The sequence below is a fragment of the Sus scrofa genome, chromosome 10 (genome assembly GCF_000003025.6).
Source record: "Sus scrofa isolate TJ Tabasco breed Duroc chromosome 10, Sscrofa11.1, whole genome shotgun sequence".
Lineage (NCBI taxonomy): Eukaryota > Metazoa > Chordata > Mammalia > Artiodactyla > Suidae > Sus > Sus scrofa.
In genome coordinates, this window is record NC_010452.4 from 65,271,817 (window position 1) to 65,410,227 (window position 138,411).

The window sequence follows — 138,411 nt, forward strand, 5'->3', positions numbered from 1 at the left end:
CCCAACTAGTATCCTTGAGGATGTGGGTTCGATCCCTGGCCTTGCTCAATGGGATAAGGATCTAGTGTTGCTGTGAGCTTTGGTGAAGGTTGTAGACATGGCTCGGATCCTGCGTTGCTATGACCGTGGCCGTGGGGTAGGCCAGCTGCTATAGCTCTGATGAGACACCTAGCCTGGGAACTTCTATATGTGGCAGGTGCCACACTACAAAACAAAACAAAAAATGTACATGTGTGCTTGTGTGTAAACTGACATTTGTGTCATTCATACTTCAAGACTGTTGAAAACAGCAACACTAAAAAATCGCAACAGGGCAACAACAGTGAACACGAGGTTTTGCTTGCAGGAAAAAAAAAAAGAGCAACTATTCTTTCTTTGATCACTTTCGTTTGGAAATGTATGACTTTGAAGAAAGTTGCTTAAAATTACTCATGATTCCGTTTTCCTAATTAGAGTCCAAATTCTTCTGCATGGTTTCTCAGGCTTTCTGGGAGCTGACACTGCTCACTTTTCCATTTCATAATAACAGCCGTCTTTGCAACCCCAATCCCAATCCCACCTTCCGTGGCACTCTGTGCTCTAACCACACTGCTTTTTTATGTGGCCAAAAGTCCACATACCTCATCCCTGCCAGACCTGTGCTCTGCCTGATGTCTCGTCTTCTAACGAATGTGTATTCAGGTCTCAGTCTAGGAAGCCTGTCCTGACTCCCCAAGCTGGGTCCATGTTCCTATGTAAATTACCTCCCTTTTTTCCCCGCTCCTCAGAGACAAAAACTTCCGTTTTTTGTGCTATTTTGCTACATGCTTCTAAAAACACGTGGGGTTTTTTGGGTTTGGTTTTTGCCACTCTTGATCTCTCAGTTCGGGGTAGGATCGTCCTAATATGGGTGGTGAGGACTGAGCTCTTTTAGACAATAGCCTGCAGATAGACGTTGGCCTCCTTCCACGTTCCCAATAGAGCAGTATCATCATTTTTATCATGTCCACGGCTAAGCCATAAACACAATATTGTACAGCTTTTTATATTCCTTGGAGTTAATATTTGCCTTCTTTTTCTCTCTCAAAAATATATCCCCCAATTCTCCAACAACACATATGCACACACAGAGCTGTATTCAGAGAGTGAGGAATAGAGGTATGTGCATATAAAAATGGGGGAGAAAAAAAGTTAAATTATCTTTAATAAGAAGAAAACTAAGAATATCTCTGTGTTTGAAGAGTACTCGGTTGCCCAGCTTGTGAAACTTAGCTACGTTACAACCCTCCACCCCCAAATGCTGTAAGAAGAGTGTAAACACAGTGCTATGTGTTTAAAAAAATATAAAGAAAAAAGTTTCTGGGCAAATACAAAGGCATGAGGGATTAAATTTGGCTATAGGAACCAGGCAGCCTTCGTGGGAGAGGTGATCTAAGTTGGTCCCTCAAGGCTGAGTAGGATTCTGCAGGCAGAGGAAGCAGAAGGGCACAGACGCGTGAATGCTCAGCATTGCTGAGGATGGCAAGTCGTTTGTGAGACAGGCCTTTGGCGTATTGAGGACATGATGAGATCTGATCAGATCTGTATTTTAAAAAGATAATTCTGATGACCGATGAATGGTGGCCAAGGTTGGGGGAAGCAGGAGGGAGGCAGGGGCAGAAACCTCTTTAGGTCTTAGGATCACATTTTCCATTCTCGCCTATCCCCCATAGTGCCCAGTGTCAAATATTTCACACAGTGGAGGCTCAATGGGGAATTCCCGTTGTGGCTCAGCGGGTTACAAACTCCACTAGGATCCACGAAGATGCAGGTCCAGACTCTGGCCTTGCTCAGTGGATTAAGGATCTGGCTGTGCAGTGAGCTGTGGCATGGGTCGAAGATGTGGCTCAGATCTTGCATTGCTGTGGCTGGGTGTGGACCAGAAGATACAGCTCTGATTCAACTCCTAGCCTGGGAACTTCCATATGCCGCAGGTGCAGCCCTAAAAAGAAAAAGAAAAAAAAAAAAAAAGAGTGGGGGAAACTCAATAGATAAACATTACTGACTGACAGAAGTTTTTTTGTTATGTTGGAGTGGAGAAAGGAAAGAACAGGAGGAAAAAAGCAAACAGAGGAAAATCTCTCAGAGGAAACTGGACAAGAGGAGAGGAAGGAAACGGGGTTAGAGCTTGTTTTCTAGCTTCCGTTCCACCCACTCTGTGGAAAAACGCCCATTACTGGTCCAAAATTGATGTTTGTTTGTTTCCTCGAAATTTCCCCAATCATGTCCTATCATCAATCATCTCTTGAATTAACTGCTAGTTTTACTTCCTCGCTTGAATGTTAGACATCTTTGGTTTAGGTAGGAGGGCCATCCGGCATACCACCTGGTCCAATCCAGAGAAACATCTACGACAAAATAACTAGGTAATACAAAAAAGCAAATTATAACAACCGCAAAAATTATCTCAGTAGCAGAATACAACCTAGGTGTAATTATCTCTTAGTATTGAAATGAACGAGGACAAGCAAACAGGTAACCTTAAAGCAGTGGCTCTGAAACTCCAGGGAGGGTAAGGATTACTGGCGTCCAGCTGAGGGATAAGGCTGCTCTGGTCCCTCTTAAAGAAAGAACCTGCCATTTAAAAGCAAAGAGTATGGTTAGAGGACATCCCCAACGTCAGCTGATTCAGAGTTTGCTTTGGTTTTTAAGCCAAAGTCCTGCCTTTCTTGGGGTGGCAGCTGACCAATGACTGAACACCATAGGGTTACATGGGGCTTAACCATTTCCTGCCCAATGTGGGATTCCAAGCTTCCTGCTGGGTTGGGTCTGCACTGCAGTCTGGTTGCCCCTTCTGCCTGGTTCTGCTTCCTCTCTTTTTCTTTCACACGTATTACTCCCTGACATGGCTGCAACGAACTTGGGCAAGGTTGTACCTGAACTTCATAAGCTGCTTTGCAGAAGAAAAAAAAAAAAAGCTCCATTATTCAGTCACCCACTGGGACTCAAACACATTTTCCAGTTCTACTGCAAGACTTCAAAAGGTGTTTGTTTTAATGAACATGAACAATTTGGAATGATTTCTCTGGAAAGATGAAAGAAACAGGGAGTATGCCAGCTCCTGTAGAAAGTCTGTCCTTAAAATGAAAGCATGGGGGCACTCTGGAGCTTAGCGCACGCAGCCCAGTCCATGTAAAGGAAGGTAGGGAGTTGCAGCAGCTGGACACTTTTTTGCACATGGACACATGGGCCTATTCTGCAACGGACACTTGGACACGGATATGTTTTGCACACTGGACACACTGCACGTGGACATACAGGCACAATTTGCATGTGCAACACATTTTGCACACAGATGCATGTTTTGCACAAGGGCACTTGCGCACATGGTCACATGTTCTGCACACTGGCACACGGACACCCTGTGTACATGGTCACACGCGCATGTTTTGCATGAGGAAATATTTTGCTCCTGGATGCATGGACGTTTTGCACACAGACACCATCTGCACATGGACACACCTCAGGTTTGCAAAAAGAACATATACTTTGCGCGCGAACGCTTTTGCCCAGCACATTCAGCGATCGCGGAATGGGACGCAGGTGGACGCGGCGCGGCGCTGGCCTGGAGCCCAGGGAGCCGCGCGGGCGGGAAGGAAACTACAAGTCCCAGCGCGCGGCCACCTTGAGCCGACGCGCGGTGGCGCCGATTGGCCCCGCCCAGCGGGCGGCGCGGTCCCGGCCCAAGTCCAGGCTCAGGTCCCGTCGGTGCCGGTGGCCGGGCGGCGGAACCGGGGCGCGCGGGAGCCGGCGGCATGGAGCCCCGCACCGCGGACGGCTGCTTCCTGGGCGACGTGGGTATGTGCGGGGCTCGGGGAGCGTGGGGCCGGCTGTGGGGACCGAAGGGCGCCCCTGGCTGCATTCGCCCGGAGCGGTGACGCGCCCGGCTCTGAGGTGTCGCCAGGGGCGTCCGATTGGGCCTGGGTCGGAGGGCCATGTCCTTAAAAGAGCAGGTCCGGGGACTCGATGCGGCTCAGAAGCGGTTTCCAGCTCTGGTCCCCGGCCGGCGGGCCGGCGCATTGCAGGGCGGGTTATCCTTGTCTGGACTTCAGACCCGCCGGGGCGCCGCGCACCTTGGAGGGGATGCGGGGCTGTGCGTGGTCATTGCCAGGTTCGGATGGGGGCTGTGGGTAGTCATTGTCCAGAACCTAGGATATACCCACGGGGGACCACTCCGCGGGTAGCCCCGGTACGAGCCCAGCGTGGGAGCTGCACCTTCTTCCCAGCCGAAGCGGAGGAGGTCGTACGCGAGGCCATTAGCATCTAACAGAGACACAGGGAGGGCATCTGCCCTCCTCGCGCTTGCGACACATGCGACCTCAGTTCTTCAGAGAGCCTTCTTTACCATTTGGCGACCCAAGAATACAGTGGATTCAAGGGCAAAGGGCCGTTCTTGGAGGAAGCAAACTTTCCTGCCTGCAGCGTAATTCTAGGGCAAACGAAATGCGCAGTGAAAGTACTGTGAAAAACCGGAAAGAAAAAAATCTAAAGTATTTTTACACTGATTAAAAAAAAAAGGTAGTGGGAATAAAAGGGAGAAGCTTAAGGGTACATTTAGCTTAAGAGGGAATTACAGCCCTAGCAAAGCAAGAGTGTTTTAATTGATTTTGCAAAACCCCCACCTTCCACATGATCAAAGGCATTTAATGAACATCTCTCTTTTACGTGGCATTCCACGCCAGGCAGGAGTAGGACTTTGACCCTGTCAGTGTGATCTGGGTTTGGTTAGTTCAATTAAGTACGCAATGAACAGCTCACCATGAAAAACTACTTAAACACACTTTTTTTGTTCATGTACAGCATTCAGTAGCACAGCATCACTTCTGATCTTTTTTTTTTTTTTTTTTTGCATCATTTAAGGGATGTATCTTGAGAAGAAAATGCATTCTGAACTAATGGATGCACAGCTGCTGGGGCCCATGGTTACTTTTGACACTGTCATTGTTTTATTTCAGATATGTCTCCCAAAATTCATCCTGCTGACATTTTTATTCTCAACACGAATGAATAAGCTCAGTGTGTTGAATTCAGGACAGCGCTGCTATCCCAGCAGAAGCGGAGACCCATGGTAGGCACTTTAAGCCATTTTAACAGTCTGGTCTCCAATTCTATATGTGTGGCCTGCTCTAACCAAACCGTGTAGGTTTATTTTTAATGTAACACCTCACCAAAGTAAAGGTTGCAGTCTAATAACATGGGCTTATCCTTACGAGCAAAGAATTTAGGGCAAGCCACATCCTAAAGGGAATCCAGTGTTTGTTACTTAGCAAGAGTAATACACATCAGGATTGACCCAAGGTTAAGTGTGTGTTTGGAAAGCTGAAAAAGTGAGTCCTGTATTCAGCTTCTGCACTCAGGAGCTTCTGCCATGGAAGTAAGAGGCAGGCAGGAGATGAAAGTGTGGTCAGGGATCTGGGCTCCAAGCAAGACCTTGCTGTCTTTAGTCTAAACAGTTCCTTGGCCTCTGTGGTGTTGAGAGAGAGAAGGACAGGCGGTCCCTGTCCTTTGGGGAGGGCCCGGGGGCATATGTCCACGCGGCCTATGGAGGGACCTCGGGGAGAGCCACTGAGCTGCCAGGCTGTGTGCTGGGCACTGGCCACAAGCCCCGTGACAGCTGCAGGACAGTCGTCGTTATTGATAACTTGGAGGTGAAACTGTGCTCGCACACCTGGGAAGTCAGTCGCACAGCTGGGGTCTTAACCCAGGTGGTGTGTTTTTTTGTTTTTGTTTTTTGTTTTTGTCTTTTTGCTATTTCTTGGGCCGCTCCCGCGGCATATGGAGGTTCCCAGGCTAGGGGTCGAATGGGAGCTGTAGCCACAGGCCTACGCCAGAGCCACAGCGACGCGGGATCTGAGCCGCCTCTGCAACCTACACCACAGCTCATGGCAACGCCGAATCGTTAACCCACTAAGCAAGGGCAGGGACCGAACCCACAACCTCATGGTTCCTAGTCGGATTTGCTAACCACTGCGCCACGACGGGAACTCCCAGGTGGTGTGTTTTTATTTTGCATTTTGCTTGTTTCACGTTGAAAGGCCCAGGTCCTTCCTTTCAGATAGGTCCATCTGTAATCAACTTGCAGGGTCACTTGGAACCCTAGGCTGGTCTCGTGTCGTAGGGGGTCCCTCAGGGGACTTAGGAGCACTGTCACCACCCTACATCACCTTTTGTCCTTGCCTCGAGATCCGCAGTCAGGACGGCAGGTTGATCTGCACCCCTGTGCCTGGCAAGTGTGTACAGGTTCATCCTTCTTCTGGGCCTGTGGAATTTGTCTTTAAAAAAATAGAATTGTTTGGGAGCTCCTTGCCGGCTCAGTGGGTTAATGACCTGGCTTGGTCACTGCTGCGCCTCTGGTTATACCTGCAATTCAATCCCTGGCCCAGGAACTTCCACATGCCTCAGGCCCCACCAAAAATAAAAAGAAAAAAGAAAGGACAGAGACAGAGACAGAACTGTATGGAAACTACTTTGAGAGAGCTAGATCATCAGTGCCCTGGCCGGGAGGTAAATGTCCTTAAAATCTTCTCAAATCGTGCTTTTCTTTCTGTCTTAGAGAAAGCTGCGTTCTAGAACTCTCTAGAAGTGTCCTTTACTGGAAGAAACTTCTAGAACTCTCTAGAAGTGTCCTTTACTGGAAAAAACTTTACTGTATTCCTGCTAATAAAAGGATCTGAAGGAAATCTATTTAGCTGATTTTAATACCAATTCAGATGCCCGGGTAGTCGCTGTGGCCAGTAGTGGCTGCCAGCTATGGCTGTACAAATGAATTTTGGTTTCTTGGTAAAAACGGGCTGCCTTGGAGGATGGGGAGGGGGTGGGAGTTTCTTTAGTGTTGGGGATTGAGGAGGAGGAGATGAAATAGGGGCTCTTGGGCTGGACCTTCGGAGGAAAGGAGGAAGAGTGTCCTGAGGGGCTGGGACTCTTGAAGGTGAAGGTGCTGCCTTCCTCCGGTAGCAAAACGGCAGAACAGGTGAAGAGCCCAGCTGCTGCACGCCCGCGCCCCCCGAGGGTCTTAGAAAACACTGGCACCCGGGGCCCATCCCCAGAGATTCCGATCGAATCCTTCTGGGGTGCAGCCTGGGTGCCACGCACTTGGAAAGGGGTCCAGGTACTCTCACAGGCAACCAAAGCTGAGAACCACTGAGCCAGAGGAAGGCTTGGCCTGTGGCGTCTTGGGGAATGTGAGCCAGTCTGGACCCATCCACGGGAGCGGGAGGACGATGAGTGACTGTGGATCGAACACTGAGGCACAGAGGTACCTTCTGGGGGAGAATTGAGTCAGTTGGATGGAGCTGGGCTGACTAGTGGCTCACGGGAGGTGGAGCTTCCTTCTTTATTTTTCTTTTTGTCTCTTTAGGGCCACACCCGCGGCCTATGGAGGTTCCCAGGCTTGGGGTCGAATCGGAGTTGTAGCCGCCAGCCTATACCACAGCCACAGCAATGTGGGATCTGAGCCATGTCTGTGACCTACACACCACAGCTCAGGGCAACGCCGGGTCCTAAACCCACTGAGCGAGGCTGGGATCGAACCTGTGTCCTCATGGATACTAGAGAAATTCGTTTCCGCTGCGCCACGACGGGAACTCCAGTCACAGTCATCTTTGATGGAGACCCTCCGTGTATAAGCAGGGCTCTCTCTAGAATTCACTGTCAGCATCTGTGGTCCTTCCTTCCCGGAATTTATCCCCAGCATCGTGGGGCCTTTGGGGAGAGCCCGGGGGCATATGTCTGCGCTTCGTTTTCTGGGTCGAACTTGAAACGCCCGAGCCCTGCCATTCTTTACTCTGGGGGGAAAGGAGCCTCCAGTGGGATAATCAGCCAGGATGTTTTCTCGAGGAAGAGAGGTAATTAGAGTGGGACGCTTCTCCGAAAGCCGGACTTCAAAGAGAACGCGTTATGAAACAAACCAAAAAAAGCCTGTTCTGGGCAAATGAAGGTATCCAAGGAAGTCAAACATGGTGATTACAAAACAGCACTTTTTCCAGGCAAAACGCTATGCATCATTCTGTTATTTTCCCCCAAAACAGCCCTGTGAAATGTTCTCTCCCATGATGAGAAAACCGAGACTTAGATGTCCCTCGGCTTAGGCAGAGCTGGAGGGTCACAGGCCAGGTGGTTGGGATGCGAGGCTGAGCTCTGTGGTTGGGGAACCAGGAACCCGCCCCGAGGGTGACCCCCCTCCCCCGCCCCTCCGAAGCCCCGCTGGGGCCGGTGGGAGGCAGGGGGCCGGGTCGGAACTGGGCCTGTGCCCCGGTGGTTGCAGCTCATCTCTGGGATTCCGGCGCAGCTCATTAAGGGCGTGTAGGGAGATCTTTATTTTCCCTGGCGATTCTGCTTCTTAGATCACCTCTTTCACGTTTCTCGTTTGCTTTCATTTCTTTTCTTTCACTTTCTATTTCCTCTCTTAACTGAGTTGGTTTTCTTTTTTTTTTTTCCTTTTTACAGCTGTACCTGCAGCATATGCAAGTTCCCAAGGTAGGGGTCGAATCAGAGCTGCAGCTGCTGGCCTACACCACAGCCACAGCAACAGTCTGAGACCCACAGCACCGCTCAGGGCAACGCCAGATCCTTAACCCACTGGGTGAGGCCAGGGATCGAACCCACATCCTCATGGATATGAGTCAGGGTCTTAACCCACTGAGCCACAATGGGAACTCCTTAACTCAGTTTTGTCTTGTCCCTGTAGGAAGGTAAACCTTTTCTCTTTCATTTTTATCTCATTAAACACATCTCAAAACCACACTGTGTGCCACTTGACCTCAAGTTTACTGACAAACAAGATTTGCAGTATTCACAACTAAAACATTGAGAAAAGACCTTGCTGAAGAATTTCTTAAAAAGCAATACGCAGTCTCAATTTCTAAGTAAGGGTTTCTACACATAGAAATGGAGTTTTCTATTTTCCCAGGCCTGGTGACTCAGGTATCTGGGGAGAAGGGCTTGTTTCAGAGCTGCAGCTGTGGTGCAGAAGGACACATCTCTGCAGCGAGGGGCCCGGGCTCCCCTAATGACACCCCTGGAGCAAGTGTCCCAGGCCAAGCAACGTGAAGGGTGCCTGGTGGACACTGAGCGTGTAGGAGAGCGTATGGAGCCGGCCATCCCTGTGGTGCCAGAGTGGGGTTCCTGCGTGGAGAGGCCACCCGGTGGGGGGAGGGGCGGTCAGGGTCAAGGCCAGCACAGGGTTCTGGGCTCTGGACAGTTGTGTGGGGCTGACGAGTGCTCTGCCCTGCACGTGGGCAGGGGGCTGGTGGGTCTGGCCGAGCAGAGACAGGCTCCCTGGCAGGGCTGGCGGGCCCTGGGCTGAGAGCTGCTGTTTGGGCTCAAGGAGCAGGATTCTGGGCTCTGGATGACTATGCAGGATGCTGGTAATTGGCTCTCTGGAGAAAAAAGACAGAGCGATGGAAAGTCAGATTCTGATTTGCTGCTGTCGCTGGTGTAAACACTCAGGCCGGGCTGCTTTCAGTCCCCTGGGTTTCTGGCTGGCGGAACTGCTGGCTCTTCACCAGTGAGCAGGGCGAGCCGGTCCTGCACACCCACGGCTGAACGGCGGGTAGAGAACGCAAGCTCCAGGGCCTGGGACTCAGTCAGGGGACTCACAGGGGACCCAGGCGGGGCTTTGGAACACGGACAGATAGAACTGGGGGCTGGGACCCGAACAGGACCAGCAGAAATGGTCCGAGTGACGCTCATGACCCCGTCGTAGTCGTAGTGAGCTGTTCATGGAGTGCTTATAACTGCCAGGCTTGGTGCAGACGATGCCCAGCAGAATTCCACTGTGGGCACGGCCCTCCTGTGGCGTGGGCATATTAGACATGGGGAAGCTGAGGTTTTACAAAAAATGGACGTATGATTGAAAACAGGCTTGAGAGGGTAAGAGCCGCAGCCCAGGTGGCCGCGCTGAGTGACAGGCAGCGTGGACCTCAGGGGCTGGGCGATTCTCTAGGCTCCTCAGCATGTACCCGCCTCCTGCGGGGAGGCTGATGCTGAACTACAGGAGGTGCTCACCTGAGGCTTCTGGAGCCTGAAGGACGGGCCTGGGCAGGCCTGGCCTTCAGACGTGAGGGGCTCAGGGCTGGCGGCCAGCAGGTGCACGTCTGGAGCCTGGGCCAGATCCAGAACGTCAGGTGGGGGTGCAGGAAAGTGGCGACATGTTCTCAAGCACCTGCCGTTCCTTCCTGGGGTGACCTTGCAGTTGTTCAGCACATGCAGGTGGCATTGCTGTGACCCCTACTTTGCAGAGACAAAGGCTTCCACCTAGTCCTTCGTGAGCTTGGCCTGTCAGCATCCCGTCGGAGGAGGGGTGACACAGGTATCACCGTGATCTTGAACTGAAGCACTGGCAGGAGGGAGCCTGGATGCTGCTCTCAGCCCTGCAGCACCAGTGCCTGGGTCTCTGTCTTCTGGGACTGTGGCCTTGACTCTGTTATAACAAACCTCTGCTTTGTTCGTTTACAGTCGCGCTCGCAGGCCAGGGATTGAATCCAAGCTGCAGTTGCAAACTCCGCAGCAGCTGAGGCAACACTAGATCCTTTAACCATTGTACGGGGCCAGGGATCGAACCCGTGCCTCTGCAGGGACCCAAGCTGCTGCAGCTGGATTCTTAACCCGCTGCGCCACAACAGGAACTCCACAAACTCCTGTTTAATTAACTGATGCTCTAGCACCTGGTTCGGCCAGAGTGGGTGAGGCCACAGCCATGGCCCAGGTCACAGTGTCAGGGCAGGACAGGCCTAGGAGGGGCCGTGAGGAAGGTGCACTCTGGCGCAGGGGGGTGGAGGGCTGGGCAGACCCACCTGCGGGGGAGGAAGCTCCGAACAGCAGGTGGAACAGGCTTCTGGGGAGTGTGTGTTTACTGATACTTGTGTGTCAGGGGCTGGGGTGGAACAGCGGGTGGGGGGCTGTGGTCCTGTCCCAAAGATGCTCGTGGGAGGGCAGGAGAGGAGGGAAAGCAGGTGCAGGTGTGTGTGCAGAGGGGGCCTAGCCTAGAGGAGGGCGGGGGTGGGCTGGATGCCCACAGCTCCCTGAAGGAGCAGCCGAAGACTCGGTCTCTGTGGGGAGGGTGGGGGGGCAGGGGGGCTGAAGGGGCAGCACACAGAGGCTCGGGGTCTGGACCACGTGACCCGGGGTCAGCTGGGAGCAGCTCAGTGTGATTGGAGACAAGGGCGTGTGTGTGAGGGCGGTGATGGGGGCGTGTGGAGGAGCCTGGAGGAAGAGGCTGGGGCTCCATCCTGGAGGGTCTGTGCTCCTGCCCGCAAAGGCGTGTGGATGTTACTCGGGAGAAAGGGGCAGGGGAGGCCCTGAGCAGGGCCCAGGTGGCCCAGGTGGCGACTGAGCTGCTTCGGGGAGGGGTGGGGGAGGAGGGAGACCAGAGGTGTGTGGCCGGAGGGAGGAGGGGTGATGGGAAGGGGCTGCTTGGAGACCAATTATGTCGCAGGGCTGGGATTTGGGGGACCGCTCATTCCAGAGAGAACTTGCCAGAGGGAGGGTCTCAGGTTTCCAGCCTCCACCCCCCGCTCCCAGGGGGAAGGTATGGGGGTGGGGCGGCTGGTCACCACTGGGGTTCAGACACAGGGCTGGAAACAAAGCCTGAGGTCAGTGGGTTGACTAATATTCAGTGTTTTCCTGCTTCTCTTCCCTGCAAACAGATGTCTTTCTGCTTTAAGGCTGATCAGCATGTGCGGTGCCCCGCCCCCACCTTCTCACTTTGCGGGGAGATGCTGAGCTTCCCACTGGGGGCCAGCACTCCTTTGCACAGTTGCAGCTCCAAGGCCACCAGGTGCCTGTGTTCTTTGCTTCTGGGGGTCTCCACTTCCTCTCCCTCCCCCTCCCTTCCCGCTGTGCAGCCAGCCCCCCCTTGATGACAGCCTGTGGTCGGTACCAGCTGTGGGTGACTACCTCCCCCATCCCCAGGGCTGGCTCCATCTTTGTTACTTCTTTACAAAATAACTTGAGGGAGTTCCCATCGTAGCTCAGCGGTTAATGAACCTGACTAGTATCCATGAAGATGTGAGTTCGATCCTTGGCCTCGCTCAGCGGGTTAAGGAGCCCGCGTGGCCGTGAGCTGTGGTGTAGGTTGCAGACACAGATTGGATTCTGTGTTGCTGTGGCTGCGACAAAGGCCGGCAGCTACAGCTTTGATTCAACCCCTAGCCTGGGAACCTCCATGTGCCAGTGGGGGTGGCCCTAAAAGACCAAAACCAAAAGATTGAAAGTTTTAAATGTGGCTAAAAGAACCACGTAGAAATGGATAAGATGGTACATTTTAAGTGTGCAGTTCAATGGTATTAATTCTATGCACGTTTTTGTATAACAGCTTCAGATATATTTTTTTTTTATGGCCACACCTGCGGCATAGGGAGGTTCCCAGGTCAGGGGTCGAATCAGAGCTGCAGCTGCCGGCCTACACCACAGCCACAGCAACGCCAGATCCAAGCCACGTCTGCGACCTACACCACAGCTCACGGTAACGCTGGACCCTTAACTGAGCAGGGCCAGGGATCAAACCCGGATCCTCATGGATACTATTGGGGTTTGTTACCCGCTGAGCCACAGCAGGAACTCCTGTAATGTTTTCATCTCACAACACGGAAGCTCTGCGCCTGGTAACCTCCCTATTTCTCCCCTCCCCGACTCCCCACAGCCACTCTTCCATTTTCTGCCTTGGACAACTCCAGGATCCTCACATAAGTGGAATGATGTTGTATTTGCCTTTTTGTGACTTGCTTGTTTCACTGAGCATCATGTCCTCCAGGTCCATTTATGTTGTAGCCTGTGACAGAATCTCTCTCCTTTTTAGGGCTGAATAATATTCCATTGCATGTACATATCACAGTTTCTTTATCCATTCATCCATCCACGGACACTTAGGATGTGTCTGTATCATGCATATTGTAAATGACGTCGCAGTCAACGAGAGGTACATATAGCTTATTGAGTTAGTGTTTGCATTTTCTTCAGATAAAAATTGCTGGGTCATATGGTAATTCTGTTTCAATTTTAGGAACCAGAATGCTCTTGTCCCTAAGTCCTGTGCCACTTTACATTCCTACCCACAATGCTAAGGGTTCCAGTTTCTCCACATCTTTGCCCACATTTATTTTCTGGGCTTTTTTGACAGTAGCCACCCTAGTGGGTGCGAGGTGCTTTCTCACTGTGGTTTTGATTTGTGTTTCTCTAAAGATTAGTGATGTTGAGCATCTTTTCACGTAGCTGTTGGCCATTTATATCCCTTCTTTAAGGAAATATCTATTGAGGTCCTTCGTTCATTTTTTAATTGGGTTATTTATGTTGTTGAGTTGTAGGTGCTCTTTATATATTCTGGTACATGTGATTTTCAAATATTTCCTCCCACTCTCTAGGTGCCTTTTCACTGTCAACTGTGTTCCTTGATGCACAGAAATTCTCTCCTTTATTCTCACATCTGCTGCTGCTGACCTCTGTCCTCAGCTGCTGCTAAAACAACTGCAGCTGATGTTTATTCATTAGAAAATATAATTCCCAGTAAGTTACGCTTCCTCTATGGACTGGTCATAATGGAATGAAATAAGATTTTCTTTAAAACATTTTACATCCAGGCTTTATAATTCATATTAATAATCCCTTCCATCCACTCGTCCCTTATTCATTCAACAAACAAATGATCTGAGCACATTTGCCAGGCCGCACGCTGTGGCAGGTGCTGGGAACAGAGGCGAGCAAACCACGCCCAGCAAGTCACTGCAGCCCTGCCTGTCCTGTCACGCTTTCCTGATGGGCCCGGCCAAGGACGGGTCTTGCTTCTAAGATCCTGTAACTTGGCGTGTTCCTCCAGTGTTACAGTTGCGTTGTTTTGAATTATTTGCCCACCCCCACCCATGGCCGTGAACTGCTCCTTGTCCCATCCAGTTGTCCTTGTGCACAACGGCGGCGGCGGCGGCAGCAGTGGCTGCTGAATGGATGCTGAGGGGAAACGCCCAGCCCGGGCCCCCTCCTTCCTGCGGATGCTGGGTTTGCCCTGTTCTCCTCTTTGTAGGGCTGGAGGCGCTCCATCTGCCCTTGGGGCTTTGCTCCCCTCGGACTGACCTTAAAGCCACTTTCCACTCCCTCCCCCCACCCCACCCCCAGGCCGGAGGGCAGCTGTTCATCACTACAGGGGAGACACCCTAGGTCCTCTCCTTGGGGCAGCAAACAGGAGGTGCCCCAAGCTTGGCTTCTACATTCTGTGGGAGTCAGACCTTCCTCCACCTCGAGTCCTCCCTTCAGCTCCCTGGCCCGTGACCCCCCCCCCATGGGGTCACACAGATGGTACAACAAGGGGCAAAAAAGACCCCAGATAGACCCCACTTCCTGAGTTTGTGCTGGCCTGATGCTTAGTGCCTTTAATTTGATTTTTTTTTTTTTAGGGCCACACCTGCAGCACATGGAGGTTCCTAGGCTAGGAGTTGAATCGGAGCTACAGCTGCTAGCCTACACAATCGCCACAGCAACACGGGATCCGAGCCGCATCTGTGACCCCCATCACAGCTCACAGTAACACTGGATCCTTAAGCCACTGAGCGAGGCCAGGGATTGAACCCACGTCCTCATAGATAACTAGTTGGGTTCTTGACCTGCTGAGCCATGACAGGAACTCCCACTGAATTTCCATAACCCGGTGGTGAATGAACGGTATCACTATCCCACTTCACACGCTAGTTCTCGCCCAAGCTGAGACATGGCTGCGCTGGTTCTCGGACCCGAGCCGGCTGGCCCTGGAGGACCCTGAGCCCCACACCACTCCGCTCCCCTGCAGGCTGGGCGGCTGCGGGATGGCTGGGGGGACGGGGTCTCAGGAGGGACCGACATCCACACGGAACCCAGGAGGCTATCAACCGCCCAGGAAATAAATTCACCCGGGACAAGGTTCACACAGCGCTGTGGCTAAGACCTGGGACCTCTGGCCGAGGGGAAGGAGTTTGAGCGACAGGGACATAGAATGCAGCACTAATACAAGGAAAGGCGTATCCTGAGAGGGGTGTGTTGTGATGCCGTCTGGGGGGCCTTGCCGGGAAGGATGTGTCAGCATAGCCCGGCTCTGCTGCCACTTACGGCGTTTGAAGGGTGCCAGGAAGGCTGCCCTGCAGCCCAGCTGCTCTGACAGGGGCTGAGACGTTCGCTGTGCAAATGTAGTTTGGGTTCGGGGAGTCTGCACGCGGGGTTCGTGCGCACCTGGCCGAGCCGGTGAAGGAACCTCAAGCTCGCAGCACAGGGAGCCAGGGCTCGGGGCTCCGGGCCCCAGGGGCAGTGACTCACCTGGTGCTTCTCGTCTGTCTTCAGGTCCCAGCTCAACTCCCGGCCCCATCCGGGGAGGCGGGAAGGCTGTGTCCAGCCGGGAGCCCCTCAGCACTCGCCCCACGTATTCGCTGGCCTTGGGTCCGACGTTCTACGGGAAATGGGAATCTGTGATCAGCTTAGGCTGCTGGTCTGGGTGGGTGGGTGGCTCTGGGAACCCCGACAGTGACCACTCTCTAGTCCACTTCCGCCGTGCGGTGGGCAGCAGGTGTGGACTGTGGCACAGTAGGGCCTGGTGGGGACAAACGGCGGCCCCTCGGGGCACAGACGATGGTCGAACTCAGCGTGGGCAGGGCTGAGATGGGGCAAGGCTGTCTGCAAAACTGACTAGATTTCAGCCAGGAAAGGAACAAGTAGGTGTTATTTAGGACGAGAGGGAGGGGGACAAGGGGGATGGGGAGAGAGGCCAGAGGTGGGGAGGAGGGATGTCTGAAGCCATGGTTCTCAAAGTGTGGTTCCCAGACCGGCTGCATCAGCATCGTCTGGGCGCTTGTTAGAAATTCACATGCCTCACACCTGTCAGAATGGCCATCGTTAGAAAGTCTACAAATGACACGTGCTGGAGGGGGTGTGCAGCAAGGGGAACCCGCTGCACTGCTGGTGGGAATGTAAATTGGTACAATCACTGTGGAAAACAGCATGGAGGTTCCTGAGAAAACTATATATAGAACGACCGTACGACCCCGCAGTCCCACTCATGGGCATATATCCGGACAAAACTTTCTTTGAAAACGACACATGCCCCCTGCATGTTCGTTGCAGCACTATTCACAACAGCCAAGACATGGAAACAACCCAAATGTCCATCGACACACGACTGGATTAGGAAGATGTGGTGTATACACACATGTCCTCCGGGGCTTTTCCCTGCGCAAACACATCCCTGGTATGTGCCCCGATCTCTTCTCATAAGGACACTGGTCAGACTGGATTAGCGCCCAACCTGATGGGCCTGGCTCTAACTTAATTACTTTTGTGAAGGTCCCATCTCCAAATACAGCCACATTTTGAGATGTTTGGGGTTAGGGCTTCAACATGGGAATTTTGGCCGGGGGAGGGGCGGGAGGAGACGCAGTTCGGTTCATAACCAACTGTATGCCGACAAATTAGATAAAGTAGATGAAGTGGACAAATTCCTAAAAAGACACCACGAGCTACCCAAACTGACTCAAAAAACAAAGAAAAAATTAGAACGTCTGGGAGGACGTGTAACAAATGAAGAGCTTGGATTAGTAATTTAAAAACCTAAAAGAAAGCCCAGGCCCACTCAGATGAATTTGACCCAAGAGTTAAAGATTTAATACCAGTTCTTCATAAACTCTTCCAAAAATTCGAGACTACTTCCCAACTCATTCTCTGAGGCCAGTATTACACGGATACCCAAACTGGACACATACAAAAACCACAGGAAAAATGACCCTTAGGAATATAGACTCAGAAATCCTCAAAATATGCACAAACCGAATCTAGCATCACATGAAAAGATTATACACCATAACCAGGTGGAATTTCTCCCAGGACTGCACAGTAGGTTTAACATCTGAAAATCAACCCGTGCAGTACACCCCTGAGATAGAATTAGTGAAAGAAAGCGGGCACAATCATTGCAATAGATGCAGAGAAAAGTACTTAACGAAATCCAACACCCTCTCATGATGAAAACACTCAACACACGAGACACTGGAGAACTTCTTTGGCCTGATAAAGGGCTCTGTGAAAACCCACAGCTCACAAGACGCTTCGTGGTGAAGGAATGAAAGCTTTTGTTCCAGGACCAGGAACAAGGCCAGGAGGTGCCTCCCAGCCCTGCCACTCCATGTAGGGCTGGACATTCAAGCCAAGCAATTAGGCAAGAAAAAAAAAAAAAAGGCACACAGATTAGAAAGGCGGATGCCTCTGTATTGATTTACATACAGACAACACGATTTTGTAGGTAGAAAATCCCGCGAGTCTGCTAAAATTGGATAACTAACCCAAGCCCCTACTTGCAAGGTTCTCCCAGGCCAGGAGGCGGGGCCGTGTAAATGCCAAGGGCTGTTCCCAGAGGCGATGTTTCAAATGGGCCCATGCGGACTCTGTACCATCTAAACAGGAGACTGCAGGATGGCTGGCTGGGTGGGGGCAAAGGTGGGCTCCTCAGGCAGAGAGAACATATGCAGAGAGGCAGGTGTGTGTGTGTGCGGGAAACCACACTGAGCTAGCGGTGTGGCTGGAGAGGGGGCTGCGGGAGGCAGTGGCGGGTGGGAGACCAGTCAAGGAGGCGAGCGAAGTCCAGACCACGAAGCACCATCTAGACCTTGCTGGAAGGTTGGACGCCACCCCAGGCACTGGGGGTCCCTCAAGAATGTGAGTAGGGGTATTGGGGCCAATCCCACGATCACGTGTACAGTGGCTTGGGTTTCGTGCAGGGTCCCTGGGGTACGCACGTCCTTCTGCCCTGGGCAGACGGGGCAGGGCCTGAGTGCTAGGTTTTCTCCTTTCCAGGCTTCTGGGTGGAGCGCACCCCCGTGCACGAGGCGGCCCAGCGGGGGGAGACGCGTCAGCTGCAGCAGCTGATCGAGAGCGGCGCCTGCGTCAACCAGGTCACCGTGGACTCCATCACGCCCCTGCACGCGGCCAGCCTGCAGGGCCAGGCGCAGTGCGTGCAGCTGCTGCTGGCTGCCGGGGCCCAGGTGAGCCACCCTGAGACCCCAAGCCCCAGGATGGGCTGGACAGACCAGCTCCAGAGGCCTTCGAAGAGCATTCTGTTATGCAAACACACAGAAAGAAAGGAGACCACTAGAGGAGGCTGGGAAGGGGCAGGGGGAAAGGAAATCAGAGTAGGCTGCAGTGGGTGCCCAGGCAGGAGGGAGGGCCGGCCCATCTTTATGGCAGCCTTGCGCGGAGGATGCTCATGGACCTGGCTGTTGGGAGGTCACTGGTGGCGAGAGAGGGATGGTTTAGCAACATGGTGGCGTGCTCTGCATGCCCGTGGGCCGGGCAGGCCGTGGACACAGGCAGGCTGCCTGCAGGCCTGGCAGGGCCTTGGCTGCAGGAGCTGTCTGGCCTCCGAGATGAGGCTAAGTGGGATGCTGGCACGCCAGCTCTGGGACGGAAGGTAAGAGGCCCAAGAGCAAGATCTCTATTTGCTGCTTGCCCTGGCGTAGCTGCCAAACCCCAGCCCATCTGGCGCTCTGGCCGTATCCGGCTGATGGAATTGCTGGGAATTTAACAGTGGGCTGGGTGAACTGGTCGGAGCTGGCCTGGCTTGCCCACCCCTGGACAGAGATGGGGGCAGAAGAAGGATGGTTGTCCACTATTACTTTTCCAGAACTTGGCTATCAAGGCCGTTCCAGACGGGGCAAACAACCTTCAACACAAACCCAAATGACAGCTGAATCTGGACCAATTCTAAGCAGAACCTGCCAGTTTAGGGAGTTGCCTTTTTCCTGCCCTGTGGTTTTCCTACTAGAGGAGGCCTGTTAAACAGTTTTGGGGCCTCCTCCTGGCGAAGGCTGGAGTGAAAACCCCTTTTCACATCCCGCCAGGGCTCACTGGGAGTTGGGGTGGTGTCTGGAGCGAGGCTGAGTCAGTCTAACCCGGGACAGAAAAAAAAGCCCAAACAGCAGGCCCGCTGCACCTGCGTGGCCTGTAGGCACCGCCTGCTTCCTGTCTCTGAACGGCCTTGCCTGGCTCGGTGCCCCAGCAAATGACGGAGAACCCAAGAACTTCTTGGAAAAATGACCCAGCGTGTTTGCAGAGTTGATGGTACATTGGGTGGAGGACGCTAGCAGCCTGCGCCCTCCCCCACCCTGACGCTGGATTCTGCCTCGACGCAGGTGGATGCCCGCAACATTGACGGCAGCACCCCGCTCTGTGACGCCTGCGCCTCAGGCAGCGTGGAGTGCGTGAAACTGCTGCTCTCCTACGGGGCCAAGGTCAACCCCCCCCTCTACACGGCGTCCCCGCTCCACGAGGCCTGCATGAGCGGTGAGTCGGGGGGCAGTGCGGGCTGGAGGGGCCACCATCGCTGGTGATGGGCTCCCAGGCCGTATGTGGCTCTTGGATCCTAGGCGTTTTGTCCTGGAGACGCTGTCCTCGGGCAGGGCTGGGGGCTGGGAGCTGGAGGCAGGGCTCCAGTTCCAGCCGAGTCACTGCCTTTCGAGATGCCACCCCTGGAGGCAGGTCCCCTCTGTGCCCCTCACCCGGCGCTGCTGACCTCCTGCCCTGCGGCCCCATCTCTTGGGAGAGGCAGTCCAGGCGCATCCCCGAGGGAGGCGGGTGCTCTCAGAGCAGCGGGGAGCTGGTCCCTGAAGCTCAGGGAGCAGGTGGGTTTCCAGCGCCCTCCGAGAGTGGAGGTTGAGGCCACCCCAGTCTTGCTGGGTCACAAGGGCCCCAGAGAGGGGCTACAGCAGGTAGAACCCAGCATTTGGGGTGAAACCAGCTGGTGCCATGTTTCAGATGACAGACTAGGGAGTTTGGGTTCCACTGTTTGGAGCAAGGGCTGCATGCTTGTGTCCTGGGCTTTGGCTGGCACGGTGTTCGCTCTGGCTGCATTTGTTGGGGTGTGGGCCCCACGCAGGCCCACTGTCCCTGCTGCCTGCACCCCCGTTCCCACAGTTAGGTCACCTTTGTCACCCGCAGGCACTGGGGATCACTACGGGCAGCTTTGAAGGTTTTTGCGCAGATGCTGAATGATGACAGCAAAACCACCTTTTGGAAAGGTCTGTCTAGTGGCCATCCACATACAGGCAGGGGAGGGAAGTTTGTTTTTTCTTCCTTCACCTGCCTTAGGTTCATTGGCCAGGGCCCTGCCTGTTAGACTGACAAGGATCAATTAATAAAAGACAAACAAACAAAAAAAAATTCGAGTTCCCATGTCACGGCGCAGCAGAAACGAATCCGACTAGGAACCATGAGGTTGCAGGTTCAATCCCTGGCCTTGCTCAGTGGGTTAAGGATCCGACATTGCCGGGAGCTGTGGTGTAGGTCACAGACGTGGCTGGGATCTGCTGTTGCTATGACTGTGGTGTAGGATGGCAGCTGTAGCTCCAATTAGACCCCCAGCCTGGGAACCTCCATATGCCTCGGGTACGGCCCTGAAAAGACAAAAGGCAAAAAAAAAAAAAAAAAAAAAAAAAGATGAACAAGCAAAAGTGGGTTTGTGTGTGCCCTGCACACCCACACAGGAGAGCCAAGGCAAAGGGTGGTTAGAACTTGGGTTCATATGGCACCCCCCTTTTTTTGGCTGCACCCAAAGCACACAAAAATTCCCAGGGCACAGCTGTAATCAGAGCTGCAGCACAGACAACGCCAGATCCTTATGCTGCTGAGCCACGGGGGAGTTCCTCCTGCGAAGATGAATGTAGTATCTTAACAAAGAGCAGTGACAGGACCAAGAAAAGGACTGAGCTTCTGGAGCTGGCAAGCTGTGGGAAGGCAAATACACAGGGGAACCACTGGGACGGAAAGCCTGTCAGTAAGGTTTGCTGTGTAGACGCCTCAGTGGTGGCTCCGGCTGATCAGGGTTCAGAGCCGTCCTCGTGATTAGCTTCTGTCCTTCCTGGCAGAGAGGGGAGGGGACCCTTCCCACATTTACCTTTGTCCTACTTTTGGGCGAAGCGGGGAGGGCAGAGAGTTAGTCTTCCACTGGCTTCTTCATCTGTCTTCGGCTCACAAGGATCCCCATGCCAAAGGGGCATATCGGGGGGGGGGACCTCTGCACCTTTCCATGAAATGGTGGGGGGACGCACCTCGGAAGTGAGATGTGTTGGGGGCTGTCACTGCACAAAGCTTGTGGAGCCCAAGAGGGATGGGTTCGCCTGGAGCGCTTTGGGGGAAGAACATGAGGATTTGACGTAAAGGAGAGGAGAGCACGGGGTCAAGGCCGACTCACTTGTGGTGGTGGAGACGTCCACACATGGGAATGAATGGCAGGCGCCAGGCCAGAGAGGTGGGGCTGGGTTTTTGGGCTGGAGACTCAGGAACCAACCACCGAGCATGACCAGGGGACGAGATGACAGAGCTTGGGAGGGAGTAGAGCCGGAGACAGACCCCAGCCCCACCCGTAGACCCAGCCCCAGCCCCTGTTAGAGATGCTGCAGCAGATCCAGGAAACAACCTGGAAAGCTGTCCACTGGGGGGGAAGGGGGACACGAGGTGGGGAGTTTAGGGAAGTTCATCCTGACTGCAGCTTGGGGGGCAGCCAGAGGTGGGGAGCCCCTTCTCTCCCCCCGAGGGCTGAGGGGCAGTGAGAAGTCTTCCCTGTGTCCACACTGGTACCCCAACTTTCAGCTGGGGCCTGGCCGTGCCCATCCTTCCTCTGTTTCTCATGCCGGGTGGGCTTCAGGGCCCCCTCTGAGCTCCCCAGGGGAGGCACCCACCCCCTGCTCACCAGGGCCACCTGGGGCCTGGGCAGCTCCTGGCTGGGGAGTCGTCCCACTCCCCCCTCTCCCACTGCCGCCTAGCTGGGGGCTTACCTGTCCCAGCGCCTGTCTGCCACGCTTATTTCAAATGTGTGTGACTCTGACACCTTTCTCCTGGCTCCATCTCTTTTAAGGAAGTTCTGAGTGTGTGAGGCTTCTTATCGACGTTGGGGCCAATCTGGAAGCGCACGACTGCCACTTCGGGACCCCGCTGCACGTCGCCTGCGCCCGCGAGCATCTGGACTGCGTCAAAGTGCTTCTCAACGCAGGTGCGTTCTGTTCATACCTGCTTTGCCCAGCGCAGGTGCGCAGTGTTTATACCCGCTCTGCTCACGGCAGGTGTGTTGGGTTTAGCTCGTCCATTCCGGGGCAACTCAGGAAAAAACCCAAACGGTTCAGAAAGAGAAAAAAAGATGAATTCTCTCCAGGTGACAGCCTTTTGAGCATAAGTTATACGTAGTTTTCTCCTAGTGAGTCTCACTCACTTTAATGCACCACTTCTAAGGCTTTTTGGAGAACACAATTTGCTCTGCATAGGGTTGGTCCCTGGAGTGGTTTTTGTTTCTTATGCAAAGATAAGATATCTGGATTAGAAGCGGCTGCAGGCCTTCCAGCCGGGCTGGTCGTGGGGTGGCTGGATCCAGTTTCTGTCGGGCATCTGCGGTTAGGGTTCCGCGCTCTGCAGGGCGTTTTCCTCTGGCTCCTTTCTTGTGGGTGGAGGAGGGCATCGAGTCGGGGTTTGACCTTTGTGCTTCCTGAGGACCCCTCGGTAAGCAGACTCCTTTGGAAGCAGAAGGAAACCAGCTGAGACCGAAAGCGTCAGAACTAGAGCAGGTTTCAGGGTCATTCCGACCCCGGATTCAGCCGTGTCCTCAAGAACTCGCCCCCTTTGAAGTTCATGGGTCTGCCTTGCTCCCCCTTCCCTCCATCCTAGGCCGGCATCCCTACTGGGGAGAAATGGGCTGAGCAGAGGGGGCTTCCCTGCAGGCATTGGCCTTGGGAGCCTTCTGACTGCGTCCTCATCCCGGGAGAGTGACCTGCTCTCACAGCTTCCTGTGTCCACTGGCCCCAACTGGGTTTGTGTCCAGTCCTCTCCCAGTCCTTTCGGCCAGACTTGGCCACAGGCTGATCTGCTGGGATCCGCACAGGAAGTTCTGAACCCAACTCAAATATTGTGCCGAGGGAACGTTTTAGCTCGGCCACCTCGTTCATTCTGAGCAGCCTGGGAGAAAACCCACATGGTTCAGAAACAGAAAGAGGACCCCTTCCCAGGACCCCTGCCCCAGGCCGCAGAATGGGAGCTCAGGGGATGGGCTGGAAGGAGTGGGGGGCACGGCGATGGCCACGACGGCCTCAACCCTTCAGTTATGGAGTGAGTCTCCCTCCCTGGGGTGGGCGTGAGGGACGAGGGGGCTGCTCCTGGGGGTCCCTGTGGGGTCAGCCCCTCTGCCAGCTCTCTGCGGCGGACGTCACCCCTGATTGTCTTCTGACCTCAGGTGGTCTCCTGTGACACCCCTTCCTGGATCACATGCGTTCTTTTTCTTAAAGAAAACTATTTGTTAACCGTGGCAAATCTCAAACATGAAGAAGAAGAAGACAGCAGGTGTTTCTTTTTTTTGTCTTTTTAGGGCCACACCCGTGGCATATGGAGGTTCCCAGGCTCGGGTCTACACCACAGCCACAGCCATGCCGGATCCGAGTCACGTCTGCAACCTACACCACAGCTCATGGCGACACCAGATCCTTCACGCACTGAGCGAGGCCAGGGATCGAACCTGCAACCTCATAGTTCCTAGTCGGATTCGTTTCCACTGCGCCACGACGGGAACTCCGTGTTTCTTTTTTAAAGTGGGATTCTTAGCTTTTTGTGGGGTGGGTCACGGACCTCTTGGAACATCTTTTTTTTTTTTTTTTTTTTTGCCTTTTCTAGGGCCATTCCTGTGTCATATGGAGGTTCCCAGGCTAGGGGTCTAATCGGAGCTGTAGCCACCGACCTATGCCAGAGCCACAGCAATGTGGGATCTGAGTCGTGTCTTTGACCCACACCACAGCTCACGGCAACGCCGGCTCCTTAACCCACTGAGGAAGGCCAGGGATCAAACCCGCAACCTCATGGTTCCTAGTCAGATTCGTTAACCGCTGCGCCATGACGGGAACTCCGGAACATCTGTTTTTTAATTTTTATGGCCACACATGCAGCACATGGAAACTCCCGGGCCAGGGACTGAATCTTAGCCGCAGCTTTCGGCATCACAGGACTGGGGATCAAGCGACTGGAGCCGCTGCAGTCAGGTTCTTAACTCACTGTGCCACTGTGGGAACTCCCCCTTGGAACATCTAACGAGAGCTGCGGACCATGTCTCTAGAAATGTACAGAGCAGGTGTTCTGCGTGAGATTTCAGAGAGGGTCCCAGCTGGGCTGGGGGGCCCCGTGGTGCCTCCCCCAGTGGGTGCAGAGGCCGTGGGTCTTTTGTGTGCAGACCACACGTGGCAGTCGCCTGGACTTCCAGACCAAGCTGCTGAGCTGAGGATTATTTGTGCTGAGGGTGAAAGTCCAGTTGCTTTGGGCGGGGTAATTTTTAATCTGATCCCTGGCAGTAAGTGCTTCGCTGTGCTGAGAGCATCCAGAAGGAGCTGGTCACCCGTGTCTCTGCTGTCGCCTCAGCAAGTACATCCCCAGCCCCTGTGCTCGCCACCCCGTCCGGGCATCACGCTGGGTGCTTGGCGGGCATGGGACAGCCCTCGTCTTCGTTTCCTAAGGCGGTGCTGGGTCCACTCTAATCCGCTTTTGCTCAGAAATCAGGCTTCTGACGGTGAGCAAACCCTGACCCCTTTTTCTGATGGTGAGCTGCGGGGGTTTAGGGCCCAGCCAGCACCTGGTGCTTTGCTGGCTCGGGCTCTTGTCCTCAGTCCAGGCAATGCCATCGGTGGTCCCCACAAAGCCACTTTCTCCCTGGCTTCTCCGTCCCTTCTTTCTCCTGCCCCACCCTCACCCCACTTCTTTTTTCTTTTTAGGGCCGCGCCCGAAACATATGGAGGTTCCCAGGCTAGGGGTTGAATTGGAGCTGCAGCTGCCGGCCTACACCACAGCCACAGCCACAGCCACGCCAGATCCTTAACCCATTGATTGAGGCCACGGATCAAACCCACATCCTCATGGATATAAGTCAGGTTCTTAACCCACTGAGCCTCCACGGGAACTCCCTGGGAACACCTTTTAAACAGACCCCATCTTATACCTCGGAACAGTCACCCTGCCGAGCCTTGTGTGCCAAGAAACCACAGTGGGTGGTAGGGACAGTTCTCTCCTCGACTGTGACAGTGACTCTGCTTCCCCACGCCCCCTTCTCTAAAACAGAGGCCATCTCTCTCCTCCCTGATTGGCAAGAATACTTTGAGAATTAATGATCTTAGAGAAAGTCACCCGGTCTTTAGATTCTGCAGACTTCGCAGCTTATTTCTCATTACAAGTTTGCATTTAACCTTCAAATTCATATTTGCATTGTGACTGCAACACCGTGGCATTATCTGCTCTCACCGGCAACACTGGAAGAAACCCCTGATGGGGTAGATTGGATGGATTGTGGGGGAAATGCTTCTTTTATAGGGGTTGATTTGTAATCCATATCTGCCAAGTTACACAACTAGGTTATTCATCCTGCGTCCTAACTGGGGAATGTTTTCGCCTGATCTGCCGTCTGAGTTTGGGCTGCGGGAAGTGGAGGGGGCTTTTCTTCACGAGTGCTACGTGTTGGCGTGCTTGCTCTTAGCATCACAGGACCGCAGGAGGAACACAGGTCTTACATTCCACCAGGGGATTAAAATGATCTTAAGCCAGAATACAGAAAGCAGGGTTTTTCGAGTATTTTTGAGCAGAGGGACTAGACATTCTAAGAGCCTTATTCGCCCTCATTCTTCCTGTTTGACCCTCCAAATTTCCCATTATGGTGACACGCTGGTGATCCAATTTATTTTAAGGCCCACCTTGATAATATTTTATGATGGATTGCAATCTGTTACATTGGGGCAACACCTTCCCTGATGCTGGGCTCTTTGCTGCTTCTTGAAAAGATTCTCCACCTTCTTTCTCTTGTAACCTCCTAATCTACTCGGGAGCAGGCTGCGAAGAAGTTGGAATTTTCTTTCAAAAACAATGCTGAGGCTCCAGGAGACCCACTGGATAGAATCATGATGGCTGTGCCCTAAGAACGGGGTTTTACACAAATCATGTTCTCATCAAAGTCTTTTTATTTTTGGCCACACCCACAGAATACAAAAGTTCCTGGGCCAGGTGTCAAACTCGAGCCACAGCAGTGACCCAAACCACCGTGGTGACAACGTGGCATTGCACCACAAGAGGACTCCCTATTTTTTTTGTCTTTTTAGGACCGCACCTGCAGCATATGGAAGTTCCAAGGCTAAGGGTCCAATCGGAGCTACAGCTGCCGGGCTACACCGCAGTCACAGCAACGCCATATCTGAACCGCATCTGTGACCTACACCACAGCTCATGGTAACGCTGGATCCTTAACCCACTGATCGAGGCCAGGGATCGAACCCGCATCTTCACGGATACCAGTCAGGTTCGTTACTGCTGAGCCACGACGGGAACTCCTGTTTTTGTTTAATGCATCTAAAAATGCTGCTTTAGCTACGACCTGGCGTCTTTCTGATCATCTCCTGCATCCCGAGGACGCGGTGGCTGGCCGAGCTGAACTCACGGTTAAGGTATCTCCTCTCCATCCGAACTCCAGGGAATCTGGGGCAACCTTCCGGCTTTTCCCTGGAGCTTCCGTTTTGTAGACGGTTTCTTGTATTTAGTGCTTATTCATTCACCCATTTTTAGAGCCTCCGTCCTGTGTGTGTGTGGCGTGTGCCTGCCTATGCCATGTGTGCCCGAGCACACGTGTATCTGAGGTGCGTGCAGCTGTGTACCGGTGTGCACACGCGTGTGCATGTGTGTGTGTCTGTGGAGGACGACAGCAGCGCTTGAGCAGCTCAGCCGGAGCGTCCAGAACCTCAGACCCGAGGACAGACTGCCTCCGGCTTTAGAGCAGCCTCTCAACTCACAGGGAAGGTTCCTTCTTGTTCTTTCCGGCTCTGTTTCTAGTCGTATTTCCTTTTTAAATTTTTTTATATTTATTTATTTATTGCTCAATGAATTTATGACATTTATAGTTGCACTTTTTTTCTTTTTAAATTTTTTTTAATTAAAAAAATTATTTGTAGTCATATTTCTTGATCGCTGCTCCCCCGTCCTTAGCGCTCTCATCCTGGCGGAAACCCCAGGAGTCGCTGCTCCGGGACGCGGAAGGCGGCTTTGAAGGGGCAGCGGCAGGTCTGGATCTTGTGTCGCGGGCGGGGCTGCCTTGGTGTCCCGCGCTCCTGGTGAACCCTCTTCCCGCTCGGCACCCGCAGGGGCCAACGTGAACGCGGCCAAGCTCCACGAGACGGCGCTGCACCACGCGGCCAAGGTGAAGAACGTGGACCTGATCGAGATGCTCGTCCAGTTCGGGGGCGACATCTACGCGCGGGACAACCGGGGGCGGAAGCCGTCCGACTACGCGCGGAGCAGCAGCGCCCCCGCCAGGTGCCTGGAGCACTACGAGAGTGAGTGCCGCCCGCGCCGGGCACGGCTGCGGGACCGCCGGGCACAGCCCGCGGGGCCACCATCCACCTGCAGCCCTCGCGCGTCAGGGGACAAAGGGCAGACCCTCGGGCCAAGACCAGACCTCTCCTCTGGGGACACACTTAAATGAGTTTAAGAATGACGCAGGCTTGCAAACACCTATCTATGGGGGGGAAAAAGCCTATTTAGCTCAAAATTTTGCCAACCAAAACCCATGAAGGATTTAGAGGCAAGTACCCCATTTCCTAGAAGATGTTTCTTTTCCTGCATCCAGATAGTCTGGGGGAGGGAGTAACACAGGAAAATGTCCTCGGTAAGTCTTAGCGTTTCTTTCAAAGAGCTGCTTCTTTCGTCATGTCGCCTGGGCTGAGAACACAGTCCCTGGTTAATGGACACTTTTACCAAAAAACACATGGTTCTAAAAGACAGCCGGGCTCTGTTCTGTACATGGGCCACTGCCCTGGCTGCCAGGGCCTCCAGCACCTGCCTTCTTTGACCCGCTGTGCTGCGCTACGAGCTCCAGGCCTCTTCCTCAGTCCCGCAGTCCTGACCCTCTGCCACCAGGACACGCATGTGTGGACTGTCTGGCCCTGTGGGCTCAGGTCTCTGGCCTGCGGCCATCAGGAGCAGAGCTGAGCCTCTGGCCTGGGATGGCAGGAGTGGGCAGCTGGCACCCGCCTGCCCAAACCGCTGCCCGTTCCCTCGATTGTCTGGAAGTTTGACAAACAAGGCTTCTAGCTGTACATTAGTGCTCTGCTGACACATCTGTGTGAATTGTAATATCATGGCAAAGAAAATCACAAAAAAACCAAAAGAACCCCTAAACAGCCAGAACCCCACAGAATGAAACCCCAGGGCCCATCACCTGAATTGCATTTCTTTCCTCATCTTCTGACCTCAGTCCCTGGCTGTCCATCCTGGTCACCTTCCAGAGAAGGCTGCAGGACTCAGCCTCTCTCCAGGAAAAGGGAAGTGTTTTTATTTTATTTTTTTTTAACAGCTGCACCCGCGGCATATGGAGGTTCCCAGGCTAGAGGTCGAATTAGAGCCACAGGTGCTGGCCTACACCACAGCCACAGCCACGCCAGATCTGAGTCGCATCTGCGACCCACACCATGGCTCATGGATGGACCTGAGCTGCATCTGTGACCTATGCCGCAGCTTGCAGCAACGCCAGATTCCTTAACTCACTGAGTGAGGCTCAGCATTGAACCCGCATCTTCACAGACACTATGTCAGGTTCTTAGCCTGTGGAGCCACCGCGGGAACTCCAAGGGAGGTGTTTTTCCTTTCGCTTTGGTGCTTCTTAAGTTGAAGGATGCTGTGCTTCCTTGGGCTCATCTCGTGTGCCTCTGTCGTCCTCCTCCAGAGACACCTCTGACCCTGTCCCAGCTCTGCAGGGTGAGCCTGCGGAGGGCCACCGGCGTCCGAGGCCTGGAGAAAATCGCCAAGCTGAACATCCCTGCCCGGCTCATTGAGTACCTCTCCTACAACTGAGCTGCCGACACGGCGTCGGGGCCGGCGGGGGACTCCTGGCTGCTGGCCTTGCTGGGCCCAGCGACAGGGGGCTCTGCCCTGGCTGCCCGAGCCGTGCCACTGGTGGAGAGAACAGCGTGCCCGACCGCCCTGTCCGGTCTTCTCTCAGACGCGGAGGAAGCTCCCGAAGCCTTGGGAAGCCCTGGACCTCAGTCTAACTCTGCCATTGTCCCCTGTCGTGCACACACCTTCCTCAGAGACTCAGGAGCACAGGGCAATGCCGGGCAGGGCTGGGCCGGGCTGGGGTTCCACGGCCCTGACACTAATTCCACACGCCCAGGAGCCACCCCCCCAATCCTTCAGCACCAGGCGCCCCTGGAGTTCAAAGGGAGGAGGCTGGGTTGCAGGGGCGGGTCCTGGGGTGGCGGAGGGGGGAGGTCCTGACCGTGTGGCCAGGACACTGCTTGGGGACAGCCTGCCACGTGGAGGCCGTTTTCCGGAGCCATGGTCAGCCCTTCCCGAGGCCTGCTGCGCCCAGGTATAGCTGTCACTCAGGGCTTTATAGGGTCTTAGGAAGCCTCAGGCTTTTTATTCCCCACGACAAGCACCATGTTTCTTAGGAAGTTTTCCTCCAGTTGGAGGTCTCGACTCTTCAAAGTTTATGTTGGGGACAGAAACTCTTAGAGGACACACAGCTGTAACACTTAGATTCTGTTAACGCATCTTTAAAGCAACGGTAACAGGAAGGTGTCCGACGGGTAGCGCTGTGGGACACTCTTCAGAGACCATTTCTTGTCCTTTTCTACAGTTGCCAAATGAATCCTTTTCCCACCCTCGATTTTGCTAATTCCTCGAAGCTCTGAAATTGGCAGCCAGGCCGCCGGCACCTGGTGGCGTCTGTCAACTGCGGCTTCGTGCATTTGGCAGATGCGTGAGGAGCCCCGATGACGCTTCGAGCTGGTCTCAGCGCTTTGAACCGGCGAGGAGCCAGACACGCCGTCCAGACAGAGGAAGCGGATGCTGCCGTCTGTCCCTGTAGTGACAGAAACGCGTCGCTCCACCTTACAAGCCATGAAACTATGTGCCATGTTCAGACGGCACCTGTCTGCCCAAGATTCTGCACTGTCATTTAAAGAACAAAACCCCAAACCCGGGCGTTAAACTAGAGGGCATTTATACAAGTAACTGAGGTGTGTTTGGTGTCGGGGCAGATGGAGGCGGTGCCTTTGTGAACGTTAGAGTGGGTTGTGCCTAAAGCCAGCGTCCCCAGAAATGTCCCTCCCCAGCTTCCCCCAGGGAGCGTGGGGAAGAGAATGGGCCAGGGTAATGCCAGCTGTGCTCCCCGCCAGAGGTGGCTCCTGGCAGGGCCCCTTGGGTGGAAAGTCCCACGCTGGTGGCCGTGGGTGTTTTCCAGCTTTGCTGGTCCTGAGCGTTGTCACAGGGCAGCTAAGCTGTGCCTGGAGATAAGAGCCACTCCCATTCGGCTGCAGCTGTAGATGCACGTTCTAGATCAATCAGCGTATCTGCATGTGCCAGTAACAATGGAAACACAAGCATCGGGTTCTGCCCAGTGTGTCTGTAACAGGAACTTGCTTCTTCGCCATGAAAGCTGCTGACTTTTCTGCATGTGGAGCGTCCGGGGAGAATCTGGCCCCCACACCCACGGCTCAATAAAAGGTGTTGATGAGAAGTCCGTCTCTGTCCACGAGGCCCTTGTCTTTGGGGGGGCAGGCAGAAGCACAGGCTGGGGCTCACTCTGGGGGGGGGGTCAGAGGGCTGTTGTCCCCCCCCCCCGCGTTTTGGAAAGCCATGTGACCTCTGTTTCACAGTCTGTCTTTGCTGTGTCCTGGCGCTGGTCTCAGGAGAGACCCTGCCCGAGGGATCAGGACCTCCTGTCTGCCCCCCACCCCCACCCCTTTACTGAGCAGTAATCCATAGAAGCCTTGAGTATAGACGCCTTGCCGGGTGTGGTGGAGGACAGACCTTGCCAGCTCTGTGCTGGGGTCTTTCCAGCTGCAGAAGAGGGGTCAGCAGTCAGACGGTGGTCACTGAAAATATATTGGTGATCAACCACTGAATCCTACAGATGAGAAAACGGGGCCCCGCCAGCCTCGGGCGTTTTTGCGAGGCCAAGATGAGGTGATTAGAAGATGCCTGGAAAACTACCCAGTGCTCCTCCAATGAAAAAGCTACATGGCCGTGACTGTTCCCTGGTGTTGCTGCTGTCTGTGGATCTTACAGGCGTGTAAACGGTTTTCTTCTGACTTTGGGGTAGGTCCACCCATCTCAGGAGTCGTGCGTTCAGATGACCTTCCAGTTCACAGTTTAAAACCCATCGTGCAGTTGTGGCTCAGCAGCAACAGGCCTGACTAGTATCCATGAGGATGCAGGTTTGATCCCTGGCCCCGCTCAGTGGGTTAAGGATCCAGCATTGCCATGAACTGGTGTAGGTCGCAGACGTGGCTTGGATCCGGTATTGCTGTGGCTGTGGTGTAGGCTGGCAGCCTTAGCTCCAATTGGACCCCTAGCCTGGGAACTTCCATATGTCGTGGGTGTGGCCCTAAAAAGCAATAAATAAATAAATAAATAAATAAATAAAGTCAATTTGCCGCTGACAGATTTGGAGAAGACGTTTGCAACATAGGTAACAAATGATTGGTGATCAAACTATGTAAGGATCTTTTGTAAATCATTCAGAAAAAGCTTCATGACCCAATTTAAAAAAACAGGCAAAGACTATGAGCAAGAAAAGTACAAAAGAGGAAACCTCAAATATCCCCTGACAGGCAAGGACGGTCCGTGACGATGGCAGAAAGGCAAACGAGAGAATACGTGATTCAACAGAATGGTACCGTAATATTCTGTCATCTTGATGAAAACTGAAAGGTCTGGCCATTTCTTACTGAATCACATGGGTAAATGGGAACTCAGACTCAGTGGGGGCAAAAATTGGTGTGTGTATTCTGGAAAGCTTACTACCACATGTGCTCAGCATTTCTCTTTTTTGGGATTTTCTTTTTCTTTTTCTTTTTTTTGCCTTTTCTAGGGCCGCTCCTGCGGCATATGGAGGTTCCCAGGCCAGGGGTCAAATCGGAGCTGTAGCCGCCGGCCTACACCACAGCCACAGCAACGTGGGATCCGAGCCGTGTCTGCAACCTACACCACAGCTCAGGGCAACGCCAGATCCTTAACCCACTGAGCAAGGCCAGGGACCGAACCTGCAACCTCATGGTTCCTAGTCGGATTTGTTAACCACTGAGCCACGACGGGAACTCCTGGGGGGTATTTTTTTCCTTCTAGTTTTGTTGACACATAGCTGACACAGAGCAGTGTATAAAGTGTGCAACACACATCGCAGCATCTACCACGGGAGGTTGAGTGAACATCCATCATCTCACACAGACACAACACTAAAGAGAATTTTTTTTTCCTTGTGATGAGAATTCTTAGGACTTACTCAACAACTCTCTGCAGTGTCATCTCTATCACGCTGCACGTTACATGCCTAGAACTTCTTTATCCTGTACCTGGAAGTTTGTGCCTTTGGACCACCTTCACCTGATCCCCCCGCCCAGTGATTCTACTTTTGCAAGTGCACCTTCAAGAAACCCTGAGAGTGTCATAAGGAGACGGGTATTTGGTGTTTTGCAAGGTGTGTAACAAAGACCCCATCAGCAGGGGAGGAGATGCGGGATATACTCGTGTAGTCATATAAGGCTCAGACTCCGTGATAAGATCAATTAGTCACACGTTTTAACACTCAGAGATCTAAAAACTACAATGGCAGATGAAAGAATGTTGCCAACCTAACTGACACGTAGTATGAATCCCTTTGTATAAACTGAAATACAAAGCGGCCTAGACGTCTAAAGATACCCGTGTGTGTAGTGAACACATAACATTGCAGGACCCACATGCCAGGGCCCCCCGATGGTTACCTCTGGGTGAGGAAGGGACATGGGACTTGGGGCTAAGAACAAAGGGAACTTCAGCTCTCTGATGTTTAAAAAAGATTGCGGCAAATATGATGGAATGCTACTGTTCATGTTGGGTGGTGAACAGAACATGATATCAACATGCATGTAATTAACATGTGGTAACACATAGGTCGACATAAAAGTAGTAACACAGGGGTCTTATTCTCCATGTGTTTCAGTATTTTTATTCATAACCAGTTTTTTTGTTTTTGTCTTTTTTTAGGGCCGCGCCCATGGCATATGGAAGTTCCCAGGCTAGGGGTCTAATCGGAGCTACCGCTGCCAGCCTACGCCACAGCCACAGCAACGCTGGAGCTGAGCCGTATCTGTGACCTACATCACAGCTCGTGGCAACACCAGATCCTTAAGCCACTCAGTGAGGCCAGAGATCCACCCACGTTTTCATGGATACTAGTCAGGTTCACCACCGCTGAGCCAGGACAGGAACTCCCCTTAACCGAAGTTTAATGCAGAAGAGCGACAAAGGGCAGAACTGTCTTTTAAAAAAAGAGAGATCTGCATGACCATTGTAAAGTGGGTTCTGTTTAAGACTCCCTCTCAGAACCTTTCTAGGCTGTTGGCAGAAAGTAAGTTAGTGCAACCACTGTGGAAAACAGTTTCCCTCAGAAAACTAAACATAGAACTTCCATTGACCCAGCATTCCCACTCCTGGGCATCCATCCAGAGAAAACTGTAATTCAAAAAGATACTGCACCCCAATGTTCATTGCAGCACGATTCACAATAGGTAAGACGTGGAAGCAACCTAAATGTCCACTGACAGACGAAGGGCTAAGGACGCGGTACATACACACGATGGAACACTACTCAGCCATAAAAAACCCAAAATGATGCCATTTGCAGCAACATGGATGCAGCTAGAGACTCTCATACTAAGTGGAGTAACTCAGAAAGAGAAAGACAAATACCATATGGTATCACTTACATGTGGGATCTAAAAAATGGCACAAATGATCCCATACACAAAACAGAAACAGACTCACAGACGTGGAGAACAGAGTTGTGGTTGCTGAGGGGGAAGAGAGGGATGGACTGGGAGTTTGGGGTTAGTAGGTGCAAACTGTTACACTTAGAGTGGATAAGCAGTGAGGTCCTGCTGTACAGCACAGGGAACTGTGTCCAATCACCTGCGATAGAACGCAATGGAAGATAATATGAAAACAAGAACACACACACACACACACACACTGGGTCACTTTGCTGTACAGCAGAAATTGACGGAACACTGTAAATCAACTATAGCTTAATTTTTTTTTTTTTTAAACGGTACCCTTTCAGCTTCCAAGCCTTCCTGGAGATCAAAGCTTGTTCCTCTAAACCGAGGCAGCACCTCACAGCAGGAAGACGCAGCCGCAGAGCCTGGGTGCCGCGTGCCCTCTGCAGGTGGGGATACTGGGAGGCTCGGGGAGGGAACAGGTCTCCCAGCAGTGTCTCCCTCTCCTGCTCACCCTCCCTCCGTGTCCCTGTCTCCAGCGAAGGAGGCAGAGTCTCCCCCTGCCCCAGCAGCCCTGCACAGAGATGCTACACGGGGTGACCTGCGGATGCGTCTAGATGAGTCTGTACAAGGCTGGAATTTGTTCAAAGCAAGACCACAGGCCCCCATTATAGTCACTTAAGCTAAGCCCCGTGTCACCAAACAGACTTCATTACTGCGGAAGCACTCCCCACGTGGAAGCAGCCGATGAGCACCAGTTATGCAACCTGCCTGACAGACCCCACACTCCCTAAAGGAAAGTGACCTTGCAATTACCAACCTACATTTTGTCTAGAATAACTTTCTGGACCCGGCTTCCTGTCGCCCATAAACGTCTCTCATTTGGGACATCGTTTTGGACTTTTCCTTGCTTCCTTCCTTCCATTTTTCTGCTGGACTCACTGCATATGGAAGTTCTTGGGGCCAATGATTGAATTTGAGTGGCAGCTGCAGCCACACCCAATCCTTTAACCCACTACCCCAGGCCAGGGATCAAACCTGAACCTCCGCAGCGACCCGAGCTGCTGCAGTTGAATTCTCAAGCCACCTTGCCATAGTGGGAACTCCTCAGACCACCTTTCTACCTGCCAGACTGAATGCTGCCTGGTTTGAATGGATTTCCTGAAATAAACTCTTATAGCTTTTAATACGCCCAAGTTTAATTTTTAACAAGTCCTCTGGGACTTGAAGGATGACTCTGCTACCCGCTTCCTCCCTGGGTTGCTTTGTCGGAACCACTGCTCACACTTTCTTTCCAGGGGCAGCACCCTTCACGTTAAGTGTTGGAGTTTCCTTATTCAGGAAAACGAGCCTAAGCCTGGCTCCCATCACAAAGCCCACCAGCTCACACTGTGAGCAGCTGTGCCATCCCACGTTCCTTGGGCAGCCTGGTGCGTAAAGACTTCCAGAGCCTGGCGGCTTTGCTTTTTCTCTTTTCTCAGTGTGGGTACCACATGGAGCTGACAGCTAAACCCGTTAGGTAGGCGTCAAAGTCCTGCGATCTCTGGCAGTTTGAATGCAAACATGTCTTAAGTTGGTCCCGACTAAACAGAGCGCCTCCTAAAAGCCTGATGTCTCCAAACCACGAATAAAGGGAGGAGAGTCCTGATGAGTTTCTGCTACAGGCATTTCCTTCTTCAGATGGAATTTTACCCCCCAGCAGCTGGTCTCCAGGAAGGCAGTTCTCGTGAACCACAGACCTCAGAGACGAGAACGGGCCACGGAAGTCGGAGCTGGTGTAAAGCAGTTTAGCTCCTGCTTCCTGCCCGATCAGTGGAGAAAACTCCATTGCTTCTTGGTGTTGACTGAATCCTGCCACTCCTTCTGCTTTGGATCAGACACTGGATAAGACAAGAAACAGGAACCTTCTCTCAGCCCTTAGTCCACTCCCCCCCCCCCTCCTTCCATCCATCCTTTTTTCACCAGTTATTCTATTGCAGGTTCTCTGCTGGGCACCGAGGAAGCCAAAAACACCCTAAGCGCAAAAGCTAACACCCCAGACAAACATCCACACAAATTCTGGCCCTGAAGGACCAGAGCCCAGTTCGCAGGGAGCAGAGGGAGGAAGTGCATCTGGAAACGGGTTGGGAGAGACGCCCGAGCCCCAAACAGGAAGGAAGCCGCAACTCTGCTCTGGGAGGGAAGGGGAGGTGACGGTGACCGTTTCGCGAGTCCTGGGTTAATAAGTACGACCGCATTCGTTTTTACATCTGTGGTGCCGGCTAGTTTCCAAAGCTGTGTAAGGGCTTGGATTGTGCGGCCACGCTTTTCCAGGGCGAGCGGGAACTTGCTAAAGACGCCCCGAGGCGGCTTCTCTTCTGTTCTGTTCTTTTCTCCCAAACACGGAAACAAACGGGAAGTTTGATGCCGTGGTTTTCCCTGTGTAAAGCGTTCACTGCAGGCCTTTCCGGCACTTATCGTTGCACAGACCTGGAGGGGACTTGTGCAAAGGGCCAGACTGGGCCACGCAGGGAGCACGGGATTTTGCTTATGAGCCTCTGGGAACCTACGCCGTGCAGAACACGCATGGGTGATTTGAAAAACTGGAATTAATTGAGCCGTAGGGGTGACAAAAATCTCTCAGAGGCTACCTTCAAAGCGTCTAATCGTTTGGTTTTTGTCCTTCTTCTTTCGGGGAGTCCGAGGGATCCCCTGCTTCTTTAAAAAAAGCTGCAGAGCGGATTCAGCAAAAATAGGATTTAGTTCTATTTAAAGGCCAACTGAAAATGGGGTAAGCGCAGCACAGGGAGAAGCTGGAGGCTCAGAGGAGGGGAGAGGAAGAGAGAGCTCGGGTGGGAAATGGGGGTGGGGGGCACCAGGTCCTGCTTGTCGGGATTTCCAAGCCCGCCCACCATTTTCGGGGGCCTCCCCCAAGAGAAGACCGGCCAAAGCGCTCAGAACAGACGGAAGGGCCCAGTGTCCAACCACTACGGCACCGATCAAGCCCTCTTACCTGCAGGGCTGGAAGACATCAAAGCCCACACCTGGAGCCCAGAAGTCACACCTGGAAGGCAGCCCCGCATCCGCTCCGCGCGGCTCCAAGCAGGTGGCCCAATGGCGGAGACTCGCTAAACCAAATGACACCTCTAATAACAAGGAAACAGTGACCCGAGACGGGGGACTGTCTTATGTGGACACCCTGTTTCACGGAAACAAATACGACAAGCGCCCAGGCCAGCCTACAACATGTCCCTTGACGTTCTAGCAACACTTCATCGATTTACCTGACTGCCTGTGATGGCGAGGCCATTCTGCGAGGGGGGCTCTGCCTGGCCACAGAGGAAGAAGACCCAAAGCAAGGCAGCCGCCCACCCGAGGCAAACCCGGGGGCTCTGCTCAGGGTGGTGGGGATGCCGCGGGGCGGGGTCGCTGCCCCGTATGGGAGCAAAACGGAGTCCAAGGCTGGCAGAACCCCGACCGCATCCACCGGAGACTCAACAGAACCAACCACGATTTCAAAGATGGGCTTTTGGTTTGCACTGAACTTAAGTCTCCAGCCAATCACTCAACACAGACCCCGCCGTTCTCTTGTTTCTGGTCCAACGTCTCTAACTCCCCTCCCTTGTGAGATCACTGCAGGAGAGGACAACCTTCGCCATCTAACTTTGCAAAAAATCACTCAAACCTTCCAACCCTTGTTAACACCCCCCACCCCCCAGTCTTAACAACCCCGTCCTGAGAAGACACCTGCAGGCGGGGACCGAAGGAGGGAGGAGGAGGAGAGGGGCGGCGGGAGTGCTGGCACAGAGCAGCCTGGGTGGGCGACGGGGCTCCCCGGCCTTCCCTCCGCCCCTCGCTCCCAGTGAAAAGGATGCAGACTGTGCAGACGGCGCTGGAGCTAAGACCAAAAATCCTTTCAGGGCTCCGCTCATGCAGGGCCTTTGTGAAAGCTGTATCCATTTTTCCTGGACCCAAGACTCATTCCCTTTCTGGGTTTGTTTCCATGGGGGAGGCTGACAATCCGACCCAAAGCACCTCTGCTTTTACTTCTGAGATCCACTCGCCCCCCGAGTCAAGTGACGTCTTAATGTGCTCTTGGAGACCCTCGCACTGCAGCCGCCCCGAGGCTGGAGCCAGGCCCTGGGTGTCGCCGCCTGTAATCCCAGCACCCGCCTGGCGCAGGGTGCTTGCTGAACGAGGGGCAGGAGAACCGGGGTTTTTCGGAATCGTGTCTGGCCCTGGGTACCCACCGCCGGGGGAGGGAGGTCTGCTGGCTCCCACAGGTCTTTCCAATTACATCTGGCCCCTGCGTCCACTCTGCACAGAGGAAGGAGCCAGAACATCCCAGCAGGTTTTTACAGACATTGCCAGGTGGACACTGAGCCTCAAGCAGCAGGACTGTAGGCGAAGCTGGGTGGGGACACCAAGGGGTCTGAGATCGCACACCCAGCCGGGAGGGGCTGGCTTTGCGCGTGTTTGACATCTGGGGTTTGAACTTGAGCTGCACCTCGAGATGGAGGTGGGGGCGGCAGTGGGGGCGGTAAGTGACCATGCCCCCCGCCTCCAGCCTGTGCACAACACAAGGGAAGGAGCCCTCCATACAGACTTCTAGAACCTCCTGGCCCAGATGCTGGTCCACCCCAGTTCTGCTCCCACAGCTGCCCCAAGACCCACTGCGTTGGCGTTTCTGACCTTTGACCCAGCAGCGATCGGGGTGACATGGCACCCGGGCCACCTCAGACCTGTCGGCAGTGTCTGGAGGGCGAGAGAGGCTGCAGCGCCCAGTCCTCCAGCCAGAAAGTCAGCAAAACCGGGAGATAAAAGTGTGGCGGCTTCCACATTGGGAACCAGCCCAGGGCAGCACGGAGCAGACCCTCTGTGACGCTCTGTGACGCCCCCTAAGGCTGGTCCTGCCCTCCCCCATACCTCCCAGGGTGGTGGACCGGCCCAGCCTGCCCACCAGACTCACCTCTGACTGCCTACCCGAGGCAGGGACCGGCCACCTCTGGAGGGCGTCTGTCCCCTCTTGGTACAACTCTGAGATGCGAGTGATGCTCTTACCCACAGGCCCTCACACTGTCCTTGGGATGCAAGCCTGTCTTCCTCCCACTCGGCGGTCAGTCCTGCAAAGAATGAGGGTGGAGGCTGCTGAGCTTGGTCGCCTCCGGCTGTCACAACAGAGCAGCAGGCTGGGGGCTCACACGGTCACCTCTCACTGTTCTGGGGGCCGCACCTCCCAGACCCAGGTGTGTGGCTCTGGCCTGGGGAGAGCCCACGGCCCCGCCTGCTGAGGGCCACCTTCTCCACGGGGCCTCGCGGGGCCCAGGGAGGCAGCTCTGGTCTCGTCCTTCCAAAGAGAAAACAAATCCATGACCCGTGTGTCCTCTCTAACCCCAGAGGCCCCACCTCCACTGCCCTGTAACCGAGCAGGGCCCTGCAAATCCTCGGGGGGGGGGGGGCTCATGACCTCCGCCTGCCTTTTTAACTACAGAAAAACTTTAGTCAAAGAATCAATTTAATCAGAGAAGTAACAAAATGCAGAGAAAAAGGAAGGCAAGCAAGACAGGATATGATCGCTCAGCCATTCAACAAATCAAGGACCTTTAGTGCGTGCTTCTTCAAGGATTATGGAGACTATGCTGAGCCGTGTCCTTGGGGCTGTGTTTCAGGTGCTGAAGCCCCACCAGGTGGAAGAAGTCAACTGTGTGCCACCCGCAAGCATGGAGACCCCGGAGTGGTGGGAACCCGAAGGCGGATGATGCTGATGCCCAATGACCTCACCACCAGCCAATCAGGAAGCGCCCACGAGCTGACCACGCCCCGCTCCCTGAACCATCATCACCAAGACGCCTCACCATCCCAAGGGCAGCACAGTCCTTGAGATACTAGCCTGCGGTGTCCCCTCTTTGCCTGGAAATTAAAGCTACTTTTTCTGTCTCCTCCAACTCTGTCTCTGTGTTTCTATTCGGCACCGGTGCTCAGAGGCAGCCGAGATTTTGGCAACACCCTCACGGTGGGGGTTAATGTGGCAACATAAGGATTGGGGGCCATGGACGCCCAGCCTGTAACATTATTATTATTAAGCTCCCATTCCTCTTTTTTTGTCTTTTGTCATTTTAAGGCTGCACCTGTGGCATATGGAGGTTCCCAGGCTAGGGGTCGAATCAGAGCTGTAGCCGCCAGCCTACACCACAGCCACAGCAACACGGGATCCAAGCCACGTCTGCGACCTACACCATAGCTCACAGCAATGCTGGATCCCCAACCCACTGAGCGAGGCCAGGGATCGAACCCGAGTCCTCACGGGTACTAGTCGGATTTGTTAACCACTGGGCCACAACGGGAACTCCTAAGCTCCTGTTTCTTGAGCTGCCACTTTGTGACATGGGAACGGTCCTGGGGATTGAGTTCTTTCTTTGTTTTTCAGACAAAAGGTTCTGAGTGATCAGACCATTTATTCAAGGTGTCTGCACGTCTCAGAACAGCCGAGCCAGTCCATTCCGCATTCCTTGTCTGGAAAGGCGCCTTTTCCCTTAGTCAGTGCTCTCTGGAGGCACGGGGCCTCCTGGCTGCCCTGGGACCGTCACTGGCTTGAGGGACTCCTCTGTTCACAGTCTCATCAAAACAAAACAAAAAAAAAACCAACACAAAAATTGTATTTCATGACTGTGTTGGTACAAAGATGAATATAATCCAGGCTGGATTATTATATATTCGTCGTCATCATTATTAGTTTTAATGGCCACACCCCAGGCATATGGAAGTTCCCAGGCCAGGGACTGAATTGGAGTCACAGTTGCGACTTAGGCTGCAGCAATACCAGACCCTTTAACCCACTGCACTGCACAGCAACCTGAGCCACCCTGGTCTGATTCTTTACCGCAGCAGGGACTCCTATATTCATCATTATTATATTCATTTTTTTCCTTCAGATTTTACAGGAACTCCAAGTTGAAACGTTTTCGCTGGCCCTTAGAAGCATTACGGGCCGAGCACTGCACCTTCTGTGCCTAGAGAAAAGCCAGCCTGTGTGTCTCAGCCTGATGAGGCGACAGCTGGGGGTTTGTCACCAGAGGGTGGGGGTGGGGAGGCAGGACGCTGAAGGCAAGTGGGGTCTGAGCTCAGTAATGGCTGAAGCCAGAACCAGGGAGGTCCCTGAGGTGGCGTTGTAACCACAGCAGTCACCTCCTTGAAGCCTGGGTTCCTCCGTGCAACAGGCCGGGACCTGGAGCCTGGGGCCCAGGCTGCAGTGCTTACACCCGGACAAACCGACTCCTCCAGCAACAAAACAAACTATAAGGCACTAAAAATAACTGTGTGCTTGCACAGTTGGGGCAAATTATGGACAAGAAGATACAAAAAAACTAAAAACCCAACTGCCACTCCTGAAGAGGCCAGAGCAAAAGAAGGGAACTGCACATGCTCCCTGCACAAAAATACCACCAAAGGGGTGGGGAAGACCACCTAAGCCTACCCTCAAGCCCGACTCCCAGACCCTCCCCTCCCCTTACCCCAAATAAGGAATTCGCTTGTCCCCCCACCCAGCAGGCCAGCAAGGGAAACTTTTCACTCCCGCTGATGCAGTGGAGGCCAAGAACCCAGGAGGGTAACATCTGCATGTCTGCAACTCTCACGGACGAGGCTAAAACTTCATCCCAAAATGGTGCTTGGCCACTGCAAGAGTCTCCCTACACACAGGCCCTTTCGCTTCCCTGGGGGTGAAAAGGGCCCCGCAGGGCAAAGCTTCCGGGAAGGGTGGCCAGCCTGCCATTTTGGTGTTTGGCCACAAGGGGGCACCAATGGTCCAGCCTCCAGCCCAGTATTATCAGCTGTCCGCCCAGGCCTGGCCTGGTCTGCTGAGCTGTGCGAAGCCTGGGCCAGAGCTGGGTGTTTCTCTAGAAGGCCCCTCTCTCCTGCTACCCTCAGTGAGCCCTGTAACACAGGACACCGAAGGCAACACAGTTACAGGAAAACCCTGATCAGGGAGGTGGACCTGGGCTGCCACCGCCCCTGTCGCCACTGAGCTGTGTGGCTCTGGGGCAGGAGTGTCACCTCCCCGGCCTCGGCCTCCTCACTGAAATACTCAGAGCAGACTGTAAAGATCTGAGGTCACTTCTGCTCTGAATTTTAATTCTGCAGGAAATATGGCTGGGCCAAAAAATAGCTGCACACATGGCCAGTTTCCTGTTTCTGCTCTGCCGTGACCTTGGCTGGGTGACCTGGTGCCAGTCACTTTCCCTCTCTGGTTCTTGCTTGCTCACTGTGAGAAAGAGGCCTTTCAATGGGCCACCAGCCTGTCTGCAGTGTCCCTGGTGAACTTCGACTTCTGCTGAGAAAGGGGAGGCATCTCAGACCAAGGGGACTGGATGCAGGCAGCTCCACACCTGGAAACCAGACCCTTCTGCCCCCAAGTCTCTGAGGCCTGGAGGAACTGCTGGTTCTGGGGGAGCAGAAACACCCCCTGATCCTCCAACAAGGGTTCCCACTGACTTTTCTTGGAACCCCCTGTGATGAGGGGCGCTGACCTGTTGCTTTTGTGGGAAGTGTCTCCAGGACACTGGGAATTCCAACATCCCGTGTCTCCAGCATGTGGCCCTAGGCTGGCAGCAGTTCCCCCAGGAGCAGAAGTGGGGCAGAAGAGTCAGCTGAGCACTGATTAAAACTACAGAGCTCTAGACCTGTTCCTGGAATTGATTTTGTACATCTGCCCCCCCCCAAATCAGCATTCTTTTATTTATTTGCTTTTTAGGGCCACACCCATCGCATATGGAAGTTTCCAGGCTAGGGGTCAAATCAGAGCTACAGCTGCCCGCCTAGGCCGCAGCCACAGCTATGCGGGATCTGAGTCGTGTCTGCGACCTACACCACAGCTCACGGCAACACGGGATCCTTAACCCACTGAGCAAGACCAGGGATCGAACCCGCATCCTCATTGATCCCAGTTGGGTTCGTTAGCACTGAGCCACGACGGGAACTCCCGAAATCAGCATTCTTTCAACCAGCCGCCAGGTGAAAGAGTGCCATAGAAATGTTGAAAGAACAAGTAATTTTCATTAGTGGGTGGGTTTTTTTTTTTTTTTTTTTTTGGTTTCTTCTTGTTTTAAATTGTATCTCAGCACCTTGGAATTTGGGGAAGGGGGATGTAAAAATAGCCATTTTTCAGAGCCAGGCTTTCTCGTCTCTTGTTTAGTCTGGGGCTGTGTCCTTGGCTTCTCCAGGGCTGCGGTCACTGTGGAACCGTGGAATGCTGGTGGCAGGGCCCAAGTGGCACCCCTCAGCCCCCCAAGCCTGCCTGGGGGAGCTGGCCGAGGGTGCCTCTCCTCCCGGGGAGGCGGGGGGGGAACCTTAGAGGCCAGAACCCAGGTTCTCTCCTTCCACTGCACCAGCATGTGACAACCACCTAAACCACAGAAGCCAAGTGCGGGCACCTGAGGGCTGCCTCCTTTGCCTTCCCACCTAGTCCACCCCCTCCTAAGCCCAACCCCGCTCCAGGCAGGGTGACCTCGCCGCCCTCCTCCTACCCTGTCCCCCTGAGGGTGGGCTGCTCCAGGTACTGCCGGGAGCCCAGCCTAACCTCTGACCTCGGCGGGGCAGGGGTCCCCAGACCCCCTTGGGGTTGCCTCCCCTTATCAGCCCCCGACCCCCCCCCCCCCCAGCGGCACTCTCTCCCCTGCTCCATAAGCCAGGCTCCCAAACCAGTCATAACAAGCTCACAAAAGAGGAAAGGAGGGGAAATGTTTTAAAAAATGTATCTTGGCCTCAAAACCCCAGGACCGGATTCCCTTCCAAGCCACATAAAACAGCGAAGTGACAGGGCGCCTCGTGTGGGCTGAGGGCGGCTGGTGGAGAAAGGGCTCTGCTGCGGGGGAGGGGCACTCCGGGGAGGATGTGGGCGTCTGGAGGGACCGGGTGGCATCAGACCTGCTCCCCCTCAATCCCGGCCCCCCCACCCCCACCCCACCCCACCCCACCCCACCCCCGGCCCAGCCTCAGCGTCTGGCGGGCGGCTTTCCTGCTAACTCCGGCCACATGCTCTCTCGGCCTCGCCCGCCTGTGCGCTGCCACCCTTCCCTCCGCCTCCAGCCCGGTTGCCACCTGGCTTCTTCGTGCCCCTCTTCCCGGAGGCCGGGCGCTGCGCGGGGGCTCGCAGGCTCTGCGTCCAGACGCTGCAGCCCGAGGGTCAACTGGGGGTAGGGGTGGGGGGGGGCGGGAGGGGGGGTGATCCACCTGCGGCGGCCGCTGTGTCCCTGAGACCTACCCCCCTGCCCAGCAGACCCCCTGCTCTCAGCCCCGCGCTGGAGCGTGCAGACCGGCCCCTCGGCAGGAAGCCCCGCGCCCCTCGCCCCCGCAACCCCCCTCCCGCCGCACTGGGCACGCGCCGGCTCCCGTTTAGTGTTTAGTGAGCACCTGCTCTGCTCCACGCGCCTCCTGCAGAGGGACAGGCGGCCTGGTCCAGACGTCGGGCTGGAGAGAGGCCCGGTCTGAGCGCGGGCTTGGGCAGGCGTTCTGAGCGACGACAGCTCGGCCAGGCGTCTAAACCGCACGCAGCTGGAGCCTGAGCCCCGCCTGGCTGGGGGCGCGCAGCTGCGACCCATGAATCCGCAGGGCGTGCTCTCCCCACCCCCCAGGTGTCTTGCTTGCTTGGATCGGGAGGGGCCTGTGCCTCCCACCACCGAGGAGCCGTGCTGGCCGGCGTGGTCTGATGGGGCCGGTGGGGTCCTGCCTCCGCGGCGCCGCCTTTAATCCTGACCCCAGAGGCCTCGTCCTCGTCCCGCACGTTTTTTGTGGCCCTGAACTAGACGCTCTGTGCGGCTCAGGCTGGCGAGTCCTTCCTCCCTGCCAGGCTGGGAGATGTGGGGCCGACCTCCCAACTGAGCTTTGTCCCTGGGCAGCCAGTGTGATGCTCTCTAACCTGCTAAGGTTCCACGTCCTCACCAGGAACACGGGGAGAATTGTCGCTGCTACCTCCAAGACGCTCAAAAGACTCATTATCAGTCCATCTGCCCAGGTGGTTTCAGAGCAAAATACTAGAGAAGCAGTCCCCATAGCAGCTCACTTGATGGAAGCCTTCTAATAAATAGGTCAGGTGCAGCCCCCGTGTACACAGGCGTTTCGCCGTTACATCCGCAGGCCACGGCTCCGGGGTAGACAACACCAGCATCCCTAGTTTGCTCACAGGGAGAGGTTGCCCAGAGGCATGAAGGCCCACGCACGAGCTCACACACCTGTTAGCGGTGGAGCTGGGATTCCAGCCTGGGCGCTGGCCTCGGGAGCCCACAGTCTGCTTACCGGCTTCCGTGAGATAGCGTGGACGTGACGTGGTGGAAATTGAGGTGTACGGCCTGGGAACCGTACTTATCATCACTACCCTGTCCTGCCTCCCGGCGTGGAAGGACGGCCTGCCAGAGCCTCCCCTGCCTTCAGAGCCTGGCGTCTCCCTCCATGGCCTCACGTCCCGCCTCTGGGTGAGGAGGGGAGGTCACTGTGCAGAGTGACCGCCCAGTGGGGGGCCCTGATGGTGTGACGCACGCCTGCTCGCCACGCTCAGAAAACCTCTGCTGTCCCGAGATTGCAAGGCTCCTACGGGGCTCCGAGTCACCAGGTTCCACTGGGCCTTCTACCCACTACGTCTGTCTGAGCGGCCCCGGCCTTGGCACCCCATGGATGAGTTGGAAGAACCTTTTACCTCTGGTCCTGCCAGGCTCCACCCACACCCGCTGAGAACCCTGAGTCCTCAGGGCAAAGCCCAGTCTCCTTGGCATGGTGTTCAGGGCCTTGCCCACCTGCCCCAACTCACCTGCCAGCCCCACCTTTCCTGGCCGCCTGCTCCATCCTGCACCATAGAGCAGTCAGCTCTAGGGTCTCCCTGGACGCCCTCCCCAAGGCCCCTGAACCCCGCCTCACATGCATGGCGCACACGGCATCTCCCTGTAAACTGCTGCAGGCACTGTCTCTGCTGAAGCATCTCACGTTCCCACGGGAAACTGTGGATGCTGGACGGCGACGGCCACCCCGCAGACGAGGATCAGAACGCGAGAAGGAGAGGGGTTTTCCGTCCCTCTGCAAGAGAACCAACAGGGGAAGTGGAACCAGAACCCAGATCCGGGGTCCCGGCTGTGGCTGTTGATGGGGAGACCCACGTGCACCCTGGGCACAGAGAAGGAGCCCACGCCACGGGCTGGGGGGATGCATCACACACAAACTGAGGGCTGGCACAGTGTCCCCCAAGCGTGAGTGACTGCCCTTGCCACAGACGGGCATGTCCTGCCCAGAAAACCTGCTCCCCAGACTCCTGTACCCAGAGGGAGGGGGTGCCTAGAAATGACACAAACCGAAACACGCCTCCCCACCCCCAAACACCCTTTGGACAAGTTATCGGGAGGATTCAGTAGCTGGTGTAGACCACACGATTTTAAACTCAGGCTCCTCAGATCAGTTGGCACCTGCCTGGAGGGGAGAACCTGGGGAGGAGAGGGCGGCGGTTGGAAATCTGGCAAGAGCAGGCAGGCTGCCGGCCAGACGAGGAAAACTGAGCTGGTGTTAGCAGAAACCGCGGGAAGGGGAAGGCTTTTCCAAGAAATTACAGCGGGATCGCCTTGCAAGGGGCTGGGGGCCTCTGCAGACATGAGCTCATCGCCCTCCCCCAGGACCTCGGGACCGGGCCAGGCTCTCCGCCCTGTGCTAAGTTCAGGGAAGACGCCACCTGCCCATCCCCCCAAAGAGGCCTGGCGTTCTCGCACGGACCGCGGAGGACCAGAAATTTCCCCCCACTGCTGACTTGGCAGAAGTCTCTTCAAACTTCAAGGGTCCTTAAAAGCCCTTGAAATCTCTCAGGACAAAAATGACTGGGGGAAAAAAAAAAGGCAGTTATTCCAAGGGAATTGTTTCACTCTGTACCTGGGGGTGGACGGTTTCTATTTGCTTTGGGAAGAGGGCCAGGACTGGGGCCCGGCGGCACCGCGCAGGGGTTTTAGAGAAACAGAACCAAGAGTTACATCCAGACTTGCAGAGTTAGGTGGGCATTGGCTCAGCTGGTCGGGGAGCCTAAGCCCCGCTGTGCGCCATCCGCAGGCCCGGGGCCCGGGAGAGCTGGTGGTGAGACTCGGTCCAGGTCCGAAGGCCTGGGAACCGGGAGTGGGGGTTGATGTCTGGGCAGGAGGTGATGGACGCCTCAGATGAGCGGGCAGTCTCCCCTTCCTCCGACTTTCTGTTCATACGGGCCCTTGATGGACTGGAAGGTGTCCACCCGCCTGAGTGATGGTCACCTTTCCTTAACCCACCGACTCAAACGCTCCCCTGTCCCAGAAGCGCCCTCACAGCCACGCTCAGAAACCACGCCCACCGGGCATCCCTTAGCCCAGCCAGGCCGACACCTGAGATTAACCACCCTACCCTTGGTTGGGGATGCAGAGCTTGAGTGCCAGGTGCCAGGTGCAGCAGGAGGAGAGCATTTGGGGCATCGACCAAGCCACGTTTCGGAGCCTCTCCTGTGCCCTCAGCGCTTGCTTGACCCTGGAGGATACGGACGTGGGCAGGAGCCAGGCCTTGTGGGCCGGCGGTGCGGCGGGGCACGGTGGGGCAGAGTCCCCGCAGAGGAGAAGCTTGGTGGCCTAGGCGCTGCCAGGAGGCCGCATGGGGCCATCGCTGCGAGCCAGCCCTTGTCTGTTGGGTTCAAACTGTGTGCCAGCTGTGCAGTAAGCGATCACTAGCCACCACGCCATACATGAATCTCCTTAACAGCCCCGGGGCCACGTAGCTGCCCTTCCCATTCTCTGCCCTTAGCGCAGCGCCAGGGACCGTCCACTGAGGCCCTTCGTGAATGGTTGACGGTGATGCCATTGCAAAGTTAGGAGACTGAAGCCACAGGAGAAGAGCAATTTGTCACTAGTGGGTGAGTCTAGGAACAAGGGAAGCAGGTCCAGAGGCCCAGGGCCCCCGCGGTTAGAGCCCAGGCCTCAGAGTCCGCAGCCCCGCCGGGACCAGGACGGGCTGGGAGTGGCTGCGAGACCCTGCGAAGGTCACTGACCCTGCAGGCGTTGATTGGAGCATGGAGGTAACAATATTTATTTCAGAGGGCTGTTGGGAGGAGCACATACTATGTATCAACTTGCTCAGCACAGGCCCGGCCTAGGGGGATCGTGCAATAAATCACCATTATTTCATGAGCCCAACAACACTGCGTGTGTGGGAGCCTCTTAGATCCAGGCTTCGCCTCCTGCGTTCGAGTGTCGTCATCACCTTTCCTGAAACTTCGGGCTTGTCTCCAAAGCACCCACGTCAATGCACAATGACACACACAGAAACCCAACTGGGGATGTTTGAGCACAGACGTTCACGTTTTTGAAAGAAAACAGGCCTACGTATTTTAGTTGCTGACACGATTTAAGTTAGAATTTGGATGGAACTCTTCCCCGCCCTGTTACACCGAGTCCCTCTGGCCCCGCAGGGACCCGCGACCTGGAGCCAGAATAAATCCCAGGAGTTGGAAAAGTGGAAGGTTGAAAGGCAGCGGCTCCGGAGAGGCTCTGTCTACACCCTGCCCCACCTGTGTCTCAGCTACATGCCACAGCTGGCTCGGGCACCACCCTGGCCCCGTGGTCACTGAAGGACACTAGAATAAGTGACCAAAGACTTTCCAGAACTCTCTTTACCTAAGTGGTTTGAGGAACAGGGATATTAGGGCTAGAGAGAGAGAAGGAAAGAAAGAAGGAAAGGAAGAAAAAGAATAGAGAAAAAGGGAGAAGGAAATAAGGAAGAAGGAAAGAAAGACAAAAGAGTGAGAGAGAGAAAGAGGGAAAGAAAAAGAAAGAAAGAAGGGAAGAGGGAGGAAGAAGGAAGGAAAGAAACAAAGACAGACAGACAGAAAGAAAGAAGGAAATAGCTAAAATACCACTGCAGAGAAGAATGAAGACCAGTTGCCAACCAGGCGCCTGTTGGAGTCTCAGCTGTGATAACCATTTGTTGACTTAATGGTGATGCCATATCGTGCGCTGGGTGGTTAGAGCAGCGCATCGACGGCACCAGAGCCGAGGCTATGAAATCGGGGAGCTGGGACCTCTCAGCCCTTTATCCTCCCTGGATGCGAGGAAAGCTGAACTCGTATCCTAGGCAACCACAGACCACGCCCTGGGGCGAGGGTCCTGCTTCCCAGGCGGTGCAGCCCAGATACCCATGCCCGGGCGGCCGGGGGAAAGGGGGACGTCAACTGCCCCGTCTCTGTGGTCACAGGGCTGCCGTCCGAGGCCGGCGAAGAACAGGACGTCCTCCGGGGTGGCGGCGGCCAGCTCCTCTGCTGCCAACCTAAAGAAACTCGAGGAGTCTGGGCAGCTGGGGCCAGGGTGGGGTCCGAGCCGGCTGTGGCGTGCAGCTGAGATGCAGGTGGGGTGGGTGGGGTGTAGACAGAGCCTCTCTGGAGCCACTGCCTTTCAACTTTCCTCTTTTCCAACTCCCGGGATTTATTCTGGCTCTGGGCAGCAGGCCCCCGCAGGGCCAGAGGGACCTGGTGGAACGAGGGCAGGGAGGAGGCGCTGGAAAACCACAGGGTTGGGATGAGACAGGACACAACAAACCCAAGCAAAACACGAGTGCAGGGCGGGTCGGGCAGGGTGGCTGTCAGGACGATTCCATGACTGCCGAGGGCAGGGTGTGGAGATAAACACGCCAGGATTCCTGGGTCCGCTGACCTTGATTTCCTGAGACACCTCAGCATCATCCCAAAGCCGCGACGTGCCGCCTCCTGCCCCATAACCACAGCAGCAGCTTGGAGGTTGACGAATTGGCCTGCGAGCCTCCTAAAGGCCCCCCAGGGCTTTCACCTTCCCAGGCCCGCGTGGCTCCCTGGGCTGGGAGCCTAGCACAGAGGGGGTGGGGGGCTGTCTCCAGCGGCCCAGGGGATGGATGGTCCAGCCCCTCCCGGTACAAAGCCTCCCAGAGCCGGGCTCCTGGAGCGCTAGGGCCGGAACAAACCCTGTGGTCCTGACCTTGTGGACTAGACTTCAAGCCTCTTGTCTGTTCTTCGTGCAGGCGGTGAGGCAGGTGGAGTCCGGAACCCCACAGATCTTGGGTTCAGTTCAGGGTGGGGTGGGGCTGGGCTGAAGAGGCACCTTCCGGCGGGAGGTGGGTGGGGGGTGCTGGGAGCGATGGTTAGAGCCTCTCCCGGCCTCCCGCGGCCTTTTTGCTGGGACCGGAAACATTGGCCCGCAGCACACTTTGCAAGGATGTCATGGATTGCTTGTTAGTCTTCATTGAACAAAAGCCCCAGTCAGGTGGGCTGAAGGAGTGGTGGTGGCGTCTGTCTGTGCCTGGCTTACTGGCCCCTCAAGCATCTGCTCCTGTGTTGGGTGTTGGGCCCTTAGGACCTTAACTGGTTCGAGGTCAGCAGCCACCTTGACAGTTTCCAGGCTGCCCCACCTCCCCCTTCCGTCAAACAAAATGCACAAGCAAACAGAACCTTCCTGAATGCCCGGACCTGGCCTTCTGGAGAGGAACATTCTAACCTGGCCGAGGGATTCACGGCCTTCGCTCTGCTTCCTGACCTGCAGGTTTTAGGAAGGAGCCAGGACAAAGGGGCCCCGGGCTCAGGACACCCTCAGAGCTCCCCTCGTTCTTTCCCCATCTTTCCAGCCCAATCCTTGTTGGGTTTCACCATCTTTGCTGGTTCTGGTTGTGCAGGACCAACCACACCCAGGCCATCGCTTCGATTCTATGCTGGTTCTGTGCTGGATGTGAGGTCGAGAAAGGCGGCCTTAGGGTAGTGGACCGTGCGGGAAGGCGGGTACCACTCCCAGCACTGCATCCTGGCTCCCAAGGAAGACCCTCCTCTCTGAGCCACTCACCTGCAGAGAGAAGTGGTCCAAGACCCAGCTTCTCTTTCCCACCCCCCAAACCCGCGGGACTTGGAGCAGGCCTTTCCTCCCGGTGTGTCTCAGCTTTGACCTTCCGGGCAGGGCTGCAGCCTGACCCATCTTTGTGTCCTTTGTATCCTCGGGCTGAGCACAAAATCTATCACAGGGGACGTTCCTAAAGTGGTGATTAATGACGACTAAGAGTCAGGCAGCCCCAGAAGGAGAGGAAGGAGGAAGGGGCGGTTGCCTGGGGAGCCGGAGGTGGGGGAGCTGGAGGGAGGTGCGGGCTGGCAGCCTGGAAGGAACGGCATGGGGACTTTGCTGTGGCCGGGAAACCTCATGGGTCCCCTTCTGGAATATTTACCTAAGAAGCAAAAGAGGGACCGAATGACCTCGAGAGCAGGTTTCTCAGTGGCCAAAAGCCAAACAGATGGTCGAAGACGGGAGCCGGGGAGCTGGCCCACAGTGAGCTGAGCATCCTTCAGCCCGAGATCCGGGCTCCGGGCAGCTCTGGACAGGCCTGTGTGCGGGCGAGGGCTGCGCGGGGCAGCAAGTCCTTCACCCTTCACGGCCTGGCGGTGGCCTTCCGGGAAGTGACACTGGACACACCCACAGAGACACACACATGCGATGCGTCCTTGGCAGGTTTGGACAGACCACACCCCACGGTTCTGCCAGCTGCTGGTCCTGCAGAGCCTGGGGCGTCTGGAGGGGCAGGACCAGGAGGAGATGAGGTTCGCTGAGAGGCTTCCCCCTTTGGTGATGCTAGGGTGGCCGGGATAGACTCCGGTCACCTGGGGCTCGTGCATGGTGAGCGGACCCGGGCCCCACCCTGCTGTCTGGAGGCGGCCCAGGGCGGCCCACAGCATGGAGGCCAAGATTGGGGTCGTTCAGACCGTGGGGAGGGGCAGACCTGCCTCACTGCCTCCTAAGACAGGCAGTGGAGGACGGTCTGGCACGGAAAGTTGGACGTCCCCTCAGCTCTGTGACTGATGGACCATTTGGGGAGGGGTTTTCTCCTCTTTGGAATGGATGCCCCAGCCTTGCTACCCTCTCCCGCTTACCTGTCCCTGGGGAAGTGAGGGCAGGCAAGCACCCCTGTGGACATGGACCGAACCAGCCTCCTCAAGCCTCTCCCTTCCCCCCTCAGCTGTGTGTCCCGAGCTGCAGGTGGCAGGGAGCATGATCGAGCGCCCCTGGCCCAGGCCAGCTCCCGGAATCTCTGAGGGCCTGGGGAGGTCCCCCGCTGGCTGCAGCCACTGCCCTTGTGCTGTGAGACCTCAGTCCGCGGAACGAGCTGTGTGTGGATGGCGGGGAAGGATGCAGCGCTCCCCGGGCTGCACGTGGCCCGCACGGGTGCTCAGATGGCTCAGAAGTGAGCCAGGAAGTTTCTGGGAGGAGAGAGCTGAGGGAACAGGCATTGGGGTGACTCATCATCAACCACAGACGGAGAGAGAAGTTGGTCCCACACCCCCGGAAGAGGGGGGACCCCTTTCCCGGCCCCCACTCAGAGCCCCCAGCAGCCGGCAGAAAACTCAGGTTCTCAAACCAGCGTGACCGCCACTCAATCCCAGGCTCCCTCAAGGCTCACACGACGACGAAGCAAAGGGCTCGGTGACTCTGCCTTCTCCGTTTCGTCTTTTCTTCTTAGGGCCGCACCCGCGGCACATGGAGGTTCCCAGACTAGGGGTCCAATCAGAGCTACAGCTGCGGGCCACAACCACAGCCACAGCAACGCCAGATCCTTAACCCACTGAGCGAGGCCAGGGATCGAACCTGCATCCTCATGGATACTAGTCTTAGGGTATTTACCTTTCTGACTTCATTTAGTATGAGCCACAACGGGAGCTCCTGACTCCACATTCTTAATGTGTTCAGATGCTTCCATCCTGGAGGTAGCAGACCACACAATCTATCGTCCAGACCGGGCCCTTTTCGGGGGGGCGGGGGGCGAGCTAACACCACAGGGCGTGACTGGTCCTGACTCGGGGGCGGGACCAGGAGATCTGACTCTCGTCCAGTCCTGCCCTCATCTCTCTGGGCCTGTTTCCGAAACCCGAAAGGTGGTTATTGTAACAGGATACTCTCTGCCTCTAGCTACCCAGGAAACCAGCAGCTGATACAGGAGTTTATCTCATTGTGTGGCGTGTGTGTGTGAGAGAGAGAGAGAGAAAGAGACAAAGAGAGAGATCTACCGCACTTATTCTAAAATATCTCCTAGAAGGAAGGACCTTCTTAGCCGAACTTACCTTTTAAGGAGCCAAGTGGAGACTCTCCAACATGCCCGCCCTGGGGACGCTGGCCCCGCAGCCAATGGGGTTTTGACGGCGAAACACAAAGCTTTGTTTCCCTGCACCCCGGTCTTTGCTTCTCTAAGCAGAGCAGTGATTTCTCATGCCCTCATCCCCATAAATCTCCCACTGACCGCTCGGACTCCCACCCACCCTGCCAAACAAAACAAAAACAAAACTGTGAGCGATCTAAGACCAGAATAGGTCCTTCCTGATTCCACCGCCTCGGGCATTGCGGTTCATTTAACCAACCGCGTCTTCTCAGCGCCCTGCCCCATCCCACCCCACCCCCGCCGCGTCCTCTCTGCGGGGCTCTGCGCAGCCTGGGGGCCCTGCTGGCCCCTTGTCCCTCTAATCCCATCGGGCTCTGTCCTTGGAAATGTCTCAAACTACCCCCTTTCTCTTCCTCTGGCCTCCTCGGGCCTGCGACAGCTGGCTTTTCTGGTTCTCTGTGTCACCAGACAGCCCCCCCCCATCTCGTTCCTCATGCTGCCCACTCTGCCCAAGGGTCTGCAGCCTCAGCGTGTGTGGGGACACGCTGTTCAGAGGCTCCTGCCCAGGGGCTCTGGCACATCTACATGGGGGACCTGGGGACAGCTGGCTGGGAGGGGTCAGGACCTGCTGGCAAGCACGATATGCTCACTGTCCGCATGACAGCAGCTGCGCACACAGAGCAAAGGGTTCCAGAGACGATTTTACCAGAGTGCTTCATGGGAACATCCCCGTCCGGTACCTACACACAGTGGAACCTACTTGGCCATAAAAAGAATGAAATGGTGCCATTTGCAGCAACATGGATGCAACTAGAGCCTCTCATCCTAAATGAAGTCAGAAAGGTAAATACCGTATCGGTTATACGTGGAGTCTAAAGTGTGGCACAAGTGAACCTATCCGCAAAACAGAAACAGACTCGTGAACACAGAGAACAGACTTGCGGTTGCCAAGGGGGAGGGGGAGGGAGGGAGAGGGAGAGGAGGAGTTTGGGGTTCGTAGATGCAAACCATTCCATTTAGAATGGATGAGCAATGAGGTCAGGGAACAATGCAGCACAGGGAACTATATCCAGCCACTTGAGATAGACCATGATGGAAGGTAATGTGAGAAAAAGAATGTGTATGTATGGCTGGGTCACTCTGCTGTACAGCAGAAATCCACACAACACTGTAAGTCAACCACACTTTAAAAAAAGAATAAAAAAGATCATCCACATCCAACCAACGCGAACCAACCACATCTCAACTCCCACAATGGAAACACCCAGAGGTAGGCTGAGCCTCCGGGCGAACGGCTCTGGAAATTCTCAGACTCCTCAGGACTTCGGGGTGATCTGTCTGTGCTTCTCTGAGCCCCATCTCCTCCTTGGGGCAGGTTTGTCTTTGGGGCAGTTGTGTTTTCAGGCCGGCTTCCCTCATGGTGATGGCGTGGCTGCCACACCTCCTGGGCCTGTGCTTCCCTGTTCACCTCCAAGAGGAGGGAGAGGGTGCCTCTTCTCCCACAGAGAGAACAAACCCAGCACTTCGCCTTGAATGTGTGGCTCGAGTCTGTGTCTCTCCTTGAACCACACCTGTGATGAGAGAAATCCCCAGAGCTGGGCCGTCTGTCCCCTGCAAACGGTGGATGTGGGGGGCGGCCCTGCTGTCCCCTCGTCCTCTACATCCAGCAAAGGCTGGGACAATGCAGCGAGAATAATGTCAAGGGGTGGCTTGGGTGCGGCGGCTGATGGGATCATGTGTGAGTTGGCGCTCTTAGAGCCGAATCTCCTTCTGGGCATAGAAAGCGCTGGTCTGGGCAGGAAGGATGCGGCTGAGAAAGAGTTGGGGTGGGGAGGGGGCTTCTCTGAAAGAACCGCTTCTTCTTTGAAAAAGGAGCAACAGTGGCTCTAGAAGGATCTCCTCTTGGACTCAGGCTCGAGTCCACACCATGTTGCTCGAGACACGCTTAGTCCACGGGAAGGAAGGAGCGGGATTTGGGGCCCGGACACCTCCATGCACCTGTCTGGGGCGGGCCCGGCCGGCACCGTCCGTATCTGCCCTTCCGGCTTGGTGGGACCCACATGGGCCCACCTCCTGCTTGCTTTCCTAGTGTGAAACGTGCCTTTTGCATCAAGCCTTTTGATGTGCAGCTTGACGCTCAGTTTCCCCAGGAAGAAGCAGAGGCGAGTCAATGGGAAACTGAGCGAGGCCTCTCTGGCGCCAGCCTTGATCTCGAGGGCCAAACTGACACGTGGTTTCTCAGAACTGGGTATCGGTGTTTCCTGTTGCTTGCATGGCAGGATGCCCCGAAAGGCCCATCTGCCAGTTTGGGGTGACCTGTAACTTTCCCATTCTCTTCCTTTGCTTAGGAAACGGCGGGCGTATCTCACTTGGCCGTGGCCAGGCGACGCTGTTTCTAGGCTGGAGGGAACATAGGATGTGCCTGGTGCAGGAGCTGCCTTGGCTCCAAGACACCTGTGTTCTGTGTCCAGGCTGAGTCTGCACTTGCCCGCACTCTGTGCCTATTTGTTTAGGTGGATGGCAGCAACACACGCTCAGCCGCTGAGTTGGGCCACGCAATGAGCATTCAGAGGCATTCAGTCTGGTGGATGGACCCCTGGTTTCATGGCAGTGAGACCCACCGGTCGGGGCCGCTGGGCCCTGTGCACCTGGCTGTTGGACACAGGGAGACGCCATAGCTGCAGAAGCCCAGTGCCGACTAGGAAAACTCAGGGGACTCGGATCAGATCTTGGGGACCCAGAAGGCACCCAGTGACCATCTGATGCCCTCCTCTGAGCTTGTAGAGGAGATCGAGGCCCAGGGAGGGGACAAGACCTGCCCCCAAATTAGACCCTAGAAAGTGATGGGATTAGAACTGGAACACTAGACCTGCTGCCTCCTGATCCCCCTCCTGGGATAAACTTACCATTTTAAGGAATGCATGGTTTCAACAATGTGCACTCCTAACTCAATCTAGAGGTAAAAGCAAAAATAAAGGCCACCTGGGCCGTCCTGTCCCTTCCAGTTCCTGGCCTTCTAGTCATGTCGAGATGGAGTCTCACCTGTCCGGGCTCACCTGTCGTGTGGCCTGAAGTCAGGGGCACCGGGGAGGGGACACTGTCTATATTTCAGGGTTCTGAGGCCGGGTTTCTCGGACTCCTCTGTTAAAGCGCTCAGAACACAGGTGCTGGCAGGTGGGAAGTAACTGTCACAGCGGCGGCGGGGGGGGGGGGGTTGGCGCGGGGACATTGTGGTCCTTTTCCTCTGTGGCCCTCAAAGAACCCTGCCTGAAGGTGCTTTAAGAAGGTGACAGAATGTGAGAGAAACAGCTAAATGAAGGTTTTACCTCGAGCTGGTGGGATGTGTTGGGGTTGAAGCTGTGGGGCTTATGTTGGGGAAATTGGGGAAACTGGAGGGATTTGAGGTCCCTCCAGAGCGCGAGAGGCACTTTACAGGGTCTGCCCACAAGGCCCGTGCCTGCTGGTCAGCAGAATTTTTGTGTTTGTTTTTGAGAAGGGAGTTCAGCCTCGAGGGTTCCTGACCCCTGCGGCATGTGGAACTCGCTGGGCGTGTTTTCAAGCCAGATCATGCTTTTAGGTGGAGACGGGGATTGCTTCTTAGGTCTTAGGAGGAGTGGACCTCAGCTGGGCTGATGCCTGTTCTGGGAATTAATGTGGAGTCTTTACCTGGTTGCTGGGAACCAAGCTCCTCCCACGACAGCTCAGGTTGCACATGACCTTCAGGTCCTGGGGGGAGTCCTGTCATGAAGCAGGTGGAGACCCCTGAGGCCGGAAGTTCAAGATCAGGGGGCCGGCAGGGCCTGTTCCTTCTGCGGCTTTGGGGGACCCGCTGTCCAGGCCTCTTTCCCGGCGCTGGTGGTGGCAATCTTTGCTGCCCATCCCTTGGCCTGTCGCTGCCTTCATCTTTACACCGAGCACTCCTAGTGCTCAGGTCGTGTTCAAATAGCCCCTTTTGATGAGGACGCCCTCATGCAGGGCTGCACCTGTGGCATACGGAGGTTCCTACGCATATGGAGGTTCCCAGGCTAGGGGTAGAATTGGAGCTACAGCTGCCAGCCTACACCACAGCCACGGCAACACCAGATCTGAGCCGGGTCTGTGACCTACACCGCAGCTCACAGAAACGCCGGATCCTTAACCCACTGAGCGAGGCCTTGGATTGAACCCGCATCTTCATGGATACTACTTGCGTTCTTAATCCGCTAAGCCTTGATGAGAACTGCCCCCTGCCTTCCCCTGGGTATTGAGTCTTGACAGCCAAGCCAGGGGAGGGGGCGCAGCTTCTTGTGGACAGAAAACTAGGGCGAGGTGAGTGACCAATTGTTGCAGGAACTCCTTCTGCTGTGTGTTGCTTGTTCTCCACAGGAACTGGGCAAAGAGAAGCATGGGCCACGGCCCCAGGGCTCCCGTGAGAAGGGTCCCCATGCCAGACCCTTTTGCTCACCGCAGGCTCCTTTTCCGATGCCTCGAGTCACCCCAGCCTCTATGGTGGCCTTTCTCTTCCTTCTGACTCCTGGGGGATCTGGAAGCTGACAGCGTTCTTCTCCGGCTCACTTGCCATCTTAGGGGTCAAGGAAACACGTCTATGCGGTCAAGGAAACATGTCTATGCAGTCAAGGAAACACGTCTATGTGGTCAAGGAAACACGTCTATATAGTCAAAGAAACACGTCTATATAGTCAAGGAAACATGTCTATGTGGTCAAGGAAACACATCTATGTGGTCAAAGAAACACGTCTATATAGTCAAAGAAACACGTCTATATAGTCAAGGAAACACGTCTATGCGGTCAAGGAAACACGTCTATGCGGTCAAGGAAACATCCAAACCTAGACCATGTTGTTTTCCTGAATGTTATTGCAAGAGCCGGAGCACAAGAGCAGAATCCGCTGTTTTCCTCCTTCTCATGGTCTTTCTCCCTCTTCTCTCTTGCCCCGAGCCGCGAGATGATAGGATGAAGAAGCCATGGAAACAGAAAACTAAAATTGGGCACATGTGATCCACGTTTCTGCTTTGGGCGATGGAAAAATAAACCATGCCCACATTTCTGTTTTTCCCAGGATCTGAAGACCAAGCTTGGCTGTTTGGGCAGTTGGCTATTCCTGGGTACATTTCAGAAATAACTCGTGTTTATTTATTAGCAGGTATTTATAACAGGGTTTCAGAGCAGGTCCCGAGAACCCAGCAAAGGAGCGTGGGCAGCAGCCCTGGGGAGGGACGGGCTAGAAGGGGAGGGATGACAGGGCTGCCAGGATCACAAGCCCCCCTCTCCTGGGCACGGCCACCGCGGAGGCCCCGACTTGGGGGCCTGCGGGGCTTGCTGAAAAACAAGGCCGGAGTTTTGTTCCTCCACCAAGCTTCCCTGAAAGGACGTCAGCGCCTGAATCAGGTTACACACACACACACACACACACACACACACACACACACACACACACGGCTCAGGCAGAGATTCTGCAGGCACAGAAGGATGGCAGATTCCTGAGCGGCAGCCGCAGACCTGAGCCGCCAGGAATGCTCCCAGGAACTGACATCGACCCCCCCGTCTGGCTCTGGGGGGAGCCCTCTGACCCCCAGGGCTTAGGGCAGATATTTTTAGCCAGCGAACCCGTCGGGTGGCATTCCCACAGCCCCACAGGGAGCCAGAATCTCAGGCAGGGCCCCTTCGCCCGTGTAGAGTGTCCATCTCCGCCTCCGCCTGTGAAACTAGAGACTCCGGAGGATGGAGCGGTCGGTCCAGCATCAGCATCTCCATCTGGTCGACGAGCCTGGAGAGGCCGGCAGTCAGCTTCGAATCGGTCCCTTGGTCCCCTGATGTCACCTCCCGCTCTGAGTCTGTTACAGTGGTTCCCAGAAATCTGATCTTGGCACCGGTCTCACTCCCAACATTTCTTGAGGATCCCCAAGAACTTTTGTTTATTTGCGTCATAGTTATCAATGCACACACACCATGTTGAAAGTTAACACCGGGAAAGTTTAACAACATATGATTTGTTCATCATTAAAATGATACGAATAAACTCAGTGCATGTTAACACAACATATTTTATGACCGGTAGCAATGTTTTCTAAAAGAAACAAAAAAAATGAGTGAAAAGAGTAATATTTGTTATTACGAGTTATTTCTGAAATGTACCCAGGAATAGCCAACTGCCCAAACAGCCAAGCTTGGTCTTCAGATCCTGGGAAAACCACCATTTTGCAAGTGGTTTTCATGCCTGGCTTAAGAGAAGGCAGGAGGACTCTTGGCGGGAATGTAAACTGGTACAACCACTGTGGAAAACAGTGTGGAGGGTCCTCGGAAAACTAAATACAGAACTTCCGTATGACCAGAAATCCCCCTCCTGGTCATATATCCGGAAAAAACTTTCATTCAAAAAGATATATGCATCCCTGTGTTCGCTGCAGCACTATTCACAATAGTCAAGACATGGAAACAACTTAAATGTCCACTGATAGATGGATGGATTAAGATGTGGTACATATACATGATGGAATACTACTCAGCCATAAAAAAGACAAAATACTGCCATTTGCAGCAAGACAGATGGAACTAGATATTCTCATACCAAGTGCAGTAAGTTAGAAAGAGAAAGACAAATTCCACGTGATATCACTTATACGTGGACTCTAAAATATGGCACAAACAGAATCCATTTCTTTTCTATCTACAGAACAGAAATGGACCCATGGACGTGGAGAACAGACCTGTGTTTGCCAAGGGGGAGGGAGTGGGATGGACAGGGAGTTTGGGGTAAGTAGATGCCAACTACTGCATTTGGAGTGGATAAGCAGTGAGGTCCTGCTGTACAGCACGGGGAACTCTATCCAGTCACTGTTAATGGAACATGATGGAAGGTAATATGAGAAAAAGAATTCATACACATGTATAGCTGGGTGGCTTTGCTGTATAGCAGAAATTGACAGAACATGTAAATCAATTATAATAAAATATTTTTTTAGGAGTTCCTGTCATGGCATAGCAGAAGCGAATCTAACTAGGAACCATGAGGTTTCAGGTTCGATCCCTGGCCTTGCTCAGTGGGTTAAGGATCTGGCGTTGCCATGAGCTGTGGTGTAGGTCGAAGATGTGGCTCGGATCCCGCATTGCCGTGGCTGTGGTGTAGGCCGGTGGCTGTAGCTCCGATATGACCCCTAGCCTGGGAACCTCCACATGCCTCTGATGCGGCCCTAAAAACCAAAACAATAAAAATTAAACATTTTTTTAATAAACAAGAAGACAGTAGGTAATATCTACTTCCACCTTCAATTGGTTGCAATATCACACGTCATGCATGCAGCCTCTGGAAAACGCCACAGTGAGAGACCAGAGAGAAGAAAGCCACTTAACGCCCTCAGATTGTTACAAAAAATCTTGGACACCCACGGGGTTCCCTGTACCCCACTTTGAGAACCACTGACCTGTGCTCTCGCTGTATCTGCCTCGTCTACAACACCTTTTTAAACTCAGTTCCTGCAGTCATTTATTGGACACTCATTGAAGGATGACCAGGTGTTAAGCTGGGAATTTAAGGACAAAGATGTGACTCAGTCCAAAAACCCCCTCACGAAAGAAGCAGAACCGACTTTATCTTCCTAAAACAACGTAATCATCTGACTTCACTCCCATCTTCCTCTAGGCTGCTGGGAAATGTAACCTCCGTCCTTCTGGGGCTCCCCCCACCCAAAGATTGCGGTGTGTCCTGGGCTCCTGAGTAAGCGCAAAAGCTTTGGGGGTGGCTCTGTGGCCTGACACTGATTCTGGGCGGGAGATGTTGAAAGGTCCACTGTCCAGTCTGATGACCACTGGGCCCTGACGAGGCCTGGGGTGGGGGCGGGGGTCCTTCTCACGTTCCCACCTGCCTCTGTCCCCAGGGGAGCGCGGGTGTGGGCACAGAGCCCCCAGGCTCCTGCCTAGGAACCCCAATCCTCCCTCTCGCCCTTTTTGTCTCCCTCGGTTCCTTCCTTCCTCCGGGCACATCTTCTGCGGAGGGACATCCTTCTCCCTGCAAGTCCCTGCCGGTCACCGGCCTCTCCAGGATCCCAGCAAAGCCAGGAAACCGGCAGCTCCTTCTGCTGCCCCCGCCCCTGTGCCTCCCTCGGGACTCAGTGAGTCGGTAATAGCCGTGCCCGGCCCGCGTGGGGAGCCTGATAAAGGTGGCTCTTCTCATCCTTGCTGCTTGCACTCCAGGGATTTGGGGGCACAAAGTTTGACTGGGGAAGGGGAAATTCAGGGGGAGAGACCCCATCTCAAGAGGATGACACCGCACCCCCCTCCCCAGCTGCGCCTGCAGTCCCTCGATGCCCAAGCGGGGGTTGGGGGGCATCCCCAGCCCCTCCTCCATCAACCCCCCCACCTCAAGCTCGGATCACAGCACCTATTTCGTTTCCGGAGAAGCCGGCTCCTGGTCACCTCACAGAAAGTGAGACTCAACAGGGTCTTTGCAAGCGTCTGCCCTGCCCCCGCCCCCATCCCGCCCGTGCTCAGGCCCCTCCGGGGACGGGAGACTCTGCAGACAGCCCACTCCTCCCCAGCACCTCTGGGCTCCCTCAGGTGACCACCTGCACCCCTCCTCCCCGTCTGCCAAGGCCTCGGCTGTGAGCGCAGAGCCTCCCTGGAAGCGGCCCTGCGCTGGGAGGGTCCCTCTTGCAGCGTCAGCAATTACTCAGGGAACTGCCGGCCTGAGCAGGCGGGGGACGGTCACCTCTGTGCGGGGCCGACAGCGTCCTCCACAGGGAGCAGGTGGAGTGGCCACTTCCTCTCCCATCAGCTGGAGCCCGGGGTGGGGGTGGGGGTCTCTCTTGGCCACGAGAGACCATGGGGCTCTGCCCATCCGTCCTGACGGGGCTGCTGGCACGTGTCCCTGACAGCGTGCGTGTGTGTATGTGGCCCTGCGTGTACCTTGTGCACGTGTGTATGTGTGTGCGTGTGCATGTGTACGTGTGTGTGTACGTGTGTGTGTGTGTGTGTGTGTCCCCAGGCACACAACAGGCAGAGAAAGGGCAGAGTGTGAAGTCTGCTTTCTTCCTCCGGGTTGTCAGCTGCAGTTCCCTCCACCCCGCCTTGGGGGTGAGTCTGAAAGAAATGAGGTGGGTGCAGCAATAAGCCTTTTTTGTGGCTTCGCCCACGGCAGGCACAAGTTCCCAGACCAGGGACGGAACCCGCGCCACCGCAGAAACCAGAGCCAGCGCAGTGACAGTGTCTCCTCCACCCGCCGAGCCGCCAGGGAACTCCCACTGAGACTTAAAAGCTTAAAAGCGGAAAGCACCCGCTGCGTTCTTCTTAGGGTGTGACATCCGGGCAGATGTCAGGCCTGGTGAGAGCTGCTGTCAAACTCCTTTGCAAGGCTGGGGGCAGGCGGTGTCCTGTGTGCTCAGGACACGTGGGGTCTGGCCCCACTGTGGCCGGACCCCGAGCTCCTGCGAGTCTGGCGGCTGCATCCTCCTATGCCCCCAGCCCAGAAGCTGAGGTTCCAGAAGCTCCCCAGGCCTCGTCGAGGTCCAGGCAGAGGAACAGGATTAGGATTGAGCCCCGAGGCCCCAGACCTCAGCTTCCTGCACAAACCACATGACCTGGGGGGTTGAGGGGCTCGAGTCAAGACCCGCAGCAGATCAGGAAAAGGCCTCGTGCTGTCTGGTTCTGAGCAGACTCGCTGGAGGTGAATCAGAGGTGAGTCAATTGCCCCGGAGGGGAAATGACCCACTGGCAGCCCTTGCTCGGCTCCAGGGCACCATCAGTCATTCCAGGAAACGCCGGAGAGCAGGAGAGGGCCGGCCTGCAACCTCCTGCTTGCAAACCGCCTTTTCTCCCAGAAATGTGCGAATTGTGGTGGCTGATGAGCCCTGGGGGGCTGGTGCCTCTTTTGACCAAGTCAGGCCCGCCCTGGGAGGTGTGGGAGTTCCCTGAGGACAAAAGGCTACTTTCTGTACACTTTCCAGGGTCCCTTGTCCCACGGGGCATAACCTCGTCTCTTCTCCTGGAAATGGGGGGGTGTGTCCCTGGAAGGCAGGACGTGCCTGTCCCCCAGGTCCCTGGAGAGCCTGCGCCTTGTACGCAGGTCTTTGGCAGCCTCCATGCGGCAGGGCTTCGTGGTGTGGACCCAGTCCCTGCGGCTGCGGTTACAGCCGTCTTAGACCCTGGACCCCAGGAACGCACCCACTCTCTGTCCAAAATGTTTTGGTGCCCCTCAGCCCAGCAGCGCTCACGGCTGTGGGACAAGGACGTTTCAGGTCAGGCGCGGCTTTTTCTGCTGATGACTTTATTCCCAAAGGCGCTTAGAATCCTAGTCCCAGTTAGAGATGGAGGGAAAACTGGATCATCTAAACCCTTCCTTTGGCCCAAGAGGAAGCTGAGACTCAAGGCCTGTGACGTGCCCAAGGTTGGGGAGAAAATTCATGGAAGAACCAGGACAAACCCCGGGATTCCTCTCTGGCCGGTGCACTGTGTTTTATTGAGGGCTTTCATGAGGCTAGTTAATAACAATGAAAATTTTCATATGCCGTTGTTATTATTGTTGTTGTCTTTTTAGGGCCACACCCACGGCATATGGAAGTTCCCAGGCTGTGGGTTGAATTGCAGCGGCAGCTGCTGGCCTACAGCACAGCCCCAGCAGCTCGGGATCCGAGCTGCGTCTGTGACCTACACCACAGCTGGGGGCAACGCCGGATCCTTAACCCACGGAGCAAGGCCAGGGATCGAACCTGCATCCTCGTGGATACTGGTCGGGTTCGTTCATTATCACGGAGCCAGGATGGAAACTCCTGCTATTCTTATTTTTAATGATAAATAATGACATTTTGTTTCTGCAGCTCTGGAAATTACTCCTTAAGTTGCGGTCTTCGGTCTCCGTTGCCTGACACTCGTAAAGTTAGTTTTACAAGCAGCCTAAACTCCCCTTTGCAATGATCGGCCGATGGTGACCAGGCATTTGCCTAGATTTTTCTCTCCTCTAAAGGCAGGATTCCATCTCTGTACAATCTGTGAATTGTTCCCAGCGAGATGGACCTCATTTTGTTTCGCACCCCCACTGGCAACGCCAGGGGCTGTTGTGGATGTGGTTTGGAGACCTGCGTCCAAGCAATAAAAATGAATCTCCCCTGTGACCGTCTGGACGACGTGAGCAGATCCCTCGTCTGGTTTTAATGGGAGCGGGAAATCACTAACAGATGGCAGTGGCGCTCACAGGCTCCCCGCCTAGAACCCTTCTGACGGCAGCTCGCCCCCCGCACGTGCGTCCCAGACGTGGGCTATTTGCAGGACGCCTGGCCCCCCGCGATGCTAAATGTGTAGCAGCAGGGGGGCTGCGTGTGTGCCGGCTGAGGTCATGGTTATTCGTTTGGAGGAGAGGCGTTTGGTTTATAAAACCCCAGCAACTCCACGGGGAGGGCCTTTCGGGGAAGAAAACCAGCCCGGGGTTCGCTTCCTGTTCCGACGCCGGTGGGATCAGCGCTGACATCACTGGCCCTGGACGGGCTCTGGGCGAAGTTGCCTTTTGGAGGAGGCGGCTGTGAGTCATGGTGATTTATGGCAAACCCACCAAAAATGTGGCGGATGCGTACAGGCCCCAACCAGAAGGCACAGAAACTGCTAGGAAATTACATGAGGGGTCGGAAATGGACATGTGGGGGCTTTGCAAGAGGCTTTGGGACAAGTCGCTTTCTGGAAACTTTTGTAATATCAAAGTGCGGGGGAGGGGCCAGGCGCTTTCTCACTCCCTCTCCGCGCTTAGGGTATGCACGCCCGTGAACTTGTTAAACCGTGTCGGGGGTGGCGGGCAGCGGGGGGGTTAATCCACCCACCACAACAGCACATCTGAGACCCATCTTCTACCTTGGTCACAGCTGGCCGCAATGCCAGATCCTCAACCCACTGAGCACGGCCAGGGATCGAACCTGCCTCCTCACCAACACTGTGTCAGGTCCTTAACCTACTGAGCCACAACGGAAACTCTTGTATTTCTGATACTTTTAAACCACACATATAGAGGAGAAGTTTCAAGAAAAAAAATCTGTCTCCTTTAATTGGTCATTTAGAAATGACGGGGGTGGGGGTCAGTTTCCTGAAATGGGCTTCCTGCTGTGCCCAGGGACGGTCCTCCCCTCGGGTGGGGTCTGGGCAATTCTACGCCCTCCTCCGTCATCGGCACCTCACAGAGGACACAGGACTCCATCCTTCAGAACACGCACTCTCACGGGACACCCTGCATGGCCTGGATGGAGTCTCCCTCCTTTCTTTCTTCCTTCTTTTTTTTTGGCTTTTCTAGGGCCGCACATGTGGTATATGGAGGCTCCCAGACTAGGAGTCTAATTGCAGCTGTAGCTGTCAGTCTACGCCAGAGCCACAGCAATGCAGGATCCGAGCTGTGTCTGCGACCTACACCACAGCTCACGGCAGCACTGGATCCTTCACCCACTGAGCGAGGCCAGGGATCGAACCCGCAACCCCATGGTTCCTAGTCCGATTCGCTAGCCATGACGGGAACTTCAGGCTTCGCCCTCCTTTCATAGCATCTCAGCTCCCTATCATATCTGGGGCCCTGAACTCCATTCTTTTTTGTGCTGTCCTTAAAATATTTTAGGTCCATTTGTCAGCTTGCCTCTCCAAATTTCAAGCAGGTCCCTTGTGTCATTTTCATCTAAACTCTTTCTCTTTTTTCTTTTCTTTTCCTCCCTCCCCTCCTTCCTCCCTTCTCTCCCTCTATTTTCTTTCTTTCCTTTTCCAGCTTTGTTGAGCTATACTACAGACCACACTGTGCAGGTCGAAGTTGCACAAAGTATCGATTTGATGTGTGTACAGCAAAATCATTGTAACCAGCAACGAGGTTGGTGACTTGAAAAACAAGGGATGCCTCCCGAATTTGGGGGTCACTCTTGCTCAAGGGTCATGCTAATTGTCTCTGCATTGTTCCAATTTTAGCCCTTTAGTTATTTCTAATTGATTAGCTCCATGCCTCATAGGCATCGGGAAGTAAATGCAGGAGGCAGTTGTGTGTGAATTTCACTGCTAGTTTCCTGTCTGAATTCTAAGAACCTGGAAATCAAGGACTTCCAGGCATCAGCACCAAGTCTGCAGAATAGGACAGAGGAGGAGTTCTGAACATCAGGGTGTGAACACTCAAGAGCAGGAAAAATGCCCCAGAGAAGGTCGTGAAACCTCGCAGGTCATGAAACCTCGCAGGTCATGGGTCATTGCATTTGCCTCCTGGGTGGCCCAGGAGCAGTTGCTGCAGGTGTGGCCCAGAGGGGCTCCCAGGACAGGGCTGATGGAAAGCACAGCTGCAGTGGGCTCCTCCATGTCCTCCCAGAGGTGTGCCCAGGGGGAGCTCAGCCCAAGACCCTGTGACAAGCACAGCTTCGGGCTGTGGCGTCACGGGGCTTGGAGGCTGTGAGTCCTGCTCAGTCCGAGGGGGCACATTCCAGGGGATCGGTTTGCAGTGCTGGGCGCACATGGGCCACCCCGGGGCCAGGCCAGCTGCCCCTTCACCGCTGGCCCAGCTCCGGCCATTCATCTCCCGCAGCTGTTGGGCGAGAACAACAGGTGAAAGCAGCCCTGGCCCATTGTCCCAGGAAGCCTTTAGCCACGCTGGCCACCCCCGCGCTGTGGCGCAGAGCTCCAGCTTCGAGCCCTTCATGCTGGCAGGCCAGCTCTGTGCACTGCGACCTGGAAAGACCTCATTCCAGACCTCGACTCAAAAGGTCCCCACGTCTGGGCCTGGGAGGCCTCCCGGGGGCCTCTCAAGGGGCTGGTGAGAGGCAGCGACAGGTGCGTGCGGCCCTGGAGCTCAGCCCGGCCCTGACGCTGCAGGGCAGGGGACGCTCCGGTCACATGTGCACAGGCCGCAAGTGGGGGCTCCTGCAGGCTGGGCCCCGTCACCAGTGCACAGCTGGGGGCACCTAATGTTTCCCGTGCCTTCGTCAGCCCACCTCCCCAAATCTCCAAGCTGACCCCTGGGAGAGGTCATTTTATCTTCTAAGTCCTTTCTAATGGCTTAGCTGGGAGATCTGTACACACAGTTATCCTTGTGGGGGCGGCGGGGGGGGGAGGTAAAAAGCAAAATGCAACTGTGTTTGCACTGCATCCTGTCCAAATTCTGAGGAACTAAAGTGAAGCTATCAAGGCGTCCTGGATACGTCTGCTACATATGACAGAACGACCCAGGAAGACGGAAGGTCAGGGCCTTGGGGGGAGTGGCGAGGAGGGCTGTGAAGGTTGGGGGTGCCCTCAAGCCCGGTTGGGGGTGCTCTGGTGGAACCCCGGCTCAGCCACTGTTCTGTCCTGCAGCCTCGGCGCCCGTTACCTCCTTGAGAGGCAAGGCCAGCCCCAACTCCCTCCTTGCTCTGCTCCGCCCGCTCAGACACCGTCTCACCTCTTTGTCACTTCATCACCATTTTTCTCTTCTTGGGGCAGGGGAGCAGTGAGTATGGGGACCGACAGAGTCACCCTGAGGCTGGGAACAAAGTTTGGAGCAGGGAGGCACTTTGGCCCCCAGCTCATGAAAAGAATGATGGAAAAAAAGCACAGAAGGCTGGTGAGTCTCTGGACAGCATCAAGTTAAATTTTAAGGGAAACGTGTGATTTCCCCGCAAGCAGCCTGATGCGGGGGAGGGGGTGGGTGTGTCGGGGGGGGGAGCAGGCCCCTTCCATGCCCGCTGTGGGGGCACCACAGAACAGAGCTGCTCCCGAAGCCGGGCATGGGAGGGTGGACTCGGGGCTTGGGTCTGCCCGACGGGGCGGGGGCGTCTTTGTCCACCCAGGGCTCCTCTCCCTTCCTCCTTGTCTGCGCAGCCCAGCAGGCAGCCTGGCCCATCACAGCTGGGCCCAGCTGTCACCAGCACAGTCACTGGCACAGAATGAGGGGAGCGGGTAGGAGCTGGGACAATTCGCCTGCCAACCCCGCGCCTCCAGGGTTTGAAATTCTGGGCACCAGCCTCACTCCTCAAGGAACGACTTTAAAAGATGCCATTTAATTAGGCTGCTGCAGTCATCAAGGGGGCAATTAGCGAGCGTCCCTTTATTGGATTTTCTGGAAACTGTGTCTGAAACTGTGGAGTCACCATTCTCTCCTCCCTCCGCCTCCGCCTCCCCCAGGCCCTGCCTGCCTGTCTCCCGTTCTGATCAGGGCCCTGGGGGCTGTTTCTCTGATCCCATCCAGACGGCTTTCCTGACGGCCCCACCTGGCCTCCCTCCCTGCACCATTTTAAGCCTTTGACAGTTGCCCACTGGCCACAGGTTGAGGACTAAGCCCCTCACTCAGCTTGAAGACAGATGCCTTCATTGTCTGTCCCCATTCCACCAAAGACCCCCCCTGGAGGAGAACTCCCCCCCCCACCGCCGCCCGCCACGGCCACCCCCGCCCCTCATGGTGTTCCCCCTGCCCCCGCATCCCTACCGGGAGATGGGGGTCTGAGTTCAGTTCAACCCTGAGCCCCCCTTGGGGTGTCCTTCTCTGGGACTCTTGTCACCTGTTATGGGAGCAAGGCTGGGTCGGTTCTCACCCCTGGCTGGGATGTAATAGCATCGTTTTTTTCATGCACGTATTCTCTCCAGCCAGGGGACCATCCCGGGTGGTCCAGGACTGTGTCTCAGACCACGGAGGTTCTGGGATGCTCAGGTCATGGTGTCTCAATAGCATCGGTAGACTCTGAATTATTATTGCCAGCGTCTCGGGCAGGGTGGGGGTGGGCAGCAGGACGTGTCACAGGCCAGTGGCAGCTGCACAGGATACTCTGCACCTGGCTGCTCTCTATGGAAACTGGGCCACACGGCCCCTGCAAGCCCAGAGCAGGGCTGGCTATGTGGCCACCACAGGCTTCAGCCAGGGGACGGGAACGGCCCGCAGTGCCTCCACTGGGGGTGACGGCCCCCCAGGACCGAGGAGAACCTGCCACCTTCCCCAGCCAAGCCCTCATGGCGGCAGGAGGTGACCAGCCTGCCCCCCGGCCTGCAGCCGGGTGAAAGGCCCTTGGAAGTCCTTGGAGCCACCTTCCTAGTCCTCTGTGCCACCCCCTCAAAAGTGCCCCCTTCCCGCCTTCTGTGCCCGTGCCAGCTGAGCCAGCTTCCCCGAGCCACACTCCCCATCATCTCCCCGAACCCAGGGTCACCAGGTCACCACACCATCGTGGGAAGCCTGTTAAACTGGCTTCAAAATAGCTTCGCTAAGCCCACTGGGGACACCCAGTCTCCCCGGCTCCCGCCGCCCCACTCGTCTGTCACCGGGCCACAGCTGCGCCATGGAGGGGCTGTCACTCAGCGCCCCAGAGCGGACGATCTTTAGGCGGCTCCCCGTGCGTGCCCGGCCCCTGCCCCCCAGGCCACCTTCCAGGGTCCCTCAGGTCCACCCTGCTGGCCGACGGTCACCGCGTGGCCCTGGGTTTTCTTAAGGAAAGGCGACTCTGCCCTCCAGCCTGCTGGGATCCAGTGGAGGAGGTGCCTGGGGAAACCAGGGGATGGCCTCTGGATTAGAAACGTGTGCTCAGTCTGGGCGGGCTGTCCTCGGAGTAGGTAAGGGGACAGCTGGGCTTGGTGGCCGCCGGGCCCTGGACGGGGTGCCTGCCTTTACTTCCAGGACAGAGGGGAGCAGGCAGGGCGCCTGGCCCCAGTGTAAGGTGGCGCTCAGCCTCAGGTTTGTGCAATTCTTCTCCTCACCCCCCCACTCCACTGTCTACACAGCAGGTTAAAGCCTCAGAGCACGGGGCAGGGTGCCCTTCCACAGCTGGCCTCTCCGGCTGTGGGTTTTCCATCTGTGGAATGGGGGTGATACAGCCCCAGCCCTTTTCCTTGGCAGGGTTTCTGTGATGACTTATGCTGGCCTGTGACCATAGCCCGCCAGCCGATCAGACAGAGACACAGAGGCAGCAGACGGCAAATGTGCCTTCCTCCCTCGCCCTGGGGTCACACATCGGTCCTTGCCGCCCCCTCGGCTGGAGGGTACGGGGAGATGCTGTGCCCGCGGTAGGAGTGGGCTCAGATCTGTGGATTCTTCAGAGCAGACTTTGTGCAGTAAACCGAGGACCCTTCTGGAGCAAACCCCCCTGTGTGCTGAGACCCCCTGCAGTGGGGAGGTCCTCCTGCCCGTGTGACACGTGTGAGAAACGACAACCTTCCACAGACCGGGGGCAAGTACGCAGGTGGCTTCTGCTCACACCAGCAGCTTGCCCCATCCCAGGCTCCAGCTGCACGCGTAACGGGGAGCCAGCTTTGTCCTCCCGGCTCAGTGCCTCCCTCGAGGGAGAGGCTCTGGCCAGGGCTCCGGGGGCATCTGGGGACTCCTGGTCGGTGAGGCTCCGGCCAGCCGCCTGGGGTCTGGGAGGACACTGCCCCTCAGAGAACAATGCAGGAGATGCCGACTTCCCGTTGGGGAAGCCGGAGTGGGTGTGGTGGTGACAGTCGCCGAGAGGTCAGCCAAGGGCTGTTGGGAAGCCGTCCCCAGACCAGGCACCACGGGACTGCCCTCCCCAGGGCCCTGGAGCCCCTCGCTAGGCATTAGGGCAGCATCTCCCATCCTGCTCCCGGGGCAGAGGTTGCTTTTCGGGTGGGGCATGCATGGCACTTCTGGGTCGACCGCTTTCAGCATCATCACAAGTCAAATTAAAGCTGCAGGTGCCAGCCTGCACTACAGATCACAGCAACGCCAGATCCAAGCCTACACCGCAGCTCACGGATCGAACCCACGTCCTCACGGATACTAGTTGGGTTCACAACCTGCTCAGCCACAATGGGAATTTCCTGCAAAATCCCTTTGTGATGACACCATCTCTGCCTTCTAGAAGATCCCAGGCTACTTACAGACAGCAAAGACCAGCAGACCAGGGACCCTGGAGCTCGCTGCCCTGGCTTGAACCCTGACCAGGCTCTCAGTGTCCGTACACCTGTGGTTCGCGCGGAACCGCTTGGGGCCTCAGCTCCGCCAGCACGTGGGGGTGAGGACAACGATGGCACCCACTCTGGCAGGGGTTGCAAACAGCACCCGACATCACACACCCAGTTTTGGCCAAAGAAATAACCCAACACTAAACGAGTGGCCGGAGAAGCCACGACAAAGAGGGAGATGGGCTCTGGTTTTAGGATCCAGCCTAGTTTCGAGTCGGAAGCAGATGGGCCCCTGGGCTGAGAGCAGCTGGGACTTGTCAGGCCGCGTAAACTGGGCCCCGCTTCTCTGACACATCAGGGAGAAAGTGCCTGGCAGGAGCCAGGCTCTGTGGAGTAGAGAGATAAGATGACCCTTCAGTCACTCCTGGGGTCCAGGGGACCTCCCCGAGTACACATGCGCGGGGAGACTCCTGGGGCCAGAAAGGGAGGGGGCGCCAGGCCATAATAAGTCCTGTTGGCAGTGCTGGGACCCTTCGCTCTGGAATCTGTCTTGACCCCAAAATGCACACGCATCAGGGAAGGTCCTGTGTCCAATCAGACGGGAGAAATAAAACAAAATAACTGGCCAAAAGGAAAACAAAGACCCAGAAGAACCGTCCCATATGAGCGGTTTATTTATTTATTTTGTCTTTTCAGGGCTGCACCCGTGGCATATGGAGGTTCCCAGGTGAAGGGTCTAATCGGAGCTGCAGCCACCAGCCTAGGCCATAGTCCACGGCAACATGGGATCTGAGCTTCGTCTGCAACCTACACCACAGCTCACAGCAACGCTGGATCCTTCACCCACTGAGCGAGGCCAGGGATCCAACCCGCAACCGCATGGTTCCTAGTCGGATTCGTTTCCGCTGCGCCACGATGGGAACTCCCCGTATGAGTGGTTTAAATCACCTCTTGGGCACTCCTCGTTGAGGGGGACACCCACACCTGCACCCCCCTTTTGGGTGTTACTGTCTTGCTTCTGCCTTAAGTAAACCATTTCTCTGCGTGCACCCCCGCACGCGCCGTCTCTCTAACCATAAACATTACACCTGCTTTCACAGTCTCTGCCTCCTTGAGACATTCTTGCTTTCAGCAGGGGGCAAGAATCAGGGCAATTCTGCTTTTAGCCTCTAGCTGGTCTAGTGGTTAGGATTCCCGGTTTTCACCCAGGCTACCCAGGTTCGATGCCTGAGCAGAGAATTAAGATCTTGCTCCAGCCATCACTCGCTGCCGTCTCTCTGAGATCAGTTTCGGTAGCTTGATTTGGGTTTGGGGAGAGGCATGTGGGCAGGAAGGTGGCTCCTATTGGGGCCGTGACAAGCAGGTAAAGACACCCCCGCCTGCGAGCCGGTATCCTGGGACAGAGGCCTGCCTCTCGCCGGGCACCGTGTGAATTGCTCATTGCTGTCCCGTGTGGGGGACGGCCCCCGAAATCCACGCCATTGGGAGAAAAGACGTTGAGAGGCCTCGGCTGAGGTTGCAGAGCGGGACAGTGTTGGCGGTGGGGAGGGGCTGGTTACAGAAAACTCTTCTAGGGACCGAGTGAGGCTGGACAAGCAGACGTTTTAGGCACACTGGGTAGTGTCTTCTTATGCCCCCCGAGACCCAGCAGGAAGAGGGGAGACCCCTGGCTGGAGACGGGAGACAAAACCGGTGGCCTCGTCCATTCAGCACGGGCTGGATGTGGCGTCGGGGTGGGAGATGTGATTTCCGGGCACCCAGGGGCTCTCAGAGTAGGGGTCACCGTGGACCAGCCCGAGGAGGGGCGGCCCTCCCGTAGGTGGGTCCCCCCAAGGGCAGCAGTGTGGGTGGGGTCTTGTGGGCTCAGGCTGGGTCCCGGGAGGGTCACCGGTTCCTCTGGCTGACAGGGCTCCCTGAGTGTCCACCTCGCCCCTATCAGGAGAGCGGGGCACGGCCTCAGGAGATGGGGGTGACCCGGAGCTTGGAGGTGGAGCTGTCTGAGCGGTCAAAGTCAGGCCCTCCAGGCACGAGCAACCCCAGCCTTTTCAAACCCGAGGCTGAGTCACTGACACCTGCAGAAACCACGGCAAACATTTACTAGGGCTTTACCCCGACTCAATCCGCCCAGAAACCCGGGGAGTGTCACGGCCACGGCGCGGATGAAACTGACACACAGAGAGCTTAACGCCGTTTCCAGGGCCACCCAGCCTGTAAATACTGCAGTCAAGCTCCAGCCCGGCTAGTTTAACTGGAGGGACACAATTACTTCCTCAAGGCAACCCCGGAGACACCCTTGACCTCACATCAGCCAGCGCACGTGTCAGGTCCACACACTCTCCCTGGGACTCCCGGCCTCTGGGCTGCGGAGCGGAGCAGGTGACGGGCGAAGGCCACAGGTGTGCTCCGCTCACGTCTGCTTTCTGAGACGCCCTGTTCCTACCAGCGCACATGGGGTTGGTGGGCGACTGGAACCCTCCAGACAATTTCTCTGCAACCAATTGCTTCCCCCCCTTCACGCATTGCTTAAAATGATGGCTTTTGGCCCATGATTCTAATGCCATCACGCCTCTTCTGCCAGGTCCGTCACTGGAAGCCCGTTAGCTCTGATACGGATGGAGGAGGCATGGGTGGCTGTAGCAGTTCCAGCAAAGGATCCTGGAAAGAGAGGGAAACCCAGGGGACTTTGGGACATCACTGTAAGTTAATAAATGGCTCAAAAAAGCCCTCCGCACAGGGCGGGCTTGCTCACGAGTGGAGATGCGAGAACGGCCTCAGGTCGTGGGTGGGGGATGGGCTGAGGCCTGGATTCAGACTCAGACCAAGGGCGGGAGTTTGAGGGCCACCCTGTGCGGATCTGAATACACACCTTACAGAGACCAAGGAGGAGCTGCCGCTGCCAGGAAGGAAGAGGCGGGCCTTTCCGACCCCCAGGCCCCTTGGATGATAAAACCCTAGCCCAGAGCTTCCGTGCCTGCCCGCTGGCATCTCTCACAAGCGTCCTACCCTAATAATCTATTTCTTGCCTATGACTTCGTCTCTCCCTGAATCCTTCTGCGAGGAGTCAGGAAGAACCTGAACTCAGTGAGTCCAGACACGGGGTGAGCGATTCTAATTTAAAACTGTGGGTTTAGGTCTCAGTCTGGGGTTAGGCCGGGTTCGAGTCCCAGTCTGTGCTCTGACCAGGTTCAGCCCGTTTGTGCTGTCAGTTCAGCTCGGTCTTGCACGTCCGTGTCACCTGTGGGTCTGAGTGGCACGACTTCATTCTAGTCTCAGGTTGAAACAGAGCAGCACCTTGGGCGCAGGCCCTCTCTCTTCAGCTGCTCTTCCTCCGTCAAGTGCACACCCGCCCCGTGACCCTCACGCTGCTCCTCCACTTGGGGAACTTCCCCGTGTTGTCTTCAAAGCCAGCGGAGCGGAACAAGCCTGAATCTGAGATTCAGACTACAGCGCGGGCTTTGGAAGGCCAGGGGCCAGCAGCAGCCATTGCCAAGGCAACCAGGGTGCACAAAAGAGGGACAGAAAAGAGCTGAGGCTCTGGACTGGCCTCCAGGGGTCAAGGAGTTGAGGGGAGGCCCAAGGGTCGGGCCCAGTCCACTGTTCAGGAGAAACTTGCTCCAAATGTCCACAGCGGGTCCCGCCTGCTCCGGGCAGCCAGCACCCACCACGGCGCCCGCTGCGCCCTTCTGACAGCTGTCCCCAAGCGTCTGCTGGGGCAGAGGCCCGCCCGCCTGCACCCGAGGGTCCCTTTCTTTCTACACATGTCCCCCCACTTCTCTCTTCCTCTTTTGGGACTCTTTCCCCCTCCTTTCCCAGGTATGGGAACATGAGACTCAAAAGACAGACGGTGAAGCAGAAAATAAAAATCGGATGAAATCAAGGCCTGGGAGGGAGGGGGTCCCCTTGGGGGGTTCCCCAGCATCCTCAGCACCTGGACCTCCGACTGGCCCGTGCCAGCAACGTGAGACCCAGGTCAGGGTTGGTAAGACACCCCCACGAGGACCCCCTGGGGAGTCCGAGGGGCTTCGCCCTTGGAAGACCTGGAGAGACGCGGCCCTGCCCTGCCTTTGCTCTGTGCCCAGCCCCCGCCCCAGCTGCTCCCCTGCAGCCGCATCAGGGGGCAGCCTTCCTGCAGCCCCAGGGGCTTTGTCCCGTGGGGGGCTGGTCCCTGCGAGTGTCCCCAGGAGCTGTCCCCTCTGAGGATTTCTGCACGTCCTGGGAGGGCGCAGGGTAGGGGCTGGCGGGCTGTCTCCTGTGTGTTCATTCGTAAATCCTACCCGAGCTGTGGAGCCTTTGAAACCTTTGAAGTTGGGGGGTCTGCTGCTGAGGAAGGGGCCCCGGGCTGAGGGAGTGACAGCAATGCAGAGGGCACCCACCGCCCCCTGGTCACGAGGTCCTGAGGCCTTCATAAGGCCTGGCTTCCTGTCATTTTTGTTAAGTCGGGGTTTCCGTATACGCAGTGTGTGTCACGCAGGTCGGCTTTCTTGGTTCGTATGTACACGCTGAGCCTGCGTGGAGATACTCTAGAGCAAGCAGTAGGCGTGTGTGTGTGCGTGTGCAGGCATGTGCACGTGTGTGTGTGCATGAGTGAATGTGCCTGTGTGTTGACAGAGAGACCAGGAGGAGAGCAGACGTCAGAGACCAAGGCAGAGGTGGTGGGGCGTGTGCAGGTGCGTGTGTACGCTTGTGCAGGGGGCTCAGGTTTCTGCGGGAAGAGGGGCCGGGGGTCTTTGGTGGGCCCTTATCTGGGAGAGGGGTCCACGCCCCTGGGGACAGAGGCCTCTCCGGGTACGTGCGTGTGCACAGGTGGAGGACGGCTCAGGAGGGACGAGCCGGGGCCTGTGTGTGGGCACAGGTGTGTCCTGGGAGTGTGCGGGCACCGAGGAGGCGGGCAGCAGACCTGCTCCGGCTCAGGTCATTAGGAAGGAATATCTTCTCATAGGGTCACTGCCACCTCGCTCACCTGGAGAGCCTTCCAGCCCAGGAGTCACCATGCACTGAGAATCGCCTCTGTGGCTGGGCGCTGGGGGATGAGAGACAATCCCTGCCCTCGGGGGGGTCCCTGTGAGGGGACAGAGGCCACGGCCATGTGGCCAGGAGCGGGGAGTGAGCCTCACACTGACCCAGGGCGCCGCTGCTTCACACGCGCTCGCTGGGCTAATCCCGCGGCGCGGAGTTTAGAAACGAGGAAACAAAGCCTCTGCTCCCAAAGCCGCCGGATCGGAGGCGAGCCCAGCTCCCCGCCACGGCCACCCTGGCCTCTCGGAAGCACAGGCTGGGAGGAGGCTTTTCAAGAGGCAGGGGAGGCCTGTGCCAGGGCAGGTGTGGAGAAGGGACACCATCCCGCCAGTCTGGCACGGGGGTGCGGGCCAGGCCTGGCACCAGGAGGAAGTGTGCGGCAGTGGGCGGTGGGTCTGGTCTCACCTGAGGGTCTCTTCACCCTTGTCATGGTCACAGGACGGTGACGACATCTGAGGAAGAGCGGGCACTGGCGAGCTCATGGTGGGGTGGGCACGCTGATCCGTGTCAGTCATTGACACGCTGGCCTCTGGTGAGAGGCACAGGGGCATGACAGGCAAGAGCCTAACCGGCCACTGCGGCCTTGGGCGAGCCTGTCCCCTGCCTCCACCTCCTCCTGTGACGCGCATGGCAGCAGGTCTGGCCTCGCAGGGCCGTGAGGGGCCTGAGGGGTGCGCTGTGCCGGTGCCTGGAACATTCTAAGTGCTGGGCACTGCTGTCCCGGCAGCGTCAGAGCCCCGGACTCTCTCCCAGGCAGGTGACGTCCTCACAACCTCTGAGCACCCCTGTCTTCTCCAAAGTCCTCGTCGGTCCCTTACGCCGAGCTGGAGGCTGGTTCAGAGTAGCCTTCCCTGGCGGCCTCAGCCAGGCCGTCCGCTCAGGGGGACAATGAATGTGACGCGCCCAGCAAGAGCGGTGGCCAGAGGTCCCTGGGGCTCCAGTCCTACCCCCTCCCAGACTCTTCTGCACAGGAAACCCTTAGCCCGGCAGGTCCAGGCAGGTGAATGAGCACATGAACTCCCCATCCCCCCACCCGGGAGAACCAAGCACGCAGACTTAAACACCTGCGCCCACTGGCCCCAAGCCCTCCCCTCCTGGTCTCTGCCAAGTACAGACCCACGTGGCAGCGTCTCAGACGGAGCTTGAGATCCTGACCAGGAGGGGCCAGGTCCTGTCGGCGCAGTTGACCCCCTGCCTTTTAAACGAGCCACTTGCCCGGCACCGGTTCCCTCTTCCCACGTCTCACTTGTGTCGGAGGCCTGGCCTCCCGCTCCGTCCTTGTTGAAACAAGGTTTGTTAGGCGCCGCGTGACTCAGAGGTCCCGTCATCCGTCATCCCCTTGAACTTGGCAACGCCTTTATCTCTCTGAACTTTGGGCTCTTCACACAGCTAAGCAGGCGGGCGCAGCCGAAGTGACCAGTTTGTATTTTGTGGGCGGAAAAGCCTGTGAACCCACCCGGCAGGGAGGCCAGCGCCACCCTCCCTGGCATCAGGGCTGCGAAGGGGCCAAGCCTTCGCCTTCCTGTTCCTCCCCAGGCCCGGCTCACCCAGCCTAAGTTGTGCTGACTCTGGTTCAGAGGCCGGCAAAGTGCAAAGGTGGCCGTGACAGGGAGGGGGAGAGGGCTAACAGGGCCCCTCTAGCCTGGGGCCCTCGAGGCACTGTGCACGCTCTGAGCATGCGGCCAGGTGAGCCCCGCCCTGGGGAGGCCCCCAGGCAGCCTTGCCCTTACCAAGTCCACGGCCCAGGGCGGGAGAAAAAGGACACAGATGCAGCCACATTCAGCTTGGTGGTCACTCCCCATTCCTGCCCCCGCCCCCACCCAGAATCTCATGTTCAGGCCGCTTTGCTCCAGCGGAAGGGTTTCCTGACCCCGGTGGGAGCAGGTGTGCCCACCTCCTCGGGGGTGCGGGCAGGAGGGCACTTATCCTCCACTCCCCCATCCCACAGGCCTGGCGGGACCTTGGCCCTGACCACGCCTCAGCTGGATTTCCTTGTCCTCTGCTTCCCAAACCCCAGACACAGCAAGCAGGCAACACATTGCGGGAATAAAGATCGCACGTAGCGAAATAAATTCATCAGTAACTTTGGCTCCTTCACCCACCTGAAGGAGACCCGAACCCTGTGCACAGAGCACATGAGATGACTGCAAGAATTCTCCCCTCCAGCCCGGCCACCCGAGCTGCACCGCCCATGAGAACCAGGGGCTGTGGCTCGGGAGTGCAGGGTCCCCACCAACAAGGACCTGGGCCTTCGTCCCGGAGGCACCTGGCCCGGGGCCCAGGCAGTGATTGGTCAGAGTGTCCACGCTGGACCGTGCACGTTCCTGACCACACGTAGGCCACCCACAGACACGAACACACGTTTGTGTAAATGCGTGACGTGGGAGCCACGTCCTTCTTGGTAAATAGAACTTTATCTGGAGTGATGGGCTCGGGGCACAGCCCTCCACCTGCAGAGCCCCCACCCTGTGGTCCAGAGAGGTTGAGCGGCTTGTCCAGATCACACAGCTGGCAACCCGAGATGCCCCACGGCCCCTCCCAGGCCAGATGGAGGCAAGAGCCCCAAGGCCCCTTGTTCTGACTGAGAGCAGAGGTGTTGGGGGGGGGCTGTCCCTTAGTGACAACGGGGCACACAGAAGCAATACCAGCCCAGGCCAAAGGGGAGCGGGTGGCAGATGCCCGTTTCCTCTCTAGATGTTCACTCACCCCACCACTTTCTGTCTTTGGAGAAGATTTGCCTTTTAGAAAAATTTTAAATTATGGTTAACTTACAATGCTGTGCCAATTTCTGCTGTACAGCAGTGACCCATTCATGTGTGTGTGTGTCTGTATGTGTGTGTGTGTATACGTGTGTATGTGTCTGTGTGTATGTGTGCATGTGTGTACGTGAGTCTGTGTGTATATGTGTCTGTGCATATGTGTGTTGTCTGTGTGTATGTGTGTGTGTTTATATGTGTCTGTATGTAAATGTGTGTGTATGTGTTTATGTGTCTGTGTATATGTGTGTGTGTGTGTGTGTGGTGTCTGTGCGTGTCTGTGTGTATATGTGTGGTGTGTGTGTGTGTGTGTGTGTATGTGTGTCTGTGTGTGTCTGTGTGTATTCCCTTTCTTGTGTTCTCTTCCGTCATGTTCGATCCCGAGAGACTGGATGGAGCTCCCTGTGCTGTACAGCAGGACCTCGCAGCCCATCCACCCTAAAAGGGATAGTTTGCATCTAACTGACCCCGACTCCCCATCCACCCCCCCCCCTTTTGGACAAGCTTTGTGATCACGGTAACACATTAAAGGATCGGGTCGCCATCGTTTAAAGATGAATAAAGAAGCTTGGAGTTCCCGCCGTGGCGCAGTGGAAAGGAATCCAACTAGGAGCCATGAGGATGTGGGTTCCATCCCTGGCCTCGCTCAGTGGGTTAAGGATCTGGAATTGCCGTGAGCTGTGGTGTAGGTCGCAGATGTGGCTTGGATCTGGCGTTGCCGTGGCTGTGGTGTAGGCTGGCAGCTGTAGCTCCAATTGGACCCCTAGCCTGGGAACCTCCATATGCCGTAGCTGCAGCCCTAAAACAATAAAATAAAATAAAAAAAGAAGCTCATTTGAGTTGCAGAGAGACCTACAACAGCTTCTCTAGAACGAGCGTGGAAGCTCGGCTCCACCTTGCCCTCCTTCTGGGCCTTTCCCGTCACAACCTGCCCACTTGTCCTTGGATGGAAGGGAAGCAGGACTAGAGAGATGAGTGTCGGGTACCCACGAGCTCGTGAGCAGTTCTACCGTCCCTGGCAACATAATTCTGTGATCCAGTTAAAATACTTGCTTCCATCAAGCTTTTGACCTGGTGGCCCCACTTTGGAAATGTCAGGCCTTGAGGTTGGCGGAGAAAGGACTTGGGGAAGGCGGGCTTCCAAGGGCATGATGCTCGTTATTTCATTCAAGTAACCAACCGGCGGACTGGCAGCAACCCAGTGTCGACTGGGTGCCTCCTGTCTGCACAGACATCTGTTAAGCAAAGTGCACAATCACACCTGGGCAGGTGACCAAGGCCAGTTGTGGAAGATGCTGCCGTTCCACCTTGATCTCTGGGAATGGGGGGAGGACACACACGGCACTAAAGAGAGGTCCCCCTGGAGGAAGCCCTCAGAGCCAGTGCTGCCCCAGCATCACCTGCCCCAGCATCACCTGCCCCAGCATCACCTGCCTCAGCATCACCTTCTTGGAGGTGGATCCCTTCCCCGACCCCCAGGTCAGATCTTCAGACGGATGGGCTCTGGCGGACGTCTTGACAGCAACCGCATGAGAAATACAAATGCTAAGCTAGTCCTGAAGCTGTGACTGCAGAAACTCTGGGAGAAGATAAAAGTTTATTTTTGTTTCAAGTTGTTAAATGTCAGGGCCGTTTGTTACGTGGCAATAGAGGCAGTACACGGCCTGCAGGGCTCTGCAGGTCTGCCCTTGCACCTCCATCATTTCTAGAAGCTTCTTTCCTTTGCTTAGCGCCTCCCCCACAAACCCTCCTCCAGCCACACTGGACTCTTTGCTGAATATGTCTTAAGTTCTTCCCTGTGTATTCCTTTTGCTTGGAAATGAGCGAAATTAGAATTCATATAATTTATAATGAATTATAACCTATAGACCATAAATTATAATACGAATCATAGTTATAATTATAACTCATTTATAGTCAATATAATAACTTCTATTTATGCCTGAGATTTATGGTTTCTTGGTGGAAAAACATATCTTTCCAGTTGTGTGGAATTGTGATTATCCTCCCCGAAGAGGCAAACAAGAAAGGGAGGAAGTCCCAGGGCGTGTGGATTTATCCACATATGATCCAGGAAGTGGATAATTCATAAACATGTTTTATTTGAACACATAGGCATAAGGAAATAATACGTTCATTGTTTAAGACCAAACGAGGAATTCCAAATCTCAGCTCCAGAAAGAACATCTCTCGGTGGGAACGGCTGATGTGGTCATCGGCTTCTAGGATCCCCCCCAGGACTCCTCGTCCTGACATTCATGCCTCATGTAATGCGTTCCCCTTGGGTGTGGGCTGGACCCAGTGACTTGATAATACAGAATACAGAGAAGGATGGGAAGGCGTCTCTGAGATTGGGTTACGAAGAGATGGGACATTCTTGTGCCTTGACTTGTTCATGCTGCTGCTAACCATCCGCTGTGTTGTGTGCTAACCTTTGGAGGGGGCCCTAAGCTGAGGAATGCAGGGTGCCCCCCGGCCACCAGTCAACAAGAAACAGTGGGTCTTGCCCACAGGCTCACGAGGGGCCCCGCCCTGCCTAAGCTCATTGAGGGGAGCTTGGAGTTAGAGCCCCACCGGTTGAGTCTGCAGATGCACCATAGCCCATGATGCCCTTCCAGGACCCAGCTCAGCCACACCTGGACTCCTAGCCCACAGACACTAGGAGATGATAAATGTCCTTTCAGGCTGCGGCTTGCCGGAATCTCTTACTGAGCAACATGTAACTAACTGATGCATGGGGTGACCTAATGGCCATTTGGGATTTTCTCCTCTAAGTGCTGATGCCAATGGCACTAGCTAGCCCTCAACCCAGGTCACGCCCAGTAAACTCTTGGTTAAAGCAGTGACCACTGTCTCTAACCACAGCTGGTCTTTGTCATCAGCCGGGGGAATGGAAAACAACAGCAAAACGACAAAACAACAACTGGTGCCTGGCTTCCACCCCCAGAGAGTCTTAATTAATTGTCTGGGCGTGTGGTCTGGGCCTTGAGGGTTTTCGAAGCCCCCAGGAGAGTCTAACTCGGACTAAAGTTTGTTAATGGGGTGATGCAGACAATAGAGGTCCCCTTACTTCCTCTTTTCGCAGTTAAAGGAGTACATCCTCATTAGCTGCGGATTCCGTATTTGCGAGTTCACCTATTTGCTAAAATGTATTGGCAACCATATCAATATACACAGCACTTTCAGACTTACTTGTGATCATGCACCGAGCGGCAAAAATTTGGATCACTCAACACACATACTCCCAGCTGAGGCCATGCCCTGTCTTCTCTGTCTAGCTCTGAAAAACGTCCTTTTTGCTGCCGGTTTAGTGCCATCTTTTCCTCATTGCTGTGCTTTCCGTTGGTGGCTTCGCCCCATGTGCAGGGCCAAAGTGCTGGCCGGTGGTCCAGATGCACTAAGGCAGCGATGCGAGTTACAGAGAAAACACATGCGTGGGATGAGTTTTGCTCAGGTGTGAGTCACGGTACTGGGGCGCTCAAGTTCAGTGCGAATGAGTCAACAATATACACTAAGTGAGGCGTCTGGCACAGAAACCCACAAAACAAGGTTACTTATGGACAGGATAATGGAAACGTGTCCTGAGCGGCTCACAGAAGCCTAGTTCTGTATTTCCCCCCGGAGCGATGGCTTAGTGTCTGCTAATTCCGTGTTAGTGGCGACTTTAACGAAGGGAGCTACCCTGATGACGATAAGCAACCGTACTTTGTCTAATACCAAGTGAGACAGAAAGGAAAGACATGGAGAGCGTCCAACACGCATAAAACAAATTTGATTACAAAGTCCGGGACAAACTGTCTTTTATTACTATTCACCTAGATACGCATCTCCCAGCCCTTAGAGGTTACATCATTTCGCAGGTGTGGTACTTGGGCCTCATTCTGCCAGCCTCTCTCTGCAGTTCAGGGGGTATTTGTGACACCTCTATGCTCAAAGCCAAGAGAGTTGAGACGGTCTCTGAGGTGCATGTCCTCTGATCACTTATTCTATTTTTCTAGGAGGATGTGACATGACGCAGGGAAGTGTACAAAGCCGCACAGGTTGGTGGACTTTTTTACATGCGGATACACCTGTGAAATCACCCCTGGATCAAGGTTTAAAGTCACTTTACATCTCTGATCCTCTGATTACTTTTGATCTGAGCCACGCACCTCCTTTACCTGGTGAGCCATTAGGAATGACCTCACCTGTTGGCAAGACCACACCTCCTCTACACCCAGGTGTGGCTTTGCTATTCAGGCTCATTAACGTGGCCATAAATTAATAAAATACACGTGATAGCATTCCTATCCCAAAACAAAATGCACACATGTGTCAGAAAGGGAGGGTTATTCCCTTCAACCATGATGAAAAATACAGCATTACTTAGTGAGCTGATTCTCTTAAAAGGATTCCTTAAAGAAGACAAGTTTTAAGTAAGGGAGTATTCCCCGCATCGCCGGGCAAAAATTTACGGATGCTTACTTCAACATATGTATTGAAATCTACACCTTCCGAATATTTTTTTGCCTGACAAATACTTGGGTAGCCTCTTGAGAAATCAAAAGTGTGCAGTACATTTGCTTCCCACAAGACAAAGGAAGGTTTGCGAGAGGCTTTTCATTCATTCTGTGAATTTACGACTAATTTTGAGCAAAATCACCCATCAAAGCAGTTGCTGATTGTGAGTGAGAGAAATCTTCAAAGCAGTTTTTATTTTTTGTAACACGGAGGGGGTGTGTGTATTTAAAAATATATAGGAAGGTCCTAGAGATGACCATACTCAGGTAAGTCAGAGAGAGACAAACATCGTATGATGTCACTTCTATGTGGAATCTAAAATATGGTGCAGATGAACTTATTTACAAGACAGAAACAGACTCACAGACCCAGAAAGCAAAGTTGTGGTTACCAAAGGGGGAGGGGGGTGGATAAGCTAGAACTTCGGGATTAGCAGACACAGACTACTGCATATAAAGGAGATAAACAACAAGGACCTACTGCCGGGCACAGGGGACTGCAGTCAGTATCTCGTAATAAACTATCACGGAAAAGAATGTGAAGAAGAGTGTGTATTTGCATATGTGTAACTGAGTCACTTTGTTGTACAGCAGAAATGAACGCAGCTTGTAAATTAACTATACTTAAATATCTATGTGTGTGTATGTGTGTATACTCACCTATGTTTTAAGATCTTGCACTGGAGGTCTTTTGCTGTGCAGGAAACCAGAACACTCCGTTTTATCACAGGAGAAGCCAACACCAAAGGCAAATAACCTATTTCCTGCCCCCAGGGAAGACTTTTTCCTGCCCCACCTCCCAGGCGTCCCAGCCAGGAAGAAACAAATGCAAGGAGAAGTCATGGCTGATCCTAGGGGGAGGCTGAGTTTTGACTCACTCTGACTAACACGGGACAAGAACAAGCCCCCGCCTGTGGGCCCACTCCTGGGAGGAGGGGGGAGGGCTGTCATGGTGACGAGCAGTGAGAAAATGAAGGAGAAGGAGAATTTTGGTTTAGAAGGAAATATGAGTAGTCCCCACTGTGGCTCAGCGGTAACGAACCCCACTAGCATCCATGAGGACTCGGGTTGGATCCCTGGCCTCTCTCAGTGGGTAAAGGATCTGGCATTGTGGTGTAGGTCGCAGATGTGGCTTGGACCCTGTGTTGCTGTGGCGGAGACCCACAGATGCAGCTGTGGACCTAAAAAGACCAAACCTCCCCCCGCCCCAAAGTCTTTTTTGGTTGCCCTGTGGCATGTGGAGTTCCCAGGCCAGGGATCAGATCCGAGCTGCTCTTGGGACCTACACACCAGCTGTGGCAACGCCAGATCCTTTAACCCGCCGGGCGGCTGGGGAATCCCTGCAGAGACACCGCCAATCCCATTGCACCACAGCGGGAACTCCATGAAAGGAGTCTTAGGAGGAGGGAGAACACGGACAAGGATACGGGAGGAGGTGGGAGAGAAAGGCGGAGGGAGCATCTGAAGGTCCAGAGCTGAGGCCCTATCACGTGGTTATGGAAACCCGGCCTCTAAAGCAGCCGGCGGAGGAGCAGAAACCGTAGCCTGGCTCGGGGACCCCCAGGGTGCATGGGGGAGACCATGGGTGCCCTGCGGCTAGGTGAGAAGTCTGTTGGCAGGTCCCCAGCTCCCGTGTTAGAGTCCTCCGCGGTTTTGTCCACATTGGATTTGAATGTGTATGTTTCCATGTTGTGACTTTTCTGGAGAAGGGGAAGGAAATGCCTTCTCCTCGCCCTGGGTCTCCGGCGAGAGGCTCCACGTTCTGCCTCTTCTCTTTAAAGATCGTGGGGCCTCCTCGCCATCCAGATCCTCAGAAATGAAGGGAAAACAATCCGCCCCAAGGAGCACGACTTTCGCGGCACCGTTTCCCGGCTCTCCTCCTCCCCCGGGGCGGGGCGGGGGTGGGGGTCTGGGAGTGAGAAGCAGGTGTGCGGGGAGGGCGTCCCAGGGGTCCGCAGGCACTTGGGCGCTGGGATCTGGGGATGAGCCGGTGGAGTGTCCCCAGGGGGCGCTGGTGAGCACCGGGCTGCATGAGGGATCAGCTGCCACTAAAAGGCTGGGAGCGGGTGCTGCCCTAACCAGTAGCAATGGGATTCTCCCAATCAAGACGAGAACGTACCAGGGCTCCTCCTGGAAACCAGAAGCCCGTGGATCTCAAGGAAAGGTCCCTCAGGCTCGAGGGAAGGCTCCGGGGGACCACGATGCGCCAGCCACAGTGGGGGTGGGACAGGTCTACCCTCAAGCACCTGGCATCGCTTCTCTTCTGCCCTGCTGGTTGTCTGCAGAAGCTGAGCTCCGTTGCATGCCTGTAGCCCAGCCACCCTCACCAGCGCCTTGTCTCTGCTCCAAGCCCCAGGGTCACAGTCCCACAGCCCCCACCACCCCCTCCACCAGCACATCTGCAAGCCTCAGGGGAGGGCAGGGGGGATAATGGGGACGTGATAGAAGAGGCTGAGCCTCACCTCCGGTGTCTCATCCTACCTGCCTCCCCGCGCCTGTCGGAGCGGCTGACTCCTCCCTGAGTCACGATTTTTCAGCCAGAGACACCTCATTCCCCCCGCTCTGCCCCACAGCGGCTCCTTAAGCCTCTTCATCTGCACTGAGGACATTCTGAAGCCAGGCACCCAAACCTCGAACCTCGTCTCCTTCTGCAGCAGGACAGATGTGTGTGTGTGTGTGTGTGTGACTGATGGGCGCGGATGGAAGCGTGGGGTGGGCGGCTTTGTCATGGGACTCAGTGCTCAACTTTCCAGAAGGCTCTGGGAAATCAGGGTAGCCCCCAACACCCCTGGGCCAGTGAAGACTGGCTAGGGCTTCAAAGAGTCTTATTGGCAAGTGTTTTAACAAAAAGACCCAGGGCTCATTTATATAGGTGTTCTAGAAACTTTTCCCCCAACCATCACCGAAGGCAAAGACAGAAGGACGTTTGCTATGCTGGCCTCTGTGCCGGCCGCCACCGCCACCTCCAGGAGGTCACTCTGTGGCGGATGCAGCATTTCCCTGACTCAACAGAAGCTAGAACCATGACCCTCCCACCGCGAGTGTAGACCCAGAGCAGCCCAGGCAAGGCCTTCCCGGAGGCACCAACCTCCTAGACGTCAATTCCAGCTCTGTCTGGTTCAGCTGACCCAGCCAGCCAGGTTCCCTGAATCCCTGACAGCAGGACACCGGAGATTTACAGAGGAGACGTGAAATAAAGAGAAACTCCAAAATGGTGTTACTCGCATGAGTTTGAACCTCTTGCCCCGCCAACATTTTCTTAAATTTGATATGTCTCTTAACGTTTTGTTGGAAGACTTTACACGGAAAGCAGAAACCAGCCCCCATGCAGCACCCTGTGTTCCATCTTTGGCCACACTGATCAACTCGTAACCAGACTTATTTTATCCATAGTCCCTTTATCCTCCCAAACTATCTATCTATCTAATTTATTTTGCTTTTTAGGGCTACGCCTGCGGCAAATGGAGGTACCCAGGCTAGGGGTCGAATCGGAGCTACAGCTGCTGGCCTAGGCCACAGCCACAGCAACGCGGGATCCGAGCTGTGTCTGCGACCTACACCACAGCTCACGGCAACGCCGGATCCTTAACCCACTGAGCAAGGCCAGGGATCGAACCCGACACCTCATGGTTCCTAGTCAGATTCATTTCCGCTGCGCCACAACAGGAACTCCCCAAACTATGTTTAAGTGAATCTCGACAACAATCATTCCATCCTTAAAAAACTCAGTGTGGAATTCTGAGCAAAGCCTTTTTTTAAAATTAGAATTTCCGGGTAGGGAGGAAAGTGAGCTATTGGCGTTTCTCTAACTATGTCTAATAAAGTTTGAAAAGAAGGAAAAAGAGGTGAAATAGACATCTACAATTCCTGTAAAACTTGCACATAAATAAGGGGTCTTGGGGGGTCTCGTGGGGTTAGGTTGGAGGTGGGACCCCAAACGCCTTGCCCGCTCCTTTCTGGCTGCTGGTGTGGGAGGCTGCACAGGGTGGGGCCGTGGGGGGTCTCCAATGGCTGATCTGGAGGAGAGGGAGAGGGGCGGTGGTCAGCTCTCCAGCTGGGCCCATCTAGTCCCCCCCCGCCCTGCAGCTGTTCCCAGGAGGATGTAGGCCTGGGCTCCAGGCTTGAGGAGTGCTGGTCTCGGTGGCAGCCACGGCTTCAGGAACAAGAGGACAGGAGGCGGTGGGTACCCAGGCTTGATAGGAGCCGCTGGACGAGCTACAGAGCCTACTAGACACCCCAGGAGACGGTCCACCTTTTGTGACAGGGGTGTAGCAGTCAGACGCTTCCCTGCCCTGAGGGCTGCCAGGGTGAATGTGGACTGGGTATGGAGATAAACTCTTGGTGGAGGGTTGGGGTGGGGGTTGGGGCACAGGCTGGTGGGGGCAAGGGGGGCAGGGCTCAGAGGCAGCGTGAACTTGGGAGGGTCAGGAGAGGCGCATGCCTGGGGGGGGCGGGGAGACTTCATCACTCGGAGCTTTTGACTCTGGGAAGCGTCCTTCCTGCACCTGTTTCCTCATCTGTAAAATGGACCTCTCTCCCCACAGTGTGCTGTGAAGCTCGAGGAACTAATTCATGCAAAATGCTTCAAACATCACCTCAGGCTTAGCGCCTGGGGATGCTAGGTATTGCTGTGATTATTTTTATCATTATTGTCACTGTGGGATGGGGATGAGAAGTCAGAGGAGACCTGACCACCAGTAAAGTCCACACCTGGGGCACCTGTTCGAGCCCCCGCCTGCGCGTGTTCTGCCTCCCCTTTCCCATCACTGCCCAGCAGAACAGGATGACCTGTCAGCAGGTGTTCAGCGAGCAGGTGGCATGAAGGAGGGAATGAACCCGACGCAGGCTTTCCCGCCCCCTGCCCCCAACCCCCGTACCCTCTGGGTTCACAGGCATGCATGGCATCTGCTCACTGCTTTCCTGGGCGGCCACAGGGTGGGAGTGGACGCGCAGAATGAGTCTGACCGCAGGTGTACGCGGACCCCCCACTCTGCCCGGACCCACCTCACGGCGGGGGGCGGGGGGCGGAAGCTGGTGGTCGTCTCACTGAAGATACCCAGCGGCCCCGCCGGGGAGCACACTGAGGGCCCCCTCCCCTCCCCACCCACCTCGAGGCCCTCGCTGCGGTCCAGCACGGGAGGGTGGCGCGAATCCCACCGTTGACAAGCGCCCCCGTCCGGCCAAGACGAGAATAAACCAAGCCTAAGGAGGCCGGAGGGTCCCGGCTGGGGGTTTAGAGACCAGACCTTTGAAACCACAGTCATTTTCCATGTGGGCCTCTTCCTCCCTGTCTGGGTCGCCCCTCAGCTGGCCAGCCCGAGCTTCTGTGGGTTTGATGACTGTGCCCCTTGCTGTGTCACCTGGGGTGTCGGGGACTTAACTGACAGGTGACGGTGACAATTCACCCTTGGAGAACTGGCGTGTGCCAGGCCTCTTGTACCTCCTCTTCGTTTAACCTTGGCAATAAGGCTCCGAGAGGGAACTGTGCCCACCCCCACTTGACAGCCAGGAAACCCCAGACCCTCAGGAGCCCAGAGACTTCCCAGGAGGTACGAACTCTAGCGTGTGGCAGAGCTGGTCGAGACAGACCTCAACCCATCAACCAGCCTCGGCCGAGGAACTCAGCTGCTGGCCTCCAGAAACTCTACCGCCCCCCCTTTCAGAGCCCACGTGGGTGGTCCTTTTCCTGTCGTTTTGGTCTTGACAAACAGCCACTGATGGATTGCTGGTCCTGCAAGACTGTTTTAAGTAAAATAGACTCTGTTTCTCGAAAGGCGTCCAAATCCTTTAGACAAGCCTTTCCAACTTGTTTGCAGAGAACCTCTGCATGGATCGTCCTTTACCCCCAGGCTTGTGGTCAGACCCCCTCCCCTGGTGCCCACGGTGGCCGACCTGTTCCCACCGGGACACGCTGTCTGGAGACAAAGCTCAGAGAAAGAGGCCGAGACTCAGATCTATTTCAGGCAAGAATCTGCAGGCACGGAGTCAAAGCGCTGCGAACACCACTGCCTTTAATTGTAGGTGAGAGCCTGCCTGGCCCTGGCCAGTTAGTTGTGGTGACGTGTCCTTAAGTTTAGGTATTCTTTGCATTTTCCTCCCGAGGCTGCAGTTACATTCGAGGCCGGCTCCTGGGACCCGTTATTTATGGATGATGGGGCCGGGCTGCCTGTGAGTGTTCAGAACCACCGGGGAAGGCGCGCTTGGACGGAGCCAGAGAGTTGTGTGTGTGGTGTTCTTTGAATAACGACGGCGAGGTGCTCAGAGAAGACTTGACTTTATTTAGACATTCTGTTTCTTCGCAGTTTCCCCCTCAGACGACTCTTGGCTTTCTCTCCAGACAGTGTGGGTATGTGTGTGTGTGTGTGTGTGTTCGGAAAAAGGCAGTGAGCAGGGGGTCTGGAGGGGGAGATGTGACTGCAAGTCAGGGAAGCATAGACTTTTCTTACAAAGGAGACTGCATCACTGCTGCTTGGAAATCCCGTGTGGAACAACTTGATTAAATATTTATAGGAGCGGAGTTACCCAGAGGTATTGTGGGTCCTGGGAAAGAGGTTTTAAAAAGCCCACTTGATGCAAGGTGGAAAGTTCACGGAGGGCCGTGGTCCGTGCATAACAGCACGGAGTGTCTACTCTCTGAAATACTCGCTGACACGTTATTTTCAATTTATTAAGCACTTGTGCTGAAACTCGGCCTCTGCTCACCGGTGCCCAATAGAAACTTGGAAAAATAGCTTTACTGCTTTGCCAGGCAAAGGAGGGTCACAGCAGGCTCATGTCTTAAAGACTGTGCCCCCCCTCGGGAGAGATCAGGAGGTGGTTTTACAGTTTGGGGAGTGAAAAATAGGGCCACAGACAAAGATTAGGGCAGAGGCAAGCTTGCATTGTTTTCAAAACTGGTGGTCAGTGGTCTGGTGGGCTTCTTTCCAGAATAAAGAAGCTTCATTAACATCTTCCATTTGTTGGGGGTTTTAGTTCTGCCAAGGACATCAAAGATATTGTTATTCAGATGCCTCGAGGAGGGACCAGGACCCTGTCCCAAAGCCACACTCTGGTCTCCTGATTGTTCCGCCCTGGTCTCGGCATCCCCTCCCTTCCCTGACTGGCAACTGTTGGAACCTGCCCTTTGGACCTCAGGGCAGGTCATGGAGGCTGAAGTTTATCCCCTCAAAGCAAGAAATGGGGCCCCAGAAAGGCTTGTGTGCCCAGGAGCCCACAGGCCCTGCTCGGCGTCACTGCGCCGAGGCATTCTCTGTGCAGGGGAGGCCCATAAAAAAGTCTGCACACTTAAAAAGGTGTACATACATCTACACAGAGCTGAGTTATGGCTGTTGGTGGACTCTCCCATATAAGGATGCTTGGAAGAGAATTTCGGGTTGTACCATCTGTGATTTATCCCCGACACAACAGAATGTGTGCTGTGATCTTGCGGTCGAAGCACCCCACAGCCTGCAAAGTCCCGAAGGCAGCGGGCGGGACACCCTCCTCGTGTGTAATGGATGAAGGAAGCAGCTGGCTGACGTGGGGCAGAGACCACCAGCACTGCCCCCGGGGCTTCTCGATTAAATTCAATCCAGAACGTACTTTGGAAGCACTTTCTTGGTGGGGGACCCTCCGTTATCCAGGGCATTTGTGGATCTCAGGTGGGGTCCACACCACGCACACACTGAGTTTCAATCTTCTGGGAGGCGCCGGGGAAACAGTTGCTGCCTAGTGTGTTGGAGATGGACGTGCTGGATGGTGCCTCCCTCCTGTGTTCAGGTGGGGACGGTCACCTTGCCCCTTGTTTCTGCCGGGAGCCCCCTTCTGAAGTGGGTGCCCAGAGGTGCCCTTCCCCGCACCAGGAAGTGCCTAGGGCTCCACTCAGGGCAAGACCTGTGTGCAGAGCAAATGAAGGAGTGAAGTGAAGAGGCAGGGCCCAGCCCTGCCTGGCCTCTGTTGCTGCTGACCGCCAGCTTCGAGTTGGAGCCTCCTGCCTGGATTCGGGCTCCTCAGGGTCCAGATGTGAGGCGGGATGCAGGCACCAGTGCTGGCTTCTCCGGGCTTCTCCAGGGATAGGAGCCTGGGCTTCCCTGCAGTCTTTGATGTGGCCATTGATTGGCATTTGCGGCTCAAGGGCTCCAGGGAGTAACATCCCCACGGGCCTTGTTTACTGTAGGGCGTGTACCCACGCCCAGATGGACGTTAATCTCTAATCCCCTGTGACTCAGTTTACAGGAGGGAAAGGGCAAAGAAGCCATGAGATTTACGGGACATTTCCAGCCCTGGGACCCTATTGGACAAGGACTGACATGGGTAACTGAGTAAGGCCAATGGGAGAAAGCCACATCTCTCGGGACCCCACGTTGGTACCAACTTTAAGGAATAAAAACCCCTATAGGACAATAGAGAAGGGGGCTCATCTCCCCGCTCCCAGTAACCCTGGGAGCTATCTGCTTTCCTGTAATAAAAATTTTGCTCGCTTGCTGCCTGTGTGTTCGCGGAGTTCATTCTTCGGCCGCCGCGAGCAAGAACCCGGATTCCGGAACCATCTTTTCCGCATCCCTCTCTAGCAAGGATGCCATCTCCCCCAGCTCTGCTCCTGCTGACACCCCTGCACCCAGGAACTGCTCCCTTCTGCTGCATCCTCTCCCTCACGGGCAGGTCTGTGCCACCCTCCCACCCACGATAGAGAAGTGCCACCTGAACATGCTAGCCAGGTCCCCTGGTCCTGCCCGGAGACACCCCTCTGCAGGCAGGGGCTGAGTTCAGTCTTCGTCTGGGAAGAGCCCAGCCTTCCACCCCCACCTCCCTCCCGGGTTTCCTGCAGCAGTGGCACTTTGGTCTCCAGATGTGACCCCTGAGCCAGACAACCAGTGGGGGGGCTCTGCCACCCTGCATGTAGCTGGTGATCAGAACGGGGGCTGGGGAAGGAGCCCCGCTCCCCTGAGAGCGGGAGAAACGTGCTGTCTACCCGGAGTCTCCCAGACTCTCCAGGATACAATATGCCCGGAAAGAGCATGCGTCCGGGTGCCTGGTGGACGGCGCGGCCGTGAGTTAAGTGCTGGAAGGTCCAGGGAGGGAGTGGTCAGCTGGACGTCCTCCTGCCACGCCCAGTGGACTCTGTCCCGGGATTGTAAGAGGACTGTCTGTACTGTCAATACCTCAGTTGGCTTTGATGTGCTGTCTGCCCCCGGCTCCGCGAGGCGGAGATCCGACGTGCCCACGACTTCCCCTGGTGCTCACACAGGACGCGGGGAGATGAAACACTTGGCCCGGCCGCGCTCGGGCAGCTCTGGTGATTAGGGAGAGAACGTCCAGCCGGAAGGACGCCGGGCCACTCAGAATGCCGCTGCGAGGTCTCTTTGATGTGAGGTGGGAATTTTTTATTTGGTGAGGTGTCAGCGTACAGTGTCCTCACGTGGGGGGCCCAGGAGATGCCTGGAGGCGGGGCGGGCAGCCGGCGGAGGGTCTGGGCTCCCTGGGGGCGGGGGGAGGACTTTCTGAGTAGCAGGATCTTCACCCAGCGCGTGGTGGAGAGCTCCCCATCACCAGAAGTGTTCAAGCTGATTGCATGATACGACCGCGTGGTGCTGGACTCGCGCTTCTTGCCAGCCCTGCCAAACGAAAGCTCTTGGAAGCCCAGATCAGCAGAGGCCTTAGACTCCCTCGTGGTTTGGAAGCTCTGGCGGTTATTCAGCCCCGACCATCCGGCCTTCACCAGCCGGACCACCTTCTTCATCGGGGTGACTGATGCTTTGGTGGTTTCGCTCCCACCCTGTGAGGGCAGCTGGGAGTTAACCCTTTATCTGCGGGAGGCAGCCGTGGCGGGTGACGGCTCAGAGCTGCACTGGCTGGGGGAGCAGGGGGTGGAATTCACACCCTCCTGTTGTTTCTTGAGCCCCAGGTGGAGGTGCCCAGCTCTGCTGGCGCAAACCGCTGGGCCCCCTGAGGCTGCCACGATGCTCATTCAAGTACTGCTTTATCCAAGTCCTGGGGGTAGAGGGGAGGTGGGGGGCTCTTCACCTCTTATGTGTTTCTACGGTATGGCAGTTGCTTCTAACATTTAAAAAATATATTTATTTTTTAGGGCCACACAGACGGCACATGGAAGTTCCCAGGCTAGGGGTTGAATCAGAGCTGCAGCTGCCGGCCTACGCCACGGCCACAGCAATGCAGGATCTGAGCTGCATCTGTGACCTACACCACAGCCCACAGCAACACTGGATCCTTCACCCACTGAGCCAGGCCAGGGATCGAACCCGTGTGCTCACGGACACTAGTTCTTAACGAGCTAAGCCACAACAGGAACTCCTCCAGGTAACTTCTTTAGCTGCCCCTGTGCTTCCTTCAGGGTGGGAACAAAATGCCCACTGGATGAGGTCATCTGTGCGTGGGGGGAGGGAGGAGGGCAGTGGGGGTTCCTGGCGGGCAGAGCCTGTGTCTTCCGTCAGCACGTGTGCATGCGTGTGTGTGCGCGCGCGCGCAGGAGCTGGCGTTTGCAAGCTGTCTGTGACTCAGCATCAGAGCCCTGGGTTTCCTCCCTCTTCCTGCCCTGCTTGGACTCAAACCCCTGCTCCGAGGACCCGTCTTTAATGCTGCTTCCAGAGTGCTTTGTCCTGATCTTGCTGCTCCTCGGGGCCCGGATCCAGTGGCGTGCCAGTGACTCGGGCCACGGCCGTGGCGGAAACCAAGCCAGGTCTGGAAAAACATTTCATTAGCACAAATCATCCATGCAAGGGTCCGAGGGATCAGAATCCATTTTTAAGCGGCTGGCCTGGAGCCGTGCCTGATGAGCTTTCCCGCAGGGCTGTTTTGGGTTTTGAACTGAGGAGCTGGCGCTCAGCTCCCGTCTGAAGGCCGCCCCGGGAATGTTGAGACACGGCCCAGTCGAGACCCCGTGTTTGTCCTTGACAGGCGGTGCCCAGCACACTTGAGGAGCCTCGGGGGCCGGGCCAGGGGCTGGGTAACATCACCGGGGTGGGGCAGTGCCACACACACTGTCCTTGGGGAGCTGCTTCGTGGGAGCGGACGGCTAGCTGGGGAAGAAAGTGGCTTCAGGAAGTGAGCTGTGGGAAGCCGAACCCCATCAGTTGCGGGGCCCATGTTTCCCACAGCAGCTCTGGATGTGGCGGAGGGTGGGCGCTGCGGGTCCTTGGAGGGAAATCCACTGGGGTCCCCGGGGACACAGAGCGAGGCGAGTGGAAGGTCCCATGGCTCACCACAGGCTTGGATCTAAATCAAAGCAGCCGATGGAAATTCCAAAATTCTACAGACAGTGTGCTGGACAGAGAGGGGGGACGGCCAGGGAAGCCGCTAGTTCTCAGGACTAAGGTCTGCTCTCTGAGGACACTTGGCTGCCCCTTCTCAGACCCTAAGACCACCCGTGTCAACCCAGGTTCCGCTGGGGACTCGGCTGTCCCGTGCCCGGCAGGCCTTTTTGGGCGAGAGCAGCACTGCCGTTCTCCATGGGGCTTCTTTGTTCTCCAGGGGCCTGGGTGCCTGCCGGGCCCTCCACGTCCATCCTGCATCTTCTCTGACACTGGCCTCTCTGGACCCTTTACCTCCAGCTCTGGGTGGGGGAGGGGCAAGAATTCATTTCCCCGCCCCCGCCGGGTTAAGCAGACTTAACCTCTTCCGTCTGCCATGGGGTGGAGGGGGGAGCTCCTCTCAGCCTTTTCTTCTGCTTGATCACTCCTGCCTCTGCAGGGCCCTGGGGCTTCCCTACCCTCTAACCCTTCACAACCAGCCCCCGAATCACGTCCTCCTCAAATTATTCTCATCAGAAAACTGTCTTCTGGACTTTCCTCTAAAGTGAGGTTGGACAGTCTCAAGTTCTGAAAACAAAGCTCCTCAAACACATGAGCTGGAGAGCAAATGAGGGATGAAAACGTTTTTTAAAACATCCCAGGGCTCAGGGCTGTGGCGTTTTGTGGCATTACACTCGCCGAACTGGTGCCAGGTGGGACCCGAAACACACGATGGGGCTGAGTCCCAGGATGAGCATCTACCTGGTTCACAGGGACATGGATGAGAGCAGGAGTGCCAGCCTGTGCCCTGGGATCCCTCACCAAATGCTGGCAACTAACTGGAAATCCTTTGTCCCAGGGGCCTAGCCCTGGTAACGACACCAAAACCCTCCTGTGGTTCTGTGTGCACCCAGCCTCCTGGCCACAGGTAGGGGTTGCCAGACCAGAGAGACCCTTCTGCATGACATGGTACTCTATACAGGAAACCCTAAAGTCTCCACCAAATACTATCAGAACTAGCAAATGAATTCAGCAACACTGCAGAACCCAAACTTAAAGTACAGAAATCTATTGCTTTTCTTTTCTATATATTCATAATGAACTATAAGAAAGGAAAAGCAAGAAAACAATTCCATTTACAATTGCATCAAAGCAGCAACAACACAGCACAACACCCTCGAATCAACTTAATCAAGGAGGCGAAAGACCTATACTCCGAAAACTATAAAACACTGATGGAAGAAATTGAAGATGGAACAGAGAAATGGAAAGATAGTCTATGTTCATGGATCGAAAGCATTTAGTATTGTTAGAATGCTACCCATGCCACCCAAAGAAATCTGCAGGCTTAATGCCAGCCCTATCAAAATACTCATGACCTTTTTCACCAGACTAGAACAAATAACCCTAAAATTTATATGGAATCACAGAAGATCCCAAGTTGCCCCAACAATTTTGAGAAAGAAAAACAGAGCTGGAAAAATCAGGCTCCCTGACTTCAGATTATACTCCAAAGTTACAGTAATCAAAACAGCTGTTACTGGCACAAAAACAGAAATATAGATCAATGGAACAGAATTGAGATCTCAGATATAAACCCACTTATATGGTCAATTAATCTATGACAAAGGAGGCAAAAATATTCAGTGGAGAAATGGCAGTCTCTTCAATAAGTGGTGCTGGGAAAACTGGACAGCTATGTGTACAAGAATGAAATGAAAACATTTCTTCACATCATGTAAGAAAAAACCCTCAAAATATGTAAGACTTAAAACTGTAATAGAACACTCTTTGACATAAATCACAGCAATGTTTTTTTGATCTGTCATCACAAAAATAAACAAATGGGACCTAATTAAACTTAAAAGCTTTTGCACAGCAAAGGAAACCATCAGCAAAGCAAAAAGGCAACCTGCTGAATGGGAGAAAATATTTGTAAATCATATGACCAATAAGGGGTTAATATGTAAAATACGAAAACAGCTCATACAACTCAACATGGAAAAAACAAACGACTTGACTAAAAGACCTTAATAGACATTTTTCCCAAAGAAGATATACAAATAGCTAACAGGGATGTGAAAAAAATGCTCAACATAATTAGTCATCAGAGAAATGCAAACCAAAACCACAATGAGATATCACCCCATCCTTGTCAGAAAGGCCATCATTAAAAAGTCTGCTAATAACAAACGCTGGAGAGGGTGTGGAGAAAAAGGAACCCTCCTACACACATTGGTGGGAATGTAAATTAGTGAAGCCAGGGTGGAGAACAGTAGGGAAGTTCCTCAAAAATCTAAAAATAGAGCTACCATATGACCCAGCAATTACATTCTTGGATACATAACTGAAGAAAATAAAAACACTAATTTGAAACGATACAGGCACCCCAATGTTCTTTGCAGCATTATTTACAACAGCCAAGACACGGAAGCAACCCAAATGTCTACCAATAAAGGAATGGATAAAGAAGATGTGGTACATATACACAATGGAATATTACTCAGCCATAAAAAAGAACAAGATGTTGCCATTTGCAACAACATGGAAGGTCTTTGAGGGTACCATGCTTCGTGAAATAAGTCAAATACCCTATGTTATCACTTACATGTGGAATCTAAAGAACAAAACAAATGAGTGTACATCAAACAGAAGCAGACTCACAGATACAGAGAACAACCTAGTGGCTACCAGTGGGGAGAGGGAGGGGGGAGGGGTGAGCTCGGGGTGGGGGATTAAGAGATCAACTACTAAGCATAAAATAAGTAAGCTACAAGAATATATTCTACGGCACAGGGAATACAGCCATTACTAATATTTTTTTAAAAAAAAGGCTTCCCCCCTTGCTTCTTTCAGGATTTGTTTTTCTTATTTTTTTTTTTTGGTCTTTTTAGGGCTACCCCTGAGGCATATGGAGGTTCCCAGGCTAGGGGTCCTATCAGAGCCACAGCTGCCGGCCACAGCCACAGCCACGCCAGATCCTTAACCCACTGAGTGGGCCCAAAGATAAAATTCCTGTCCTCATGGATACTAGTCGGGTTTGTTACTGCTGGCGGCTGTAGCTCCGATTCGACTCCTAGCCTGGGAACTTCCATATCCCGTGGGTGTGGCCCTAAAAAGAAAATGAATAAATAAATGGCATATAATCTATAAACATATTGACTCACTGTGTGATACACCTGAAACTCAGGTAATATTGTAAATCAACTACACTTCAATAACAGATAAAATCAAATAAATGTCTCCGAGGCACAGAACCGGCCGGGCCTCTCCAACAGGACGTATCTGGATACAGAAGGCAACCAGGGCCGGGAAGTGACTCACGTGATGGTGGTGGCTGAGCGGCCCCAGGGCCCACGGTGTGCAGCTGGGCCAGGCGAGCTGCTGGGGAGGTTCGGGCCGTGTCCAAAGGCCTGGGAACCAGGAGAAGCAGGAGCATCAGTGTCTGAGGGCAGGGGAGGTGGACGTCCCAGCTCACCCGGCAGAGTGAATGTCCCCTTCCGCCACCCCGACTGCATCAAAAGGTCAGGACGAGGCCCCACCCTGGCAGAGGGCACCTGCTTTCCCAGCCCAGCGATTCAAATGTGAGTCTCTTCCAGAGATGCGCTCGCAGCTAGAGATGCACTCGGGCAGGATTCACGCCTTACCAGCTCCCTGGCCATTCCTCAGCCCCACTAGGTTGCCACAAAGATCAGCCGTTGCACACGCCGAAGAACAAGAGAGAAAAAGGGTCATTGCTGGGTTTGACGGTTGCCCGAATAGGTGCCAAGACTTTTCATCCTCGGCAGAGACTTAGGCGGGGGCAACGCAGGAGGAAGGAGTTAGGGAAGGCTGGGATTCTTTCCCGGGGAACATAGTTGTGTTTAGATACTCAGGGCCAGGAGTTCCCTGGTGGCTCGGTGTGTTAGGATCCAGCCTTGTCACTGCTGAGGCCTGGGTTTGATCCCTGGCCCAGGAAATTCTACCTACTGTGGGGATGGCCAAGAAAATAAATTCAACCAACCAACCAACCCTCAAAGCGTCTCAGAGGCAGAGGGTTGGGCTAGGGAGCCGAATCTGTTTGTGGCTTTTCCAGCGCTTGTGAAAACGGCTTCACGGCTCTTCAGACATGCTGGCACCAGCTGGACCCCTTTTCTCTGAGGCTGGGGTCCCAGCCCATGTTTCCAAGTTTCCACGATCCCAGCCTGTTCTCTCTGCTGCCTCAGCCCCAGGGGTGATCCTGTCAAATTCTCTTTTTACCTTTTTACCTTTTTAGAGTCTGTAAGTACTTGCACTGCGTCTCCTCTAGTCAAGCACCTGGCCTGGGCGGTCTTCGGGCTGAACCCTGCCCTTGGCAGGGAGGAAGGGGAGGCCAGGTGGGGCAGGGGGATGGTAGGTCAGCGAGGAAGCAGAGAGAGGGGGCAGTTTGAAAGGCCGCTCTGAGCCACCTCTGCACCCAAGACCCTGGGGCAGGTGTGGTCAGGGGCCTGGGTGGTGATGGGAATGGCAGGGACCCAGGAGCCTCTGGCCTCTCAGAGCTTTAGTCCTGGGCTGCACACTGCCCTGGCTCTCTGGACCTTGTTAATGTCCCTTCTGTGTCGCCAGGGCAGTCTAATAGCCGACCTCGCCGTCCCGTGCAGACTGCCTGCCACCACTGCTTGCTCCCTGGTGCCTTCGGGGGCCCTGTTAGGACGGGGAGAAGAGCCTGGGGTCTGGGAGACACTGAGCGGCTCCATGCCCCACTTGGGATCCCTGTATCTGGGCCCCGGCCTCAGTGCCAGGCCAGTCCTGGGGATCCCTGGCCCCTTGTGCAAACCCACACCCGGGCCTGCCCTGACCGGTTCTCCAAGCAGCTCCAACTGGTTCTACAGGCAGAGGCTGTGTGGACTCAGGCTGGGCCCTGGGGCGGTCTGGAAGCTGCCAGCAAAGTGTGGGAATGAGGCAAGCGTGGGGCTCCCCATTATGTCCCCCTAAACCCACACATTGAAGCCGGAACCCCCAGGGCCTCGGCGTGTGACTGGACTTGGAGACAGGGTCTTTACAGAGGTGATCAAACGAGACCCGTAAGCCAGCCTGGCTGGTGTCCCCATGAGAAGAGACTGGGACACAGAGAGGTGCCAGGAGTGTGTGTGCCCAGAGGGGCGGCCACGTGAAGCAGGTGGCCCTCTACACACCAGAGAGAGCAACGCCTCAGCCCCGCCCACACCTTGACCTTGGACTCCCAGCCTCCAGACTGTTGAGTCCCCAGCGTGGTGGGGTTACTGCAGCTTGAGTGACTCAGGAGCGTCTCCCTGGCTGATGGGATGCTTCCCTGTCAAGTGTGCACATGTGTGTGTGTGTGTGTGTGTGTGTGTGTGTGTGGGCACATGCATGTGTGCGTGTGAGCACACGCGTGCGTGCACGTGTGAATGTGTGCGTGTGCATGTGTGTGTGCTACGAGGCTGGAGGGCCAGGGCGGTGGGGGGGAATCCACAGAATCTCAATGCGCCTCTGTTTCCCACCAGGGCCGCTCACACAGCCCGGCCCCAAACGTGGTCCTCCGGAGAACCTGCCTCCCTGGCCCGTAGCTCAGGCTCCGAGGAGAGGCAAGTGCGGAAACTGCCCTCGTGCCTCCACGCGATGCCCGCGACCTCAGCTCGGAGGCGGCGCCCATCATTAGTCACCCCCGGTGGAGACAGAGCGCTTCTCGCTCCTGGGCGGTGCCTGTGCATCGCGGCCCCGGGTACCCCCCCCCCGGGGGGGGGGCTGTGCCCGTGTGACTGTGGGTGAGTGTGTGAGGGGTTGTGCGTGAGTGCAGGGGGGTGTGAACATGTGCGCGTGCAGGGCTCCCTGGGGCTGGAGTCAGCGTGAACGCGCTCTCCTCCCCGAGGCTGGGCAGCCGACCCCCGCCTGCGACGGAGACGTGATTCCCGCCGCCTCCGCCTCGGTCGAGGTCCCGGGTCCGGGTTCGGGCAGGGGGAGGGGAGGCCCGGGCTCTCGAGGGGGCAGATGGGCCCACAGAGGAGCACAGGCCACGGGGGCGGACTCACCTGGTCGGTCAGGGGCCCTGGGAGCCTGCATTCCTCATCTGGAAAGTGGGCCGTGGCCCCCGCCTGCCGGGTGGAGGAGAGGCTGCAGTGAGCGGATGTCTGGGGTCCCAACAGCCCGAGAGAGGGCTCGGTGGCACGCACGGAGCGTACCTGGCATCAGAAATGTCCCCCAGGGAGCCACCAGGTACCTGGCCCGTCTCCACGCTGCTGCCCAGCTCCCCCCGCGCCGCCGTCCCCCCCCCCCCCGCCCCCAGCCCGAGCTCCCCTCCCGCCGCCCGTCTGCAATCTGTGCACGAGGAGGCCTCCCGAGCGAGCGTCCTGCCAAAAAACTCACTCACCAGGGCGGAGGTGTCCCGGCCAGGTTCCTGTTTGCCTAAACCAAAGCCGCAAGCCCTTCAAAGGAGCCTCGCGAACCCGGATGGAACGGTTTGTTTTTTTCTCACGCAGAAGGAGAAGGAGACAGCAAAGGGGTTCCGTCAGGCTCCACGAAACTCACAAAAAGCTCTTTGTTCCAGCTGAGGCGGGTGAAAAAAAATAACAGAATTGGGAGAGGGTGTGTGCTTGTTTCTCTGTTGGTGGAGTGTTTAGGTCGGATCGGCCCCACCTGGCTGCCCTCCCGCCCCCACCCCAAATCCTCTACCCAGCGGCCCTCTGGTTTGCCTCAGAGAATCACAGAGCCACCAGCCGGGAGGGACTTGGAAGTCTTCAGTCCAGCTGGATTTTCATTCTCCGATTAATGATGTGCGATCCTTGCTAAACTGCAGGGCTCTGCGGTGCCTGCCTGGGTTCCATACTGTTGGAAGTGATGCAATGATGGCTCTTGCCTCAGGGGAACCTGTAGTCCCTGGCTGAGCTGGGGTTGGAGCCCGGTCCCTCTGGCCTCTGCCTGGCTTAGCCTGACGGCCACACCTGTCATTCCTGGCCCTGATGTGGACAAGCCTGCTTGTTCCTGACCCTTTTGTCTTTAGTAAAGATCTATAGTAACATTAAAGTTTAACCCCCACCCCGGGTAGGTCACCATGGGCCTGTCACCCTCTGCACTTGTGCAGTGCGCAACCTGTGAGGCTGAACAGCGGTCCTGCTTTTTGGGTTATTCCACTAGTATTAATTCAGCCCTCCAGCACATGCAACGATGCCTTTGGGGGGCAGTGGGGGGGGGCGGTCATGGCTTTGCACCTGAGATTAAGGATCCTATTTCGCAGAATCCAGTATAACTGAGCCCAGCTGTGTGGAAAGAAACCTGCAAGTAAGGGCCTCCCATTCCTGGACACCCCCGGATGCAGGAGGCCCCTGTGCTCTGGGCCTGGCTGAGCTGGGCAGGGATGGGTGTGTGGGCAAGGGGACTGCCTTGGGGCAGACAGGAGGGCATCTCTGGGGGGCGCTGCCATGGGTCAGAGCTTGTAGGCCCAGGTTTCGTTCTGCGGCAGCTGGAGGAGGAAGCGTGTCAGAAGTCTGTGCCTTGACTCAGAGGTGACGCAGCTGGTTCACCGGCTTCCCCTCCTCCCCGTTGCACACGCTCCATTTCCTTATCTGCTGGAAACCAGGCAGAGCCGAGCTGGGCCCCCACCTGCCCTTTGGGACGGAGGGGGAGGGGCTGGGTTTTGTGATGCTCACGGGGGTGGAGCTTGGTGTCACAGTACCTGGTGTGGCCGGTGCCTGGGCGTGCCTGGGGGCAGCTTTTGCAGCTGTGCCGGGCTGTGTGGAGACACACATTCTGTTCTGCCAGTGTACCTCTTTTGGTCTGAGCTGCCCTGAGCCAGGGTTTCTCTAGGCAGCTCTGTGGAGCTGGAACTGGCACACAAGAAGTTGCACATGTGTAAAGTGGACAGCTTGGAGTTCCCGTTGTGGCTCAGTGGGTTAAAAACCCAAGTAATATCCATGAGGTTTCGGATTTGATCCCTGGCCTCACTCCGTGCGTTAAGGATCCGGCATTGCTATGAGCTGTGTGTAGGCTGCAGATGAGGCTCGGATCCTGCGTTGCTGTGGCTGTGGTGTAGGCCAGCAGCTGTAGCTCTGATTGGACCCCTAACCTGGGAACTTCCATATGCCATGGGTGACACCCTAAAAAGCAAAAAAAAAAAAAAAAAAAAAAAGTGGACAGCTTGATACGTTTGGCGTTACCTAATAGCCAACCTAACCTTATTCAATTAATTGTCTTCACCTCTCAAATGTCCCTCTGGGTCCAGCGGAAGGAAGTGGTATCAGAGATACCGCCTGCCCGCAGATTACATGGACCCCTGGACAGAGGGTGTTGGCTTCACCTGGTCTGTCCCTCCGCCCCTGACCTGGGGTTTGTACACACGCCGCATTCCGATGGGCTCTCGTCACCAGGCCCCCAGCACCTCCAGCGCCCCTCCCCCTCTCCTCTCTGCTGCCTTCGAGCCACCCTGGAGGCTGGCGGGTCCTCTGCTACCCGCAGGGTCCCTGGTGAAGATCTGGAGTCCCCATCCAGGCTCGGGCTCCCCTCGGGCTCTGTGCGGGCCCACTGTGCACTGGCCACAGCCTCTCAGACAGGCAGTCTTGCTGTGGCTGTGGCCGCAGGCCTGACGGCAGGTATTCCTGCAGGACACACATCGGCCCAATGGAGGAAAGAACTTTCTATCAGGAATAAGAAAAGCCCACCATTGAGGTCCTCCTCCTACCGCCCCGGCACCTCAGCCCTCTCTGTGCCCCCCTAGCTGGGCCACTGCTGGGAGTGTGTGTATGTGTGTGTGTGCACGCATGCGGGTGTGTGGCTTAACGACAGGTCAGAGCGTGCTGTGCAATAACACTCAGCAGGAAAAGGAAGTTTGTTTGTGCTCACGTTCTGCTGAAGCCGATATCTCGCAAGCCAACCAACCAGGGACCCCAAGCCCACATCCCCCCCCCAAGTCCTGAGGCTTGGGGACAACCCAGGTGAGCAGTGCTTCTCAAAAGTGATCCTGTGGCCAGTCATTGGTGTCTGGCGTGTCTACATGACAAAAGCATTCCTCTGCCGATCCGCTGAGGGGGGCGGGCAGAAGAGGGTTATCTTTTGCCGAAGAAAAAATGAACCCCTAGCTCGAGGGGGCTTGGCCAGCAAGCAGCAGCCTGGGCGGGGAGCCCGGAGCTCTGGATCCTTCCACAGAGCTCGTCCAGGAGAGGAGTGGCTGCCTCGGGAGTCCCTGCCGCTCCAAACAGGTCCCGTGACTGTGGGCCCTCCTTGAGCATCTGGAGCCCAGATGTGTACCGTCAGCATGTCCCCCTGCGCTGCCGGCGGGGCCAGAGGTTGGCCCAGTTTTTAGGAGTGTAACTTGACCATATGCATCGTCACGTTAAAGATGCCTGCGTGATTGGACCCATTATTTTCATGGCTAGGAAAGTTCCTTAAAGAAATGAGCAGCAGGGGAGTTCCCATCGTGGCTCAGTGGTTAACGAATCTGACTAGGAACCATGAGGTTGCAGGTTCGAGCCCTGCCCTTGCTCATTGGGTTAAGGATCCGGCATTGCCGTGAGCTGTGGTGTAGGTCGCAGACGTGACTTGGATCCCGTGTTGCTGTGGCTGTGGTGTAGGCTGGTGGTCACAGCTCCAATTGAACCCCTAGCCTGGGAACCTCCATATGCCACGGGAGCAGCCCTAGAAAAGGCAAAAAGACCAAAAAAAAAAAAAAAAAAAAAAAAGAAAAGAAAAATGAGCAGCAGGGAGTCCCTCTGGGAGCACTGGGTTAAGCATCTGGGGCGGCCACAGCTGTGGTGCAGGTTCGCTCTCTGGCCGAGGAATTTCCACATGCTGTGGGTGCAACCAAAAAAAAAAAAAAAAAAAAGATGAGAAATTGGCATCAGGTTTGCCAGTTAAACCCAGGATTGTTACAATACACAGCAGTGCCCTCCTAGGAATGAAAGGGTGTGTCCAGTAAGAAAAGCCACCTGGGGGCGTCTATGGCTGCGTGGCCGCCGTTACCCCCAAGTGACAGCCCGATGCTCCTAGTCCCCGGTTGAAAGGATGCATAAATGTGGGGCATATTCAGGCACCGAGATGTCACCTGGTGTGTTAGTCCGGCCGCCTCCCTCCCTTCTGAGTCTGGAAGTACTTTTACCAAAGCAGTCGATCAGTCATCAGTTTCCAAGAGCGAGGGCATCAGCTGATGTTACAGCCGCCCTCCTCGACAGCCCAGCTGGAAGGGAGTGGGGCGGGGAGGGCGAGAATGCGGAGGTGGCTGGGTTCCCTCCAGTGTCGCTTAATTCCAAGGTCCTTGTCCTCGCCCCACCCTGACTCCCGGCCCCTCCAAGTCCTCACGCTGGGTTCTCTGTCCGCCGACCTGCACCGACGGTCAGCAGGGCGCATTCTGTGACTGAGAGGACTGTTGGCTGTTTGGAGGCCCTGGACCCTGGACGGTGCTTCCCGAGGACGGGGCTTTGCTTCTCTGAAGCTCACAGAAGGGCCTTCTCGGAGAACTCGTCGGCCATGAACATGCAGGTACAGGTTTCTGTAGAAAGACAGCCCCAACCAGGGGGCCTTAGAGAAAGAACCGAGCGTTAAGAGGGTTTCCAAACAACCAACACCTTCTTGGACCCAGGGCGGCCCAAGAAACCCTTCGTTTTAGGGCAGCGCCTGTGAAGATGGAGGCCCCAGAGGGGCTCCTTCGGTTCTGGCCTTGCTCCCTCCCATCCTGCAGCCTGGAGGGAAGGGCTTCCAGGCCACAGGAAGGAAAAACAAGCTGCCCTAAGTCCTGAGAGCAAGTGCAAATGACGAGTGAACAGAGAGGAAAAAATATGTTCGGATGGTGTGGAGGTTGGAGATTGGTTGTCTTTGGAGAGAAGTGGGAGCAGCAGGGCTGGTTTGGGGGGTGGGGAGAGGCCCGGGAGAAATGAGGAGCAGAGACAAAGTCACAGGGGGGAGGCTGGAGGAAAGACGAGGGGAGAGGGGGGCAGAGACCGTGAGGTAAAGAGATGCTGGAGAAGGGCGGGCGGAGGGTGGAGAGAAGACAGAGCAGCGCAGGTCAGAGCCGGGCGGGCTGGTCGGGAGGCGATGCGATTTACAAAGAGAGTGGAGCACGTGAGAAGCGGACGGCTCCAAAGGCCTGGCAGAGAGAAGCCCACGTTTGGGGGAAGGGGGGTCGAGGAAGGAGAGGGGAGGTCAGATCTAAAAACAGGGCACAGGGCTGGCGTCACAACATCTTTTCTTGGCATTTATGGAGAGACTGATTTAAACGTTTGCCACTCTTGGACACAGACCTGAGGTGACCCTTGGGGCTGAGAATGGCAGACACCGAGGTGACTTCTCAGAGCAGTAGACACCCCCGCCCTCCACCCAGACCTGCACTGACCCCAGGGAAAAGTCGGCTCAAACTTGTGCTTCTGCGCCCCCATGGTGCCACCCCCTCCAGAGCCTGGGAGGGGCCCTGCAGGGGGCTGGCATGGCCGTGTGCTCGTGGACAAATTGTAAGTGGGTCGGCCACGCTGCCCTCACATTCCTCTTGGACTCAGGCAGGTTGCCGTCACTCCGAGCACAGTTCTGTCATCCACACACATCGTGCCAGAGCAACGGCTTCAGGAGTGCCTCTCCCACCGCTGGCCGATGGTTGCACTGCCGAGAAGGCAGCCAGCGGTGCTGGGCCTGGGAGGACCGGGCGGGGAAGAGAAACGAGGTTTGAAATGTATGGGGCCAGGGAGTTCCCACTGTGGCTCAGCGGAAATGATTCTTACTAGTAATCATGAGGACGCAGGTTTGATCCCCAGCCTTGCTCAGTGGGTTAAGGATCCGGTGTTGCCATGAACTGTGGTGTAGGTCACAGACATGGCTTGGATCCCGCCTTGCTGTGGCTATGGTGTAGGCTGGCAGCTGCAGCTCAGATTCGATCCCTAGCCTGGGAATGTCCATATGCGGCGGGTGCAGCCCTGAGAAAAGAAATGAAATGAAACAAAACATATGGGGCCAGAAACTGGGCTGGGGAAAATTCTTGAATCATCAGAGGTAACACAGTCGGGGGGGAATTTACTTCCTCTTGAGCCCTCGTCCACACGGAGGTGGACACGGATGATGTGTCTCACGCAGGCTCACGCAGTGCTCGGACTCTCCAGTCCTGGAGGGAGTTGAGTTCTGCAGCCCATCTTTCAGTGATTTTGTGCAACAGTCGCTACCTGGAGGCAGGTGTTTCTCATCTTCGTAACCAGCAGTGGTGCCTGGTAGGGAGCAGACATTCAGCAAATAACGGTGAGGTTTATAAATGAGTGAAACACACATGGAAATCAACATCCTTCTCCCTGCACCACCACGGAGCCTTGTCCGCCCGGGAAGAGAAGCTACCTCGGGACCGCGTCTGCCCAGGTGAGTACATGGTCCTCCCCCCCCCCACCCCAGCAGGTGGAGGAAAGTTCGAAATGAGACCGCTGACGAGAGCAGATTCTCACATCCAGTTTCACTCGCCTGGTTGGGCGTCCCCATGTTCTAGGTTAAAGAAATCTTGTTTTTGGCCCGTTCTGGGTGTCTCCTGACGTCCTGCAGTTTTTTTGAACAGAGGGCCCGCCTGTTGCAAAAGCTCTTTGCCTGTTTTTGTGCCCTTTCAGTGCAAACCTCTCTTTGGCGCCTGAACTGAAGTTTCCTCACAGGTTTTGGGTTACAAAGTGTCGGCTCCATCCCCGGAGCGGGTCCCCTGGGAACGCTGTATTATTTTTTGAAGTTGTGACGGTGCAGAATCTGAGATTTGGACAAGGCCACAAAGCCTCTGGAGCCAAGGACCGAACATGTACTTTGAAGATTACGTAGCGGACGTTGAGCCCAGATGTCCATTGGAGAGCCTGCTCTCGGAAAGGCAGCTGGTGTCTCTTGGGATATGTTCAAAGCTTTCTTGCATAACTTCAGCATTTACTTACCAGCCCCTGAGGCAAAGTCTGAAATGGAGGCTTCTGGACTATAAGACCCCCCCCAGTAGGCGGTGCCCCCACACCGGTCGATTTTCTCCAGTTTGGGCTCCTCCAGAGCCTCTCGAAACCTGTGCTGTTGTGAAATTCCTTTTCACCCCTGGTCGGAATCTTCTCTGTGGCTGTTTAGCATCGTGTCTTGTGGCTTCGCTCTTCCTGGAAAAGGAAAACATCTCTCTGCCAGCCCGACCCCCTTTCAGAGCCAAAGGCCTTAATCCTGTCACCCTGGAAGATTTCTTTCCCTCCTCTTGGTGCTGCTGGCGATGGGACAGGGTCCCTGGGGGAGACCTGACAACCTCGGCCCAGGCTCATCACTCACACATTCGGGGCTGTTAGGCCTTGCCAGCCGGATCTGCCGTCTTGGCCGAGGTGCCCGGGGGAAGGTCTGGGGCCTCCATCCCCCGGTGGAAGGGGTACTGAGAAGGGACCCTGAGCTGGCCAGCCAGTGAGCCCTCCGCAGGGGCGAGGAAGCGGGGTCATTGCGGGTCTGGTCCCCACAGCTCACGGGCATTGGCAGCTTTAGAGCTGTCATGTTCCCCCCTCGGGCTGTGAGCTGAGTACCGGTCTGGAGAAAGAAGCTCCCCAAAGAAGAATCCCAAGTGTGTCAAGAGCTTAGGTGGGAACAAACAGCAGCCCCCAGGGAGATGCTGCTTTGCCTTCGTGTGGGGATGAGGGGCCTGCGTGGACACAGACTGGGGACAGCAGGACACGCCTGAGTCCCGCCAGGCTCTGTCTCTTCACCTGCGTCACCCGTGTCCTTCCTCCTGCTGGGCACACCCTGTGCTCTCCCACTTCCCCGGCTACACGGCCTTGACGCCTGTCTTCCAGGGGCTCCCCATCCACCCCCGTGCCTGCATTGCCTGCCTGCCCTGCGAGGCCCAGACTCCCAAGGGGGGCAGGGTCCCCTCCCAGTCCCACCCCCACCTGTGATGGGACGCACTCAGCCTCTTGGTGCGTCCATCCAGACGCTGCCAGGTCTTCGTGGAGGAAGTCTCGGCTCAGCGGGAGACGAGCAGCGGGACGCTATCCGGGGATTAGTGCAGAGGTCACAGGCCTGCAGCGAGCATCCCTGAGGACAGAGGGAAGGGAGCTGACCCAGTCTGGAGGCGGGCTCAGAAAGTCAAGCCTTCCTGGAGGAGGGACCTCCCGTTTGATGGACGGAGGAGGTGGTGGCTCCTTCGTGTCTCTGTGCCCTCTCCCGTGCTATGCACTGTGCCCTGTGTCCTGGGGGCAGCCCGCCTCAGCCCACCCACCCCCGCTGACTGCCTGGCTGCCCTCCGGACCCCGCTGACAAGTCCCCCACTCGCTGGACAGACGGGGCCCTTCCTTCTCCACGAGGCCACGTTCCCCTCACCCCGCGCCCCGCGCTGCACATGACCTTCTGTTTACTGGCCTCCCAACATCCGTGGTCAGGCCGTGAGTCTTAATCATCTTTGGGTCCCCAAAGTCTAGCACATACACACACGTGCTTGCACGTGCACATACACACTCAACAAGGTCTGGTTGAATCTAGTTTGCACACGAGTCCGCTTTGACCACCAGACTTCCTTCTTAGAGGTGCTGCACTCAGCACGGGCGGGATGCCATCCCAACATCCAGAGGGACTTCGAAAAGCTGAACTGCGTCAGGAGGGGCGGCGGCCTGCACAGGTGCCACGTAGGCAACTCTGGAGGGAACCGGCGCTGCTTTGCTGAGAGAGGGGCGGGCGGTGGTGCCACCTGCAGCTACTCGAAGATCCGACACAGACGGAAGGCGTTCGCCACCTTTTCTGGGTGCCGGAATCTACCCAGAATGCAGGTAGGAGGGACAAAGGTGCATTTCAGACCCATAGAAGGATAAGAATTATCCAGCTGCAGGCCAGCTGGCCTTGCGCTCTCTACAGCAGACCCGTTCAGGAAGATGCAAACCAGCCATCCTCCAGGACGCTGTCACATCGAGGCGCTTTGTCCAGGAAGGGAAATTAGGCCAGATAAGCGAGAAGGAGCTCACAGACCTAAGAGTCCACACGTCTAAGTGTTTATCTCGACCTCGGGCCCGGGGGGGGGGAAGGCCACGTTGCACTCACGCGGGGTCAGGGGCGCAGCGTGAACGTACCTCCAGACTTTGAAGCCCCGAGAGGTGTCACGCCGACTCCAGTGAGTGTTTTACCTCCGCAGAGGCGCTGAGGTTGGGAGAGGTGAGCCAGGCTTTCAATGCCACCTGCAAGACCAGACTGCGTGAAGCGGCGCCCGTGCGTCCGAAGGCGTTTTCCCACGTGGCAGGAGTCACCTCTGCTTCTTCCTTCGTCCTTGGATCTGTTCGGTGTCTAGTGTGCATGGCTCGATGCATCACTCGTGAAATCAGAGCTGGACGAAGAGAAGGCCAGCTCTGGGCTCAGGGTCAGACAAGAGTCTGTCAACAGCCCTAACCCCGCCTTACACAGGCAGTGTTTGCTGCCGGAACCAAGCGCCACAAATCGTGGGGCTTAAACCACAGAAATTGTTCTCTCACCATCCTGGAGGCTCAAAGTCCAAGATCAAGGAGTGGGCAGGGCTGGGTCCCCCGAGGCCCCTCTCCCGGGCATGCAGATGGCCGTCTTCTCCGTCTCCTCACAGGGTCTCTGCATCCAAATTTCCCTCCCGTAAGGATGTCAGTGATATCGGATTAGGACTCACCTAACGGCCCCGTTCCAGCCTGACCACCCCATCTCCACAGGTCACATCCGGAGGTCCTGGGGTCAGGACGCCAACGTACGGGTCTGGGGGAGCAGAACTGACCCCATAAGAGGCGTCTTTTGTGATTTCCCATCATCGCCCACATTGTCCTCCCTGAGCAGAAGCCGAGAGGTCCAGACAGCCCTGGGCTCGTCTGTCCCCTGGCAGAGAGATGCCCGCCCTGCACTGTGAGCAGGTGGGCATCTCCTGTCACAAGGACGTGGGCCAGGGCAGAGCTCTCTCCTGCGAGTGGCGGCCGCCCCCGTTCCTTGGGCAGCCGGGCCTCTGCACGGCATTGACCGCCGGTGCCTGGACGGGGGCGGGGTGGTGAGGACCCCGGCCTGGGGGTGCGGGCAGCTTGACTCCCCCCTCGGCAGCCGCGCAGGTGCCGGCCCAGCGGCTCTCACGGCCCTGGGTCCCTCTGCACCTGTCCATGTTGTTCTCCCTCCGTGTCCAGTCCGCCCGCACTCTGCCCGGTGGCCCTGCCCACTTGCAGCCCTTTCTCATCCACGTGCCTCCCGCAGCTCTGCTGCAGCCTCAGGGCTTCTGTGAGGTCGGGCTGCTGTCCATCTCAGGCTGCTGACCTCCAGAAGCTTCTCTGGGTGGTGGGAAGGATGCTGGCTCTGGAGCCCCTCAGACCCAGGTTCAAACTCTAATCTACTAGAGGTGTGACTTTGGGGACACTATTTAGATGCTTGAGGTCTCAACTGTCTCTAAAACTGGCTGCTAAAAACAGCTGCCACGCTCACCTGTTTTGAGGACTCAAGGGGCCAACGCATCATGTGGTGAACACTTCCCGAGGTCTCTGCTGGCATATAAGCCTGCCCCCATGAGTGCTGGGGGCCTGCCACACCAGCCCGCAGGGCACGCAACAGAGGAGAGATGGGCCAGCTCTGTGACCAGTGGAGATGAGCTTCCCCCGTGGGCTGGCAGGGTTGCCTGGGGTCCATTTCCAGGGGTCTCTCCAGGGGTGTTTGTCTACCCCAGGTCTGCAGGGCGGTGCTGCGTGGCCAGGCAGCCAGCCAGCCTGGGCCCACTGGACCCATCCTCAGGCCACCTTCCCTCGTCTGTACCAAGTGCCCGGCTCCTTCTTCTCCCTGGAAATTCCGAGGCCGCAGTAAAGATGGGGAGTCTTGAGAAGGGCTTCCTTCCCTGATGTCTCCCCCGGCATGAAACACTGCATCCTTTCCAGGCTGAGTCAAGCCCCTCCCAGGACCAGCCCTTGCTTGGAGGAAGCTGCCCCACTCCCCAGCACCCAGCACAGCGGGGGACCTTGCATCTGAGTGGGTCCAGGCAGCTGTCTGCGAACCCGGTTGCTATAGAAACAGCCACCCAAGGAGTTTCCTGATGGCTCAGCAGGTTATGGATCTGGCATTGTTGCTGCTGTGGCATGGGTTTGATCCCTGGCCCAGGAACTTCTACACGCCTCAGGTGTGGCCAAAAAAGAAAAAAAAGAACCACTCAAAAAAGCAAGAGGGTGGGAAGGTTGGCGGGTGAACTGGGCCCAGACTGTTTTCAGGGCTAGGTTGTTTTTTTTTTTTGCTTGGCTTTTCAGTGGAGAAACATACCTCCTACCCCCCATTCATCTTCATCGTGGGAGCTTCCTCCCCCAACGCTGAGTTTTAATTTTAAATTTCTCCAGTGGAGCGGTCATTTTTAGCTGGCTGGTTTGGGAGCTTTTGAACGGCCCCTGGAATCCACGAGGATCATCAGGAGCCAGCGGGGCTGGGTGGTGGTTGATTTAAAATTGGAAACACAGGCGGCAGAAGAGTGGCTTTATATAGTCTGGGAGGTCCAGGAGCCCGGCCCTGATTTATGACAGGCCTGCTGAAAGCACATGGAAGCCGAGCCGATGTTTATAAATTCCTTCCCCAAAGACGGATGGAATGTTCTTCGGAGCTGCAGTCACACAGCACCTTTTTGGGGGATGAAGAGAGGTGGTTAAGTCCAGTTATTCGGCGACCGAAAGGAAAAGAGGCGAGGCTGGGGAAGCCCCTCTGAGACTGGTGCAGGGGTGAGGGCTGCTCTGTGGGCCCCGCTGCGCCCCTCCATCCAGGATGTGGGCTGCCTCCTTCCTGGTGCTCCAGCCCCTGGCCCCCCACCCTGCTCACCAAGGCCAGGGGCCTATACCTGCCTTGGTGAAGGCCAGGACACGGGCTGGGAGTGGCTGATGCCTGGTGTGGCAGTGGGCACCGTGAGGGGTGCTGCACGGCTGCTGACCACCAGGAGGAACTTGTACCCACTGTGTTTGGGACCCACCAACCACGGCAGGGGACCCCTGGGAATCAGAGGGTGCTGCCCAACTGGGAACCCCTCAGGCCCGCCTCTCAGTCCCGAACCCAGCCATATGGCTGAGCTGGCCCATGACCTTGCCTGAATGAGAAAGGACAATGGAAAATGTTTTTTAAAAAGTTGTGTCAGCAGGGAGTTCCCATTGTGGCTCACTGGGTTAAGAACCTGACTAGTATCCATGAAGATGCGGGTTGGATCCCTGGCCTTGCTCAGTGGGTTAAGGATCTGGTGTTGCCTTCATCTGTGGTGCAGGTCGCAGACATGGCTCAGATCCTGCATAGCTATGGCACTGTTGCAGGGGCTACAACAACTACAAGCCCAAAGCCCGGGCTTTCCTTTCCATATGAGGAAACGCAAGATGGGCCAGCTGCCCTGTGGCCGTCCTGGGCTGGCAATCCTTTCTGATGAGCCTCAGGGCAGGGCCCACTCCACGAAACACCTTCCTTGCACCCAAATCGTCTCCGACAAGCCCCTTCGACCTGTGGGAGTGAGAGTTTAAGGCAGGAAGCACTGTCTCTTAATTGCTTGGTGTCACACGTGCCCTTTCTGGCCCCACTTTCTTCAAGCCCCAGAGCACGTCCCAACGACTGGATGCTGAAAGCTGAGCATGCAGGAACAGGGACCAGAGTTCCCTCCCCACCGGCACAGACTCAGATCCCAGGAGCTCAACACAGGGATTTCTGTTTTTTGTTTTTGGCTTTTTAGGGCCACCCCGAGGCATATGGTTGTTCCCTGGCTCGGGGTCAAATTGGAGCTGTAGCCGTCAGCCTACACCACAGCCACAGCCTCGCAGGATCCAAGCTGCGTCTGCAACCTACACCACAGCTCAAAGCAATGCCAGATCCTTAACCCACTGAGCGAGGCCAGGGATCGAACCCGCAACCTCACAGATGCTAGTCGGGTTCGTTAACTCCTGAGCCATGACGGGAACTCCATCGACGCCGATTGTTAACCAGCCTTCACTTCCAACTAATCCATTTTATTTGAAAGAGTCAGATTTACCTTTGCCGAGACTCTTGCTACACCCTTCAAAACAGCACAAGAGAGATTCCTGCCTCTTTGAAACCCAGGAGTCCACAAAGATCATTTCAGTTGGAACCAGAGAAAAAGAAAGGTGATCGGAGCGCAGAGCCCGTGCTTTATTCCCCGCGGCTTCACTCTCCCTGTCAGTCAAAGTTCCCGCCTAGAAGATGCGTATAAACATGTTAGCCTCGCATTTTCAGGAGATGAATCGCCGTGTTTGGCGGAGACAGAAGGGAACGAGCGATCGGGGTGAGGGCGGCGGTGCATCTCAGGGGGCCTGGCTCCAGGGCGGAGGGTGCTCCCTCTGGGACCCACAGCCACGGGAGGTGCCTTTGAGGGGTCCTGCACGGAGGGCTGGCGGGGTCGCACGCGACCTGCCTGGGTCCGAGCGAGGGAGCACTTCGGGGTTGGGAGCACCGCGTCCTTCAGCCTGGGGGAGGTGGAGGGAGGGAGGTTGGCAGGGAAAAGGAGAGGCAGGTGAGGGCAGAAAGCTGGGTCCGCGCTGCCTGGGGGCGCAGGAGGCACGGAGGCTGCTCCCCGGCCTCACTTGGGGACCAGCGTGCCCACGAACTCCTCGTAGTTCCCCTGCCCGGATCACCTCGTCCCCCCTCCTGGTCGCTCAGCCTCTCGCCCAGCGGGGTCAGCACGGGCCGCCACTCGGCCCCGCTGATCAGCCCCTGCTGTCCTCGTCCAGGACGCGAAAGGCCTCCCGGATCTGGTCCTCGCCATCCCCGCTTCGCCCCTGCCGGGACCGCAGGCCCAGGAACTCAGGGGAGCTCGGCCTCCGTGGGGCCCTGGCCCCGTCCCTGCGGAAGAGGGAGGAGGAGGCCGCCTTGAACTCCATCCGTGGCCGGGCACAGGGAGGCGGCCGGGCACGGGCGTTCTGGCCCCAGCCTGCCCAGCTGGGCTGAGGCAGGAGCGGGGGCTCAGCTTGCAGAGTCCCATCCTGGGTTGCCCGAAGGCCGGGTCCTGTTGGAACAGGAGTCCAGGACAGGCTCCAGGCCGGCCCGCTGGTCGTGCTGAGCCAGCAGCCCTGGAAAAGGCTGGGCCTCCTGCCACCACCCTGAGAGGCAGGAACCAGCAGGGACACCTTTGGGGAGGCAGTGGAAGCCTCTAGAGGGGCCAGTTCTGGGTTCCCTGCTCTGGTTTTCATACCATCCATTCAATACAGCCGCCAGCCCTGCGCATTTTCCTCCTGGCAGCTGAGGTTTCTGGCAGGAGGAAGCACAGACGTTGTCTTTGGTTTCCAAAGCTTGGAACTCCAGGGTTCCCAAGAGGCTTTTCAGAGAAGGAGAAAAGAACAATATTATTTCTTCAGATAGAAGCCGACTGTCTTCTCATCTTCAGGAAAAAACTTGAATGGAGAAGAATTTCCTCCAACTCTCCCGTTTGCGCCTTCAGCCCTAGGATTTACTGAGGGTTCACTGTGTGCAGACGCCGCTCTGGATGCTGGGAACGGAGCCCAGCACAAGACAGGCAACCCCAGTCTTCCAGAAGCTTATTCCATCCATCACATAGCTAATGAGTGAACTCACAGAAGCGGGCAACGCGAGATACTTCCGACAAATACATGAAAGGAAATGAAAGTGGGGCTTTGCAGAGAACACGGGAGGGTGGCCTCGACAGCGATGGTCCGGGAAGGCCTTAACCCGGCCACAGGTGAAAGTCTGAGCCCCTGGACTCAGGAGCGGGACGGGGCAGAGCCGAAGAGGGAGGCATCTTTAAGAGAAGATACTCTTGAGAAGGTGACGTGGGCGCCCACCTGCACACTCAGCGCTGGGCCTGGGGAGCCGGAGAGGTGGCTTTGCCTGTGGGACTCCACGGAAACCCAAACCCAGGGGAGCCAGCGCGGGATTGCAGGCCAGGAAGAGAGCGAGAGGAGGGACCACGCGCAGCTGCAGGGCTCTGGACAGGCTGGCAGGTCCGTGCAGAATAGGGAGCCCTGGGAGGGAACCCCCTCCTCGGTCACCTGAGCTTTGACCGAGGAGCAAAGACAACACAAGGGAGCAGAGCGGGTCTCGTCAACAAATGGTCCTGCAAACACTGGCCATCCACCTGCAAAAAAATCAAAATCAGAAAATCAAAAAATCAAAAAATCCAGACACAGGGCTTTCGCCCATGACAACAACTAAAATGGACCACAGACCTAAATGTAGAAAACTAGAAAACTCCTAGAAGACAGCCAAGGGGACTCTGGATGACCTTGGGTTTGATGCTGATACAAACCTGAGGTCATCTAGTTTGTGTCTGGGTTGAGACGATGTCTTTGAAAGGAAGGATGGGACGAATGCTGTAGTCGGAATGCGTCGTCCCCACCAAATTCAGCCAAACTCGTGCCTCCCACTGGCCTGCAGATGGGCTGGTATGTTCTTGTGTTCTGCCGACCTCACCTGCCACAGGTGAGTGGACAACAGGTGTCTGCAGGTTTCTGGGTGATGGCCTGAGTGTGTTCTTCAAAAAGACCTGTTGGAAAGGAGATCAGCCAGCCTACAACAGGCTCATGACTCACAAGGGACAGCGCCGTGGTGACTAAAATGTGGCAACTGGTTGGTTGGGAAACTATGACAGAGGGAATGTTTGCAAGTTCCTGAGCCTCTGAGCTCTCCCTCTGCAGCCTCTCAGCGAAGGGATTCCTGCCCTACAGAAGATACTTGTGGTCTCAGGACATTTAAATGCTTACGGGGGACGCCACAGAAAGAGAAAGACAAATATATGACATGTGGCATCACATGTGGCATCTAAAAAAAAAAAGGATACAAATGAACTTATTTACAAAACAGAGACAGACTCACAGCCTTCAACAGCAAACGTACAGTTGCTAAAGATGGCAGGTGGAGGGCAGGGGTGGACTGGGGGTTTGGGTTTGGCACATGCACAGGGAGGTGCAGGGAATGGTTGGTCGTTGGGGACCTGCTGTAGAGCACAGGGAAATCTACTCAACGGTCTGAGAACCGATATGGGAAAGAGTCTGAAAAAGATTGGATGTGCGTATGTGTATAACGGAGTCACCTCGCTGCGCAGCAGAAAGAGAACAGTGTAAACCAGCTACGCTTCAATAAAGCTTTAAAAAATGGGGAAAAAAGGACAGGGATCTGAAAAAATTACTGGGGACATTGAAGATCTTTTAAAAATGTCTATTGATATTTACCGTGTTTGAAATGAAAATACATTTAAGACGATTTAAACATGGTTTTATATGTTTATAACTTTAAACGTCCCATTATATGTTAAGACAAATAACGTGGTTTTATTTTAAAAAATCCTATTTCCTAAACAAAGAAGAGTGGCACCTAAACAAATAATTTTGCAAATCTGATGCCTGGCTTTGTTAGAGCATGTCTGTTTCTGCACCCAGCTGTGGGGAGAGGTTTTGAAGTGTAGGATAACCCAGCTTCACACAGATGTGCACAGCTGGCAAAGGAGAGCCCTGGCGTGACCCTTTTGGACAGTTGCGGTTCTTCTTCTTGGATACCCCATCACAATCTGACAGGGGTGGTTTCTTAAATGTCAGCTGCAGTGGGGACTCTGAAATCCCTTCAACAAACTTTTCACACTGTTACGTGAAAATCCATTGGTCACTCTCGGCTTTGAATGGATCGTGGACCCATATGCATGATTCTGCAACGCCCTGCCTTGGTCATTTGGAAAATACTGGTTTACCGAGTTCTGCACATCTCCACAATGCGGCATCATTGTATGCGTAATTAAAAAAAAATTCACACTCATCAATATCACTACCAGCCCCATTAGAAAAGTCTAAGTATTGAGAAGTCCCAGGCTCACCCTGGCAAATCCAAAATCTAGAAAGTTCTTTCATTTGGAAGCTCACATTTTATCATTGCAACAAATACTGTGGGTCGTTTTCCTTGCATGACCAAGCTTACTTCACTGATTTTTGAGGAAATGCCAAACACCAAGGCTGAGTAACCACGGCTTGCCTCTCAGCTGTTCTTTCCAAGGAAGGTTGTATTTCATGGAAAAAGCTTACCTTGCAACCCACGTAGGCACACACGTGCTTCCTCCCCACCGTCGCACGTGACATTGCAGAATATGAAGGATGTGGCCGCAAGGGTGGACATTTAATAAAACACTGCTTTTACTCCTTCTGCAGGAATGTTCTTAAGTGAAACTGGCTTTTTAGACTCGAGACCACACGGTGGTGAAGAATTTAATGACCGCTGCAGGGGAGCCCTGAGTCTTGCTAAGAGGCTGGTGACGGGACCCACCACGGCTTGGACCTCTGGGTGAGAGTAACACGGTGAAAAAGGCACACCGTGCCTGGTGCTGTGAAAAGATTTGGGACCCCCTGGCCTCCTGAAAGGTGCCGTGGGCACCCTCCCCAACAGACCCCTGGGCCACACTTGGAGGTCCACGCTGGCAGCGCTGGGAACCAGGAGGCAACTGGGAGTAGAATGGCCTGGGCTGGGGGTGAGAGGCCCCTGGGCCACCGTGATCCTGGCAGGGCTGGGGTTGGCCTTGTGGAGCAGGGCAGCCGCACGTCCAGGGCGCGGCTGCTGCAGCCGTCTCCTTGCAGAGCAGCTGAGCTGCAGTGGTGTCTTCTGCTCTGAACTGCTGCTATGAGAGCCCTTGTGAAAAAGTTTTTGGCCACGACAACAGAATGCAGAGGTTCCCAGGCTAGGCATTGAACCCATGCCACAGCAGTGACCTGAGCCATAGCAGTGACAATGCCGGATCCTTAACCTCTGGGCCACCAGGAAACTCCTAGGAGAGCTTTTGTCGAGAAGAATTCGTGCTTCTCGTGCTGGGTGCTATAAAGGTACAGACTGGGACCCCCATGCCTTTCAGCTATGCTTGCACCCCTGTGTTCCCTGCAAGACTGTGTGTGGCTGAGCGTGGCCGTGGGCCTCTCCCGCCTCTTTCTCTCTTCCTGCCCCCCGCCCCCACACAGCCACTCACCAGCCCTAACACTTACTCCTCGACTTCCTCTCCCCCCCACACAAGGCTAACCTCTGGCTTCATGGTTCAGGTGGCTCTGGGCACCCGGGGCGGGGGGGGGGTGGTGCTTGTTAACAGCAGAAACTTACGAGTCCAATCCTGGAGGCGGGCGGTCTGAGGTCGGGGTGCCGCCTGCGGGGCGAAGGTTCTCTTCGGGGGGCAGACTTCTCGTGCCCTCTGTCACCTGATGGAAAGGGCTCAGGGTCTCTCTGGAGTCCCCCTTGTGGGGTCACTAATCACCTTCCTGAAGGATCCGCCCTTATGAGCGCATCGTCTTCCAAAGGCCACACCGACTGATCCCATCAATTTGGGGGTGAGGATTTTGGGGGGACACAACCATTCAGAGCCCAGTGTACCCTTAGATGTAATATTTAGGGGTTAACCTCCTAGTCATCACCGTTGCTCTGTGACGAGCGTGTATCAGGCACGTTCCCATTAGCCTGTGTCTCCCTGTTAGAGATGCAGGTGGGGAGAATTAGCAAAGGCGTGAAGCTCAGACCACCAGCAGCCCAACTGCTTGGACGGAAACGAGACCTTCCAATTCCTACAGCCCTGGCAGCAGCTGTTTTCTCCTCTGCAGAACCGTCGGGACGCACCTCCTGATGCAGAGCCCTCCCGCCAAGCTCCATGGGGCCCCTGCCAGCTGCGCACCTGCTCTGGCGCTTGGAAAGTACCCGAGAGTCCACCTGACAAGGTGGAGCTGCTGGTCCTCCCCTGAGCCTGCTTCCCCTCGGCCTCCCCGTCTCTTAAAAAAGCCCACCCGTGGGTGGACCTAGAGGTGATCGCCTGAGTGAGGTAAGCCAGACGGAGAGAGACGAAACAGCGTGAGATCCCTTATGCGTGGACTCTAAAGAAAGGATACAGGAGTTCCCGTTGTGGCTCAGTGGTAACAAACTCGACGGGTATCCGTGAGGACACCGGTTTGACCCCTGGCCTTGCTCAGTGGGTTAAGGATCCGGTGTTGCCGTGAGCTGTGGTGTAGGTCACAGATGCGGCTTGGATCTGGCATTGCCGTGGCTGTGGTGTAGGCCGGCAGCTACAGCTCCGATGAGACCCCTAACCTGGAGGGGGGAGGGAGGGGGAAGGGGAGGGGGAGGGGCAAATTAGGGGGAATCAGGCACTAGACGCCAAATAGATGACCGACAGGGACCTACTTACAGCGCAAGGAATGACATTCAACATCTTGTGATAACCTCTCACGGAAGAGGATCCGAGAGAGAGCAGATGCACGTACAGCCGTAGCTGAATCACTGGCTGTACACCTGAAATCAACACAACATTGTGGATCAACCACAGCTCAGTAAAAACTACAACTTAAAACGAAAAACAAAGCCCTGAGCCAGTAAACCCCAGAGCCATATCTGATCCCTTTCTCTCTCACCTCACCCCCATCTTTCAGCTCTACCCTGACACACCCCCTGGGCCAGATGGTATCATCTCCAGGCAGGACCAGAGCCTTGTAGCAGGGCCTCCCTTTTTGTGTTCTCTATCAGTGATGTCATTTCCTAAAACCTGTAATGTCCTGAGTTTCAGTCAAATCCAAACTCCCTAGGGTAGCCCTCTTGGCCCTCTTTAAGTATTTCCTCACACCGGCCCACTTTTCTGCTCCTTGAACACTCCCAACCTGATCTCCACCTTGGTCTCTGCACAAGCTGCTCCGTCTGCCTGGACGCTCCATCCCCAGCCTTCAAGCAGCTCCTTCTCGTCACTTCACTGGAGGGTCAAATATCGCCTTCTCGCAGGCCTTCCCCGACTACTCGCTTCCAGTTAACCTCCCTCCTCTGCCTCCTCTCTTCTTTTTTATTTTCTTCATAACTCTGATTCCTACATTTATCTTGCTTTTTGACTTACTTCTTTTCAGTTTCTTCCTGTGTGAGCTTCACCAGAGGCAGGTCTGCTTCTGATTCCTCCCCGGCCAAGCTCTGCCGTAGGACATGTCTCGTGCCCAGGAGATGTATTTGCTGAATGACTAGAGCACAAGAGGCTCAGCATAGCCTCCACCTGCTGGAGGACTGGACCCTTTGAGCCCTTCCCTCTGGTTCAAACCCCTGCAGGATCTCAAGTGCCCTGGCCCAGGTGCCACTTTACCCTGTGTGGTCTGTCACCTTCCCTTGCTGTTCACAGGTTTGTCGAATGGCTCCGTGGGGACGTGTGACCTCTGCGTTGACCCCTGGAGCAGCTGCAGCCCCTCTGGCCCCTCCAGCCCACCTCTACATGCACCAGGAGGATGGATGCCCCCCCCCAGCTCCCCGCATTCCGTCGGGTCACCTGGCACCTGGACCTGACTCGATCTTTATCACAGATTCACCACAGGACGCTGGCATGGCTCCTCAGAGAAGGGGCAGAGGGCAGCGGGGGTGAGGAGGGCGGGCAGGTCCAGGAAGGCAGGACTTCTCAAAGCCAAACGTCTGCCGGGCATGCATCTAAAGGGCCAGGCAGAGGGACCAGGACCCTGGGAGGGGGCGGGGTTTAGGATTGGGACCACCCAGGAAGCTCCCAAAGCTCCTCAAAGTCTCCCCGATGCCAGCCTGCACGTCCCAGGTGAGTGCCTGGCTGCCCTGCCTGTGGGCTGTGCGGTTTCAGCAGGTGAAGCTCTGCCTGTGGCTTTCTACCCCATCACCCGAGTGGGCAGCGGGTATGCAGCCTGCGCTGTGCGGGCTGCCGTCACAGTCTAAGGAGCAGCAGTGCCAACCCAGACGTGGAGTTCGGTGATGAGACACTGACAGTTGTGTCCGAGGTCCTCTGGGGACGGCAGTGGCCTCTGTACAGGGCCCGTGCCCTTGACCAGCTACTCTCCTGCTTCCCAGGCCGGGAGGGGCCATGACACAGGCCTCCTGCTTTACTTTCCAGCTTGTATGGACCACAAGCAAAACTACCCTTTCTCAGCCCCCTTGTTGCCAGAAGAGGGTCTTGCCAGCTAGCGGGGAAGCTCCTGGGGGGACAGGGGCTGGGCCGTCCTTGCCGCCTCCCTGCACATGGCCGTTCCAGTTCCGGGGCCTGACCCAGCTCTGGGAATGGCTTTTGGTCTGTCTCGTCGAATCAGCGAGGTTCCTCCAGGCCTGTCCTGTCCGGGTGGCCACTGATCTAGAGCAGGGCTGTGCATCATTTGACATCTGAGAAGTAACCAGAGATGTCATTCTTGGGACAGGAGAACGCCACTCCTGGAGCCAGGGGCCCTGGGCCCGGCCTCCCTCTCGCCAGAAAGCACAGGATGGCTCATGTTTGTGATTCGAGGCCTCACCCGCAGGATGAAGAGTGCGCCCAGCGTGGTGGCAGCCGTGGAGCGTTTCCTGGATCTTCCTGGGCCCGCGTGTCCCACCATCAGGCCACCGCTTTCTCCCGGAGCTGGTGTACGTGGTCGGCCTTCAGGTCCTTCCAGCTCCGAGCTCACCTGCCTGTGTCTTTGGGGGCCTCAGTTGTGCCCCCACCAGGGTGACACAGGGACGTAGTCAGCCTGTATTTAATTGCTGAGAGCTGCCTTGATTAAATCAGGATTAAGCCCTCAGCCCAAAGCACATGAGCACTAAGCCTCACAACTAAAGCCGCCTAAAAGTTCAAGTCTCTCTTGGGCTTCCTGCTTTCCTGGGAAAAGGGCGATATTTTGTGACTCATGCTGGGCTTGGTGACTTTCCCAAGTGGCCGGCTTGTGCCGCGGACAGGTGAAGGGGGCCTGGGCCGGCTTTGGAGCGAGGGCAGGGCTGGGAGGAAACCCTGCTGGTTCTGGAAGTGTTCCTATAGGATCTGCCTGCCTTTCCAACTTGCAGTTGATGTTTTGAAAAAAAAAAAAATGACAAACCAAAACTACGACAGGGACTGGTGTTGCTCAGAGGACCAGAACTGCGTACTGCACAGCATTTGATACCAGGACGTGCCTGAAAAGTGGCTCAGGAGGCCCGTCTGGTACTTGAAGCCCTGTCGCCATGGGGGTGTGGCAATTACGTGCAGAACCAGCCGCTCTCCACCCCCCCAGGGTCTGGAACCCAGAGTCCAGAAAGGCACTGGCTCCAAGTTCCAAGCCTTTGAAGTTTATGATAGTGATAAAAATCTTTGTGTTTAATACAGGAGGGTGTGTGTGTGTGTGTGTGTGTGTGTGTCTCAAGCATCATGTGTGAACACGTGTGTCTGCGGGTGAGCACAGGAGTGTGGCGGAAGCAGGTTCGGGGCATGGGCTCGGTGGTGATGCGGGAGAGAGCAGTGCCAGCTCACTTTGGGGCTGCTCATCGGGTGGATTTGAACTTGCTCCCTGAGATCCTTGGACCCTGCAGGGGTCCTTCCAGAGATGCTGAGGGGGCAGGTGAAAGGGAATGGCCTGGTCTCTTGCTGTTTCCCACTGCCAACCTGTGAAGTCTGCTTCTAACTGCTTCATTTGCGTTGGGCGAGTCGCAATGTTCCTGGCTCGTGGTCCTGACCTGCAAAAATGGGCACAGTTTTGCCCAGGGCACAGTGAATTAATCCATGGAAGGGCCAGAAGAGTAGTTGGAAGGGTAAGAGCTCGACGAATATTAACTAGTATTTATCATGTGAATAAGACTGCGTTTAAGACGTGGCTCCCACTGTTGATGCAATTCTGGAATACCCCCCAGGCCACCCCCTCACCTTCTGGGCCCTGCAACCCATCACACGGAAGCCGTTACCCGGGACTGTGCAACTGCTTAGCAAGGGACGAAAGTGGGCCTCAGAGAAGGATCTCCTGCTCCAAGCCAAGTCCTCCTTCTGCCCAGGAAGGGCTGACCTTGGGGAATGGACCTGAGGGCTCTTTCAGCTGCTGAGGGCCTTTCTCGCTGGCCTCCGTGTCCCTCAGGGCAGGAGAGTTTCTCGTTCAGAGAAGGCTCTCGAGGTCTGGCTCAGCCCCGGCACGCCTGGCGGATGGATGGTGAAGGCTTTGACCAAGGCCGCATGGCTCGGTAGAGACTGGGCTGAGGCAGAACTCAGGTCTCCGGGAGGGGGCAGAGAAAAGGGAACCCTGGTACACTGCTGGCGGGAATGTACATTGGAGCAGCCGCCATGGAGAACAGCAGGGAGGTTCCTAAAAAAACTAAAAATAGAACGACCCTATGATCCAGCAATCCTACTCCTGGGCATCTATCCAGAGAAAGCCATAATTCAAAAAGATACATGTACCCCAATGATCATCACGACACGATTTACAATAGCTAAGACATGGACGCAACCTAAATGTCCACCCACAGAGGAGTGGATAAAGACATGGTACATACAGAGTGGATTATCACTCAGCCATCAAAAAGAATGAATACCATTTGCAGCAACATGGATGGACCTAGAAACTATCACACTGACAGTGAAAGACAAACATCATATGATATCACCTATATGTGGAATTAAAAAAAAAAAGGAGGATACAAGTGAACTTCCTTGCAGAAGAGAAACATACTCAGACTTTGAAAAATTTACGGTTACTAAAGGGGACCGGGGGGTGGGGTGGGTGGGAGGGGTGGACTGGGGGTTTGGGATGGGCAGGTGCACACTGAAGTCTGTGGAATGATGGGTCAACAGGGACCTGCTGTAGAGCCCAGAGAACTCTACCCAGTATTCTGTGATTGACTGTGCAGGAAAAGAATCAGAATGGGTATGTGTGTATGTACAACTGGGTCACTTTGTTGTTTAGCAGAAATTATCACAACCTTGTAAATTAATTAGACGTCAATAAAACTTAAACAAAACTCACTCCCCCCCAACACACACACAAAAAAGTAAACAAACAAACAAACAAAAACAAAACCCTCAGGTCTCCAGGGATGAGGGACGGAGTGAAATTGGGTGCAAAAAAAGCATTTGACAAAATCCAGCATCTGTTCATGATAAAAACTCTTACCAAAGTGGGTACTGAAGGAACATACCTTAACATAATAAAATCCATTTACGACAAACCCATAGCAAATATAATACTCAACGGAGAAAAGCTGAAAGCCTTCCCACTAAAAGCTGGAACAAGACAAGGATGCCCACTCTCACCACTTTCATTCAAGATAGTACTGGAAGTCCTGGCCACAGCGATCAAACAAAAGAAATAAAAGGTATCCAAATCGGAAGAGAAGAGGTAAAACTGTCTCTGTATGCAGATGACATGATACTATATATAGAAAACTCTAAGGACTCAACCCAAAAACGACTAAACTGATCAACAAATTCATCAAAGTAGCAGGATATAAGATTAACATTAACATTCAGAAGTCAGTGGCATTTCTGTATACTAACAATGAAATATTAGAAAAGGAAAAATACATTTTAATTCACACCACATAAAATTAAATACCTAGGAACAAGCCTGACCAGGGAGGTGAAAGACATATATGCTGAGAACTATAAAACACTAATCAAGGAAATTAAAGAGGATTCAAAGAAGTGGAAAGATATTCCATGCTCCTGGGTTGGAAAAATTAATATTGTAAAAATGGCCATACCACCCAAAGCAATCTACAGATTCAATGCAATCCCTATCAAATTACCCATGACATTTTTCACAGTTCTGGTTGAACAAACAACCCCAAAATTTATGTGGAGCCATAAAGACCCAGAATTGCCAAAGCAATGCTGAGGAACAAAAACCAAGCAGGAAGCATAATCTCCCAGACTTCAGGCAATGTTACAAAGCCACAGTCATCAAGACAGTGGGGAATTGGTACCAAAACTGACATACAGACCAATGGAACAGAACAGAGAACCCAGAAATAAAGCCAGACACTTATGGTCAATTAATCTTTGTCAAAGGAGATAAGAATATAAAATGGGAAAAAGACAGTCTTTTCAGCAAGTGATGCTGGAAAAACTGGGCAGCCTCATGTAAATCAATGAAACTGGAACACACCCTCATACCATGCACAAAAATACACTCAAAAGGGCTTAAGACTTAAACATAAAACAAGATGCCACAAGACTTAGAAGAGAACATGGGCTAAACATTCTCTGACATCAACCGTGCAAATGTTTTCTTAGGTCAGTCTCCCAAAACAATAGCAATAAAACCAAAAATAAACCAATGAGACCTAATCAAACTGACAGGCTTTTGCACAGCAAAGAAAACCATTAAACAAACCCAAAAAGACAACCTAAGGAGGCGGTGCTGGCATGGGCTCTGGAAAGATGGGCAGCAGTGACCCGCGAAGCGTTGGGCCCCCTTCGGCAGAGTCCATGTGGGTGCTGGCGTGGCAGAGCTGCAGCAGCTCTGGGTGCAGGAGGCAGTGGACGCCACGGTGAAGAATCTGGAGAGAGAGAACATTCGGAAGATGCAGGGCCTCATGTTCCGGTGCCGTGCTGGCTGCTGTGAGGACAGCCAGGCATCCATGCGGCAGGTATATCAGTGCACTGAGCGCTGCCATGCACCTCTGGCTCAAGCCCAGGCCCTGGTCACCAGTGAGCTGGAGAAGTTCCAGGACCGCCTGGCTGGGTGCACTATGCATTGCAGTGACAAAGCCAAAGATGCAATAGGTGCAGGAAGGAAGGAGCTCCAGGGGAAGCGGCAGCTGGAGAGTTGGATGACCAGGCGTGTGGACGAGCACATGAACCCACCCGCTCCCAACCGGGACCAAGAAGGTGGAGGAGTCGCCCTCGTCCAAGGGGAAATAGAAGCTGGCTGTTGGCCATCAGGGCAGAGGGCCGGAATCTATTTAAAAAGAGGAATGGGGCTTTTGGGTCTTTGAAGCGAAGTTTACGAATGAAGAAATTACAGATGGCAGCAAGTTTAAGGCCTCTGTCACTTGCCTCTGGACACTGGTTCCTTTGTGTTTCAGTCCCAGAAAGTGAAATGGAAAAAACTGATGCTAAAATTTGGGTCAGGGCTCTCCGGGGAGAGTTTGAGAGCCTCAGTTTCGTGTGGCAAGCGCTTATCCTGGCGGAGAGGAGCCTCCCCTGTCCCAAGCCAGATCCCTCCGAGGTACGAGATTCTCTTAGGACACAGATACCAGCCGGCCGGCAGCTTCCTCTGCCCGGCCTGTGGTCTAGCGGAGTGTGAGCAGAGGCGTTTCTGTTTGGTGCCAGCCGACCTCCTGTTTACCAGAAGGATCAGCATACACCATGCCATTTTCAACAAACTGCAGTAAAGCAAAATTCACAAGGTCACCAATTTAGGAGGCAAAAAAAAAAAAAAAAAAAAAAAAAAAGACAACCTAAAGAATGGGAGAAAATAGTTTCAAATGATGCAACTGACAAGGGCTTAATCTCCAAAATATACAAGCAACTCATACAACTAAACAGTGAAAAAACAAACAACCCTATTGAAAAATGGGCAGAAGACCTAAATAGTCATTTCTCCAAAGATGACCTACGGATGGCCAACAGGCACATGAAAAAATGCTCAACATTACTAATTATTAGAGAACTGCAAATCAAAACTACTGCAAGGTACCACTTACGCCGGTCAGCATGGCCGTCATCAACAAGTCAACAAATAACAAATGCTCGAGGGGGTGTGGAGAAAAGGGAACCCTCCTACGCTGTTGGCGGGAATGTAAACTGGGACAACCGCTATGGAGAACAGTATGGAGGTGCCCCAGAAAACTAAAAATAGAACTATCATGAGATTCAGCAATCCCACGCCTGGGCATATATCCAGACAAAACTTTTCACTGAAAATGAAACACGCACCCCTATGTTCACTGCAACTCTATTCCAAGACATGGAAATGACCTAAATGTCCATCGACAGACGAATGGATTCAGAAGATGTATATATACACAATGGAATAGTACTCAGCCATAAAAAAGAATGAAATAATGCCATTTGCAGCAACATGGATGGAACTAGAGACTGTCATACTAAGTGAAGTAAGTCAGAAAGAGGAAGACAAATACCCTATGATATCACTTGTATCTGGAATCTAATATATGGCACAAATGAACCTATCTACAGAACAGAAACAAACTCATGGACTTGGAGAACAGACTTGTGGTTGCCAAGAGGGCGGGGGAGGGACTGGGAGTCTGGGGTTAGTAGATGCAAACTATTGCATTTGGAGTGGATGAGCAATGAGATCCTGCTGCATAGCACAGGGAGCTCTATCTAGTCACTTGTGATGGAACATGATGGAGGATAATGTGGCGAAAAGAATGCATATAAATGTATAACTGGGTCACTTTGCTGTTCAGCAGAAATCGACAGATCAAAAAAATTAAGAACAAAAATACATTATTTAATAAAAAAAATCAAGGGAGTTCCCATTGTGGTTCAGTGGTTAACAAACCCGACTAGTATCCATGAGGACACAGGTTCGATCCCTGGCCTTGCTCAGTGGGTTAAGTATCTGGCACTGCTGTGAGCTGTGGTGCAGGTTGTAGATGTGGCTTGGATCTCATGTTGCTGTGACTGTGGCGTAAGCCAGCAGCTATAGCTCTGATTTGACCCCTAGCCTAGGAACCTCCATATGCCGTGGGTGCAGCCCATTTTAGGCCAAAAAAAAAAAGTCACGAGGGAAATGGGCCAGACAGGATCTCCCAGCCGCCAAGAAGAGCTTATCACATAAGAGCAAACGCCTTCCCTTTCTGATCCTGCCCGTGGTGGAGTTGAGCAGGAGAGTCAAGCCAGGAACCGGGGCGGATGAGGGGTGGCTCCCCCAGAACAGAAAGAGGTAAAACCCGTAAGAAAAGGGAGGATAGAGGAGGAAAAGCCCCACTGTTTCAAGACGCCAGAAAGTGGTCACAGAAAGTGGTCAGAAACGCTGTGAAAGTGGGAAGAAAACTCTTTGAGGAGCGTTAAAGCCTAGGGAGCTTTAAAAAAGACAAAAGAAAAAACAAAAACCCACCAAACCCCCCATTGTTCCCACACGTTTAGTGACAAGCACAGCCGTTACAAACACAAGTGAGGAAATGGGACTAAAAGCAGGGGAGACGCCCAACGCTCAAAGAAATCTGTGAAGCCAGAGACGAGGTTATGAAGACAGAGAGGAAGTCCAGCGAGCATCAGAGGGCAGCTGGGCAGAGAACGTTCCAGAAGTTAGGATGGTGGACTTCACCCATGCAGAGGACGCAGGTGCAGGTGAAAGGATGCAGTAAGACGATGGCGTCCTCGGGAGCTCTTTCCAAGGATTTCATGGACATGTCCCGAGAGCTGCCTGCGGACCGTCCATCAGCTGAGGCGGCCAATTTGAGACGTAAAACCGACTGTGAGCAGGTGAGAGTGCGGCTGACTGGGGACCTGGGGGAGGCAGAGCCCGGAGGTGGAAACACGGCCTCTTCAGGCACATCCCGTGGTGTCACCATCGCTTCAGGTCACAGCCAGGTCCCTGAACAGAGCGATGGCCCTGCTTTGTCACAGGTGTGCCGGTGAGGTGCTGATGGCGTGGCCGCCACCTCTGACCTCACCGGGTCTCCCAGGGTGTGCGAGCTGGGCCCTGGCCGGGGTCCGGGGCTGGCGTGTAAGGCCGGTGACCGCCTCAGAGAGGCGCTGTATGCAGTGCGCAAAGGTTGGGCTCCACGGTAACGCCACCCGGACCTGAATTCCCGGCTCTTCCACGAACCTGTTTTGTGACTTCTCTGGGCCTCCGGTGCTTCATCTGTGACAGGAATAAACAGGACAAAGATGGGGTCAGCCCTCGGAGCCCTTGGCACAGCACCTGGCACGCGGGAGCTCAGGTGTGAATACTCTCACCCTCTCAGGGAGGTAAGCAGAGCAGAGGCATCGGCGGGGCTCCACCGGCTGGGGCAGCGGGGTGTTGACTGGCCAGGATGGACGGATGGCTGAGGGTAGAGCCGCGGTGAAGGCCGTGACCCAACGCAGAGGCAGGTTTACAGCGACACCAGCCCCAAGAGTGGCAGGAATACCCAGGGCTGCGGGACGTCAGGCCCGGGCTCCGTGGCAGCGAGCAGGCCGGGAACATGCGGTTGCAGAGCAGGAGGAGCCACCTGCCCAGGGAGGGGGCAGCACGAGCAACAGGGGCTGGATCTGAGACGCGCGGTTGGGGAGACAGGGTTGTGGGGCGGAGAGACCCCCCTGCTACGGGGACCCTAAAGGGCTCCCAGGGCCTGAGGATTCGGGAGGAGGAAACTTACTGATACCAGTCACGTCAATGAGACGTGAAATTCTCAGCGCCAGCGGACGCTCGAGCGGAGTTAAGGAGCCGATCCCATCTCGGGGGAGAGAGGCTGCGGCTCCAGTGAGGGGGCGACCCAGGATGTGGGGGTTGGTGGGACGGGGACCAGAGCGGCAGGGAAATCACAGATGGGCAAAACTTACAAATGCGTACGTGGTTTTCGTAATTAAACAGCCACCCACGAAGAGACCTGAGAAGGGGTTTGTGGCTCACGGGCGTCTTTGGAAGCAAGGTGCTCAAGCCGCCCAGGGTGGCGGTGCTCCGACGCCGGGTCACAGGCAGCGTGGGGGGCTCGGGGACCCCAAGACGTCTGGTGGGGACCAGAGGCCGACATCCGCCACGGGCACACGTCGGTGGCCAGGCCGAGTCACCGGTCACACCGTTTGCATCCGGTTTCCCTTCTAAGGAGCCGGCTGTCTTCTTGATTTCTCCGTCTCTGAAACAGGGGGAACTGTGCTGACCGGCCCTGCACCGGCTACAGGGCCGGAAGGAGAGGGCCGCTGAGTGGACATGAAGCCTCGTGCACGGGAGATGAGGGGATCTTAGCAGGAAAGCGTGCGCCCCCTCCAGCCCATCGTTTCACGGCAGACCGTGCGGCGACCATAGGAGGGGCTGGGCCTTGACACTCTGCTGGCACGGTGCCTCGGCCAGCGGAGGGGCAGTGGCTCGGGACACAGCCAGGCAGTGGGGGCGGGGGTTGGGACACAGCGACGCTGGCCGAGCTCCTGTGAGCCGATGCCCAGGCGTCCTGGCCATGCGCACAGCATAGGCCTGGAACCAGACATGACAGGCTTGGTCTTGACTCTGCTGTTAAACCGGCTGTTTCTCAATGTCCTTGACGCCTCAGAGCATCACCATGGCACAAGGTGGCAAAACCAACCCCAGCCTACTCGGGGCGGCAGCGAGGATGGCCCTGGTTGACCTTCGCCCTCCCTCAGGTGATGGGCAGCAGCGTGGCCCTGCCCAGGCCGCAGTTGTAGGACCTGGCCTGGGTTAAGCCTGTGCTCCTGCTCTGCTGTGCCAGTGGCCCCAAGTTGAAGCATGGGAAGGCCAGGGCCCCAAGGCCTGGGGGTCCCCGCCCTCTGTTTTGTTGGGCCCACCACGCTCTGGGCAACTTTGGGCTCTTCCTTAAGCGACATTAGTAACAGCAGAGAGAGGGCAGGAGGTGGGAACACACAGCCAATGAGGGCTGGGTGGCACATGGTCAGCACACCTGAGTCCCTGTGGGCAGCGGTACATTGTAACAAGGCTGGCAGTCACATGTTGCCTCTGACCACTGAGGTTTCAGTCGAGCCAGTTCTACAGTAAAAGGTGTGATAATGCCCCTTAGATTCCCGCCCGGGGCGGTTCAAGTGAAGATGCCTGGCATCACGCGGACATGTTTCGCTATCTGGGCAACACCTGATGAAAGCCGTTCTTGCAGAAACTGTAGGGTCACACGTCCATTGTCACTGGGCTGGGCACGAGTGAGGACCATGGATAGGGAGTGATGCGAGTCCTGCCACGTTCCCTAAAAGAGGAGCAAGGCTTGTGCCTGCCAACCTGCAGACAAGCCCAGGCCCACCGTAGGCCCGGAGAACAGAGCAGCCCGCCCAGCAACCAGCTGTGAGCGCAGAGCCACCAGACAGACGTGCGATGGGATGGTTGCCCCCTGGCAGCCCTGGAATCACACCTCTGCTAGGACAGGGACCCAGAGGGAAAGGCGACCCCCAGCTTCTGATCGTTTCTGGTAGGATGAGGTTATCTTTCAAATCTGCTCCACAACCAGGAGCACATGCTCCCTGGAGGCTGCTGGGAACAAAGCGGGACAGACGCCGCCTCCGGTGTCCGTGAGCCCGGCGGTTACCTCGGATGAAGGCTTTCTGAGAACTGGGAGCAGCCACCCGTCGGCTTCGAGGAGGCTGCTCCTCTGACTTGGAAGAAGAGGCCCTGGAGGAAGAGGGTCTGACATGGTTCTGAGCCGAGAACCGCCCGCAGGAGATGGGGCCTGAGCGACAGTGACAGATCCTGGTATTGAGCACTTACTGTATGCCTGGCCCTAAGTTACCACTTCTCTGCTGCTCACGGTGACCTTGACACCCTGTAAAGCAGGGGCTGTGCTGGCTCCTTCAAAGGAAGGCCGCTGGAGCCAGGGAGGCGCAGCCACCGCCCCAGGCTAGTAGGAGCCGGCACTGCCCCACAGCTGCCTGGCTGCAAAGCCAGTGGTTGAGACCCACTGTCTGGCCTCCGTGGGGAGAGCTGCGTTCAGGTGGGGGCCCAGCCGGCTCCACATTTCTGCTGCCACACGTGTGGGTGGCGGGGCAGGTTCGAGGCAGGGCCATCAGTAGAGACTGGCTCGGTGGGGGAAGGGACAAGTTCCTGCAAGTCGGGAGCCAGAGGAGCCTCAGCCTGTCCTGCAGGTTCCTCAGGGCTTCGCACAAAAGCAAAACAGCAGCAGCGGGGGTGGGGGCTGGTCCCAGGTCAGGCTCCTGGGGGCGGGGCAGGGCGCTGGGCCAGACCTCACACCCACCCACCCTGGAGGCCATCGTCTGTCAGATCGAGCACCCCCAGGGGCCCACCCTCTCTGTAACAGCCACAGGGGCTCAGCCTCCTCCTGGAAGGGGACCCCCCTTCCTTCTTGCTGGGCAGAGTTGGGGGTCCCTGGGAGATTGGGGGGGGGCAGAAGTGGGAAGGAGGCCCTGGCGGGAAAGCTGAGGGGACCCAGCTCCCTGGTACGTGTGCCGCCCTCTCCTTTCTGCTGAACCCGGCCTCTCCCTTCCTGCGGTTCCAGGTTCTCCCTCCTCTGCAGACCCTGGGCCCCCGGCCCCTGCTACCCTCTCCCTGCTGTGGAGGGGCCATGGCCTCCACTGGGGCTGCTGGGTACTCTTCTCTTCCTCCCTCCTGTGCCCAGGGTGACAGCCCCCAGCCCCGGGCTCCTCCCTCCCTCCTGTGCCCTTTCCCTGGCCACCTTGTCCCCTTACCGGTGGCAGCTTCCCAGGAGGTGCCGCCTGACCATGGGACGTCTCTGGTTCTCTCCACTGATTCTAAGCGCCAGGCCAGGCCTTGCACCCGCTGCTGTGCCCAGAACGCAGGGAATGTGCAAGCATAACCAGGTTGTGCCAGGAACGCCAAGTTACCCGTCTTCCCAGCCCGGGTCCCCCTGTCCCCTATGAGCTGCTGACCCATTGCCCACCTAGGCTGAGGCTGGGCAGGAGGAGCAATGAAGGATTTCCGTGCAGATCCATGTACTGAAAGGGAGCTGGGCTTAGAGGGGAAGCAGCGTCCGAAACAGGCTGTGAGGACAGAGGCGTGTGCAAGGGGGTGGGGTGGGGGGCAGACAGGCTCCCCACCCCCGCCATCACTGGCTGGTCTCGGGCACCGAGCTTCACCTCCCGAGTGACCCCACCTCTAAGTGGAGAGGATGCAGCGTCACTCCTGTCCCCTGGTGCTGAGCTGGACGCTCTTTCCAGACAGAAGCCCCCACTCAGAGTCCGGGGCTGTTTGTGGACTAAATCCTGCAGGCAGGCAGTGTGATTCATCGGTTCGGTCAAGGAAGGAACAGTGGCAAAACTGAGTGTACGGTCCCCTTCTGAGCGGTGGTTTACACCAACGGCAAACGTGAGGTGCATCATGGAACAACAACACTTTCCACTGATCAAAGATGCTTTGAACTGTGACGTTAGGAGCCCTGATCAGATACAGAGACCTTTCATCCTACCTGCAGAGGAAGATACAGATGCCCAAGTTTCCAAATCAGCGACAGTTAGAAGCCAGAGTTCAAGTCTCCCAACAGCATCTGAAAAGCTGTTTCCAACGCAGCATTTAATACCAAGGGCAAGTAATAACAGAATATCAATTGCCTTGGATTTTTTTTTTTTTTTTGTCTTTTTGCTATTTCTTTGGGCCACTCCTGCGGCATATGGAGGTTCCCAGGCTAGGGGTCGAATCAGAGCTGTAGCCCCCGGCCTACGCTAGAGCCATAGCAATGCAGGATCCGAGCGGCGTCTGCAACCTACACCACAGCTCACGGCAACGCCGGATCCTCAACCCACTGAGCAAGGGCAGGGACCGAACCCGCAACCTCATGGTTCCTAGTCAGATTCGTCAACCACTGCGCCACGACGGGAACTCCAATTGCCTTGGATTTTTAATCACAAATCCCACTAATAAGACCAAAAGAAAAGGGAGTGTGAAACAGACGCATCTTCAAGGGCAAGTGAAGGGCCTGGGCTGGTCCCGGTAATTAGGAGCTCCACCCGCCCCGTGGCCTGTGCTTACGAGGCAGTTGCTCCCTGGGCTGGTCTCCCCGGGACCCACTCCTCCTCCCGACACTGGTTGTCAGTTTCATTGGGAAATGGATTGCTCATTATGTATTGAGGTCTCTGTGCTCTTCCAGCTCTGAGATGAGGTAGCACTCCGTCTTCAAGCTGAGTTTACGTGAGGAGTCAGCCAGCCAAAGGCGTCCCATCGCGTCCCTCTCTACAGCTGAGCCACCTGGGTGTCCTCCAGGCAAGGACAGAATCCTTGGTCTGTTTGATGGGCTGAACCGCGGGGGAGGAGAGAAGTTTGTTCCTTCCACGTGGGCAGAGGTCGGGGGTGGTCAGAGAATGAATAGGGATGGAGGGGGGTGTTGCTTGAGAAAGTCACTGTGGGGACTCCGAGGCAATGCCCTTCACAGCCCTGGGTCTCACTGTGAAGGACTCAGGGACGGTCCCCAAGGCCTATGCTCTCGGGCTAAAGTCTGCTACTCAGAGCCGCGTGCAGAGATGAGACTGACGAGCGTGTGGCCGGGAGTTTCCCAGCCAGGCTTCTTTCTGTGCTGAGGGCTGACCTAGGAAAGCCACCAGCCAGGCCTCGTTCGAGGTTTCGGCCTTTCCACGCCCTCCCACTGCCGGCTCTTCGGGGGCTGCCTCTCGGGCCCAGGGCTCTCCGGTCTCACCAAAGCTCTCAGGCGGGACGGGGGGTCTCTCTGGAGAACCCTGGACTCGGCGGCAGGATGGCATCAGAGGGGCCCAGGCAAGAGGAGGGGACAGGAAGCCTTTCCCTCGTCTCTGAAATCACACTTCAAACGTTTGGTTAATAAACAGGTCTCAGAGGCCTGTGTGCCAGGTCCCCAGTTTCTTGGGGTCAAGGCAGGCAGCTGTGTCCCCATCTGACCTGCTGGCTACCCTGGACTGGACAGTGATGATGCCCACCGTGCATCCTGGCAGGATCCCACTCAAGGCGGCCACCATCTGCCCCCCACCGCAGGACAAGAGCACCCAGCCCTCCCGTCTCTCCCAGCCTGGCCGTGTCGGATGAGGGAGGGGAGGGTCCCCTCGGGTCCCCTCCTCTTCCCGTCTCTGAAATTGGGGATGAGCTCTGTTGCCCCACTTGGCCCTGGTCTCTGGGAGAGTCACAGGCCAAAGCCCCCAGGGCACCGTGTCTACTGTCGGGCGGTTGAGGCCAGCCCTGGCTGGCTCCCGGGGCTCTCCTGGGCGGGCCCGCCACTCCGGTTCCTGCATTTCTTGTCTGTGGCTGGTGTGTCCCTCCCTGGGAGGAGGCTTTTGCCCCAGGACGTCGGGGGGTGGTGGGTGGGGAGTCTTCCTCCTCCCTTCCCTCGGATCTGCAGAAAAGGAGGGGAGCCCATCTGCAGCGGGACTGTCGCTGGAGCTCTGTCCTCAGCCAGACGCAGCCCCGGTTCCGCGCTGGTCCCAGCTCCGACGTGCGCCCTCGGGAGGCTTGGTTGGCAGCGAGCTCAGAAGCTCCGTGGCAGGTGCAGGCGACATGGCCGAGCAGCTGTCCAAAGAGCAGGTGGCCAAGTTCAAGGAGGCCTTCGACAGAATCGACAAGAACAAGGATGGCACCATCAACGTGCAGGAGCTGGGCGCCGTGATGCGGTCCCTGGGCCATAACCCGTCAGAGGCCGAGCTCAAGGAGCTCATCGCCAGAGTGGACAAGGACGGGGACGGCAGCATCAGCTTCGAGGAGTTCCTGGCCGCCATGGTCACGGTGATGCAGGCCCACGGCAGCCAGGGCGGCCTGCGGGAGACCTTCCGCGCCTTCGACCTGGACGGCGACGGCCACATCAGCGTGGACGAGCTCAGACAGACCATGGCCAAGCTGGGGGAGACGCTGTCCCCGGAGGAGCTGGACATGATGATCCGCGAGGCCGACGTGGACCAGGACGGGCGGGTCAACTACGAGGAGTTCCTGCGTGTCCTCGCCCAGAAGTGAGGCCCCTCTGCCCCTCGTCGGCCCCGCGTCCTCGAGGGGACGCAGAGGGACAGTCTGGGCGGTGGGGAGGCCTGGCCTCTCCTGGGCCGGGTTCTGCTCTCTGCCCAGCGCGACCGCGTGTGCTCCTGGGCTGGGGTGCTCCCTACCTCACAGGGCTGTTGTGAGGCACCCCGAAGCCGCAGGGTGGGGGGGGGTGTCCAGAATAAAAGGGATGTGAGCTCTGAGGTGGTAAAGACTGTGCTTGGATGTGGGACGTGCTGCCCTGCCCTTGGCCCCGGTATCGGCTGCCTATGGACGGGGAGGGGGGAGGAGGGAGGGGGAGGGGGAGAGAGGAGGCTCCAGGGTCTGCCTGAGCTTCCGGTCAGGGCCGGGCACCCCCTGCACAAACAAAGTCATCATCTTCTGCATGGAGACAGATGTGAAAGAAAAAAGTGTGGGGGTGCGTGGAGTGTGCGTGTGCCCATCCTGCATTTGAGGGGTGGGAGCCTCCACAGCAGAGGCGGGGGCACGGGGGACCAGCCCCGTCTCACCTGCAGGCAGGACAGTCGGGAAGCAGAAGGACCAGAGGTGCTGTGATGGGTGAAGGGGAGGGGCTCACCCCGGGGGTGGGGCTGTTCCCCAGTCAGATCTTAGGAGGGCACAGCTCAGGGACGGGGATGGCACCCACCACCACTGCCCAGACCCTCTCCGGCTGCAGCCCCCCAGGGCCCCTGTGAGTGGGGGCTCTGCGGCAGCCCCCAGGCTGCGTGCTCCCCTTGGAGGAGCTGTGGAGCTCAGGGAAGATGGGAACGGGAGCCGAGGACCTGCCAGCACCCCCCACCCCCCGTGTCAAGCAGAGGGTCTTTGTGGCGTTGCTGTGTGGTTTGAAAGCCTCTCCAGGCCAGTCACGGGTTCCCAGCGCGGGGTGGGAGGGGCAGAGCCTGCTTACCTGGGGGCTATTGCAAAATAGCGCCCCCTCCTTCCAGCAGGTGGATGGGGAGGGACAGCCCTATCCCCGGGCAGTGGGAGCCTGGCCAGGCCACCCTGGGCGGGTGGCTTCAGCATCGATGAAGTCACTCTACCTGATGACATTCTCAGCGGGTCGTTCGGTTCCCTGGGGCCTCACACAACGCCCCCTCAGGGTCTGGCCACAGGGAGGGGTCCTGGGGTGTGGGGGAAACAGAGAAGAAAGGCAGCGGCTGCGGAGACGGGGAGGGTGGGCCCGCCGGGATGGGGGGGGGTCATCCCAGAAAGTCCCCTCCCTCCTCGGGACGCAGGTCACGGACACCTGAGTTTCTCCATTAGAGATTCCAAGACGCCAGGCTGCTCGGAGACGCAGTGCTCCAGGCTCTGGGTGGAAAGACCATGACATTGTGGATGAACCACGTTCCGTTTTTTCAAAGGCAAATGTGTTCTTTTTATAGGTTGTGTTAAATCCCTTTCCTGAACCGACTGTGACGGCAGAGGGTGGTTTTGTGTTTCTTCCTTCACGTCACCCACTGAAACACGGGGAACCCGCAAGGGTCACCATGAGTTTTGAATTCTTACTGTCCCCTGGGCCCAGGTGGCTGGACACCACCTCCCGTTTGTGGAGTATCAGTTTTCTTTCCTTAAAAACATTTTTTTTTTTCTGACCTTGAAGAAGTACCTGTGGCAACAGCAGAATCCACGTTCAGGGCGAGGTTCCGCTGGAGGAGGAGCCGGATTGGAGACACGAGTGGCCCGCAAGGGGTGGCTGGGGTGGCTCAGTGGGTTTCCGAGGCCGGCGGGGAGCGACACAGATGCTGCATCGTTCTCCGCATTTTATATGCACAGAATGGTTTACAGAGACCCCTGCAAGCAGGTCACGGACGGTGAGAACTGGCACAGGGAAGGAGAGGAAGCTGCAGGGGGCGGTCGGGGTCTGGCGGGCGGTAGAGATGGAACTTGGAGGCTTAGCCCTGCTGAGCTGCTGCCGAAAGGAGCTTTTGGGGCCACAAGGCAAGAAGGCGGCAACACATTTCTCTTTACCGATCGCCCTGGGGAACAGGAAGGGACCCCGGGGGCCTGGGAGAGGGAGTCCCTCACTTGGGTCTTGGGTGGAAGGAGGGCCTGGGTGGGCTTCAGGCTCCACCTGCACCGCGGCCCCCCTGGGGCAGGGTCGGCGGGGAGGGCTGGGGGGGAACCTGGGGGACCGGCTTCTCGATGCTGTGGGCCTGCGTCTTGGTGCCTTGTTCCTTACACCTGACTCTGCAGGAGGCACAGAAACAACGTCACGGTAACCGAGTAGTCTGGAGGACCTCGGAGATTAGGGTCACCTGCCCCACCCAGTCTAGAATCGCCTTTTCACGGAGGGGCCATCTGCAGAGACCTCCTTCAAATGGTCACCAGGCTGGCATCGCAGAAAAAATGATCTCCAAAAATGAGTTATAAGGGTTAGAGATTTGGGAGCTCCTGTTGTGGCTCAGCCGTAATGAGCCTGTCTAGCATCTATGAGGATTCAGGTTCAAACCCCGGCCTCGCTCAGTGGGTTACGGATCTGGAGTTGCCATGAGCTGTGGTGTAGGTCACAGATGTGGCTTGGATCCCCTCCGTGGCTGTGGCTGTGGTGTAGGCCGGTAGGTGCAGCTCTGATCTGACCCCTAGCCTGGGAACCTCCTATGCCACATGTGTGGCCCTAAAAAGCCAAAAGAAAAAAAAAAACAAAAAAACAAACAAACAAACAATACAGAGGTTTGCATCAGATGCGATGTTCTTAGCCGTGTCTGTTTCTCTGAGGTTTCTTTGTTCAGTTTGGTTGGGTGTTTAGTTTGACGTGTGGCTTAGTGAATCATTCACGGTTTAAGTTCACCTAAACAGCAAAAAACATGAGCTGATAGAGGAATGTTCTGGGGTTTTTGGTATGCTGTGGGGTCCGTTTTTGAGGAAGGAGAACTGATTTGTTTCGAGATGGCGTGGTTGCACGCGCCTCCGACACCGAGGGCTTAAGCATCAAAGTGGGACGGGTTTGTTTCTAATAGACGCTCAAGGGAAACCGCGGAGCCGGTGGTTCTTTAAATTCAGATTTGTTAACTGGCTCGCAGGGGTGTTTTGTGTGGGTTTCAAGCATCTGCTAGAGGCTCGGGGTCTGGCCTGTGAGTCACACACAAAACCGACAGCTGGCTGCACAGAACTGAGCTGATACAGC

The 138,411-nt window shown here is 55.7% G+C and overlaps 5 protein-coding genes and 1 pseudogene across 25 annotated transcripts; 3 read left to right on the top strand and 3 right to left on the bottom strand.

Moving 5' to 3' along the window:
• ASB13 (ankyrin repeat and SOCS box containing 13) lies at positions 2,660–30,529 on the top strand. 14 transcript variants are annotated; one of them, XR_002336429.1, is made up of 10 exons: positions 3,594–3,816; positions 4,974–5,086; positions 16,090–16,213; positions 17,812–17,999; positions 19,146–19,296; positions 21,866–22,000; positions 26,383–26,459; positions 26,995–27,069; positions 27,150–27,341; positions 28,730–30,529. XR_002336429.1 is itself a non-coding variant. In XM_013980331.2 (9 exons), the coding sequence occupies exons 2-9, from the start codon at positions 5,084–5,086 to the stop codon at positions 28,855–28,857; spliced, it is 996 nt and encodes a 331-aa protein (XP_013835785.1). In that variant the 5' UTR covers positions 3,648–3,816; positions 4,974–5,083; the 3' UTR covers positions 28,858–30,529. The 14 variants fall into 14 exon arrangements, 6 of the variants coding, with proteins under 6 accessions (XP_013835785.1, XP_013835786.1, XP_005668275.1 ...); XR_002336427.1 differs by lacking the exon at positions 16,090–16,213 and having other exon boundaries at positions 2,660–3,816; XR_002336431.1 differs by lacking the exon at positions 26,383–26,459 and having other exon boundaries at positions 3,611–3,816; positions 26,961–27,069.
• LOC106505208 lies at positions 8,764–102,083 on the bottom strand. 8 transcript variants are annotated; one of them, XR_001299386.2, is made up of 6 exons: positions 100,526–102,083; positions 100,188–100,250; positions 97,504–97,592; positions 38,716–38,869; positions 15,289–15,418; positions 8,764–9,395 (listed from the first exon to the last, which is right to left on the bottom strand). XR_001299386.2 is itself a non-coding variant. In XM_013980341.2 (5 exons), the coding sequence occupies exons 2-5, from the start codon at positions 100,216–100,218 to the stop codon at positions 9,184–9,186; spliced, it is 462 nt and encodes a 153-aa protein (XP_013835795.1). In that variant the 5' UTR covers positions 100,219–100,250; positions 100,526–102,083; the 3' UTR covers positions 8,764–9,183. The 8 variants fall into 8 exon arrangements, 4 of the variants coding, with proteins under 4 accessions (XP_013835795.1, XP_013835792.1, XP_020920714.1 ...); XM_013980341.2 differs by lacking the exon at positions 38,716–38,869; XM_013980338.2 differs by lacking the exons at positions 8,764–9,395; positions 38,716–38,869 and having other exon boundaries at positions 14,521–15,418.
• LOC106505210 lies at positions 113,162–120,354 on the bottom strand. Its single transcript, XM_021064285.1, has 6 exons — positions 120,306–120,354; positions 119,882–120,014; positions 119,189–119,292; positions 118,120–118,214; positions 115,465–115,537; positions 113,162–115,129 (listed from the first exon to the last, which is right to left on the bottom strand). Exons 1-6 carry the CDS (start codon positions 120,352–120,354, stop codon positions 114,756–114,758), a joined length of 828 nt encoding a protein of 275 aa, XP_020919944.1. The 3' UTR covers positions 113,162–114,755.
• Positions 125,101–126,107, top strand: LOC110255723 (annotated as a pseudogene).
• Positions 127,705–137,780, bottom strand: LOC106505211. The gene is made up of 11 exons (XM_021065056.1): positions 136,894–137,780; positions 136,328–136,595; positions 133,990–134,112; positions 133,329–133,881; positions 132,457–132,768; positions 132,032–132,343; positions 131,097–131,151; positions 130,473–131,015; positions 130,285–130,370; positions 128,630–129,507; positions 127,705–128,534 (listed from the first exon to the last, which is right to left on the bottom strand). The coding sequence occupies exons 5-8, from the start codon at positions 132,680–132,682 to the stop codon at positions 130,520–130,522; spliced, it is 1,089 nt and encodes a 362-aa protein (XP_020920715.1). The 5' UTR covers positions 132,683–132,768; positions 133,329–133,881; positions 133,990–134,112; positions 136,328–136,595; positions 136,894–137,780; the 3' UTR covers positions 127,705–128,534; positions 128,630–129,507; positions 130,285–130,370; positions 130,473–130,519.
• CALML5 (calmodulin like 5) lies at positions 134,112–135,490 on the top strand. Its single transcript, XM_005668226.3, has one exon. The coding sequence runs from the start codon at positions 134,817–134,819 to the stop codon at positions 135,264–135,266; it is 450 nt and encodes a 149-aa protein (XP_005668283.1). The 5' UTR covers positions 134,112–134,816; the 3' UTR covers positions 135,267–135,490.

What these genes read in the sequence shown, in the direction of transcription:
- ASB13 (XM_013980331.2), top strand. An exon ending in CCACGAGGCCTGCATGAGCG is followed by an intron (nt 19,297 to 21,865) that starts GTGAGTCGGGGG and finishes ATCTCTTTTAAG; the next exon opens with GAAGTTCTGAGTGTGTGAGG. An exon ending in GTGCCTGGAGCACTACGAGA is followed by an intron (nt 27,342 to 28,729) that starts GTGAGTGCCGCC and finishes GTCCTCCTCCAG; the next exon opens with AGACACCTCTGACCCTGTCC.
- LOC106505208 (XM_013980338.2), bottom strand. Translation starts at nt 100,218, where the DNA reads ATGCAGGCTCCCAGGGCCCCTGACCGACCAG. An exon ending in CAGGGCCCCTGACCGACCAG is followed by an intron (nt 97,593 to 100,187) that starts GTGAGTCCGCCC and finishes CCTGGTTCCCAG; the next exon opens with GCCTTTGGACACGGCCCGAA. An exon ending in CGCTCAGCCACCACCATCAC is followed by an intron (nt 15,419 to 97,503) that starts GTGAGTCACTTC and finishes CATTTCCCGTAG; the next exon opens with AACGTCGGACCCAAGGCCAG.
- LOC106505210 (XM_021064285.1), bottom strand. Translation starts at nt 120,354, where the DNA reads ATGCCAGCGTCCTGTGGTGAATCTGTGATAAAGATCGAGTCAGGTCCA. An exon ending in CAGGAAGAAACTGAAAAGAA is followed by an intron (nt 119,293 to 119,881) that starts GTAAGTCAAAAA and finishes TGTTGATTTCAG; the next exon opens with GTGTACAGCCAGTGATTCAG. An exon ending in CCGCCTCCAGGATTGGACTC is followed by an intron (nt 115,538 to 118,119) that starts GTAAGTTTCTGC and finishes CCTTTCCAACAG; the next exon opens with GTCTTTTTGAAGAACACACT.
- LOC106505211 (XM_021065056.1), bottom strand. Translation starts at nt 132,682, where the DNA reads ATGATGCACCTCACGTTTGCCGTTGGTGTAAACCACCGCTCAGAAGGG. An exon ending in TGCATCCTCTCCACTTAGAG is followed by an intron (nt 132,344 to 132,456) that starts GTGGGGTCACTC and finishes CTGTCCTCACAG; the next exon opens with CCTGTTTCGGACGCTGCTTC. An exon ending in CTCCTGGGAAGCTGCCACCG is followed by an intron (nt 131,152 to 132,031) that starts GTAAGGGGACAA and finishes CCTGCTTTACAG; the next exon opens with GGTGTCAAGGTCACCGTGAG.
- CALML5 (XM_005668226.3), top strand. Translation starts at nt 134,817, where the DNA reads ATGGCCGAGCAGCTGTCCAAAGAGCAGGTGGCCAAGTTCAAGGAGGCC.